Below are 134,156 nucleotides of genomic sequence, written 5' to 3'. Positions count from 1 at the left end.
GCTGAAGAGCCATCTGTTGCTTTTTATTAGACTGGAGAATGAGCTATTAGATAAACTTACACCAGAATAAATCTTTTCCCTTGCTGAAAAAATAGCTAGATCTGCACCAGGTATTTGTACACAGCTTCTTCTAGTGATTTATTCCCAGCTGGGCCAGAAAAGATTTTACATGAAAGCAGCTTTGTCACTCAACACTATGGGATACAAAGTTGTAATTATAATTAAAGCTTTATTTTTTTAAACAGAAGTTTATGAGTGGCATAGCATACAATTGTGACCAGAATAGAACAGGATTTTTCTAATTAGAATCAGCATATCACAATTTCCTAGGTAGCTTAGCAAAAAATTTGTATATCACAGGTTGGCTTACAGATCCTAATCACCTGCATGCTCTGCAGAATGGGTCAAATTTTAATACTTGGCTTGCAGTATCAATATAATAATCATAATATAGAATAAAAACATGTGGAAAAATATGAATCACTGACTCAGAACGTTGGGGAAGCAGATGATGGTGGATGTATCCCTGACCACTGGGAGATCATGGGTTTTGCTGTCCAGTGGCAACTGTGGTCCAAATCCCACTTTGGTTCTGCCACACCTCCCTGTTTTGTGATGATGTTATCACAACCTGGTTGCCTGGGACCTTCAAGGCTGGTAAGGAAGGGAGAAGTGAGCCCAGTGCCCAGGAACCTTGAGGCTGATAGGGAAGGGGGAGAAGAATTCTGCCTGGTGCATGGGACCTTGCAGACCTGATGAGGAAGGGAAAGGAGACTGATACATGACCAGATCTCAGGGAAGGATTTTGACACAGCTGCATCAAAACAAAGAATTAAAGATGAGTAGAGGAAGTACATTTCTGTTACACAGCTTTGTCCATTCAAAATGAACTGGAGAAGAGCTAGTAGTTTAACAATGTCATTTTGTTTCATGAGTGATGACCTTGAAGATACTGAGGACTGAAAACATCCTCACAGAAACTTTCATACATAAATCAAAGCTGTGACTTGGTCACAGACTGTTACTTCAGCAGGTGGCTCCAAAATTCAGGCACTGCTCTTCCTAAGTGCTGTGCTGTTTGATAAGCTCTGACCTGGAAAACTATAATCCTATTAAAACTGTACTCATTACAGACTGAACATTTTATAGTTCTGTCACAGTTTGAAGGCCCTAGAGTGCAAATTAATAAAGGTTTTATATGCATTTATATTAAAAAATCACCTTTAAAAAGTCACTGTGAAGTTTTTATTTTCTGTCCTCCAGGAAAATCCATCTATTCCAACAAATCCCAGAGAATCAATACTTGTTTAGAAAACTGTAATAATCGAAACATTAAACCTAACGACTTTTAAATGCCTCTATTAGTGGTTTCTAAGTGTATCACAGGCTATGTATGGGTAACGAACAAAATAGGGTAAGCCTGGACCACCGGTCTTTTGAGGATACCTATACATGAAGTGCATATCTCTACTCACTGGTCCAAGAATATGATATCAAAAATACGATATCCTTTGTTCCCATGACAAGAATACATCCCATATGGAAATCATCAGTATCAATGCTAAGCTTCCCTGTAAGCCTTTTTGAGCCACTCTTATTAAATATACATTACACATACACCTGTACAAGTTGAAGTCTTGGAAGAACACGTCTATTCCCCAGAAATCAAACTCCTTTCAATGCAGATGCCTGCGGGGGGACAGTGATCATAAAGCAGCCAGAGAGCCAAAGGAATGCTGAGATTTCAGAGCCTGCGTGATTACCCACAGCTGTACAAACAGTACAGTGGAGAAAACAGACTGACCTTGGCCATGTTTTGAGAGTGCCTGATAACCAGGTCCTTCAACAAGCCCTGTTTCAACATGAAGAGGAAAGAAGAGACGGTGACCCTGAGGAACAGGAGGAAACCCAATAATGACTAAAGCAGCAACATCGCAAGTCAGCAGCTTGAACATCTTCAGGGGACTGATCTGGGACAAAACTGGTCGGTGATGACAGACATATGCCTTACGTACCTGGCAGCAGGAGAAGTGGATTAAACCAGATATATGACACCAATATCTCAAGTACAGGTAGACAGCACACTTCAAACCATGGGTTACTGTGCTTTGACTATCCCACAAATATCCATGGCAGAGAAATTTTAGTCTGTTTGCAAGAATTTTGAAATAGAATTTAAAAAGCAGAGAGTGTTTCAGTGTATTTCTAAATCCACAGGGTCATGGCTATCTTTTTCCAGCTTATTAGTACCTATATCCTACTGTATAGAGAGAACATTGAGGGGGCCCATACAAGCAAATAATTGTAATGCTCATCTCACTGACCTCCCTTTCACCCTTGCAAACAGGTATTTTCTTTGCTGTTTCTTCACATGTCTGGGGAACACACCCTCCAACACTTGCAAAAACAAACACTATCACTGGGCTGGCCATCAGTGTCCCCTGTAACTCTTATCTTGGGCTGTGTCCCTCTAGGGTTGTTAAGTTACACGCTTAACCTCAAGGAATATCTCTCCCCTCCCTGTGGTGGACAAAACACAGTGGATCACCTAACTCGTAGAGATGTTTGGCCCATAAATGACAGAGGCTTGATTCAGGATCAAAGCTAAAAACTAGCTTCTTCCAGAATATCCCACACCTCAGAGCAGGCTGTGGAGATGATCTTCAGAATGGTTGTAGGAAACAGCTTGAGGTTTGAAGGAAACTTGAGCTTTGTTGAGCTGGAAAACTAAGCATTACACAATACTTGTTTTTCTCACCTTTTGAATTCTGTCCTTGCAATATGCAAATTCTTAGGCACCCCTGTGTTCACTGCCATCCAGCATCTTGGTAAGCAGAAAATAAAAAAAAAAAAAAGAAAACCACCTCAAGGGCAGTGAGAAGGTGGAAGAAGATTAGAAGGTGAAAGTCACTATTCTGTCAGTCATTCGTAGAGAACTCCCCTCCTAGCACAGGCAGTATGAAAGTATTTCCCTGTTAAGGCTTCATCTATAGCTGCTGCCAGCTTGGCAGGGAAAGCAACTCTCTGATGAAAACAAATTCCCGTGTTCCCATGACATTGAGTTGCTCCTGCAACACTGCAGCTGTCAAAAAACTTGAGTGACTCCAAGGAGAAACTGCATTTACCCTGGCTGTTTTGCTCTCCCCTTTCAAACACTAATTTTATATTCTACAGTCAGCCAAGCAACTCTTTACAAATTGTATAACCTATTCTCCCAAACAGCTTGAAGGCACAAAGCATTCACACAGGGCACAACCTGAGAACAAAAGCATAAAATGCATGAAAATGCATAAAGCCTGTATGGACAGTCCTAAATAAGGTCGGTGAATCTGCCTACACCTTCATGAGCAAGCACTCACCTGACTAATAAGAGTTAAAACTAGACCATGCTAAAAGCTGATGAAAGCACAAGTAGGTATAGCATATTTAGATCTGCCACACAAAAATCCTGCATCTGATTTTCAAGAAAGGTATGGAGCAAGTCCTCACCAGATTATCCACCAGCTGCATATCAAGAGCTTTAGAATAAATTTAGAGAATTAATAACTAGAAATTGTATGTAATGAGTATCTGGGAAGCGGGATAAGATGCAAGATGGGTATTTTAAAACTACATCATGCCAAACTAAGAAATTACCTTTCTTAGATGTGATTAACTCAATCCCTCTTTAGGCAGAGGTAATATGGTCTGTCTCAACTACTGGACTTCAGCAAAGCATTTGATTCAGTGCCACAACTTTGGTGATTAAAACACAAACTGGAGAAGATGGAGATTAGTCAGCAAACTGTAAAGCAGTGAGGAACTGCCTTATGGGAAGAAGACAACTTGCATTGGAAAGGTGCTGTGCTGGGATGAGGAGGTTCCACAAGTACCAGTCTTAGGACTTTCAATATTTTTATTGACAGTTTAGATATTAAAAAAAAAAAAACAACAAACCCAAAAAAACCCCCAGAGGTGTTGTGAAACATGACTGATATGTGATGAAATCTGTCAACAGTAGACGGCTGGAGGGTGTTGCTGGTATGCAAAAAGTTATGGATATCACAGGCAGAAATCTCTCAGAGATGAAATTACACAAATAGAGTCAAATGGTGTAGTGAAAATCAGTCAGAAAAGCAGTCGAAATTATTCTAATGGCATTGTGGAAAAGACACTAGAGAAATTTCATCTGGAATATTGTATACCATTCCTGTTAGATCTATTTTCAGAAAGCACTCAAACTGGAACAGGTGCTATGAAGACACATCCAGGAACATCACAGGGAATAAACAGCCTGTTTTATAAGACATTGGAAGAACTTCAGCAAAGCAAAGGATGAGAGAGCTTATGATTTCTCACCATAAACACTGTGAGGGGACAGGAGGGAAAAAGTCAAACTGTTCAACTTGAAGGACAATCTGACTCAAAAATATTTAACTGCAAGCTGGTCATCAACAGATCAAGTCCTGAAATGAGAGCAAAGTTCCTAGTTACCAGAGGCATGACCAAAAAGACTACCCACAGAGGAAGACAACAGCAAATGTTGCTGCTTTTCGGTATGAGATCTCTTTAGTTTCCAAAGAACCTCTACCACATGGCTGCCTGCCAGTGCTGCAAGAAATCAATTCCATCTCTGTTCCTGCTCCTGTCCTCACAGCAGTTGCTGGTGGTGTCCCAGAAAGGTGTTCCTCAACTCTGGTCTTACACAAGCAGGCGTCTCACTGGTTGTACAGACTTGAGAGGCAAATTTTTGAACCTCTGTCTCCCAGCCCTCAGGGAAGGTCACTCCCTTTTCTCACAGTGGTGTGCAAAATACAAAATCCTCATCTATTTCTCCAGCTGCCAGTTTTCCAGAGGCCTTCTTCATTTTGATATTAGGCAGCAGTTAAACAGCTCATTTCTCCAGCCCAGGTGCTTCCTCCAGCACGGCGACAGGAAACAAGCAGGCTCTGAGGCAGGCAGGTTCCCGAGCCCCTGTGTGGCATTTCTGCCCCAGCCACTGCACTGCTCTCTGCTCTTGGCTGTGGCAGCACAAGTGTCTGTGGGGACGTGCCTGACCTGCTCTGTCCAAAACACATGCACTACTGCATTTGAAAGATAGGGGCACACAGGCTCCTGGGGAGAGGAGAAGGAAGGGGAGGTACAGAGCTACTGTTGATTATCCATGTTATGGCTACACATGCATAGGGCCTTTGCCCTTAGGGGGAATTTTCAAAGGTGTAACGTTATCTTTTCTGGACCCAACTACTTTAAAAACAGCATGTTGACTATGGCAGACAGTCAGGTGCTAAAGAACACCACAGAAGTGCTCTTTCATACTTTCGGGCTGCAAAATCTCCTTCTTGGAAGAAAGGGCAGAGAGTGAGGGTCAGGCATTAGGACTGTAAGCTCCGTCAATTGTACCAACTCATTTGGAGCACCTTAGACCCCCCCAAAGCCATTGATCATCTCTTGGGGACTGGCTTTCTATGTGATCATAGCAATGCACACTTTTACCACCACTGCTCTGACATGCAATTGCACTTGCCCCTCCTTCCCAACCTTGAGGCTGACCACGAGGAAAATGCCCTTTGTCACTTTGTCATTGCTGGCCATGCCAGGTTTACTAAACCTCTCACCTTTTTTATTCAGCATTGTACTAGCTTTGCAAGAACTGGAACTGAACTGGAATTGAAGCCACCCCTCTTCTGCTCTCCCTCCTTGCTGGCAGGGGCTTTCTGTGGCCAGATGAAGGAATTGGTACCTGCAGGGAATCCCCTGCACCCCAGGAAAGCAGGATCTGCTGGGAAGGTTAAAGCTGGCTTTTCCTTTGCACATGCTGGCATCAAGAAGTTGCACAGAACTTGCCCATAGTTGCAGCTCATGTGAATGTCAGCTCTACTGGAACCCAGAAGTCCCCTGGGTTTTTAGAAGGGGATCTTGCCAGTTTTCACAGAAAGCATTAACAGGGAGCACACTGTAAGCTTGTGGAAGGCAGGGAATATGGGACAGGGCTGTTTTAAATTTCTGTTACCACAGTACAATCCTGGCCTAGGCCCAAGGCTTCTCAAAACTGCCCAGTACCTACTCTAATGGTGATTGCATTCAGAGGTAAACCTGTTCACATGCAGATGGGACAGACAAATGTCAAAATAAATAGTTCAGCAGTCTATCTTTAGAGCAGAACTCCTGCACATTGACAGAAAAGTAGCTATTTCTCCCACTCTTTTATATGTTGGCCCTGATGTCCCAGTCTGACTGACCTTTCACTAGTGTGAAACCTCTGAGGGCTATTTTCATCCTAGTGCAAATCAGCAGAGCTTCGAGGCTGGCATCACAGGAGGTTCTTACCTCATAGGGACTGTCCTAGCACAACCTTCCTTTGGAGGACACCTCTGGGCAGGAGATAACAGGATCTGCTGTACATGCTGACTACTGCTGGCTGTGGCTGTCCCCCCCTGCCAGAGGAATCCTGAGCCAATAATTTAGAATTTCCCTCTTCCTTTTCTTAAGAGAGGCCCCAAACGAGTGTCAGTATCTTCTCTTCAGGCAGTGTTTCTGCCGCTCTGCTCCCTTGCTGCAGCCACTGAGGAGGTGAGCAGTGCAGTTCTCTGTGGTCTTCTGTGGTCAAGAGAGAGGGAGGTGCCTGCAGAAAGCAATTTATCCCTCCTAAAATCTTAACCAAGTCTCTCTCTGAGGAAGTGCCAAGGACAACTTTGCTCCTGACATTGGTGCTTCATTTAGACACCTAAAATGAGGTGTGGACAAATCCACACCCTTCTGCTTCTTGCATGATGTTTCACAAGGAGAAGTGTTGTAATTCTGCTTGCTGCTCTCAGCCGCTAATGCTAGATAGGATGTTAGATAAAATACATCCACCCACGTTCTGGCACAGCTCTTTCCCCCAAGTGACATAAATGATAATTTTCATCTTGCTTCACTAGATATTCAACATTGCCTAGTGCAAAAGATACATATTTTCTTATTTGGCTTTAATCAATAACACAGTTCCTATCTCTGGGTAACAACAGCCCACAACGCCGAGGGTTGGATCCTGTGTGGTGATTGTCAAAATGGCTGTGTTTTGTAACCAATAGCTTGAGAGTCTTTCTCAGAAAGATTTGCATTGCGTGATCAACAGCAACAGTAGCCCAAGCCAAGCTGATGAAAGAGACAGTTAATCCCAAAAAGCCAAGTCCCTGAAATGTGCCGTGCTCTGGGAGGGCATCACTCAGCTACGTGCATACAGCTGGGTATGTCTGGTATAGCTGAAGCTGGTAGCTAGCCAGAGGTCGGGGCTTGGTTGGTGGTTGGGGGTTTTTTGCCTTTTTTCTCTTTTTTTTATGTCAGAAAAACTTCCACAGTCGTTCCACAGGCACAAGTAATCTAGCCGCATGGAATATATGCAGTTTTCCTTGTTTTTTCCTTGCTTATTTCCACCTTCTGCTAGTGTAATTTGAGTGACAAGATTTTTCCAAACACCAAATTAGGATAAACTGTTGTTGTGTGCAACAGATGAAGGGGAATAACCGGCAGGCTTTTAACAAATGAGGAATATGTGCACAGGGCTGATACTGAAATGTATAAACTTTGCACTGTTTTACAAAAACAGCCGAGGGCAGAGCTGCACAGGTAGAGTCCTACAGCTGTGCGGTGTCTGTGCTTCACTTCCCACTCTTCCCTTTCCCTGGAGGCAGCTACTGCTGAGCTGCATGTGAAGCAACTCCTAAACCACTTGAAGTTTTCAACCTGACATGTTAAAGCAAACTCCCCTTACCCAAGCAGGGGAGTGAAAGGAAGCCCAAGGCATGATTCTTCAGGGAGGTAAAACACTGCAAGTGACACATTCCCTGGTACCTGAGGAGAGCCATTTGCACATATGAATGACCAGGACACCTCAGGACACAGTGGTTTGCACCTTCTTTGCCCAGATGCACATGCCTACACCCTGCCCAGTGCAGTGAGGGACATGGTCTGAGTCACATTCAGTCACATGCAGTCAGGTCTGAGTCGACCACATGTGAACACCTGCCAGAAGCCAGACTGTGAAACAGGCTCTCCTCACCATTGATCCTATGGAGCTACACATACCATGGCAATGAAGCACCATCTCTAAAATGAATCCCAAACATAAGAGGAAACAGCAATGACAGTCAAAGCTGGAACCACATGAAACTACATAGGTAGGCCATACCACCTATGGTGTCTGGGCATCACTTGGCTGCATGCAAAATTGCTGACTGAAAAGTGCAAAGGCCTGTATTAAATGAGCTTTAAGACGAGGTCGAGCCATCTGCACTATCTGCACTTTCCTAGGCTGCTGCAGCATAAAATGAAACAGGTCTGTGTTGATCATAAGTGAAGATACCAAAATATGTCAACCCTTTGTGTGGTGCTTGGTAGAGCAGACCCAGGGAATGTTGTACTTCAGGGGACCTGGCTGGGTCTGACTGGCCAAAGCCACTGCTATTGGCTCTGCAGCTGAACTGGCAAAGTTGACTTCTGCCACTCCAAGGACAAAAGGCCAGGACTGGGACTGGCTCTTCCCACTCAAGAGAACATAGAAATGGTCAAGCTGTTACAGGGAGCTGACAGAAGATCTTGGAGAGTTGGGTATGCTGTCATAACACCATCACAGGAGGCGGAAACAGCAGAGCTGGGAGCAGGGCAGTACTTTGTATCCTCCCATTCCAGCTTCCCAAGCTCTGCTCTATCTAAAATACCTAGGAAAGCCACCACCATTCCAGCTGCTTACTTGGCCACCAGTGACAGCATTAAGTGAGCATTCCCCGTGTCTTGCTGCCTCAAAGCTCAGAAACAGCTTCATTTCTCCTGGTGGAGGGAAGATGGTGCTTTTATTTCTCTGTCAGGCTTAGAAAAGCCGTAACATAGCAGAGCAGATTGGAGAGCTCAGATAAAGGAGAAGAGCACAGGCTGAGTATGGGGCCAGGCACCCAAGCCATCCATTCACAGGTAAACTGGCATGCCTAGCACGAGGCACCTGAGCGCTGGGTGGAAACTAAAATGTGGGGCTGGGAAACCGTGTAGCTGAGAGGGATTTACATGGCTGTGCCCTGCGTGCTGCAAGCTTGCTCTGCTTATGTGCTGGGAGGGACAGAGTTCCTCCTGCCTGGCACAGAGCTGCCTCAGCCCTGGGCTGCGTGCTGCCCAGCTCGCACCTTGGCCCCACTTGGATTCACACACACCACACAATGCCTTCACACAGATATATTTATCAAGCTAAAAAAAGTTCTGGTTAGCTGTTGTGTTGGCTGTGAGGCTGAGTTGCGCTATCTAGGAGGGAAAAAGAGGCCACCTGGAGCTGTAAAAATCTCATAAGCCTGCAAAATAAGGAGGGCAGCATGCTGGTGGGAGGTTGGATATTTACTGGAGTGGAAGAATTCCAAAACAGAAATGATTCATTTTCACTGCACAGTCCGTCCCCCCACCACAAAAAAAAATTTCCTTTTTACATATTTCCTGGAATATGTGATCGTACTAGAAGAGCATTTCATGCTCTTGTTATGAAAGGGAATCCAGTCCAGTGGGACAAAGTCATTCTTGGAATAACTTTGAATGAAATCAAGAGTTACAGCTGGACTGACTTCAGTGTAACAAGTCCTCAGGATACTGGTGGCTGCTGCAGTCATGTTTTTGTAGGCAGTCTGGATCTACAAGTTTTCCTAGTATAATAATTGCAGTAAGAGCTGTGAGGTTTTGTAACCAAACTCGTTTATGCTGGCAGAATCCCTTCTTTGGATGATAGGGAGGTGACTTATACCACCTAATTTCTTCCAGTTTTTACTTGGGAGTTGCTGTTCTATTATGAAATGTCTTTATGCTGTCTGAATAACAGGTGTGAATGATTACTTCTGCATTGTAACAGTACCCTTTTCTAGTACAGACAAGCTAAAATGTCTAAACTATTTTATTTTATATAATGCAAATACTAGGATATGGTTGGGGAAGAAAGAAACTACTATCTTGAAACAAAATAGATTGATGCCCCACAATTGCCTGCAAGATAAATTCTGTGTGACAGTAAGAGAACAAAATTCACCAAAATTTTCCATTTTCTTTCACTATTTTTATCATGGTTGGGATCTTTATTTCCTAAGCAATCTGTATAAACATCTGAATGAACTTTTAGCCTGTATATGTCTATTTTAATTTCTAAAATCCAAGTTAATCTTGTTTGCAGCATGCAAAGAACTTGAGCAGGATGTGATAGCACTTCATGTCATCTCCACTTAGAAGTGCAGTAGCCCTACAGTATCTGCCTTGCCACCCCAAGGGGCAGTGGGACACCTGCAGATTTGCCATTGCCAGTTTGACTGCAGATGGTCTAAGGAACTTCGGGGAAGCAGATGTTCCCTGGAGAATCTCCTGGAAGTGAAAGGGAGCATGATAAAGAGAACAAAGTTGCAGGGGTAAAAATTTAAGTATGCAGAAATATGGAGCATCTCATTGAAGGTGGGATTTCACCTGGTATTTTGTCCTGGAAAAAATGGATATAGGCTCAGAAGGTTCTTAAAGCAAGGATAAGCAGATGTGTTTGATGGATTAAAATCAGTGTAACTCAATCAGTGCTTGTAGAGAGCAGCTTTACAGTATTTCCCCATGTATGGCATACACCTTAGGAAAACTCCAGATCAGTACCATAGTGTTCCTTAAAATTAGTCTCCAAGATAATTCACACATCTCAGCAGAGATGGGAGAGCTGATGAAGGACAAAGAGTCTACGCAGTATCTAAAAGGGAAGAAGCAGCTTTGGAGTACCTGAATTTGCAGATTGCTTCTGAGTGGCCCATTATGGGTTAGTATAATGAAAAATAGGCCCCTTGTCTTAAAGCCTCCCCTTGACAACCTGTTTCTTGAGGCAACTTGGAGCTCACAGCAATTAGGCTGTTGGTGGGAGGAATTTGCTATGGGGGTGCCAGGGCTATTCTGGCACCTTGTAACTGGCTTTCCCCAGGGTTGCTCGCTCTCCTGCCCATCACAGGAGTAAAGCATATCCTTGATGTGACAGCACTGGGGCCTTGGGACACTAGGAAAGGTGGTGTTGGAAACAAACAGCCATTGACAGTGATTCAATGGCCTGCAGCTCATTTTCAGGGAGGCCCAAGGGGTGTGCTCCTTCCTGTGGCAACCTGGGGCACAGCAAAGTAGCTCCACCCATTGTGCACGTGCAAAGAGGCCCATCTTCATGTACAGAGAAACACCATCAGCCACAATATAAATGGACTTGTATAAGTTAGGTTGAATTCTTCTCTTACTGAGATAAGGAAGTCAGTGGAAAGGGGTGACAAAACAGCAAGCAAAGAAACAACTCCTGTAGCAGCCTTGTCAATGTGCATGCAGCTGCAGGGTCAATTTATGTGTGTCTCACAACCAGAGAAAAGATGTTGCAGCAATTAAGGTATAAAAAAAGGAGAGTCTGGCACAGTTTGGGCCACCAGGCTGGCCAAAAAAAAGACTGTATCCAGTAGATATTACCCAAAAATAGTCCACAAGATTAAAAATAGCCTGGACATATCAACATCTAAAAAAAGATCAAAAATTAAGCCCATAAAGATTGTAAGTCATATGAGCAGAACTTTAGAGGTTATAAAAGACAGTGATGAAAACTAAATTATACTAATTCATACTACCTAGTTTCAATCTCCTATCACCGGAGCCAAAACAAGCAGACAGCTTTATTTTTTATTTATTTATTTTATTTTCATTTTTTCTGGGATGTACAAACTGAAGGGGCTGTATGCCAGACCTCCCATGCTTCTCATACAGAGATCATGTTTCCTGCTTGCCCAGGCCTCTCTTCTGCCAGCATCTCAAGCATGTGCTTTGGTGGCTACCTCAAAAAGTGCCTGGAGGACTGAAAAGGCAAGAAGCAAGAAAGTGTGTCTGGAGGAACAGACTGTGTGAATCCCACTCTGCAGATCAGATATCTGACTCAGGTTTGAAAGGTTTTGCAAAGTATTTCATCTGCCACCTTCTCTTGCCCATGGGTTAGGATGCCCACCAAACGAAGTTGGTGTCCTGGTCTTGAACAGACAGCAGCAGATCTGACTATGAACAGGGACCAGCAGCTCAGGCAGCTGCTTAGCAAGTCTTGGCACCAGCAGGGGTGTAGCTAGCTGCCTGGGGGCATTTTAGACTTTAGTTACAGACCCAGGACCCTTAGTTAAGCATATATCCTGCAAAGATACTCTAATCTTTCATCTGCTTTAACCCTCCATCCCTGCTCAGCGGCATTAAAGGTTTAGTTCAGCATTTGCAAAAGGACCCAGATAGATGAAGAGCTTAAGGTGAAAGGATAAGCTAAGTGGAGGGGCTGCAGCAGAGGCTGATCCCATCTGGGGAACAGCAGAGTCCTGTCATTAGTGCCGTGTGCTGCTGCAAGCACTGGACACGAGCTGGCTCAGAATGAGCAGTCCCTGCATGAGACAAGGGCAGCCACGGGAGGGGCAGATAGGCTGCTGGGGCAGCATAGGGAAAGGAAGGGAGGGAACAGCTCTACTCAAAGCTCTGCTTGTGCAGTCATAGCCTGTCTGCAACCACAGCCTGTAAGCAGCCATATGGACCCAACCAGGCTGGAGATTCAAGTCTTCTTCCAGCCGTTGCTGAAGCGTCAGTACCCCAGTCCAGTCTCACCCTGGCTGTTACCATTCTCCTCCTAACTTCCACTACCCTCCTAGGTTTGTCAGCATAACAGTACATGCTTCCCTGATCCTCTGGAATCAAAGTGAGCTGTGCTAGCTCAGGCACCTGAAACACAAGGTCTTCCTGTATCTAGTTCAATGCTAGTAAATAGGTCAAGGAAAGCTGGCGGGGTGCGTGTGTGCCTGAATGCTGGGTGAGTGGTAATCTCCTCAGCCAACAGCCCTGGAGTTTACAGACTGACTTAGGCACCTCTGTGCTGATCCGCCCCATGCACCCAGGAGCTGACTTTGGCTTGTGTTCAGTGCAAGAGGGCGAGTCTGATCAGAGAAACTCCAGATGTGCCCAACACTTTTTCATCCCTACAGGCTCCCTGACTGCCTGTTCCCCCCACTAGCAGTCAAGGAGAAGGTTCCATTGAGGTCCAGCTGGGGTAAAGCAGAGCCACACCATCCTGCACACACTGCCAGGGGCACAGTACCCCCTCCTGGTACAACAGGATGTGAAAGCAGGGGGTGTGGATGGTGCTGGCCATGCAGGGTGCATTCCCTCTGCCCCAGCACACAAGAGTGTGATGCCGCTGAGCTGCCTTCTCACGCCAGCAGTTTTCATGCCTCTAGTTGCTTGCAGCTAGTGAGAAATGGTTTTGGTGATGCTTTAAATGCTCATATCTTGACTACTGGGGCCTAGCAATGCTCTCCTCCTACGTGTAATACTTGTCCTGTGGTGTAGATGGGTTTGGGGTTGAGCTTATGAGAGCACAGAATTTGCAAGTTCTCACCTCTTCCTTCCTTCCTTCTCAAGCACTCTCAAATCAAGATGCCACAAACAAACCACTTTCTTGCAAGTGCCTGTACTACTGTTTTATGTAATTCAGAACTGCAAAATCACTTTCTCTAGGTACCTTAGCAAGAATCAGTGTGAAATTCTCTGTCAAGGGATCCAAGGAGACCTGGTGTTGACTTCTCTGTAAAAGCAAGAACCTTACTCTCTAAATAAGATAATTATCATGAGGGTGTTTGTGCCCATTCTTGTTTTTGGGGACTCTCCTTTCTCTTTGCCACCATGACTCATAAAACTCATTAAGCCAGAGTATGCCTAGCAGAGCATTTAATTACACAGCAGTTGCAGGGTAGTGACAGAATCTATGTTTAACAGGCTGACAGCAAGATGGCTTTATCTACAAAGCTATTTAGATGTCAATATAGCCAGTGCCATCCATAAGGCTGGGCAAGCCATACCAGGTACAAAACCAGCAAGGAGGAAGGTAAAATTTGTGCCAGGAGTAGGCTCAAGACACTAATGATTTTTATAAACAGTCTGAAAACGTGCCTGTCATCACTATGTCTGGGGCACTGTGTAGAAACATTATCTGGTAAATCAACAGCCTTGCATGCACAGTGACCTAGATAGGAAATACGATGCAAGAAGGGAGAAGGTAAGACTGTGCACTGTTGTAACATAAAGATCAGGTTATTTGCTGCTGCTTTTATTCTAGCTATGAGTTTAATAGTCAATAAACCCTTGAAAACAAGTTCTAGCCCCTCCCTTCTTTCTCAGACACTCTCACAGCAACAAAGCATGTAGCCAGACCAATATATGAACAATGTATTTCTATACTTAGCAAAACATTAACAAAATATTCTTAAAACCACTGTACACATCTCAGCTATGGGTGCACGACTTCAAGAGTACAGCCTTAGGGTGTCTTGAGAAGCTGCTCAGAGGGATTACACCAACATTGGAGTGACTACTTCTCTTGTGTAGAACAGGCTTGTTTACATGAAGAAACTCTTTCCATTGTGGCCTTTGAGATTGCAGTAGACGATTCATTGCAGCAGGCTAGGATATGTGAGGATGATTTTGCTCACTGGAATAAAAAAGCAAAGGGAAGTTTTTGGGACACTGTTGGAAAGCCCCTCCCATTAGCACATTTTGTCCCGATTACTTAGAAGCCAAGCATGACTAAGTGCTTTGCCATCAGTTTTGGTTTTGTGAGGTTTTTCTCCTTGTAATTTAACTTACACTTTGTATCATACATTCTAAGGTCTGGTCTTACAATTCTACCATAAAACCTCAGCACACTGAAAGAAGCAAGCACTGTTCTGGTACAGAAAACACATCTTCCTCAACTTTAAAGAGATGAAGACATTTTAAGCTTTTTAAAAGAAATTGTAGCTGGAGGATACTTTCAGGAAGGCAGAGGAATGATAGCTTTGTAAGGCAGCGGCTCAGTTTTCCTACACATATCAAACGTCTTCAAGATCAAATAACTTCTCTATAGACCAGTGTTCAGTGCAGTCTGTAAGCAGAAAAATAGTTTGCTTTCATTTTTTCATTCTTCTGTAGACAGAATATTGTCTCCAAAATTAACCTTGTTCACTCCAAATTACTGAGCTGAGCCAAAATTAAGCCTCTGGTTTTTATTTTCATATTTTTTTCCCCTAAAAGTAACCAAACAAGTAATGGAGTATCCCTCTTTCAAATGTATAGTATACAAGACTTTGATATTGCCATGAGGCTGTCAGAGTGAAATTTTCCTTTTTCAATCCCATATTTTGCAGTTACTTCTTTTGAATATAATACATGAAACTTTACCCAAACACAATTTCCCCCCCACAATTAAACTGTAGCTAAATCTTGGAATACAGTGTTTTTTAATCTGCCATCACAATCAAAGGACCTACATTAATGAAAAGGGAGAGTGTTAGGTCAGAATCTTCTAGCTTCTGTAACAGTCATCTGGTTTCCTCCTATATTTACATATTTTTTAGAAACAAAATTCCAAGTATTTTGCTCTTGGGACTTAGTCCGAAGTTATGTTTGTGATTACTCTGTCACATATTCTCACACTCATGACAGTCCATCAGAAAAATTGAATAATTTCTACGTGGTAAATGACAGCAGTTCTTAGAGTGTGTACTGCTGTATTCACTGGTCCCAGTGAAACCATTTCTCCATTTGTGGTGGGAAGGGAAAGATCCCCTCTTCAGGAATGTTTCTTGACTGATTGAGGCAGGTATCTTTTTTTGTCATTTGCAGCTGATGATCACTGTGGCTGCATTTTCCACACTGCTGGCAGTAGTTTCTGTATAGCATCTAAGGGAATTTTTCTCTCCACACTAATTTTTGGGAAGACCATTACATGCTAATTATTCTCCTTTCAACCTGTCCTCACACCTCATCTGACAATGAGGGAGATCCTGTTCCCTTCCTGGTCCCACCACACTGCTCCACAACTCTGCTTCCTCTGCCTCCGTCAGAGCTCAGCATTCCCCCACACAGCAACATTGCAAAACCTCCTCAAGGATGAAGACCTCCTCTATTTATAGAGCACTGAGGCTAGACGAAAGTTTCCAGAGTTTTCTGGAAGAGCTCATGTCTAGCTGCTCTGAAGGCTTTCAAAGGGAAACAAGCTTGCACCTTGCTTTAGAGCTTTGCCTGGCATCTAACAATCACTAAACCTTTGCAGTACAGTATGTAGTGCACCAGGCATGTGTTTGATGTTATACATTGGTATGTATTTATGAACCCCTGAAAACTTTTCTTCCTGACGTGCTTGGGGCAGATTCTCTACCATGAACCCATATTCTCAACTGATTTTTGTCCTAGGTCTGTGATTCAGTGCTATCTTAAGATAACAGAGAGAAAAAACTGGTTTTAGCTTTGTGCTGTGTTTTTTTCCTTAAAAGACTGAGGCTGATATTTTTAAATCAAAAATAAGGTTCCATTAACAAATGCACTGCTGCATGTTGCTCCACAAAGATGTAATTCAGCATTTCTTTTACTTGTGTCACAAGTTAAATACTGAATATGCTTTAAAATAATGGATAAATGGCTGCAACTGTAGCTAAAATAAGGTAGGAGTCAGGCTGTGTTCACAGGATGGGCATACCCACAAACACAGTCTGTGTGTGTATATGAGCTAGCCATGTTCAGCCTCTGAAACTGATAAGCTGCTGCTTATTAAAAGAAAAAGGCAGCAAGCCCTTGATTACTTTTGCCCACAGCACATGGCTTTTATTGGAGGATGTGTTTGCACAAAGGGAGGAGTGCTGCCTCCCACACAAATTTCAACAACCATTTGAACAATTTGGTAAATAGGTGAGGACAGAGTCTTCATCTATTGTCTGCCTATCCCCTCCAGTCAGAAGTCAATCACACAGTGAGGAAGCTCTAATCTAAGGGAGAAATCCTTTTTAGGAATGTACTTTTTAATGAAAATTCTGGAACATGGTCCCACCATTACCAACAATCTGAGGGTACACACATACACCCCAATACAAACAAATGAACAAACAACAAAACACACCCAAAACAACAACAAAAAAGAGAGAATAATTAATAAGGGAGAAAATATAAGCCTAATGCAATAGAAAAGGAATAAAAGTGAAATCCACCTCCTGACACGTTAAGCATTATCATCTTCCTTTGCACTGTAAGTGGATGAAAAAGGAGCAAGTTGCTTCTTGACCTGTTTTTTGCTTCTGCATAAAAATGAAAGGCCATTTCTTCTAGTACCAATAAATGCCACCTTTTCTCTAAGTCACTAATTAGCTGACTGAATGAGCAAGGAACAGGTTCAGGTGACTCTAACAGTGGCAAACTGATGCAGAATGATAGCAAGACTCAATCACAGCTCAGTGCTAATTACAGCTCTGGAGCACATGCTATCATTCTGAACACAAAACAAGGATGTTAATAATACAAATTTAGCTGTGTGCGTGCACAAAATCCTTGTAAGCTTAATCATCCAGGACTTAATATTTCAGTACTGCTTTGTAAAAGCTCTCCAATGTACAATTCCACCATTATGTTTCAGTGGATTCATTAACACCATTGTGACATCTGAATGCCCATTGAAAGAGATAAAATGAATAGTGTCAGTTTAGATCATGTAGGGAGGAGACAACAATTTTCATAATACGGGAATTTAAATTATTGTATATCCACTACTAGCATTCTTGGTTTAGTAAATATCTGTCCTTGGTATAAGTTGCTTGGGATGTGCTTTAAAACGTGATAAAGTACCTTACTCTGGTATTAGTCAAAGAGTATTTGCACAAGCACAAGAAGAAATAAGAAGAAATAAGAAGACAGAGAACACTACCATAATGAAAGAAGACAGAGAACACGATCATAATGAATATGCATCAATATCACAAGTTTTAATATTATATTTGTTCAGTTCTAAAATATCAGTAACTATTATCATCAACAGCCAGAACCTTTCAACTACTAAAACATGAGAAGAAAAAACAAAGAAATAAACAAAAACTTACAAAATTGGAGTCCCTGGCATGCTATTTGCACCATCAATAGCTTGAAACACCTCTCCTTGCATCCGTAGGTGATGCTAGCTATTTTCCTGTCTTGGGACAGAATATCCTGCACTTTGGATCTGCTGATTCCCTCAATACAGTTTCAAAATGAAAAGCTTCTCTTCAGTCAGAGAAGAGAGAAAGTAGAAATGGGTCAAGTCACATAATGTGAAGTAAATAAGAATGAAAGTTACATGACATGACTGAGTCAGCTTACTATTCTGACTTGGGTGGTCCCACTTTTCCCTTCCCGACTCCTGGCCCTGCTGGTCCACACCCTCTCTTACACCACATCAAACCACTTGGTAAGCTGATCCAACTTGTTAATCCAACAGAAAGCTCCTCTCCTGGACTGACTCACCAAAGGGCCTGACAAGAGTGATGCCAAGGAGAACAGCTCTGGAGGGAGCAGAACCACCCCTTCTGGTGGCAGCAACTCAACACTGTGTCTTAAATGAACCACAACTGAAGAGAGCGTTGAAGGGCACGAGAACAGCACTGAAAGCAAACAGAAGAGCATGGAGTAAAATCCTGTGTCTTTGGGAAGAACGGAAATGCAAGAATAAACATCACAAAGCCTTTGGGATGGGGTAGACAGTGAAGGGTGCAATGGCAGGAGAGCAACAGGACATTGGATAGCGTTATGCATCAGAGGAGGGCATGGGAACACAGGTACTGTCCTGGCAGAAGGAAGAATGGGTAGTGACAGAAAACATGGTACTGAGTCCACCTGGATTGCAGAGGCTCTCTGGGGTACAGGCTCACAGTGTCTGTGTGTGTGTCTGTAGCCAGCCCTGACAAAGGTGAGCTCTTTGGGACAGATCTGCTACTTTGATAGTTTTAACAAAACACGAGCTATAATATTGTGTCCCCATTGTTCAAGAAAAGAGGGAGGACACCATTGTTCACTCAAAAAAACAAACAAAAATGAAGCCTGTCCTCATTCTTCTCAAGAAACTGCCGCATCAAAAAAAGAACAAAAATCAAACCACTGAGTGTTTTTGAGGAATACCACTTAGTCAGTCTTATCAGCTCAAAACTTGACTCACTATTATCTTTTCCTTCCCCTCTTAAATTACTGAGACAGGTCTCATAGCAGCAAATGTTTTAAGCTCACTGCTTTCTTGGAATCTCCCCTACTTGTACAACCATCTCCATAAGAAAAAGAGTTTAGGAGTATCAGAAATTGTGCTAGCCATCTGGAGAAAGGGAAAGCAAACTGAATCTCCACCCAAAGATAAAATGTCCAGGTTTTTAACAAATTTGTCTTCGCAATTTCAAGGAACACAGTTCTTGAGTTCCTCTCTTGAGCTCTGAGTAATTATTCCTAGGTAATCCGAAAAAAAAAAAAAAAAAAAAAGGTGGAGACTTTGTAACTCATTAAATAGCACAATATATTGCGAGGCATGAGCTGCGGTATTCTCAAGCTTCCCAAACCAAGGGGCAGAGGGCAAACTGTCCTTGCCTACACCCCAGGGCATCCCTGTTCTCTTCTCCAAGTACAAGACCAGGCACTGGCAGAAGAAAGAACTACGTGCCTGGCAGACGAAAGACAAGGAAAGAGAAAATATGATGTGCAATAAATCAGGTACACACAAAATAATGGTGGCAGGTCACATCATCCTAACACTGCTCGGCATTGTTTCCACCTTAATGATCTTTCAGCATGTCACCATGCTGAATCATGATGACAGAGGGGCAGGAAGCACATATCAGATGCAGAATGAACAGGTCCTTTTGTGATTGTGGTGCAATGAAGCACCGGGCTTTCTTTATGTTGGAGTCCTCTGTTCTCACTCTGGAAGACTTGTCTGCACCAAAATCAAGAAAAGGTTCTGGAGCAGTTCAGATAAATTTGACCTACATGCAGATTAAACAGGAATCTCTCATTTTTTGCCCCCAAAACTGCTTATTGCTGTATCAGTGCATGAATTTCAAATGGGTTTTAAAAATGTTCTTTAAAAGTAATTTTCTGTTCATAACTGGACTTCAAGCACCCTGAGGGCCTGCTGGCTTGCTTAAGTTAGAGGCCAAAAATGTACATAATTGTCAGTCTTTAGCAAGACAGGGAGTTCTTTTCTAACCAGAGCCAGGAATACTCCCTCTGGAGAAATCTCACAAACAATGTGAAAAAAACTTTTGAACTTTCCATGGTACAAAGTTTAAAATGAGGACAAAACTGGAATGAGTTGGTCTTGAGCATTTTCTAAGCTGTGCTGCATTTCCATAACTTTACAGATACAGACATCTGGAAGCAGAATTTTCAGCTAGAAAGAAAAAGACCCCATTGTTCTGTATTTCACTAGCATAATTAATTTTCCTTAAACATGAATAAAATTATTACAGTAGACAAAAATTTTAATATGTATAAATCTCTCCAGATCAACCCTAACTGTATTTTTGGTGTAATAAAAATAGGCTATATTCCCAGATATGAAAATGCATATAGTTTCAGATAGATTCAAGGACAGCAAAAGCAATTTTAGTTAAGCAGTCTGGAGGAATCTCATAATATTAGACAGTATTAAACACAAGTTTACATAGAGTAATTGAGAATACTCCTTATAATTTAGTCCAACATTTATAAACTCAGATTATAATGAAAGGGGTTTTTTTTTAAACATTAGACCATTATGATATTCAGTGACAAACAACCAACTTATTCTATTACTTTAATTTCAGCAAAAACTTTTAGGGAAACTCTACAATGGCATCAACAAGCACTAAGCAGAATGAGAGATGGCACAGGGTACTGCAGATTATTTTCAGGGCTCTAAGCCAAATTCTCTGTTGTCCCAAGCGCCCTTTGCCACGTCATACTGTGGAAAACACCAAGTTCTTGGCATATCAAAACCTGGATCTTGAAAAGTTCTGAGACTCCTTCAGTTATGGAGCCCAAGTGATTTGAGGGGACCCTGTGTTTGGTCATGTGCTTCTCTGTAATGGCTGGCACTAGTCCCAACAGGCAATAACCCCACACCTTCCAGATCACCTCTACTAGGTGACCCTTTCCTTGCTTTGCAGAAACAGGGGCCAGGGGAGTAGCTGCGAGATAAATAAACGATGCTAACCCTTTGAGTACCTCAGGAAAAAAGCGTGCATTCAATAAAAGAGCACTTGCATAGCCTTGTGGATGTACTCTGTACACTTTGTCCTGATTAGAAAGGAAGTGAGTTTAACAGAGAATCCAACTCAGACAAACAGTTCTCTCCTTTAACTTGGAAAATCTGCAAACCTGTTACAGTTCACTTTCCAGTATGAAAAGCAAGCTTGAAAAATGGCACTGTTGAGACCATTGAAGAATGGTCTAAGCAGAATAGTAGCAGTCAAGCTGAAGAACATGGTGGAGTGGTCTGGGTGGAGGAGAGCAAATGCTACAAGCCCCCAAGTTCTGACTTTTAATTATGATGCTGTTGTGGACATGCACCTGTGTCACTGATGCCTGATGCTATCAGCAGCACATCTAGCTTCCAAGAAGCCTTCTGGCAGCAATGAAAACCTTAGCCTGGAGTTCAAGCACTTTTCCCATTCACAGTAAAACTATCTCAACATGAGATTACTTACTTTTTATTTAAACTTTACTTCTAAACGGACTTTGTAACCTTCTACAATCTTGTTACTCTGCATTCCCTTTCTTCTTCCCCCAGCTTCAAAGAGTCTTTTTTGGTTGCTTATATAATCTCAGCACTGCAGTACACAAGCCATTGAAAGCATGGTATAAATGCAGCTATTATTACTACTTAATAAAACCAGAAAAGTTATTCATTGACCAACCTTTTTTTTCCCCTTTCTAATAAACATATCAGATCCATATCTAACTGGTGATAAAAACCTATGACCTTGCACTAAGTTTATCCCACAACATCTTCATCATGACTAGTATTTAATTTCAAAGACTTTTCACTACATTCTCTGCAAAGCAGTATGTCTCATCATTACCTAGTCACCAGGAAAGGTCTTTTCCAACATTCAATGACACAGACAAGCAATTAGCTATCTTAGAAAGGCTACTTTAGGGACCAAGAGTAACTAGCTGAAAAGAAAGAGAAGGAAGTCCCTCCTCTGTTCTGGCAACCAACATATTGATCATTTCACTTGGTATACCATATGTTGCTTTTTGTTGTGCTTTGTCCTTACACTGTCTTTTAAGGAACAAGCTCTTTGGCAATGAATAGAGTCTCATATGCTTGGAAAACATTTCTAGCATGGTGCAGACACTATTGTATTATAAATACTCATTGTATTCCTGAGTTTCCTTACCACCACTGCTCCTCAATACAGTGTTGTCACTGTAAAACAACCTTCATTAAGTTTTGTGTCATTGGCCTAGTGCTGCAATAAGGCAAAATGCTTCATACACCAAAACGTGGATTTTGTTGAACTTGGTATTTCTGTTGACCATGCTGTAAAACAGTATGATGTCAAGACAACTGAAGTAGCTTAGCACATTAGCAAATGTGACAACTGAGAGCTTTAATTGCATCCCATATGGAAAAGAGAGGGAAAGAACAGAAGACTTTTGAAGACAAATTAGCTTGTAAATTAATAACTATCATTAGATTTTAGCCAGGCACCATATTTGTGCCTTGGTCTTTTTCTTAGTTGTTTCATGGTTGGATGATTGAGTTTGGAGTCTGTGACTTTCATCTCCATTGTGTTTGCAGAAGAAGCAAATCTTTAACTCTTCAGTTTCTACCTGGCAGAATACCATTGTTAGCATTTCTCAAGTTTTTGAAAATAGCCTTGACTCTCTTCTCATTTAGCCCAGTTAAACAATGCTGCAAGTCCAAGGTAATCAGCTGAATTAATCTCATTTCTAAGCATGCTAAAGTAATGCCTAAGCCTAGTATTTTTGACATACCTCATATACCTATAACTGAAGGAAAAACTTTCATTAAACCAACATTTAAAATCTGTCTTCATGCTCTGAATTTAAAACTTGGTGGTTTTAATCCACTTCCTTCTGCCCTTACCACAAAGAGATTACTAATCTGGAATTTTGTTTTTAGTTTCCATCTTTTCCAGTTCATTTACCACTTGTTTTTTTTTCTTTGGTGGTTGTTGTTTTTAATTCACCCTTGGAGCTCACTAGTCATATTCACCTTGAAATTTTATCCACTGGGCTTTCATGACCTTGTCCCCTCAGTACTCCTTTCGCCTTTCTAATAATTCACCTTGGTTTTCCTTCTCATTTTTCATGTATGTACCACAAGGCACTTGTAGCCTTGGTACACTTTGTTTCTCCTACATCCTTCACATAGTACACTCAGTGCCTCACATTCCTCCAAGTCTTACTACTATGCCAATCAATCCCAAATCCAGTTCTATAGGACAGATAAGAACAAAACCATTTTAACTGCATACATAAAGTCATCTCACTATAATACAAGTATATTACAGTGTTAAACCTCAAAAAAGCCCATGAGAAGCAAAAGCATACAGTGGCAGAGAACAAATCACTTATTTAAAGTCCTGTGAAGTCCTGTGGCAGCCTCTGGGTTACCAACCAGAGGATTCATTTCACCTTTCTACCTCAAGATCTGCATATTAGCTCATGTATTTTACACTTCTTGAGCTTTAGAATGGATTTGTTTAACTTACAGGCAGTGCAGACCAACGGTATGCATCGTGTCTCACCAGCCTAGCCCACGGAGCGGATACTTGCTGTTTGTTCACCCAATGGTTCTCTGAGAAGATGGGCAGGAGAACACCCAGCCCAGGAGGAATCCTTGCTCTGCCTCACCACATGTCTCTGAAGCACTGACCACCGTGTTGGGTTGTACGGCAGGAAACTGCAGAATATACTCCACTTTCCTAAACTATACCACAAGCAAGCAAAGCCACGGTTAATCAGATCAGTGGAAGCTTAAACATCACCTCAGAGGAGTCCAGATCCCCATGTGGCTTCTGACAACCGACGTGACTGAGCTGAGACCTTTGTCCCTCCACCAGCACTGCTCTGCCAAACGAGCTTCCTTTTTCCTGTCAGGGACCTTGCCATGTTCATCGCGGCACAGGCCCCAACTCCTGGCCTCGCCTTGTTTTGGCAGCTGCATCAACTGGCTCCTTCTTCCTGCTTTTTACTTTTTCTTTTCTTAATCGGCCTAGCTCCGGCCTTCATTACCACCCCGTTAGGCGGGACACAAGCCACGTGTTACTTATGAAGGACACCGCACATGTCTCTCCCGCTGTACCAGCTATCCGGCGGGAGTATTTTGGGGCCTACACGAGTGACAAAACCTGGCCCTCCGCTGCAGCCGGGTGCCGCTGCCACCACCCTGTCTGTCACTGAAGAGACAGTGCCCAGCTTCCACGTCACCCGCCGCTCCTCGGTGCCCCCGCCTCACCTGCGGCAGGCCCACAGACCGCTGGGGCAGCGGGCCAGCTCGCTACTAGGGTCACGGGCACCCTCAGATTAGCGACCAAGCCAGCGACCACGGGACGGCCCCGACAGCCCAGACCGGTGACACCCCCCAACAATTTCCCCACTCTCCCTGCCGGGAACACCGCGCTCGTCGTAGTAGGTTAAGGGCGCCATCCCCACGGGAGCGCTGCGGCCGCCCCGGCCCGGCCCGGGGGCTGTCCGTGCGCCCAGGGCCGAGCCCGGCAGCTGTGGCAGCGCCTCTCAGCCCCTCACGCAGCGGCGCGGAGGACGCGGCCGGCCCCGGCCCGGCCCCGCCCGCCCGGCCACGCCCGCCTGACGCGCCGGCGGCGCTGGCGGGCTGGAAGTGGCGTACGTGCACAGCGAGCTTCTGGAGTGGCGCCTCCTCCTCCTCACCCCAGCACGGCGGCGGAGGCGCGGTGGACAGAGGCGGCGGCTGCGCCGGCCCGTGCTGCACCGGGCAGAGAGGCCGGCGGAGAGCGGAAGGCAGCCCCGCACCGCGCCAGCCCGCTCCCCCTCGGCCGTTCCGCCGCCGGCGGGGCGGCGATGAGGCGGCGCTAAGCAGCGTTAGCGGCGCAGGGAGGGCGGCGCGGGCCCGCGCGCGCCGGAGGAGGCCGCGGGCCGGCGGAGGCGGAGGGCGGCGGGGGCCGCGGCGGAGCCGGAGCCGGGCGGCCATGATGCAGTGAGCGCTCCCTCCCCGCGCGGCCGGGCGGGGGCCCGCGTTAGCGCCGCTCCCGCCCGCCTCCTTACATAACACACCCCGGCGGAGCGGGGCTGCGGCGGCACCACCAGCGCCATGGCGAATGACAGCGGCGGAGGCGCCGGTCAGGGCGGCCAGGGCGACACCAGCAGCGGCGGCACCAGCAGCGGCGGCACCAGCAGCAGCGAGAGGGACCGGCAGTACTGCGAGCTCTGCGGGAAGATGGAGAACCTGCTGCGGTGCGGGCGCTGCCGCAGCTCCTTCTACTGCAGCAAGGAGCACCAGCGCCAGGACTGGAAGAAGCACAAGCTCATCTGCCGCGGCGGTGGCGCTGCGGCGGCTGGAGCGGCAGGGGGCGCTACCGAGCCCCGCGGCGGGCACCCCCCGCCGCCCCGTGCCCACGGCGGGGCCGCGGCGGGCGGCGGCAGCCGGGCGGGGGTCGGGAAGGGCGCAGCGCCGCCGTCCCCGGAGGCCCTCGCCGAGGCCGCCCCGCTGACCAACAATCACGTCGCCGCCGCCGCTGCAGCTGCCGGCGGTGAGTCGGAGGCTCCGGCCGCGGCCCAGTCCCCGTCGCCCTCCGGGGAGGCAGTGCTGCTGTACCGGGACAAGTCGAACCTGTACCCGGGTGGCGTGCAGGCGGGGCCCGGCGGGGCCGCGCTGCGCCCCAACGGGCAGACCAAGTCGCTGGTGCCGCAGCGGCTGGCGCTGGAGTACATCGTGCCCTGCATGAACAAGCACGGCATCTGCGTTGTGGACGACTTTCTCGGCAAGGAGCTGGGCGGGCTAGTTGCCGAGGAGGTGCGGGCCCTCCACCACACCGGCCGCTTCACCGACGGGCAGCTCGTCAGCCAGAAGAGCGACTCCTCCAAGGACATTCGCGGCGACAAGATCACCTGGGTGGAGGGCAAGGAGCCGGGCTGCCAGACCATCCGGCTGCTCATGAACAGCATGGACGATCTCATCCGGCACTGCAACGGAAAGCTGGGCAACTACAAAATCAACGGCAGGACGAAAGTGAGTGAGGGAGGGAGGGAGCTGGGACCCCCGGCATCCCCCTGCTCCTGCAGTCGCGGGGGTTTGTGGCGAGGGGCGGGAGCGGGCCGGCTGAGCCGGCGCTTCCCCGGGTGCGGGCGTGTGTGCGCGCACGTGTGCGGCTGTCTGCGGGGCTGCGTGCGTGTGCGCACGTCCGGCCGGCCCGCTGTCTGTCCGTCCGTGCGGGTGCCTGTGCGGGCTGTGCTGTGCATGTGCGCCCGCTGCCGCTCCGCTCCCCGGAGCCGACTCATACTTGAGAGTCGTGTCCAGTTCTGCGCTCCTCAGTACGAGAAAGAAGCTCCTGTCTTTCTGCAGAGGGTCACAAAGATGATTAGGGCTTTGGAGCATCCTATCATGAAGAGACGCTGCGGGAGCTGAGCCCTTATAGTCTAGTAAAAAGAGGATAGCAAGGATCTCATTAATGTATGTAAATATCTCAGAGGTTGATGTTAAAAAGACGATGCCAGACTCTTCAGTGTTGCTCAGTGACAGGACGAGTAGCAGTGGCCGTAAACTAAAACACAAGAAGTTCCACCTCCACAAGAGGAAGAACTTCTTTACATTGAGGGTGGCAGAGCACTGGAACAGGCTGCCCAGGGAAGTCGTGGGGTCTCTATCTGGAAACATTCAAAATCCACCTGGACGCCTTCCCGTGTCACCTGCTTGAGGTGACTCTCCTTGGGCAGGAGAGTTGGACCGGATCATCTCCAGAGATCCTTTCCAACCCTGTCAGTTCTGTGGCTCACGCCCGGCCGCGGTGGGACCCCCATCCCCAGCGGGCCTGGGCAGCAGCCTCGACGGACGGGTTGCTGTCCCGCGGGCAGCCTGGCGATTGCTCTCTGCCGGGAAGGTGCAAAAGGATTTGTTTGCAGGGAAAAAAGGTGATCTTGTTTCTATGCCTACGTTTTGTTAAAAAACACTTTAGGTAGAAGCTTATCCGCTAGGTGATGAGTATTGAAATGCGAGTTCTTTGGTGGTGTCCCGAAAAAAGCCCGGGTAGCAGTACTCTGATGGGTTTCGGGAAGCAGGGGCCTGGCTGCGAAGTGTCCCGGCAGCGGCGCTGGCTGGAGAACGTGGAACGACTTGTGCATAGCGTTTGTAGGCTCGCATGAATGGGCCAGGTTTTGGTAAGCCTTGACTCAGGATGTGGCCTGCCAGGTGCAGGACTAAAAAATGTGGTTAGGAGACCCGCATCAGTGAGTGAGTGCCCCAGTGGCACAGTGCGGCGCTCTGGCAAATGGTATTGTGGCAGGCAGCGGAGTCACAGCCGTGGAGCAGGGCTGCTTTGGGCAGTTTTTATTTTACTCTCATCAAGTCACTTTTCTGCAAAAGTCTTACTCCTTAGCTCTATTTCGAGATCAGAGAACTGAGTCAAAATCTCCCATTGTATTAGCCTAATTTGCGATTCCTTTCCAGTCCTTTAAATAAAATTCATGCCTTTGGTAGAGAACTAGTAATGAATATGCATCAGTATCTTTTCAGTTAAAAAAAAAAAAGAAGAGGGGTGAAACCCCTTCAGACTTTGCTACCTCTGTTAAAGCATAAGGAAGCCAGTGAAATGGTAGGAGTCATGCTGCCGAGGTGGTTGCACTGTCACAGATGGACTGTTGTTGCTGCAGCTGCAGAATCTCAGCTGGTAGGAAGCTGCGAGAGGGAGGAAGGGAGAAACTGGACGGCAAAAAACAGCCCTGGATTTGTTCAGGGCACGGGAAACTCCCATGATAAAGAAAAGAGGGTGGGAATTTTTTAATTTTTTTTTGTAATGCTGTCTTTGCGTTTCTTCAGTCAAACCAGTATTGTGCAAAAACTTTTCAATGGGAACATGGTATAGAGTCCTCACAGATCACTGCAGGACTTTTCTAAGCCAATTCAGGCACTCTAAAATCTCTTCAAGGCTTCACACTTGCGCTCTAAAAATATCAGTAGTTTTGCTGGATTTCAATTTTTTGCAGCAAAAAGGAATACTGCTTCTGTTTTTATGTGCAGTGGTATGCTTAAGAATAGGTGCCAGGGCTTTTGGAGTTTTAGTCCTGAATCATACCTGATTGCAGGCATGATTGGATGACTTGGTTTTCAGTCACTGCTGAAATCCCTGTTTGGGGGATCAGAACAGGTGCAGGGATCAGATCAGTAAAGCACAATACTTTACTTGGTGTCACAGAAATGCATTACTTTTTTTTCTCACTTTCCCTTGCTTATTTCCCCACGAAAGTCAGTGCTTTTAGTGTGCAGGAAAGCTCAGTTCTCTAAAATTCCAGCAAAAGCAGAATCAAAACTGTCATTCATTCCCAAAGATTTACCTCAGAGTTGAATAAACAGAAGCAGAGGATACCTAGAGTATAACTTCAAATAACTTGTATTGTAACCATATAACTTTTAACTCATTGGTGGTGTTGGCATTGAATTTGCCATCACTTCTACAAACTGTCTAGAAGCAGTGTATGAAAAAGCAAGAAGAAATGGGTCTGAGGTACATATACCCTGAATTTCTTGGCTTGTAAACCTGCCTGTCAGGGAAAAAGCTATGTTGTGTTAAAAAGATCTAATTCAAACTGATTTACATTCACAGGGTCAGTTCATTAGGACAAAGAACATGAAATAAGGTGAAATAAGGTAAAATGTTGATTGTGACCTGAGATTTTGCATTTTAAAGTTTCTGATAGGTGTTTTCTCCAGACTACCTGGGCTATCTAGAGCTGATCTACTTAAACTGATGTGGTTCTACCTAGTCTTGAGAATCAAAAATTACTCTCCATCCTGAAAGATATCTATACAGCAGTAGTTATAAACTAGCCAAGTACCTTTGAGGTGTGTGGAGACAGCAGCAAGTATAAGAGAATGGCTGTTTACTCATCTTGGAAGTCCTGACTTACTGCATTCCTTGCTTTTGTTCTCTTTCTTTCCAGACTCTGCTTCCTTCTTTTCTCTAGCAGAAGGTGGCACATACTTGCATATTTGAGCTCTGGTGTCTTTCTCCTACTTCCTGCTATTTTCTACTTTTTATACTTTCATCTTTTCATAAATTCTCTTCTTTTTTTCCTTTGTCTTATCAGTTGCCACATTTGTATGTGCATGTATTTTTGTTTCCTGCCTGTTTTGTTCTTACTTAGCTGGAGAGGAGGAGGTAAAAGCCTGCTCATCAAAATCAGGAAAAGAAATGGTCCTGAATCTCACCCAGGTGAGAAGGTTTTTCCTTCTTCCCCATATGGACCATGAAGAAGGGCTTAAGGGTGGGGGCAGGTTTATGATTGTTTTGCTAGCTTTCTCTTTTTCCTGTTGTGGACTCTGCTGATCTGAAGGTTACACCTTTACTGGTCCTGGAGTAATACTGCAGCTTCCCAGTTGTGGACTGGGTTCCCAATACTCACCATATAACCAGACAGCTGATCCATCAGCTGTTCCTCTTTCTGCTCACCATTACACCCAACCTTAAACGCTACCCCCTGCCCTTTGTTGGAAAGACATTAAATAGACAGTTTGACAGGCCCTGTTGCATCCCTTTAGTTTTTCCTTCATTTTTCTAGAAATCGGTCAGGATACCAGTCCTGTTCAAATTGCTGCATTTTAATGCCCTCCTCTCTCTACTAGTAGGCCAGTGGCACTCAATGCTTCTCAGCCACCTGTAGCTTAAAAAAAAATTGTTACACATTGTGCAGACTTGCTTTTCTGCTTTTTCTGGCAATCGCTCATCTCTTACTCTGGAGATCCTGGAGTTTTCTGAAGACTTAGAAGACTCTGGCTTCAGATTAGTCTGACTGTACTGTATTAATTTAGATTCTTTAGAAGTTAGTAATGCTTCTTTAGAAAATAATTCTCCAAGAGTGAGTAGATTTCTCATAGCCTGCTGTTAGCTTTTTTATAAACTGGACAGAAGAGGCTCTCTGCTCTTGCCACTTATTTATGTTGCAGCTTTTCTACAAACATGTTGAATTAATGTTGCCAAGGAAAAGTAAGATTTATGGATGTTTTTTCCACTATATCTTATTCTACAAAATACAGCTGTAAGCGTGTGTCGCAATAAGAAGACAAATGAAAAGTAAGAGGTAGGGAACAATAACTTGGCAACCAAGCAGGTACTGGAAAGTGATGATTGTGGTACAAGTCTGGTAGAAGAAAGGAAAGTGAGCACAGACACAGGTGTGCAGCTTGGGTAACTCCTGCTCTGATTGAAGGACCTAAGAGCTGTGACTGGAGGTCTGGGCCTAGGAATGTCTGTAAAGTGGGGGGCTTCCCTTCAATATGCTTGTGGCATATGTGATTACATTGATCCTCCTGCATCATCTTTTCTCTATCACACCTTGAATTTATTTCTTGGTAGAAAACTTAATGATCTAATTGGTTCCTAGTGAATGACCTCATGTATGGGTTTGAATTTGCCACTGAGTTGTGGGAAAGTGTGAGTAGGTCCCTCTCAGTCTCCCAGTACTTATTTGTGCTGCTTGACCTTGATACAGAATATGACCAGTGCCCATCCTTATCTGTTGGTTCTTTCCCTGACAGCAGTGTTTCTGTTGGTGATGTTGTTTTCGTGTAGATGAATGTGCTGGTCAGTGAAGGATTGTGTAGTGATTCATGGATACCCAACGGCCCATATACAATTCTTAAATCCCTGTTGGAGTAGAGCCCTGCCGTGGGATGACTATAGCTTTCATTTGTTGTTCCTCATGTATGAACCTTTTGAGTCTCAGGTGAAGCAGACGATCAGAGGACTGACTGGAGTTTCTCCTGCGAATGATTTTTTGATTGAGAAGCACAGCAGCATCCAGAAAAGACTCTTGTTTTCAGCCAACTTTAACATTGCTGAGATTTGACAGGTTCTCCTACTAGAGAAAATTGCAGCGATATGCTCGTTTCTGAGGGGCAGCTGTGTGGTGATTACAACTTTGAAGGGTGGTATGAAAATAGTGTGTCCAAGGGTGGGGAGCACCACCTGTGACTGCTAGAACTTCTCCATACCTGTGTGTTAGGCTGTAGTTCAATGAACATTTTGGGCTGGCAGTGCTGCTGAAGTAGTCACTCTTCTTTGCCAGCACAAGTATTTACATGGCCATCCTGTGAACTGGTTTGGGGAATGGATCCATCTGAAAAATAAACTGGCAAAAGAAGTGCTCCTGGTTCAGTGTTCGGATGTTTGTGCTGGCACAGAAGACTGGCAGATGGTGAGACTTTCTTTCAGCAGCAATGCAAATTTATGCCAGTTTAAAGTGTTTGCCAAACTACAGCCTTAGTTTAGTACTTAGAGTCTGATTCTCCCAAAATTTGCCCTTGAAAATTCAAACACAGTCTAAGAAATCTTCGCTAGCTATGTATCTTTTTCCCTTAACTTTTCTTTTTTTGCTCTTTTGTGTTCAGTGTGAGACTCGATTCTTGCCATCAGAAATGCATTCTTCTATCCTCCAAGAATCTTTTACAACAATTTTATATGGAAACTTTGCTTGTCTACCCACTAGGTGATCCTGTGTAACATGTACAGTGAAAACATGTATTTTCTTCAAATGAAAACTGATTTTCCTCACACTCCCAACTTCAAAAGCAACCTCCTCGTAGGCTTATTGGCTGTTCCTATCCATTATTCTAGAGTTTTATTAGCCTCAAAGATGTTCTTGGCTTCTCTGTTTTCAAAACAGAGCTGGATTGGTGTCATCTGCCATGAACAGTGTGCTGCAGCTTGCTGCTGTTTGCTGCTGGTAAAGAAGGTCCCTGCACAGCCCCATCCCCTTGTGCCAACTCCAGTACTTGTTCTTTTTCAGGGCTCTGTCTGATACGGGCAGTTTCAGGACTATATTGCATTTCATGTCCAGCTCATTTCCTGCCTGGTGCACTAGGATAGGTGTATGAAATTCTCAGTTGGTTTGTTGCTTGCTTTTCCAAGCCATTTTTGACTGTAACTGGAGTTCATGTATTTTAGGTGTTACTATTCTGGAGATAAGGAACCTGTAACATTGTAGTTTGTGCTCATCAGTGATTTCAGTACACTGTGGATAATTAATTTTTTCCTGTCAGTGATATCAAAGATTTTTGGACCACGTTGCTACTTTGATGTTCTACGCTGTCTCTTCTGCAGAGGAGGAGCTCATTTAATACTGCCTATGAATCAAGTGGGATGCTTCTCATCATAGCTGTACAGCTCGAGAGGAAGAGCTGTCTTCCCTTCTCTGTGGCCTCTTGGACTGAAATTCTTTCAGTGATGTCCTGCCAAGTCATAGGACTGTCTGAACGGCGGTTCTCAGATCCCTGGGTTAGTTGTATCAGTAACCTTGACTGGTTGGTTGAGAGATGTTTTCCTTTTATCGGCAGCATGTTATTCTCTCCTGTGGTATTTACCATGTTCATTAGATTTGTAATTCAGTTGGATTTAGCCTGTCTAATATCTGATGGCTCTTGGTTTGAGCAGGCTAAGTTGCTATTGGAATTTTGCAGGATGCTGCCTGTCTAGTTGCTTCTGTGTTGTTCTGTACTGGGTGCTAGTACGTATGTTTGTACCTCTAGGTATGTACATAGTGTACTTGGAATTTAAATGAAGGCTTTCTTCTGCAGCAGAAAGGAAACTTGTTATAAAAGGGAAACGGATACTCTATATAAAGGAAGAATTTCTTGCCTATCCAGAGACTAGTTTCTCTTTAGGCTCCTTAGAGAGCTCTTGTACAAAGACGGCACTTTTTTCGGTTAAAAAATAACTTTTGGGACTGTTGTGAGTGGGTTGGTTAGTGAATTCTTCAGTAGGACACTCGTGGGCTCCCTGGCTCTTGTGCTGCAGGATTTTGTTACATTTCATTGGGGGAGTGACTGCAGACAATGCAAGGACTGTGCAAGTGTTTTTTGGAAATCAGCATACACAGATTATATCAATTCAAGTTCTTTATTCATTGGCATGTTTTTTACACTCCACTAAGAAAATAGTATTTTGAAAGCGTTTTGTTTTTAGTGAATAGAACAGTAGAGTTATTTGACTTTGCAGTTACTACCGAGTGAAATAATCGTTATTTATTGTACCCTTTTTGTCTTCTGCATTTGTGACTTACTTAGACCCTTCAGAAGTAGGACTAATGCTAGTCTCTGAGGCCTTTTGGGAAAGTCATTTGGTTCTGATGAAATCCTTGTAAACTCCTTTGAGTTTCTGAAGGTTGTTGGTTAATGATGGGTGGTCGGGCATATTTCCAGTGCAAGCTTGTGCCAGAATTAGCTGGTAAGTGGCAGTCATAAGCTTCAGGTCAAAATCCACTCGCTGTTCCAGGGCAGTGTCTGTCAAAAATAGAGCAATGCTTTTATGCACGTAACAGCTGCTTACACTTGAAGACTTTCTTGTTCTTTGGTATTTAACTTAAAACTACTTGAGAGTATTTTTGTTAGCGTATGGTGTTATAAATAGGAATTGGGTAGAAATGTGCGTGCCTGCACGTCTGTGCAGAGGCTGTGTGTGGAGGTAGGGTGGTTATCAATACATTGTGTGCTAGTGCTCTCACAATGGGATGAAGTCCATACCTGTAGGGTAACTAACGGCGCCTAGAGAAAAAGGTTATTTAATACCCAAGGATTAATTTTACACTAACTTAGCCTCAGACCAGCTTAGAGCACATAGTTTGACCATGAAGGCATTCTGCATTGTAGAAATTATGTACAACTTTGAGGAGATGGTGTTGTGTCACTTCAATCTGCTGCAGTGAGAACAGAGCCTGAGACTGCCTTGCTTTGTTTCAACAAAAACAAACATGATGTTGAAAATGATACAAAGGTGAACGCAGTGAGGAAGTTTTTCCTTTTGGTTCTAGCAGGGTGGAGGAATTGTTGCATTGACTGTAAAGTTATAAAATGCAGTAAATGCTGAATACTTTAGGGCCTTATATGTATTTGCTTGGTTTGGTTTATTTTTTCTGGGTTTTGTTTGTTTTGTTTGATTTGTCTTTGTACGAAGATATTTTAAATCTGTTTCCAGGAAGAGCTTGTATTATCAATTCACATCAATTTGTTCCGTTGATAGCTTGAAATTCTTGAGGTGACAGAGGTGATACATGATAGAGGTGGTGAGGTGGCAGAGGCTGCAGGATTCTCTGGTGGGCATAGTCTGGCTATGGTTTGCTGCCCTTCTGGTATACCAGGGTTTGTTATCTTTACTGCTTGAGTAGGTCAGATGGCTGCAGTGATATAGTTACAACAGTCTTGAAGCTACTAGTCACATGAAACAAAAAAGTTTCAATAATAGTTTAGCCTGACTGTGTGATAATGTGGAATTTAAATTGCTATAGATTAAAAACTTGTTCCAACTTTGAGGCAGCAATCCTCATATGTTTAAATTCTCTGTGCTGTGAAGAAGTCCAAGGATGCAACATGTGTAAGGCTTCCAAAGCAGTTTATCATTGGTTAATAACATATCTCTCTTGTTGCTGCTCTCTGTCCTGTTCAAGCATCTGTTCAAGCAGCTAAACGTCGCCGTGGATGCCAAGATCCCTCAACAGCTTCTGCTGTATTCGAACAGTGTGTGGTCTGTTCTCTGCCGAAGGCATTGGGCCCTTCCAGTTTCAGTGGTTGCTGCATTGTTGTTCAGGCAGCTGGCATACAGCCTTACTGCTGTGAGAAAGGAAACTGTGGCCAGTTGATAAGGGCATCTTAAACTGACTCCTTTTCAGCTGGCACACTGGATGATGATGCCCAGTGAAATAGATGCTGGCTGAATCGTACCTCTGTTTGGCTTAACCTTATTTGCGTGTGCTTTGGCCCCTCTATGGCAGCGCATCAACCAGGCAGTAGCACTGTTCATAGTGGTGGATTTGCTCTTTCAGGTCATACAGGGGAACACTGAGAGAGCTGGGGCTGTTTATGTGGCAGAGGAGAAGGTGTGTGGGGACCATACCAGTGGGTACAGATACTTGACAGGAGTAGTGAAGGAGAGGGAGCCAGACTTTTGGCAGCAGCACTGAGTGTCAAGGCAGTGGGGATGCTGAGATGCAAGAAAATCCATTGAAATATAAGAAACGCTTTTTCCATTTGATGAACCAAGAAGCAGCTTGCTACAGAGGTTGTGGAGTCTCCATCCTTGGAGATACTCAAAACCTGATCACTGGTCAGCCAGCCTGCTCTGGGTGACCCACCTCTGATCAGTGGGCTGGACCATATGATCGCTAGAGGTGCCTGCCAACCTCAGCACTCCCATGGAAAAAAAATACCGCACTTTGAAATGCAAAAGATACAAAGTAAGCCAAGTTTTGCAATCTGTTAAAATATTTTTTCCAGCAATGGCACTGTCAGTATAAGTCCTGATTACTGCATCTCTGAATGAAGTTAACAGGAGTCTGTCTTCCTACTAGTGGTCATTTGCTCCCTAAAGGATCACTGTGGTCAAATATGCTAGTAATGTAACTGTTTGAAATATTCCTGCCTTGGATCCCTTTTGGTCATCCAGATGATCACTTTTACTAAGTCTGTGCTGCTGCCTCTTTCCTGTTTTCTCCCAAGTTGCCTGTTTTTCCATTCATATGTGCATATGCTGATAGCACAATGCTTTCCTAGCGTAGTTTGCTGATACAAAGCATGTGTGCACTTTACAAGACTCATTTAAGCAAACGTTTAAGAAATTCAGGTCAATTACCTGTAGGGGATTCATACTTTCTCTCCAAAATGATTTTAAAGGTATATATGATCTTGTTATGTAATATGATCTATTATCCATTTATTTCAAGACAGCCAGAAAAATGAAATATGCAGTTTCAGGGCCACAAACTACCAAAAAGTGCTTTACTTTTCATATTTCACATATTTTTGCTTATGTAGTAAATTTGTTACAAACATCTGGTCAAGTAGTATTTTTGGTACATTGCAGTTTTATTTTACTTATGAAAAATTCCACCCACGCCATATTATAAAAGATAAATGTGGGGAGAGAACATTTGAACTAAGAGTCAGGCTTATGTATTTTGCCAGGCTGTTGAATAAATTAAAAACCTGCAGCTCTCAAGTTACAATCCTTACCTCTTCCATCTACCTTCTAGTCATTTTCTTTCATCTGTATTCCCCGCACAAACTTGCTGCTCCTGCCCACTTCCATCCTGCCTGGGCTCCCCTGGGGACCTTGTTCTGCAGTGCTGTGTTGGGGGAGAGGGAAGGGAGAAGGAGCAGGGGCTGGGAGAGGCTGGCTGCCCCAGCAGGGGTGCAGAGGATGAGGCTTGCCTCAGTTGCTGCTCTCTGCCAGGTACAGCAGTTACAGGCACCTCGTCCATGGCCTGTCCTCTGCAAGGACTGCATTAGAGAGATAAGAGCCGTGTGCCTCTTGGGAGATGTCAGCTTGGCCATCCCTACCATGTATCTAGTGGTAAATTGAAGCCAGATGGAGTTGTGTTCATCTGAAGTGACCTTCTGGATGAACTAGATGCTAGGCCATGAATTGTAGGTTAAAGCTAAGCGTTTTTGAGGAGTATCCAGTCTTACTATAAACAAAACCTAAAATTTAGAACCATCTGTTCTTATTGTTCAGATGCTGAAGAGCCACTCTGCTCAAAGCTTACACTTTTTGCACTCTGGCTAATTTGATTCAGGTTCTAGCAGGCTGCCTTCTTGTATTTGCTCATTGGGAGTTCTTTCTTATCAAATATCTATTTCACACAAGTATTTGTGATCCATGTTTATACTATTATGTAGTTGTAAATAGTCAATAATTGTTCTGTATATAAAACTTCAAAGTGTATATAAAATTATGTTCTCATATGTAATCTACCTCTGGCAATCCAGGAGCTCTGAGACAGAGGTTGTATCTAGACCACTGCCTGTAATACGTGCAGATGGATGGACACATTTGCCATTAATTTATGTAATCTTGTTTTAAAAGCCATTTGTACTTTTGGCCTCTGCAACATCCTGTAACAGCGAGTCCTGCAGTTTGATTAGATGGAAAAGGAACTTCCTTTTGTTTAAAACCCATTGATGGTGATTTCAGTGTCTCCTAGACTGTATTGTGAAACTCACTTCCCAGTAGTTTTACTTGTAATATTCTTTAAAAAAGCCTGGCGTTTGCTTGCATGCATTTTTGTCAGCGGACACGCTTTCCCTCCTAAATGGAAGAATTGTAGTCTTTTTAGTGTTTATCCAAAGGGTACTCTTTCATGATTCTAGTTATTCCTGCTGCACTTCTGTGCAGCTTTTCTGGTTCTGCTGATCAAGGTAAGGTAAGCAGAAGCACAGTATTTTAAAGTACAAATATATCCTGAATTTTTATGCTGGCAGGGTGATGTATTCTGTGTTGCCTTTCCTTGTTTAGTGATTTATGACACTTTAGTTGCTTCCTATGCTGTGCTGAGATGAAGCTCTGGGGAGAACATCCTGTATTTACTAAATTTTTTTCCTGAAGTGCTGGTATCCAGTTTAGAAGTCATCACTGTATAAGAAAGGTGGGCGTTTTCCCCCCAAGGGGTATTTCTTTGCACTTCCTGCTTCCTGAATTTCACCTTCCATTTTGTTATTTAGGCAGTTGGTATCTTTTTACACCCCTCTGTGTGCCTTTCTGCAGCCAGGGCTGGGAGGGACTGCAGCATATTGCAGGTAAAGACCATCACTCTGCTCCTTCACCCCCTTTTCCCAGGTCATGCAGAAATAGTACAGGTCCTCTGGGATCCTGCTCGTTACATCTCATTTTTCGCTAAAAGGAGGTTTGTTTGCTATAGTGAAATTGCAACTAGAATTTCCTATTTTATTGGCCTCTCCTTTGTCTGTTTCATTGTTATGAAATGCCTTGAAAGTAAGATCCATGGTTCAAGTGCTTTATATTTAAAAATGTTTAATGTTTGCGTTAAAATTAATGGGTTGAGTAAATTTGTATTAAATCTCTACTATAGCTTGGACAAAATGACATGTAATGACTCTTGAAGGCCTCCTAACACCTGGCACAGACTCAAGAACAACACAGGAGTTCCTATACTGGAGTCCTGACTTTGTCATTTTCCTTAGTGAAAATAGAAAATGGGAGTTGTCTCACTCATGAGCCAAGGCTATGCCAAAATTATATTGTAAGAGGTAATAAGATAAACATACATTATTTTTACCTGTTTAGTCCTATAGCTTTATAAAGGACCTTGTAAAGATGGAAAATAATATTCTACTGCAGGACATGAAATGGAGATAAAGATACTGTCAACTGGCTTTATTTTCAGTTTAGTTGTCTCATATAGCAACTTGAATTTTGCAGATTTCTAGTTTTTACTGTGTCTTTTGCTCTTTCTGCACTCACATCCTGCTACTTTGAAGGAACACACCCACTGAAAGACAAAGCTGGTAATAAATGATGCTTCCTCACCATTGAGACTTAGACTTCTGCAATTCAACTTAGAATAGCTCCATATTAAAACCCCAGAGAAAACTTGCCTTTGAAGAGCAAAAATTCCAATGTGTTCTCCCCCCACCCATCCCTTCCCTTTGGGAACAGCTTTCTGGAGAGAGTGATGGAATTCTTCAGGGGCTCAGTAGGGAACAGAAATTGCCAGTGATGGGAAGATGGAATCCCTTTGAGAGTATTTTTTTTTAATCATCTAGCCTTCATTTTTAAGGAACGGTTATCTTGGTTTGGGAACCCTTAATTGGGGGTTGTCTTTACAGAGGAAGTAAATTCTTGTTTTCTGGAGTAACTCTCAGTTGTCTTCATGGTAGCTATATCACATTGCTTGTATTGATCCTGGAAATAAAATATATCTTGTCTTTTCATTGATTGGTATGTGTGCCAAGTGGGGGGTAAGTTGATCAATAGGCGTGAGGACAGAGCTGGCATTCAGAGAAGTAAGTAGCTTTTTGCAAGGCCACTCCGTGCAAGCATTTTACCTGGAGTACAGATGATGTGAGCAGGCTTCTGCATACAGATACATGGATATGAGCACAGTGCTGTGCATGGAGTGGTGGCTTTTTTCTTATCTTTGGTTGCAAATCTCTGTGCTGAGAGTAACCTTCGATGTCCAAGATGTTTTGTGGTGTGCTTCATTAAGGGACTGGAAGACACCCAAAAACAATTACAGCTGAGGCCTGCTGAGGTATCTCACCCGTTAGTGCTTGCAGCTTGATTTCACGGGGTTAGTAGCAGGGCAGTCGCAATTAAAACCCAAATAAAAATGCAAATAAAAGTGCTGTGGCACTTGCTCCCTTCATTACTGCAGCACATGGTTGGCAAGTGCATCCACTGTCCACGGGTCCTTGCCCACTCCTCCCCTTCCTCCCTGTTCTTCCCTACAGCCTTTCTCTGGCTTCAAAATCAGCTTTCCTCTTCTTGGTTGCTCATCTCTAAACGAGCGTGACTTTTTGAGGATACAAAAAAAGTTTTGGGATCTGTAGTGTCTTTAGTATAAAGATACAGAGCCATTTACTACACATAGTAGTAAATCAGTTAGCTGCCCACAGATAATTTCTTGAAGTCTCCTATTTAGAAACTGCTACTCAGTGTTAGTGTGCAATACTAGATGCATGTTTTAGGAGCTCTGTTGTTTATTTTCAATAACTATGTAGAAATTTTATTTAAAAATATAGTGTCTGCCTAAAAGACTATTTCGATCAATCCTGAAATCTGAAGTGATTGCTTGCTGACTTGAAGGGGAAGTTGATTATATAGAAATCTGGAATCTAAGATTTTTAGAATTGGCTGCTGTTCTGTTTCTTCCTTAGTTTTTGTGATACTCGGTGTTACTTTCCCCCTTTCAATATTGCAGAATTTTGTCAGTGTTGCCATTCCTTCTTGTGTCTACTTTCTTCATCTTCCTTTCATTTCACTGTACATTGTTTAATCAGTAAATTCTACTGCTGTTGCTTGAGTTGATGATGAGTTCATACCTTGGGTATGAGTTGTTTTGGGTTATTTGCAGACTGAGGCAAACACTTCGCCATCCATTATTTTATTGCCTCTTTTTTTTTCTTTTTTTTTTTCCTTTAATTGGCACAACGTTAAGCTGGGAGCAGGCTTTACTTAAGCTCTGCAGATCTTGCCTGTAGGTTGCATAAATATGTGCTGTGGAGCAGTTCTCTTGGTCTGACGTGACACCTCTCATCTAGGCTACTATTGCTTAATCCTGCAATCTCTCACCAGTGAGTACTGTAGATTGCAAAGCCCTAGCTTTCCTTTGGTTTACCAGGAAGGTTTCTACTGATTGGATTTTTGGGGACATACAGATAAACCTTTCTGCAGAAACATGAAAAAAGGAGATGTGTGTATCCTGTCTTGAAATCCATTATTTCTAGATGGGGTGTGGAAAAGTGTACTTAACTTTCTTACTAAATACTGTGCTTTTAAGAAGGTTAAAGAGTATGTAAGTGCTGGCTACATGCTAACACAGCTGATACTGAGATTTTTGACTTCTGAATGCCTCGGAAGTGGGGGGAAGTCTCAGTGACAAGTAGTTAAAAAGAAGCTTTCCTGTTCCTGTCAGTTTTGTACACCATGGCTTTTTGCTTGCATCACCACTTTGTGTGGAGTTTGGATTCCATCACCTTCTGATTTTTAGAGTGGGAAATTTGGAGTCTGAGGTTAGCATGCGACTTCTAACCACAATACTTGAGTTATAGACAGTCATAACCAATTTGATTTGATAAGTCTTGTCACTTAACATTTTTAGTTGTTGTTCACAAGAAAGGACTAATCTGTGGAGAAGCTACTTGCCTTTTAGGAGGGGTGAATAATTTTATATGTTCAAATTATATATATAATTTATATATAAAATACTTTATTTAGATATAAAATACTATTTTTGTTGTTGAAATAGTGGCAAAGATGAATAGAGGTAACTTTTTTTATTAGATTGGTTTTCTTCATAGTAGCTTCCTAATGCCAAGTACAAACAGACTTGGAACAAACCAGATGGGTCCATTTTAACCAATTTATAGTCGATAATGCAGCATGTTCTATTTTTTCCAAGGCATGAGAGTGATGTGTTTTTCCATCACGCTAGTCTCCTGAGCCCCTGGTTGTGATCATTGGAGAGATTGGGAGAAAGCCGGTTCAAGCAGCACCAAGGTGCTCTGCAAGAGGTCCTGAGCTATAGATGATCGTGTTGCTACCATGAACATAAGCTCACTGTATGGTCAGCTGAATTGGCATTTCAGAAGACAGTGGGGCTTTTGTATCAGCCAGACAAGCACAGACAGTTTCCTCAGGTGTTTTTTCCTCCCTGGAGTCAGTGTTGGGGACGTTCAGATCTTTCTCGTGCTCACGAGGCTGCTGAATTTGCTCCTAGAGCAAATACATTTCGTTCCTGAGCCACTCTCCTTCAGGAGTTCCCCACGGAGCCAGTACAGCCTCCTTGCTGCAGCAGAATGCCTCCTTAACCTGAAATGACACGGCTGGCTCTGCTGGGACATAGAGAGAAGGGTGGGTTTAGGAGTCACTTTTCCGACTTGGCATGCCAACATCAGCAGTCCTGCTCCTCGTGTTTATGATCAGTCTGTAGTGCTGCATGGCCTCAGCTGTTCCTCAGGGCTTTGCCCGAGGACTGGTGGGAACTGAGACAGCTGGAATACCGGTAGATTTGTTTAATGCCTGCGTGCATTTGAACTGGATACACTGGGTGATCTGGTTAAAACAACAAAACCCCTAAGTGTTGTTTATGCCAGCGGGGAAAGAGGCCCTATTACAGGACTGCAGTGGGATTGTAAAGAAAAGCTTGGATGGAGACAGTTTATGTGTGAAAGCCCATAAAAAGTAGCATGGGCAGAGTCAGCATTTCTTGCATTTAAATTGTAGGTGGTTTGAAAGCATATTACAGGCTGCTCATTGCTGTTTGGCTTTAAACCTTAGTCAGACTTCTATGCAGTGCTAATATAAATTGAACCTGTCCATAAATAAATGTCTAATAGCATTTCAGTGCATAATTGCTTCTTTTTCTGTAATACATAAATAATTTCAAAAAACTGTCTGGACTCTAATAGTAGGAGTGAACCCTATAGTATATGGTGTGAAGTTTGGAATTCTTTGGGCATGCTGAATCACGTATGTTCCCTTGAAAATAGCATTAAAACTTGTTTTTAAATTATTCTCCTTGGCATACTGTTTATGATAGTAAATCTTTCTGTGGTTAAAATCCAGAGGTGGTACCTGAGGTCTAGATTTGGACATTTTACTACATCTACATGAACATTTGTTGGAAGTACTTGTGCACTGCAAGTTCCTTAAGTATCTGGCTAACCGTAGTACTAAACACACAATCCTTTTCCCATGCAGTTGTGCAACCTTCAAATTTATATAAAGATACCTTTCCTACAAGCTAAATTTCGGTTATGTTGCTATTTTGTTCCCTAAAACAGAAACAAAATTACAGTTTTAAGAAAGAAATGAATCTCCCTCCTAGTAATTAGCAAAATAATTGTGTATGGTTTGTCTTCTATAGGAAAGAGAATCTAGGCTTCTCAGTATGTATGGTTTTGAAGAGAGAATGGCAGAGATGACAGTGACATTCTTTAAATGGCAAATTTCTCAGCCATTTACTTTCACAGTTAGTTTCACAGAATTTCACAGTAAGGGTTGGTTTAAAAAGAAAAACAAAAACCAACCACCTCTTGTAATCCTTAGTGTTTCTTCCTTCCCAGCCTCTCCTGGTGCTAAGAAGTCCTCAGCCTTGATGTTTGGGCTAATGTGCATGCTTTGTTTTTAAGGTGCTGTGTCACAGCATCATTAAGGTTGAAAAAGACCCCCTTAACGTTGAGTCCAGTTGTTACTGAAAGTTTACCCAGTAGATCTCACACAACTGAAAAAATTCACTGATGATACATAATATCTAAAAATAGATAGCCATGCTTTTTTGTGTGTTCTGCATCAGTGTGCCTGCTGATGTCATGTGGTTCGCTCTGGAAATCTGGTGTGCACAAAGTGCTGTCAGAATATATTTTAAGTGATGTAGCTGAATGAGACTTAACTTCATTTTAGTGCACTGTTGTAATTTGCTTTAGTGTTACGATATTTTTAGTTCTTTAAGATGTTTCTGCTCTGTGCCCTTTTTGAATGGGCAGTGATGAAACTAGGAAATTTAATAGTCTCATGCAGGAGCAGAAAGCTCTGCTCCATCTTGGGGAAAAAGTTTCAAAGTACTTATTTTCTAAATGGTTTTATTAATTTCAAAGCAATTACGGTGTTAAATTAAAAGCAGACTCTTAAAATTTGTGTTGACTGACTTACTTCTTTGTCCAATTTTTATACAGCGCCAAAACAGTGAGTCATGAGTCTGCTTCTCTTGAAGGGAGCCAGGAGTTAGCCATGGGGGCCTGCCAATTGTAGAAACATATTTAACATTATTCAACAGTTGTTTGAATCTGAAATGTATTGGTCAACTTATTTAATCATACTATAGACGGATGCAGGCAGACACAAATCAAATTATGCTTTAGACCCTTCCTAGCTGCAAAGTCATGTGTTGTGTTTGCTCCTCAGCTTGTAAGAGTGAACTTTCTGCCTCTGGTGACAGTGCTTTTCATCTACTTTCTTTGGGAAGCCTCAATTAAATATACCTTGGTTTTTTTTGTTTGTGTGTTCTGTGTTGTTGAACTTTTTTTTAAGTTTGCAGTAGACTTTGATATCAAAAATAGCAGAATGTGTTATGTTGAACGTTAAGGGAGGGAGCTATTACTGCATTACTGCTTTGAAGCAGTGACATATCTTGGATGTGTTTATATAAATGCTTTTTTTGCTTTATTTCTTTTTTTTTTTTTTTTTAGGGAATGCAGGTAGCTTAGACTTAAGACATTGTCAGTATTCAGAGATATGTTAGATAAACTTCACTTTTTTATTATTATTACTCTATTTAAGCCAGTGCACAGCTCTCTGTGTACATTTTTACATTGAACTCAATTTTTTTTTTCCTGATAAGCAGTTAGATTAAGTTAATGGAAACTAGACCTTCATAAGATTGAAGGACTGTGTCTGTATTTGCAGTGCCTTCACTGACGCAATTTTGAAAGAGCACCTTTTGGTTAAACTGGCACAGTTTTGAGAATAGGCATGTCCCACCTAACCTGGTTAGCTGCCTGGAAAATGCCACTGTGTTGTGTTACAAAAGATACAATCTTTCTTTTTCTTTGTCATTTGTAAGGTGTCTCAGCCCTCTCTTTGCCTTTGGAGATTTGAGACTTGCAGCTTTACAAGCTGAGCTATAAGGAGAGCAGAAAAACTCATTAACGTTTAAGCACTTTTATCTCAATTTAGTAGCAGTGAGAGCTGCAGAACTTCACCTGAGAAGTATGGTTTTTTGATCTTCCTGTTATGTTTGTCTTTAGCACTGGTTTCAGTTGCTCATGGGCTCACCTTTGGAGATTTATTTCTGCAATTGCCCTGCTCGCCTCAGGGCTCAGTCAAAACCTCCATGCAAGCAACATGCCTTCTGCTGTCCTGAGAATCAACACCATTTCCCCTTAGTTAATGCCTCTTGTTTGATACTTGCTTGAACTTCTCTACCCTATTTTTTATTTGTTAGATGTATCATCAAGGTGTAAGCACATCCCACATGCACAGTCGTTTCCTGAATATCAGACTTAAGCATCTGCAATTCTGTTTTTTGTTGTTTTTTTTTCCTGTGCCATGTGTAAGAACTGATGAAATCATCTAGACTTGTATGCACATTTCTTCAGCAATTCAAGAGCTGAAGAGCATTTCTTGGAACTTACTGGCATGCATGGATTAAAGGAAGGACACTTGAAAATTAACTTTTTGTGTTCCTGCTGTTGAGCACAATTAGAATTGAATGGTAGATTACCAAACTAGATGTTGCTACAGTGAAAAATACCTGAGCTGGTTTTTGCACGGTGGCACCATGGTTACATTCAAGCTGTTTGGATCCAAACTTTACGTGGCTGTTCTGGCTCTAGAGAGCTCGGCTGAATGTAGCCACTGAACCAGCATGAAAATTGCTGCCTTATGGCTTGTGTTAGTTTATTAGGTTGTTTGAAGTGAATGTCATGAGCAGGTAAATGTTGCATAAAAACGAAGACAGGAATAAAGACATGACTTGAGGAGGAATTAACTGCTGGGTTGGCAGAGCTTTTTTCTGAAATTTAGCCTGGGAAATCAGCATCTGATTGGCAAGTTAAAAATAAGCAATCTATAAAGGTATTAATATACAGTGCCAAACCTTTGATGGTACGGTATGTTATGTTGCTTGATTTTGTATGCTAATGAAATGTGGTTCTATCCAAAGCAAGTCGATGTCTTGTCTTGGCCATTGCATTGAAAAGCCTGGGAAGGAGGGAGGTAGGTCGGGTTACTGAACTCCCTAGAAGGTCATGGAAGATGTAATCCATGTACATAGCTGTGTGCTGATTCTATTAATAGTGTAAGCAGCTATGTCGACTCTCAGTTTTTCCTCTCTCCCTTCCTGTTTAAGTTCATTTTTCATCTCTGTTCCTAATTCAGTTTGCCTTCACTTTGCCAAGCTTTTCAACTTTGCTGTTAAAACTTTGCAAGATACCTGAGAGGGTGACCTCTGCTTGTCATTCTTGCCTTCAGTTGCTTGGGTCTTTTCCTGAAAAAGCGGCTTACTCTGCTCTTGCAAGAAGATGGCACAAATAGCAGATGCATGCTATAGTCAGGGTTTATTAGTTTGGGTGGTGGGGAATTGTTGGCTTCTGTTTTGGTATTTGGGGTTTTCTTTCCTTCACTCTGCAGCTGAGGGTTTACCATATCTGCAGAGAAAAATGCAAAAGAAAATAATGATTCCTAACTCCTTTGCTATGAATGGCTGTAGTGGTAATTTAATATTAAGAGAAAGATTAACTTAAAGATCTGTGATTCAAAACTGCTGCAACATGTCAGTTTTTTCTTTATTTTAATTCTAACTTAAGGATTCCTCTCTTCTCTTAAGGATGTGTAATGCCTTGATTTAATTTTTAAGCTGCTGAGTAGCAGTTTACTTTCCTCTTGCATGTTCTCCAGTTGACCATGACTGCAAGGCATGAATTTTTAATAAGAAATCTTTGCAGGGCTTGATATTTCTCTTCAGCTTTTCTAGTTTCACAGTGTTGATGTGTGTGAAGACTTAATTCTCTAGCCTTTCTTACCAAACCACGGAGGATAACAGCAGGAAATTTTACTCAGGTGGAAGTTAGTCTAGAAATACTTAGATTAACTGTGTTTCAGTTTTGTTTTACCCTTTTTTAGATTGCTCTGTTTTGGGTAAGGCTGATAGGAGCTTCTTCTTGTTTACATTTTCTTCCTGTTGCTAGTTTCTGTCTGTGCTTGTGAAGGATTTGCAGAAGACTTATGAATCCAAGCCAAGCTAACATGTTAGTAATCTTGATCCTGTTCACAGAAGGTGATACTAAACCAGTCTTTTGTTCCTGTGATCCGACTGTTACTTTGTTCAACTTGTGAAAAAAACATAGCCTGATGTGTGCTTAAAGTGAGGTGTATTTCCTCAGAACTCTTGTTTATCAGGGATTAATAAATTTTTGAAATAGAAATGCATCACAGATCAAGCAGGGCTGAGTAATTTTTAAATTTAATTTTATTTTTCTTTGGTTCTTCATTGCAGTGGTGTGTGAGGTTTTTCTGTTTCTTTGAATAGTCTGTCAGATGTCCCATGCCAAGGATTTCCAGTGAAGTCTTTGTGAACACGTCTGATAAATTTTGGTAGGAAGTCATCGGTCTTGCATTTAGACATCTTGTTTTGGTCACTGAGATTTGCAGTTCCTTCAGCAAACAGCAAAAGTGACATCTCCTTGACTGATGCAGCTTTGGTCTGAGCTTAACAATAAAGTTTAAATATTAATATATTTAATATATTTATTTAATATATTAATAGAACACGCATCCTCTCCATTATATGTTTGTGGTTTTGGGGGTTTTCCCCCTCTTTGGGAATTTTGTGTTCTCATGTTACTGGTATTCTCCTCTCTTTCCTAAAAGTTTGCTTTAATGTTTCCTTTTTTTTAAGGAATGATACCTAAGCTTGCAGGCCTCCAGCAGTGAGGGGAATGGACAGGATAGAAGAGAAAGCTTCCATTTGTTTACCTGCAAGTCTTCCTTCTTTATAGATGGGAAAGGCTGTCATACTTCTGTGTGAAAGGAGACTGAGACTAGTCCCAAATGGAATCATGTTTTCATCTGCACTGTTGTGCTGTGCCTCCCAGGGCTGAGTCTTAGCTGATGTGTCTTTACATAGTGAAAAAAACTGTATGGACTATGGTTTATTCCCACTCATGTTACCTTTGTGCATTTTATTATTAATTAGAGTAATGTCTGACACACTAGGGATGCCTATTTGTAGCAAAAAATCTATGTTTTCAATTAATTCTGTTAACAAATTAATGTTGCTTATTCGAGCTGATGGCCTTATTTTCTGGACTTAGAACATTTGCAAACAGAACATCTGTATGCAAATGAGTGATCAGCAGGAGCTCTTGCGTGTGAGTACTTCAGGTTTGATAGACACAAGTTGGGCAGATACCAGTGTGGGGGGTGGCACTTTCATGCTTTCTTGATTACTCATGAATTCCAGGGGGTATCTTAGGACAGCGCTCATGTGCTAGGCACGAGTGTTCAGCCTAAAACAGAATGCTCTTGGGTTAAAGGAGGTTAACATTGAAAGTGTTGGCACAGGAATCCTGTGAATGAACAAATCCAGTGTGGACTTAGATACGTTTTTTGCAGAAAGATTACTGAATTCTTAGAAATTTCTCTTTTGTCCTTCTTGGGCATTACAGACACCTTGTCTGTTAAGAAAATGCAAGTAATACCTTGAGTTGAGTTAACGTTTGAGATTACTTTTATGGGACAGCTGATGAGATGAGTGGTTCTTTGTTTTGGAAAGCTAGCAACTTTATTGTTCATAGCCCAAAATGTTAGGGAATCTTGGAATTTCAGGTCTCAAATGCCTGGCTGTACTGACTGCCACTAACAGTGTTTGAAAAAAAAATACCACAGACACAAGTTTTTCTCTATTCTTGAAATACATGCATTTTCTTGCTTATTTATAGTGTAAAATGTTAAAACAACAACAAAGGCTTCGTTATTTATGTGGACCACTTCTTTGTCCTTTCCATGTGGTAATTTTGTACTACATGACAGTTTGGCATGAACTCACTTCATGCTGTTGCACAAAGCAATGTATTTCCCATGTTCTATAAATTGTTACATTTTGTACCTTTCCTTATCATCACGTAATTGGGGATACAGCAAAAGCAATGTATATTATGCTGCAGCAGCTTAGTTGCAAATTTGTTTGCTTTCCAATTTGCTGCTAAGGGCTGAGTCATTCTCAGTGCTATAACAAATACATATTAGATAAGTTATCGCAGCAAAACTGTTTCTCGTCACTTGGAGTTGATGATAGGAGAAATTTCAGAAATTTCTAAAGTCAAAAACAAGAGGTCTTTTTAAACACTGAAAGTATTTTAGACTCAAATTATTATATAAAATGAGTATGTCTGTTCGTTATGTGAAGTTGGTGACAACTGCTGTTTCCCCAGACTTTACAAAAACTGTTGCTGGTCCTCTTTTTCTTCAGCAGTGTGGTGTGAAATATTGTTTTGTTGCCTTGGAGTTTAGCTCCTCATGATTAAAGCGAGAATTGACGTTGCTCTAGCTGCTTGATCTCTAAGTTCTCCTCGTTCTGAGAGAGTTTTAGTAGCTGTTTTCACACAGATACTGAGCAACAGTTAGTGTCAGGGTTTAATTTGCATGATATGTCTCAGCAAAGCCTCTTAAATTAAAACTTTCCTGTTATTAGGAATACTGTTACAGAATTGGACCTGGATCTGCTTTCAGCACTGTTCATGCTCCATGAGAACTTGGTAGGATTTATGTGGTACATGGGACTTTTTTTTTGTCAAGAGTGTTGGCTTTCAGTGGAAACCAAGTATCTTCCTCTTCCAGCCCAGCTTTGCTTTTGTTTTCTTCCTCTTTTTTCCCTTCCTAAGAAAGGAAATTACAGAACTCTATTACATTACTTGGTATCTTTAACTCTGTTTTGATTTCTGCGGGTTTATCTTCCTGCAGCAAAACTGATAAGTCATGACTTTGCCAAATATTAGATCACATTCTTGATAAGTGTAACATTTTCATAACATGAGTCCTGTAATGGTAAAGGCATTATGATTACAATAAAGAGGTTGGGAAGCTGAAGCACCTAATCAAAATTAGAAATATATTTGAATTTTGTATTTTTGATTACCTTTCATGCAGTGTAGTCACTTTCAAATGATGTGAATGAAGTTTGGCTTTATTTTTAAGATTCTTTAAAGTCACAGGCTTACAACTTGGCAAATACTGTGTTCTAATTTTTGACTAGACATAGCTACTGAAAACTGCTGTTTCTGTTAATAGAGTATATATGAAAATAAAGATTTTTGAAAGGTTGGTGCTGTAGCAAAATCCATTCTGCTTACATGCGATATGCAAATATTTTACTGATTGAACTGCAAGTACTTGAAACAGTTTCTCAGTTTGCACAAAGCACAGTTTACTCAGCTACCTGAACTGAATGTATTCCTCAATGCTTGCAAATAATAAAAACTCTGGAAAGCTTATTTATAGTATATAAAAGTGGGGGGGAGATGGGGGAGGAAATAAAAATTGCCAGTATAAAGCAAAAGAATCGCTTTATTGGGAAAATATTTTTTGTGTATTACATGAGAGATGAAAGAGTTTGCAATGCAGAGGTCTGACTTAGAATTCTAACTTAACAAGGCTAAATCTAGACAGGAATATTTGTTTATGGAAGTTTTTACATTTTTTTCATACAGCAGGCAGTCATTGAGATTAGCAGTATGTTGCTTTGTTGGTAGAAACTCACCTTTTTGTTTGGTTTTTGTTTGTTTGTTTTTTTTAATTCATGCTGCAATTTCTTGCAGGTAGGATGTTGTCAGTGCAGACATCTGAGTACTGTGGTGGCAATGAGTGACTTGACCTGGAAAACTTTGTTCTGATTTCTTTGAGAAAACTGAAATAATTGTTATTTCTAGCAAAGGCATAAAGATGCAGGGATGTGCTGTGCAACGAAGCAGCCATGTGCTCTGATAGCTAATCAAGCTAATCAGGCCATCTGGGAGCAAGGGCCACTTTGTTTCACACGCACATCCGCATGTCTGAAGACTCAGAAATCGCCTTCCAGGGGTCTTTCAAGTCAGCTGAGCAAAGTGCAGCATGGGAAGTTTAATACACTGCTGTACTGGGAGTCGTTTGATGTCAGAAGGTTATTGCAGATTACTGCTCGGTGTCTGTTTTCCATTTCTCACTTCTTGACTAAAAAGGATGTTTTTGTTGTACATGTAGGTTTGTTTCAACAAAGGTTCAAAGACCTCCTATGTACAGGACAAAACACAAGCCCAAGAATTCCCTCGCAGTGATCAAGTAACATGGGCTACTGATTTTGTCTAAAAATCTCCTAAAAATAAAAGTTTGACAACATTTTTTGAGAAGGAATTCTTTGCATTGGAAACACAGGGGAAAAAAAAAGATAAAAAGATAGCTGTCTGAACTTGAGCCTGGAAGATTTCTTATCACAAGGAGAAGCTATTAAATTACACACAAGACATTCTTCCTCTCTCCTGTGTCATTCAGGGGAGGGAAATCTGAATGATTAGTCACAATATGAGAGTAGCCCCACCTTCCGTGCCTTAATTAAGTGTTCCTCTCAGTGTCTTTCATGTCTTTGTTGTTAACATCTGTTAGTGTTCTAAAGCAGTTTTTAACTAGAAAGTAAACACCGCTAAAAAATGTCTTTGCACATTATTTCTGGTTTAATTTTTCTATTGCTTATGTATTAATGACTTAAGAATTAATATAGATAAAGTGTAGACTTCTCCCACACACAGAGATAAAAGTAATTCTTGTATTTGATTCTTTGACTCCAGGCTATGGTGGCTTGTTATCCAGGCAATGGAACAGGATATGTGCGCCACGTTGATAATCCAAATGGAGATGGAAGATGTGTTACATGTATATATTATCTTAATAAGGACTGGGATGCCAAGGTATGCAATAATTTCTTTCTAAAATGCTTTCTACATACATACGTACATATATATATATACACACTTCTTGCTGCACCTTTGCCTAAGGTTTTTGTTCATGTCCTTATTTCTGTGCCTTAATTGTGTTTTTACATTATGTTAACTGTGGGTATCCTTTGCCTCCCTAGTTCTGTTGTTAGTGAGAGCAGATAGAGTGGAAGCATTTTTTATTTTTAAGGCTTTGAATTATATCAACAGGACCTTCTTGACAGTAAGATTGAAGGAAAGTGGTAAATGCCTCCCTATACATAAAGAGAGAGGCAATTTCATATGTTCTTAATTTAATTTTTCCTTATATTCCTGTTGAGTCTTGAGTTTACTGTTTGTGCAACTAGATTGCTTATTTGAGTATGCTTAGAAAAAGAAAGATGCTGTAGCTTGAGAGCATTTTCAGATAAGCCAAGTATTACAGTCATTGCTACATCAGTATAGTTCAAAGCAGCACAGGTCTTGTATCACTGTAGATACAGGGTGTAGAACAGATTTATACCACAGGTCAAGTGGTCTATTACTAGTGGCTATGATAAAGTGAATTTTTAGTAAGGATTTTCCTAGTGGTTCAGTGGGACTTGGTAGATTTGAAGAACATATGTAGCTAAATGGCAGTATTGAGACCATGAAAGAGTCATGCAAAGATAATTTACTAATTCTTTGATTTCTCTGCCATTAATGATGGAGAAGTTTATTCTCATAGTGTATGGGGGAAAAAACAAGCTAAAACTACTGATACTTCATCATGCTAGGGGAGTAGCATGGGGAAAAGTACATAGGAGCAGTCAGATTCTGTGCATTGTGTGCACCAGATATGGATAGCACAAATTGCAGATGAGAGTTGTTATTTTTCATTTTTCCCCTCATAACATACTTGCATAAAACTGGTAGATCAGAAAGCTGAGTCAGATGGATGCACTTCAAGCTTTCTGATGTGCTCCTTTGACATGTCAAATTGAATCCTATAATTAAAAAAGAATTCTTTTGCCGTGATAGCATCTTTGCATATAAATGTACTGATTGTGCTAAAAATTTTGAAGTGCAGCTTTGGGGCATTTTTAGTTGATTTATGGTTTCTCTCTTGGGGGGGAAAAAAAAAAAAAGAATACATACCAGAGTGTAGAAGTCAAACAAACTGCATTTTCACAGTAATTGTGAAAATTTTACTAGCTGGATATTTAATTTATGAACAAAGGCATTAATTTCCTGCAGAATCTATTTTAAATTACAAATTAATATGCTACCAAGTATATTGTTTATTGAAAAAAAGAATCTCAAACTTTCTTTAGGAGAAGAAATGGATCTAAATTGTCATTTGTTTGTTGACTGAGATCACAAATGCCCCTGTCATTTATATCAAATTGCCTTGTTAGTACTTGCAGTGTTATGTCTGTTACAACATGAAGGTCCATGATTGCCATCTATAGTTAGATTTAACAACATCAACACCCTCAGTAGGAAGAAGTTAATGTGACTTAAATATAATTAACCCCACCTACTTGTGTTTATTTCCAGACATACACAAGTAGGTTCAACTGTTTTCAGAACCTGGAAGAGATCTAAATTGACCTTGACTAGTACAGATTCAAGCTTTAGTTTGAAGTTTCCCACTCTTTCCTAATTTTAATTACACTTAAACTTATATCACAGTTAAATGAAATAATCTCTTTAATGGGGAAAGGTGAAACTCAGGTGTGAAATAAAATGTTTCTCCAACCTATATCAGGGTGTTTTTAGCCACCTGTGTAATATCAGTCAGTCTTGTCCTTTTTTTTTTTGCTAATAGGTAATGCATCAACCCCCCCCATCTAAGCTCACAGTTTTTACTTAAACGTGAATGCACGTAGCATTCTGAAATCACTCAGTGAAAAATGTGTTGAACATTTTGTAAAATTAAATGTATTGACAGAAAAGCCATCGATTCATAATTTCTGTAGCACCTAATAAAGGCTTTTGTTCAGTTCCAAGTGTCTGAAATATTTTCAAATGTGATATTCTGGACTTTTAAATACAATGAGACATGGCTCTCAAGCATTGTTTGAAAATATTTCATTTGTAGGTAAGTGGAGGCATCCTTCGGATATTTCCAGAAGGTAAAGCCCAATTTGCTGATATTGAACCCAAATTTGATAGACTGCTATTCTTCTGGTCTGATCGCCGCAACCCTCATGAAGTACAGCCAGCATTTGCTACAAGGTAGGAGTGATGGACTCTGCTGCATGATGCCTGTCCTAGAAAGAAATGAGAAATTAGTGACACTGTGAGTTATGACCTGACAGAAAGGAGAGTTGTTTCTGCTAATGGATGATGAGGCTTCCACTGTGTTGCTGAATTTGTAGTGTTGCCTGATCTCTTATTTTGAGAAAACCTCCTGAGGTGTGCTTGGCAGAACTGGGTGGGAGCACACAGAGCCGTAAGCACCCCAACTTAGCCAGTTCATTATTTCTCTGTAGTGGCTTTACACCCTTTTCCCTTCCCTTTGTCCTTAGCACCCTACTGTGTTACTGGCAGATTGACTGGGTACTTCAGCTTAATGTTCCCTCTTGTTGGGAGGGAGCTATCAGAAAATGGTAATTCTCAAACTAAGCTACCACATCCTAATTTGGGAATTAGGTGAGGGTTGTGGAACAGAAACAGCCATTGATACACAAATATTTTTATGGAGTACTGGAGGAGCTGCTCCCAGTCTGAAGCACACAGGGGAACTTGATCTCTCTTTTGTCCCTCGGTGCAGGGCAGTGGTTGATGCTAAAGGTACCCACATTCACTGTCCCCACATAAGTGACATTTCCAGATAGTGGTAATAGGTAAATCATTTGAATGATTGATCCAGACTTCCTCTTGCCCATGTTTTAACATGTTTGGATGGCCAGAGCACTGAACATTGACTGGAGCTGTGAGATAACACAACTACATTTGCAAGAAGTAACTTGAAACTGCCTTCAGCACATCCTCTTGCAGTTTTTCCAGAAGCTGTACTGCTTTCCCCTCCCCCTTTCTACTCCCAGAAGAGTCAGAGGATGAAATGCCATTTACTAAAGCTCCTTAAAGTCTTTTCTCAATAGCTGGCATTTTGTATTTAAATCCTGTATGGGCAGTGGAAAACCAGAGGAGCCATGTAAGAAGGGGTAGTTAATTGTCCCATGTGGCAAATGTCCAAAAAAAAGGTGATCCTGCAGTGTGACTCGGTGATGAACTTGACCTAGTAAAAAGATGAGGTCACAGGGCAAGGTGATGTGGGCAGAGACTTCATGCTGGGCAAGAACCATAATAGCAACTTATTAGGAAAAAGAGTGTAAACTTAGAGCATCAGTGTCACCCTTTCAATGACTTTTCAGATAATACCTACTAGTAGGAAAAAAACCCCAAACCCACTGCATGCTTTATGAAAACTTTTCTTGTCAGACTGCAGAAGTATCATTTAATTTAGGTTGTGTTTCATGTCAAGTGCTTCACTGGTATTTTGCTTCATAGTTCAGGAGTTCTTTTTTCTTGCTTTTCCTTAGGTACGCAATAACAGTGTGGTATTTTGATGCAGATGAAAGAGCACGAGCTAAAGTAAAATATCTAACAGGTAAGCTCTTCTTAATATCATTGTTGCTTTTTTGTTGAAGAATAGCTAAGTCTAGCCTCATCTCCTTAGCCCACCCTCTGCACAAAAAGGAAGTAGCATAACTCAAGTTAGGTTTTACAAGGAAGGTGACCCAGGGATTGATCTCCTCCTGGACAATGATTTGTGAAATCCGGGTCAATGCCTGTCCTGCTTACCCTTCTCTGAGACCTGAAGCTGCTCAGTATTTTTACATGGGGGATACAGTTTCTCCCTACTCTTGTCTCCCTAATATATGTAAAGATTAAATACACCAGAGACTGTAAGGCACTGCAGAAATGAGTACTCTGGGGAGATCATTTTGATCGAGTATAGGGATTCAACAAGTAAATACAACTTTACTTGACTAGCATTTTTATATTAGAAAAACAAAAGCCTAAAATTAAAATCTGTAATCAAAGAATGGACTCACTTCCTTGATTTCCAGTTTCACCTCTCTAGCATCTGTTTTCCTTCTCTGGCTTCTCCCCTAAGAGGAAGTTGATCTGATTTTCCTGTTCAAATTAGCATTATAAGGAGAAATGGTCTAGGACTTCTGTCATGCTTATACTTGCCATCACAATTTTATGTTTGTTACAGTAGTTTAAAAATAAACAAAAATCAGGTGTACTGCAAGTGCACACACACAGGAACACGGCTTTGTCAAGAGCTCTGAAACCAATGATGTTGGGGATGTGTGCCAGTCATTTCCAACTGAGACTTCCATTCATTGCTGTCTGGAGCTCCTAAGCAGCCCCAGAGCTGTGCACAGTTCAGTCCAGTCCCTCTTGGTGCTCTTGGTGACCATGCACTTTGGAAGTGGCAAGAGCAGTGCAGCTCCTGCCTGGCTTTCAAAGGGAACCCCTCAGCTCCAGCAGGGCAGGCTGTCCCACTGCTTGGTGGCACATGCCTGGCAAGGCACAGTTGACTTCCCAGGAAGTCAGCCTGCCTGGCCTCCACAGGAAGCCTGTCTGTCTCTAAGCTGGCCTTCATGTCACAAGTGTGCAACTCTGCAGCTCCTGGAGTCAGCCTTGCTGGATCAGAGCTTGGATGTTGCCTCTGCACAGCTTCAACTGCTGCCCTTTCAAAGGGAGGGCAGAGAAATGGTTGGAGGGGCTCAAGCCTGAAGGGAAGGTGCTCTTCCCTCTGCCCACCTCCCTTTCCAGGGTCCCCCTAAACTGCAGGCACTTAAGGAAGGAAGGCTGTGTTGTTTAAAATTTCACAGAATCACAGAACCAGTTAGGTTGGAAAAGACCTCTAGGATGATCAAATCCAACCTATGACCTAACACCACCCTATCAAATAGACAATGTCACTGAGATGGTGCTGCCAGAGATGGTGACGCCACCATATCCCTGTGCAACTCATTCCAATGTTTATCTGTGAAGAAATTCCTCCTCCTTCAGTATCAGTTTACTCTGTAATGGGTTTATATTACCATATTGTTGTGGTTTCAGTATTCATTTGCAATTAGAATTGCATTCTTTGCTCTATATCTGCAGCAGAATTGTGCAAGATGCAATTTATTTTCTACTGACAATAATATATGAAATTATAGAATTAAATGTCATGAAATAGAAAACTCTTCATTTTTTGGATAAGTGTCAGTCTAACTAAAGCCATGCAGAATATGTGTGAGTTTTTCTTGCTTATAGGAAATTGTGTTTTGATAGTAAAACTTCATTCTGGAAAGTGATATAGACTGTTAGACTGTATTTCAATAAATGCTGAAAAATACCATTTTCCTTTTCATATTTCTGCAGGTGAAAAAGGTGTGAGGGTTGAACTTAATAAACCTTCTGACTCAGTTGGGAAAGATGTTTTATAAGCCTTTGATTTAGCAACTCCCCTTGCTATTCTCCCTGATAAATCTTGATGCTATCTATTAACTTTTGAATGTGAATAACACGATAAAGGAAAATCAACAACAAACCAACATCTTATTACGGAAGCAAACAGTGTTTCAATGTTGCATCAAAAAGAAGGTTCTTTGACTGCTGAAGCATTGTACTATATGATTGTGACTCCAGGCCTGTGACTGCTTATGTGAAGAAGATAAGCAATCAGTAAGAAACACCATATGCATCTGGACATAAATAAGTGCCCTACATAGAATTTGTCCATCCTTATATTTTGCCAGACCTGTCATTCAGCTGAATCCATTTCATCTCTCCCTTTTTTTATATGGTAAAAGTTTGAATTTTGGGTAATTTTTGTATGACCAGGTACAGTTTATCAAAATTGAGTCTTAAAAAAAAAAAAGAAAAACTGAAAAAAAGGAAAAAAATTGCAGTATTCTCCAATATAACATGGATCTATTTTTGTAAAACTGTTCATACTGTTCTCCTCTGCCATGAAAGACCTAATTTAATGTAAGGGTTGCCAGTAACTGATAATCACTTTAATTTTTTTTACAACTTAAGTCAGAAAAGGAGCACTTTAATTACCAGCTAAAAACCTGATTGTTTTATATCATATCTCACACTAATCTTAACTTTTAAAGATTGCTGCTGTATTGTTTTTGGGGGGGGTTTTGTTTGTTTGTTTGTTTTTTGTTTTGGTTTTTTTTTTTTTTTGACTATGTTCTCTTGAACCTTATTAACAAAAGCAAATCAGTATCTTGCTATTAGTAACATTCAGTTTGTGGTTTTGTATGTTGAATCCACAGATGGAAAGTTTCTGTCTCTTTTCTTTTTTCTTTGGTTTCTTTTTTTTTTTATTTTTGGAGGGGGGATGTTTGTTTGGTTGTTTTTTATTTTTTAAGTGACTGGCACTAAGTGAACTTGACACTATCGGTTGCTGTCATTGGCTTTGGGGACCTGGTAAATACCATCAAGTTACAAGAATATACAAGGGCTTTCCTAGGCTATTAGAGGTACCCAGAACCTCCTTACTTACTTGACAGAAATTTTTGAGCTTTCTCCCTTTTCTAAAAAATACTTGTCACCCTCCTTCCCTTTGTATATAAGTTAATAGAATATCTAAAATTCACTTTTTTAAATTTCCTTTTCAAATGTTGGTGTCCCATGCAGTCTGTAAGTTGACACCTTGATCTATTATATAGTATCAAGGAGGTGGTCAGCACACTGAAGCTGAAGTGCATCACTCTGTAGGCTCCTTGTGCAATAATACATCTTTAAATTTTCATTGTTGCTGAAGGATTTCCCCAAAAAGGCACTGCCCTTTGATCAATACTGAGGTATATATTTAGTAAGAAAACATTTGCTTTCTTTTACATTGTTTTTATTTTATCCAGGAGATGGGACATCACAGAATAAAAGTGAGATGTGCAGAAACTGTGATATTCTTATTTTTAAGAAATGGATGTTTTGGACACGGATTTTTTTTTTCTTCTTCTTCTTTCCTTTTTTTCCTGAGCTTTAAAAGCTTGAGAAAACTAAAGCAAACCTATCAAAGACAGCATTCATATTTACAGGAGTTTGGGGGTTGTTCACCTTACCCACTGCATTTTTCTATCTGTCCCTTATTTCCTTACTTAGCCAAAACAATGTGAGTGTACAGAAATATTTCTGTATATATTACAACTTGTGACAATTTTAGCATCTGTATAGTTTGTATTCAATTAAAGACCCTTTCTATGGAAAGCTCAGTAATTTTTTATTAAAAACATTACTATTGTTCATGTAAAACATGAAAAAGCTAATTGTTTAGTAGCAAACTGACAGAAGGGGGGAAAATTCAGTATTGGTATATAATTTAGGAGAACCAACAAAAAGCCCAGTTCTGTTTTGATTTCACTTTTCCTCTTTTTAATAAGTTCTTGCCCTGTACAGTTCTCTTCCTCTTTCCTCTTTTCTTCCCAGAAAAACAGACAGGATACCTTTACTGTAAGTGCCTCTGCCAACCTGGCCAAGGAGTGCAAATCTTCGTTACTGTCTGGTCTGCAGTGCTTTTAGGCTACCAATGAAACAAGCAAAAAAATCACCTCTTCATCTTCATTAGTACTCCTTTAACAGAAGTTTGGTTTTGTTTTAGAAATGTAGGCATAAGCCTTTAAACTCATTTCAGTCCCTCTGTAATTCAAACCGCTGCAGTTAAACAGCGTATCAAATTCTAATCACACTGTAGGTTTGTGCTTGCCAGACAGGTTTAAAAAGTGCTTAATTTTTCACTCCATATAAGTCATTACAACAGGGTCGACAAATCAGGTCAGCCATTTCTTCCATGTCCTTTAGAAACTGTTCATTTCATGTCGGTTGAATATTCAGTCTTGAGCATCACCAAGCAGGTCCTTGTTTTAAAACTATTTTTTAAACTGTCTTATGATCTGTATGTGTCTAGTCCTGGTTAAAAATAAAGCTTCATAATGCTATTTTTATTCATGATGTTAGCTGGCTGTGAAATATGAGACCTTTATCTATAGCAGGCAAAGAAATTCAGGATTCATTTACAGGTTGCCTATAAAGTTGTGTAATTTCAAAAGCAGTGTTCATTATGAAAGAGCTCTCAAGTTGCTTGTAAAGCTAATCTAATTAAAAAGATGATGTATAAAGGTTCTTGAAAACTATGTGGTTATTTGTAATCTTTGTAACTTTTAAAACTACTCTGTGGCAACTAATTTATGAATGCCTTCTGATAAAGGGAGTATGTGGAATTTTGCTTGTTTTGTTGTGGGTGTTTGGTTGGGATTTTTGTTTGCATTTGTTATTTTTTTGTTGTGTTTTTGGTGGGTTTCTGTTTGGGGTTTTCTGGGTTTGGTGGGGTTTTTTTGTTCGTTTTTGTATTTTTTTTTTTTAATCAGAGCTGTTTCTGCTCTGGAGAAGAATCTGGGATCTTTTTTTCTTTGCCTACAGTTACAAGGGTGTGGTCACCATTTTCCTGATGATTTCCTCCCTCAAAAGCAAGACCCTTTTTAGGCTTTCTGAAGAGTGATTATGATGTAGAGTCAGCTCCAGTTTTTTTCACTGCCTTTGACAGGTATGTGAGGTAGAGAATGAGTCACATTCAAACAGGATTTGTAAAGTTAATGGGATCTCCTCACTTTTACATGGCTCCCAATGAATTATGGGCCCTTGAGAGAGGACAGAAGAATGGTCTCAGTCTGCAGGTGCAAAACTAAGAGACACTACACAATATTCTTCCACTTTTGACGAGTTTTGTAATGACTGTATGGTAATCAAGGAAACAGCTGTCTGTTCTGACATCACTCTGGCTTTTATGAAGCCCCCTGCATGTGCTTGTCTGTCTTCAGCTAGTTCAGTTACCTGGATCTTCAGATGACTCTAGTGTCAGTGCACCTTTTATGGCACTTGGGTGGCAGTTGTGCTCATTTCAGCTCTAAGGTGATGGTTCTTGGCATTTTTTTAGTTGAAACACAAGTGCAGCAGCACTGAGCAGATGGTAAAGTGCTTTGAAGTTTTTTCCATGTTCAGTGCTGTATATTTCTTAAAAGTTCTCTTGAAAGTACCTCTTCCCCATCCTAGTTTTACATTGAACAAGGAAGAAGCCTTTCTTGCAACCGTCCTCTGTAGACCTGGTTTGGGTTTTGTTTTGTTTTTTAAATTATCACATTGTGGAGGACAATATGCAGAGGGATTGTTTTGCATAGTGAAACACTGCACCAGGGAAAATGAAGTGTTTCTCTTGGGTGTTTCTCAGAAAAGACATTTGCAGATTTGAGTGCTGACAGCCTGTATCAGATGTAAAACATCTGGCTTTGCTGACCACTTCAGCAGTGGAAAGATCACATCTCCATCAGACTGGTAAGTATGGCCAGACTGAAAAGTGCCATTTCTGTGCGTGCTGAATGCTTTGAAGAGGGGGAGAATGCCGAGCGACAAGAGCAAACTCAAAGTCGCAAAACTCCAGCAGTCTAGCATTTGTACCTTGCCTGCAGGCATGCAGATAGGTGCATGCTCTTGCAAATACTTGGTAGGAATTTATGAGTACTGAACAGCAAAGACTTTGAAGAAATTTATGGGTCTCAGCTGGATTTGGATATCACCTGCTTTTTGGAGGGGGTAGAAGTATTGATCTCCGGTCTCCCATTTTCAGCTTATTTTTATTTTTCACATGTAAAGCTTGAATGTAAGTAATTACTGCGCGTGTAAGTCTGTTTGTACAGGAGCTGTGTTCACTCTGGAACATCTGCTGCATCAGAGTTGCTTGACCCTGTCTGTTAGGGGTGGATAGCAGCTGACAGAAGCAGGTTTCAAGGTCCTCTCTCCTACCGGACAAAACCAGTTTCAGAGAATTTTCTCTGTTGACTTTTACTACCGCTTACTGAGTTTCATCAAGCTTTTCCTGATGGCTTTGAAGTTGAGTGAATATACAGAACACTTATCCCTTTCCTGAAATACGAAAAAAACCACCCAAACTCATAGCTCCCAAATGAGTTGGCTCTAAAATTGGAAAGGACAGATGAGATGTAACTTGCCAACCTGTTGGGGATAGTCACAAGTCTTTAGCAGGAGAGGGAGAAAGTAATGAGCTGAATAGAAATAGTAAAGTAGGATGTGAAGAGACTGGCACATGAGACCAAGATAAAACGTGTGGGGTAGGTATGAAGAATATGGGACATTCCAATTAAATATATGCTATAGGTGTCTGCTTTGGGAGGAACATGAAGTGTGGGGAAAAAGAATAAACAATATGTTTATCTCAGAAAAAACAGTTGATGCATCTCATCCATCCTTTTCTTCATGGATGTGTATTGCAAACAAGCATATTTTTATCTCTGAAGATGAGATGTTCATAACTTTACTTGAACTAGGAGTTTGTTTCCTTGTCTGTATTCCAAAAGTAAGTTGTTGGACTTTCCCCTTATTAAATATGCAGTTTGGGATTAAACTTCTAATGGCAATAGTTTATGGGGTCTTCTGGAGAATTTACTGTAACTGTCTTTGTATATAACATGGCAATAAATGCTGGAAGAAGTGACTGGCTCATTTAGCCTCTAAGTCCAGTATCATCCTTTCCGTATGGCTAAAAGTTTGCAGGGCATGCCTCATCAGAGTGTGAGGGGTGTAAAACACAGAGATGGGCTAACAACTTACCAGGATCACATACAGGCAAGCTGTGCGATACAAGGCACACACTTCAGGGCAGCATCTGAACTAAAACCCATTATCTCTTTAAAATACTTTATTGTACTTTAAAATACTTTACAATGTTGGAGACGGGAAGTAAAATTCTGTCTCTGAATATTCTGAATATCCAGCACTCCTTGTGGGTTTGTCTGTCTGTGTCAGAGTGCTTTGCTGGGGTGGAACCAGTTCCTCTCCTAGGTTTATTTCAAGGGCTGATGTGGTTCTATTTTATTTTATTTAAAAGCCAAAGATGAAGCCAGCATAACTGATGTGTAAAGATTTGTCTCCTACTCTCAAATGAAAAGCCTAGTGCCTGAATATCATATTGGGTTGTGAGCTGGTATTTTTCTACCTACAGAAAGCAAGGGTCAACCAAAAAGCCAAGAAAAGAACCTCAGAAGTATCTGAAGGCAGGTCACTTCGTTTGTAAATGTGCCTTGCTTATGTTACTGCATGTAAGCAAGCTTTATAAATCTATTAAAAAAGATGGCATGATAGCAGAAGACATGGTGGCAGCTCTAAGGAAAAGAAGGAAATGAGAATTTTGGAGCTGGTTAATGGCTGTTGGAATCCCATGAATTTTTTTCGTGCAGTAAGATAGGAGTGAATCAACCAACCACTACAGAAACAAACTAAATGTCACCACCCCTAGATCTGAAAAGTACAGTTTTGGTGAGTGCTGTATCATGAGTTACCAGAGCCAAAAGACACTTCAGAACTGTTTTTATAGGAGCACTTGAGAACATCTTTGGACATCAAGGAGAATATTTCCTCGGGGAAAATGTGATTGTGGACACTGCTAATGTTTGCCAAAGGGCCGTGGGTAATAACAATCTGTTTTCTGAGATTAGAGTCCAGCTGATGGTGTTCTCGATAGTAAAGAGCAAAGTTTGAGCTGTCACATTGGGCATATTTATTTTCCCTTCACTTCCCCTTCCCCAGCCACAACATAATAATGAGTAATGTGGTGCTGGGCATGTGTTCTGCACTGTCATATTTTAATGAACAAGCAGAAACTGTACAAAGTTAACTCTCTTCAATCCTAAATAGTTCTTGGATCTAGAAGAACTCCCGAAGGGGTGTAGGTAACAATTTCTAAACTTCTTTGACTACTTTTTTTTTTTTCTCACTCGCACTATAAGAACATTATACCTGTTTGAGTTTGTTTTTTTTTTTTTTTTAATTTAACCCTTTATTTAAAATAGCACATTAGGAAATTACAGTATCTAGCTGAGAGTTTCTGTAACTCTGCAACCATGCAACATTATGCAATGAGATGAGGAGGGAGGGCACGTACTGCACGATCAACCCAAGGCTTATACAAATCCCAGAAGGCAGGCGGGGAGTGGGAGGCCACCTGTGGCCAGGCTGTGACTGGGACACCGGGAGCGGGATACAGCAATGAGAGAGAGAGCAGGTGGCGTCATGGGATTGCTTGTCACTTGGGATGTGTGTCTGCTTCAGCAACATTGCATTTCATGGCCCAAGCCTAAGCCCAAATGTCAGCCGTGAGACCTCTTGGAAGAGTTGTTTTGACTCTGCCATATTGCCTGGGAAATGCTGCCTGATAGCTTGGATAGACTTAAGGTTTTGTAGTGCATGAAATACCTCCTGTTTCCTCTCATGAGGTGCTTTTCTGGCATTCTAAATCTCTTCTAGGTACATTCAAAGTTAATTAAGTCTGAGTTTTAATTCATGCTGTCTGCAGGGTTGATAATCCTTCCCCCCCACAGTGGAACTTGGAGAGGATTCAGCAATTAGGCTTGGCAGGGCAGAGCTTCCTTGTACCTGTCCTTGTGTCACGGCACCTGCCCAGCTCCTTCCTGAAGTGCCCCAGTGTCTGATGCGTGTGACAGGAGACTTATCCCTCATCCCCATGGTCTGCGTGGTGACAGTAATGAGAGCTGCCCAGGCCAGACCTTGCAGGGAGGGAAGAAACGCACATCTGGGAATCAGCTGATGGTCAGAGATGGTGTCAGCACCTCTAGGCTGTACCAGGGCAAGGTACAAGCAGGTGTACCTTAATTGCCTTCAGCTGTAATTTCAGTTTGACCTGAAGTGCTCCTGGGGTTGTTAGGTGGAAACCAGGGCTGTTTAGGTGGGAAGGGGCTCCTGAAGGTGGTCTGGTCCAGCTCTCCTGCCCTTAAACAAGGTCACACAGATCTGGCTGCCTAAGACCACTTGCAGTTGGGATTTGAGTATCTTCAAGGATGGACACTCCACGACCTCTGCAGGAAACTTGTTTCCATATTCAGCCACCTTTGCTTTTCTCTTCTTTAAATTAAATTTCCCATGTAGGTACTGTTAATGTAAATCCTGCCTTTGTAAATTGCTTACTGTAGCCACAAGAAGAATTAAAACCCCCAACAAAACCAAGTTCCTATAGCTCATATCCTGTACCAGGCCTTCACTGAGCTCTAGCCCACATCTTCCCCTACACTTTTTATGCCACTAGTAACAGCTCTGAAGAGAAGATACTTGCAGTAAACACAAAAAACTATGATCCAGAGATGGACATCAGTTAAATAAAATAATCACTGCTTTTAAATTAAGCCACTGTGAAGCCGAATACTTGACTTGTTGGGTTTTGCCCCTTCAAAAATTCTTTGTTATACCGTTTAAGAAATGTCACGTCCGAGACATACTAAGGCAAAATTATGTGAACGAAAGGTGATGGATGGAACAGAGACAGGGTGAGCTATTGAGGCCAAGCTGCTGCACCTGCTTAGAAATTAAATCGAGTCTTAAAGCAGCCTGGCGTGGCAGAAGCGAAAAGGAAACAGAGGAATTAAGGCCATGGCCATATCCCATTTTAACCTTTCACACCTATAGTATACTGCTCTTCCCTGGAGCTGTTACACCCCTCTGGCTCCCTGGCTTAGCCGAGGCACAGGAGTTTTGTGTTTTATAAACCCCTCTGGCTTCCTAAAACTCTATACTTCATCTCTTGCAGAGCTGTGTTGATGCCAAATGGTGACAGAAAATTAGCTTTGTCACTGTAACAGATGCAAGCAGAGCGAGATCTGTAACCCACGGAAGGATGCCTTTGGGGTTACTCCTGAGCCCTGAACTAGAAAAATGAGCTGCTCTCTCATCTTCCCAGTCCTTCTTGCAGCAAAGTTAAAGAATCACTCAGAGAACCTATTAGCTGTAAATTCCGCCCCCCCCATCACCACTATTCCTCCTCCTTTACCTCGTTTGTGGTCCAGTCAGGGTTGCTGCTGGTCCACGTTCAGCCTGGAGTGCAGTGTAGGTGAAATACGAACCTGCAATCCTGCACTCTGTTCTCTCCCTGCACAGGTTCGAGAGGAAGAAATAACAATTCCTTACGTGTAAGGAGTGCCACCTAACGGCGTGTTGAAAGATCCCAAAGCTACACACAGCTGGGGTCTTGGTTTTTATTTTCATACACAGTAGTCTATGAAATCACACACACGTATTTTCACATATAGTGAAATGCAAGTCTCTTTCATGGCCTGTCTGCCCACAAACCACACTTCAAGGGTAATTTTTATGCAGAGTCTTTATATTCAAATTTTAAAAAATAGTTTCTTAAATCCCAAGGCTTCAAGACAGCTGTAGTACTCCAGATGCAAGTAAGAACTTGGGCATTTCAGTTTGGAGAGTAAAACTGATGAATGCTGGCTATTTGTTAAAGGAGCAGCTGCTGGAGACCAGCGGTTTCACTGCTGCTGCCTTCACCATGTCAGGCAGCCACAAACATGCTCCTAGGGGGATGTAGGCCAGGTGTAACCTCACCAGGTCACCCGGTCCAACCTTTTAGTGGCCTTTCAATTTAAGGTGACAAGATGCGACAAAAGGCACAGACATGGTGTTCTAGGATGGCCAGAGCCAGCAGTGGTGAAGCAAACTGCCGTGGTGGGAGTTTCTTAACCTTCTCCAGCCAGAATAGTCTGCATCATCCCACCATCATCATGGATTGCTCCAAACACTTGGAAGAGATGTCCATCTGACTTTTTCCTCAGAAACTTGCTGTTGATTCCTTCTTAGTGTTAGCCTTCAGTGAAATGTATCTTGCTTTACTTGACGAGATGCTTTGTGTATGGAAAACGCAGGAGAACTGAGGGGCTCCAGAAGAACACAGGAGGAAGAAAACCCTCACAAGCCATTTAGTCTACTGCACGTCCTCCTGCACCAAGGGAAGTTTGAATAGCTACTTCGCACCTCAGGAATTGTTATTCACTTCTTGTCCAGTTATGACTAAGCCCTCTCTAGCCTTTGATTTTGTACTAGATTATTACCTGGTGACCTTCATTATGCTGGCCCAGAGGCAGGCAGCACAGCCTGTTCCAAATGAGCAATATTTCTCTGGTTGTTCTCTTGGAAAATGTTCCTAGAAAGATGGCTCAGATACCAGATTCCTGATTCCACACTCTGAGCAGCCCCTGCCTGAGGGGCCTGCTTCCAGCTAGACGTAAATAGTTTCCTCATCAGCTTATGCACAGGCATTAGGGTTGAACTGGCTGTGAGAATACACTTCTCCATGTGACCCAGATATACCAGGTGAAAACAAATAGAGGTTGGACTAAAGGAGAGGTGAATGCCCACTATTGCTTTTAATATATGTTCTAAAACAGACTATTTCTATTGTATATCTTCTTGCAAGATACTAATACATTTTAGGAGCCCTGAGAAAAATTCTTCTCACTGCTTCATCAGAAGTCAAGTATGATGAAAAATTCCTAGATAACATTTCCATAAAGTAAAAAATACTTCCTAATATTAGACCTTCAAGATTTCTTGCCTGATAACCAATTTCAAGGTAACTGAAGAGCAGTCTCTTATGGTAATAATGAAAGAGCCAAGTAAGCCCCACTTAGATAGTTCTGATGTCTGGAATTCCTCTCTGAATTATCCGGAGCAATCCTAGTAGGTCACCACAAAATGAGATAGCTTTTTCCTGTACTTTGCAGAACCTTCTGCTGACAAAATGCACACACAGGCTTGACCCTCCTTCATAGCTGCTTTGCCTCAGAAATCGAGTCTATTAACTTGTTTCTCAGATTTCCATTCAGGCAACTTATGCTGCATTTCAGTGAAGCGTGTTTGTTCAAGGCTCACTGACAGCTTGTGTTGTTCCAGGCAGTATCTAAACTCACTCAAGGACAAAGACAACCAATAGAGAAGATGAAATTTCTCACCTTTGACCCAAATTGAGCAGTGTATTTTAAAAACATACTAGTAGTTACCTTGTGGGTAGGACACTGTATTCAAGCACAACATTTTACACAAACAGCATTTGTAGTAAATACCCAAAATGAAGGTAGCCATGACCCATTAATAACACCCTGCAATAAATAGCAACTGCAAAGCCTTCCTCTCTGGATAAAAGAGGTCCTGGTATTAGAATACTTCCTTGTAAAAACATATGACAGAGGTGCTATTTTTCCATAGCTAATCCAGAATTGCTCAATTGTTTGGACAATGATCTATTTTAGGACCTGTGTATATGAGGGACAGACTTGCCTACAGCTTAAGTTCCCCCCTCCCTCAACAGCCTACTCAATTCTTCATTTATTTTCTGTTTGTTGTTCAAATGAACAATTCAGAAGTAAAAGAAGACACCAGGAAAAAATCCCCACATTTAATAATACCCTCAACCCTTCTCCTTTACTCCCATCTATCCCAGTAGGAAAGAAAAATGAGGAAAGTGCAGAGAGCAATTTTAATGGAAAGATCTCTCAAAAATGCTTCACAACATGAGAGATACTTTGTGGTACAACTCTCATCCTCATCTTAAAAACATAAGATAATACAAATATTTCTTGGTAGTCCTGTCCTTGAAAATGTCAAGTATCACTGGAAACACTGATAAATGCTGCAGCTTTAATAAGGAAGTATGTAAATTTAACATGGCAAAGCAAGTTTTACTATCAGTATTTGTAAAATTTTTCACAGAAGTGCAACATTAGGGAAACTGTTTAAAACAGGATGGAGAAAGCAGCAGTTGAAAGCAGCACCAGCACCTGTTTTTACAGGGAAATTTAAGAAGGAAAAGTGTTAATACAGAAAGGCTCTAATAAACAAGATTGTCAGCAAATATATAGGTGAACCCACTGGTAAATGACACAAAATGGCCAGGCTTAGTGGAAATTTAAACTTCAGTAACAATTTATTCAAAGTATGCAAGAACAAAGTAATTTACATTAATCTTCTGTAGTGTCAATAATTTTTAAAATACAAAGTATTTAAAATGAGTTAAGAGAGCAGCAGTAATACTGTAAACATCTACAAACCAGGCTGATACAGCCATTTAAAATCACAGTAAGAAGATATAAACCAATTTTGTTTAAAAGCTATTTATATAAAACTAATTTTTTTTTAAGCAAATATACATACAGTCAGTTTTACTGGTTGTAAGGAATAAAACTGCTTAATGTTTAACCCGTTAAATACCTTAGTGCAGCAAGAGAACGTTTCAGGAAGCTCACATGGAAAACACATGTGCCTGGCACTCATAACTTTTCATGGCACAATGGCTTTAGCACTCAACTGACTGGCCTGCTAACCAAGAACCTAGCTAGCTTCCAGAAGAATACAGACTGGCAGGTAATGTCCCTTTAATCCTAATTTGTCCTGTATAGCACTGGAAGTTTAACTGGGAAATCATGAAAGCTTTTATGACATTTCCAGGAACAGTCTTTACCGATATTCCTAGCAGCATTCAACACAATTTTTACTTACTAGCATGAGGATACGGAGGTCACTTACATTTTAAATTCCATTTCAGAACAGGCACACAGGGGTGTAACCACAGCTGAACAAACCCTGAGCAAATTACCTTTCAAACAATGCTTCCAGCCCTGGTTTACCTTTTTAAGAAACTTTCTGCTGTTTTACGCAAGACAAGAATCAAGATGTTCATTTATTTTAGATTCCAAAACATCAGTCTCACAGACAGGACAACTGACTCTTCTATCCTGCCTCACAGGATTGCTGGGACCTGCAGAGGACTCTGGAAGTTCAGCTCTGCTTTTTGTAGTTGTAGTGACATCAGTACCCCCCTTTTGGATGAAATACTTTTCAAAGGCAGTTTTATCTTCCTCTTTTGGCCATCGCTGCAGTGTATTAGCACATTCTAAGCGTTTTTTCTCAGATGCACCCTGAGCTCTTGGGGTCTGCTCCAAACAAATTCGTTTTGGTGACCAGTTAGAAGATGGCATAGCCCTCTTGCCAACTGGTGAGCCTTGGCTTGACGTTTCTTCAGCAACACGAGCCACCCTAGCAGGGAACCCACAGTCGTTCTCATCATCTTCTGCACTAGCAGCACATGGTTTCGGAAACTCACGCTTTAAAGATAAGTTGCTCTTCTCACTGGCACCATTGGCATGAAACAGAAAGATGCCACTGTGGGGTAATTTTTCCAGTTTTTTCTCCTTTTTAGGGATTGGCATTATCCTTACTGCTGAATGATGCAGTGAGCCATGCACTTCACTATTTTCAGTGGAGCTGCTGGCATTTGTGTTTTTCTCAGAAAGTACACCATCTCCTCCTCCAAGCCGATATCCCATTCCACTAAAAGGAGTCAGGTCTTGCATACCTTGCATTTGTGTATTGCCTGCAAAATCAGATTAAAAACTAAGTTAATAATTTTTTCATTAAAAAAATCATGAGCTTAGTATTTGAGGTGCTTCACACAAAAATATCTGCTGCTTGAAAATAATGCACGAAACGAAATTTTTTGTAGACAATTCAGTTGAGGAGCAGCCTAGAAGTGCACAAACAAAGAGACCCTGTTCTTTGGCTGTGTAACAGTAGCATCTAAATCAAGCTTATGTAGTGTTTGGTCCACATTTGTTCAAGAAAACATCTGGACAAAAATCAGTTTGGAAAAGAAAATCATAAAATACCTTTGTTAGTTGACTTGAAATGTGGAGGTTTTGCTGTCTGGGTTTTCTGCTTGGACTTCTCTGAGAATTTCTCTGGTTCCTTCACTTTTGTGAACGTGCCCCCACACGTCCTTTGATGTTCATCCCACCAGAAGTCATGTGCAGAGGGTGCTCTGTTCATTGAACGCTTCACATATCCAAAGTAAGGCGCTCTGTTTTGGCAGGGGCCATTGCATCGCCACCAGTGCTGGCGGTACAAATTAATCTCATCGTAAAAATTGTGATAGATCTACGTTAAACAGAAAAAAAACAAACAAAAAAACCCCCAGTCATTCAGGAAGTTACACATTTTATATCACTAGCTCTATAATATTTTTAAAAAAGTCTATTTCCATTCAATTCCACTACTGCTGTGATTTTTATATTAGCAGTTAAAAGAGCTGGACCTGAGTAAAATTTGATCAACACTCAGCTACCATTCAAACAAAGCTTTTAAAAAAAAGACAGGATATGCAGGAATACGTCCTGGTTATCTTGTTTGAAATGCAATAAAATTACTTTGGAATTCTATCTACAATTTTACCTAGAAGATGAATTGTTTAGAATGCATGGCAAACAACACCAGTATTGTATTCTCCTTTCAGTTATTCAGTTATACCTTGTTATTACCTTAACTGATCTAATTAGATATATTATTTTTAAATATTGACATAAATATCATTATCATCTATTGACATAAATCTTGACTGCTCTTCACATGGAACACTTCTGTCCCTGCTACCATTAAGCTGTTTCTAGTTTACCACAAAAGCTTAACGAAAATTTCTTACAGAGAACATACCTGAAAATTATATGACTAATAACTCACCACATCTTCCTCAACCTGTTCCCACCACTGTTTCCAACAAAATAACTATGGAACTGGCACACACTTGGATGCAAATTTATATTGGGACCAACTGTGGAATGTCTAACAAGAATGTTATGTATTCCTCACCAATTAACTAAAACAGCTAATCAGGAAGAAAATTATTATTAAATCAGAAAGAAAGAAAAGAAAGAAAATCTATGAAATCAGGTGAAGAGGATTAATCTTACTGTGACATTGGCTCCAGTCAAGAGATTAATGCGACGCATGTGCTTGCAGAACTCTGGTCCATGAGACTCACGGTCTTTGTAGTTATGAGTAACAAAGAGCAGGGCATGGATCATTTCATGCAACAATGTCTGAAATGATGAAACCATTAGGTATTCAATGAAAAGCATTGCATTTTCATTTTCATTATTAAGCTGCAAGGATTTTACTCTTCTACACTGATTGTAGTACTGATCATATCTTTGATTATTCACATATTCAGTCTGGGTCATAAAAACATAATACTTTGATCTGTCAAACCAAATTACCCCTATTCCCACATCACTAAAACACACTGCAGAATATCATTACAATAAGCAGCATTCCAAAACAGAGAAATAATCCTCAAACTTAATCACATCTTTAAAGACATCATCCTCTACACAACCCCAAAAAAGTGCCACTTTTGAGCAAGCTAAAACTCTACAGCATTTCTGTTCTTAGGCAAATATGAATGTTCAGCCAGCTCAAAGCAGCAGCTCTGGCAGAGGCCCAAGAAACAACAAAAAGTCATGTTAAGTCATATCCTACATCCTTCTATTTTTGCTGTTGGTCCTTTCGAAACTACAGTCTATGTTTGGTTTGAGTATTAAAGGATAATTTAGGGGTTAAAAACTTGAGGTTGTTTTTTCTCTATATAAAGTCAATAAAATAAACTGCCTTTAGACATCTGCTTGGAGTTGCCCACTTAGAAACATAAAACTAAAGACTGCCATGGTACTGCAACACAAGCCACACAAACATAACAGTAAAGCCACCACTATTTTATGATCTATAAGTTACTACATAAAGGAATCCCACTATGAAATCTAAATCTTTGTATGAAGCAGAAGGAGGGGGGGCGGGCACAATACACTTTATGTGCAGATTCATAAGCCACGTTTAAATACCTCCACAAGATCCTTCCTGGGCCGTAACTTCAGAAGCGGCTCACTGAGACGAATGGAACACAACCCACTTCTTTCGTGATATGAACAGATACCAGCAGAGCTGAAAGGAAAAGCAGAAAGCAAATATGAAAATCTATTTGTTTCTGCAGCACATAAAGTAAACAGAGAATTTAAGTTAAAATGTCATCCCCTGTAAACACATGCTAGGTCACTCAGAACATGGAATAAGATCACTTTGAGCAGTTACTTGAAAAACTCAGCACAGTTAAGCAAAGAAAAAAAATCCCCAAGTTCCTTAGAGTAGAAAAACCTGTTTTGAAAGCAGAAGAATGTTTCCTTTAGAACTTGTGATGGACTGAAATACATTACACAGAGGCTGGAGATTCATGGCAGCAAACACTGACTTAATTGCTGATTGTTTCAATTTCATTTCCCACCCTTCATCAACTTTTGACTCATACCGGACCTACATACTTCTGTGCACTAATCCAGCAAACACTACTTTTTTTGTCTGTGTTAGTCCTACTGAGTTAGTCCTCTATCAGTGCAATAGCCGACTATTTCCAATTGTCTAAAGAATACTGCAACTAGCAGAGTGTAAGAGGTGGCGGGACTCCAGCCACCAGCAATTGCATCTGCTGCAGAACTGCAGACTGCACTTCAAAGATTCCTGGGTTTGTTTAACCTCAGATTTCTTCTCTATGCCCCTTCCTAGTCTATTCTAAATTTTTCTAATACACTATTATTAGTTCATATTTGCCTTTCTGCCGTGCAGTAAAATTATCATAAAGACTGAGAACCAAAACACGACTACGTGAGTTCCGCACATATCATCTAATTTCTTCCGTTTTAACTCCCTTCGGCTTGCCTGCATCTCGAGGAAAGTCCTTGACAGCTGCCAGGGACGACAGATGCAAGGCAAGGGAGACAACGACAGCGACCAACTCATGTCCCGCCGTACGGGCTCCGCCGTAAGGACATTCAGGTGCCCGGGAAGAGAAGCTGTGGCAGCAGCACGGCGCTAGCGGGGCACAGCGAGGAGCAGCGCAGAGCGACAAGTGACAGCTCCTCCCCGACACTGGCAGCCGCACGCCGAGCTCCATGGCTGCCGGTCCTTCTCACCGCCCCGACACCGCGCACACGGCCAGGGCCGGCGGAGGCGCGGCGGGCAGCTCCCCGAACACACGGATCGGCCTCCCCGCCGCCTTCCCGGCCCTGCCGACCGCCGCCACACATCCCCCGGCCCCCGGGACAGGGCAGCCCCAGGAGCTCGGCCGGCGCTCGGCCCCACAACCCCCGGTGGCGCACCTGGTCATGCGGGGGCTCCAGGACACCGTGACAGCCTCCAGCTTGCCCCAGAAGAGCGTCTGGTTGAAATGCACGAACAGGCCGTGCACGTCGGGGCTGGGGTCCAGCAGCTCCCACGCCTCGTCCACCACCGACAGCGGGCGGAGGGACGAGCGGTACGGAGAGACATCAGGGCACGCTGCCGCTGTCGCTGCCGCCGCCGCCTCTACCGCTGCCTTGTCCTGCTCTTCCCACTCCTGCTGCAGCCTGAGGGCCAACAAGAAATCCTCGTCCTCCATCCCGAGTACAGCTCCCGTCGGCCGGCAGAGCCGCAACCGGGATCGGCAACCGGGATCCGCAGCCGCCGCGGCGCACGCGCAGCACCGACCCGCGGGCTGCTGCTGCTGTCGCCACCGCGTCCTTCCGGCTGCGCGCGCCGGCAGAGTCCCCTCCGCCCCTTCCTTCCCTTCCCTTCTCTCCAACCCTTCCCTTCCCTTTCCTCCGCCCCTTCCTTCCCTTCCCTCTGACCCTTCCTTCCCTTCCCTCCGCCCTCGCCCGCCCGGCGCGGTCCCATCGCGTCACCGAGCCGAGCTGCGGGGCGCAGGCGCGGCGCGGTGTCCCCGGTGGCGGCGGGGCGGGCACCGGGCGGCGGCGGCTGCGGCGCGGACATGGCGCTGTCGCTGGGCGAGGGCGGCGGCGGGAGCCGGCTGCGGCGGCAGCTGGAGTCGGGCGGCTTCGCGGCGGGGGAGTACGTGAAGCAGCTGTCGCAGCAGTCGGACGGGGACCGGGACCTACAGGAGCACCGGCAGCGCATCCAGGCGCTGAGCGAGGAGACCGCGCAGAGCCTGAAGCGGAACGTCTACCAAAACTACCGGCAGTTCATCGAGACGGCGCGGGAGATCAGCTACCTGGAGAGCGAGATGTACCAGCTCAGCCACATCCTCACCGAGCAGAAGGGCATCATGGAGGCCGTCACCCAGGCCCTGCTCCTCCAGGCCGACCGCGACGACCCCGCGCTGGGCGCCCGCCGCGCCGCCGCCGCCGACCCCTTCCTGCCGCTCTCGGCCAAGGATGCGGCGGCCAACGAGGAGGGGCGGCAGCGCACTCTCACCACCCTCCTGGAGAAGGTGGAGGGCTGCCGCGACCTCCTGCCCGAGAGCCCCGGCAAGTACCTGGTCTACAACGGCGACCTGGTGGAGTACGATGCGGACCACATGGCGCAGATCCAGCGGGTGCACGCCTTCCTCATGAACGATTGCCTGCTCGTGGCCACCGCGCTGCCCAACCGCCGCGGCGCCTACCGCTACGACGCCCTGTACCCCCTCGACGGGCTGGCCGTGGTCAACGTCAAGGACAACCCGCCTATGAAGGACATGTTCAAGCTGCTCATGTTCCCCGAGAGCCGCATCTTCCAGGCTGAGAACGCCAAGATCAAGAAGGAGTGGCTGGAGGTGCTGGAGGAGACCAAGCGCAACCGTGCCCTGAGCGAGAAGCGGCGCCTGGAGCAGGAGGCCCTGCCCCGGCCCGCCCCGACGCCCCCCGAATCCACCAACCCCTTCGACGAGGATGAGGACGAGGAGGAGGAGGATGAGCCCTCCGCTGAGGAGGAGGTTGTTGACCTCTCGCTTGAATGGATCCAGGAGCTGCCCGAGGACCTGGACGTCTGCATTGCCCAGCGGGATTTCGAGGGGGCGGTGGACCTGTTGGATAAGCTGAACGAGTACCTGGCGGACAAACCCGTGAGCCAGCCCGTCAAGGAGCTGCGGGCCAAGGTGGATGAGCGCGTCCGGCAGCTCACGGACGTTCTGGTGTTCGAGCTGTCCCCGGACCGCTCGCTGCGAGGGGGCCCGCGGGCCACCCGCCGGGCCGTGTCCCAGCTCATTCGCCTGGGCCAGTCCACCAAGGCCTGCGAGCTGTTCCTGAAGAACCGGGCGGCCGCCGTGCAGACGGCCATCCGGCAGCTGCGCATCGAGGGCGCCACGCTGCTCTACATCCACAAGCTCTGCCACGTCTTCTTCACCAGCCTCCTGGAGACGGCCAGGGAGTTCGAGACGGACTTCGCCGGCAACAACGGCTGCTACTCGGCCTTTGTGGTCTGGGCCCGCTCGTCCATGAGGATGTTTGTAGATGCCTTCAGTAAGCAAGTATTTGATAGCAAAGAGAGTTTGTCAACTGCGGCAGAGTGTGTCAAGGTAAGACAGTCCAAAGAGGGGGGTGGTGGGGCACAATAGCTGAAACAAAGGCTTCAAAGCTTTAAATTCTCTTTTCTAACTCTAGTTTAGCTGTTGACTCTTGTGTGGGTCTCCAGGGAGGTTTCCTGCGTTGAAATTCATTCGAGGTTTGTTTGGGTTTTCTCAGTTTAACAGAGGAAAGCCTTAAGGTCATAATACCTTATAATACCAAGAAAAACTCTGCCTTTATCAAGAATGCAAAATGTGTTGATTCTTAATTTGCCTTGAACTAGTAGGAGATCCTAACAATTTACATAAGCTACGTCTGAATTATTAGTACTTCAAAACTTTCTTTTTGTTTTCCAAGGCTGTCCTTAGCTACATTTTCATACTTCTTTTGTAAGATTAACTTTTTCAGGTTATGCTTTCTTTCAGCTGCTAATTGGGAGGGGAAGATTAAAAAGCCTATGTTTGAGTGGGTTATAGTGTAATTGTCCTGAGTGTTTTTGACTGACAGAGTGTATCTTTCAGTTATTAATTTCTCATTAATGAGATTCTTAAGGCATGAGAAATAAGTATGAGTAACACTTCTCAGTTTTCTGAGATAAATTCGATAAATGTGTAAGATGTAAAGGGAGCCTGCACAGTAATAACATCTCTTGCTTTTCTTCATATCCCAGGTGGCTAAAGAGCACTGCAAGCAGCTGAGCGAGATTGGGCTGGATCTCACCTTCATTATTCACGCCCTCCTGGTAAAGGATATCAAAGGTGCTTTACAGAGCTACAAGGATATCATCATCGAGGCCACCAAGCACCGCAACTCTGAGGAGATGTGGAGAAAGATGAACCTGATGACTCCAGAGGCACTGGGGAAGCTCAGGGAGGAGATGAGGAGCTGTGGTGTGGGCAATTTTGACCAATACACGGGTGATGACTGCTGGGTGAACCTCAGTTACACTGTAGTAGCTTTCACTAAGCAGACTATGGCCTTCTTGGAGGAAGCATTAAAGCTTTATTTTCCAGAGCTGCACATGGTTCTTTTGGAGAGTCTGGTGGAAATCATCCTGGTGGCTGTCCAGCACGTCGATTACAGTTTACGGTGTGAACAGGACCCTGAGAAAAAAGCATTCATTAGGCAGAATGCCTCTTTCCTGTATGAAACTGTCCTTCCTGTTGTGGAAAAAAGGTTTGAGGAAGGAGTTGGAAAGCCAGCCAAGCAGCTACAGGATCTGAGAAATGCCTCAAGACTGATGCGTGTAAATCCGGAAAGTACCACCTCTGTGGTGTGAAGTGAACCTAAGTGTTCCTGGTGGAACAGTTGGTGGCAGCACTTACTGAAGATGTTGTACATTGAACAGATGAACTAAACAGGGGTTTTTAGAGTCCCTGAAAGATGCAGAACTCTTATCTGCTGCATTCCAGAAGCTGGAGACTTTGAATCAATGCCTGCAAGCATGCAATGCTTTACTTGGTGGATGGGGTGTAGGGAAGTGAGAAGGTGGAGGTCACAATGTCCTTGAACAGCATATTCTGTATGAAGGGCTTGTGTAGTATTTATGACTTGGGAAATAACTGTAATACACAAATTTTGGCCAATTGTTTGTGAAAGTCTTGCCTACATATACAGCAGATGGCAGGAAAAGATCAATTCTCATCATGTCTCTGTAGCAATTCTATTTTGAGGCAGTGTTCTGGTAGGAGGGGAAGTGCTGAAGCATTCCCAGGGTGTGGTATTCAGTGAGGCACATCCACCATCCAGATGTGACTCAGCACTGCAGATAAATGACATGGGTTTGCACAATGTGATTTTTGTGGTAGAAATGCAGACTTTTATTTAACATTGAGATTATCTTCATTCATTTTGGAGGCAGATTGAAATAAAAATATTTTTTAGTATAGGTTCTGGTGTTTGGGTGAAGGGGCTTCTTCTGTTTAATAAGCTGGCCTGTCAGCCTGCTAAGTTATAGCTGTCTGAAAACAAGCCTGCTGTCAGAACCATTTGTTCCCTTCAAGACAAGTGAGAATAAATTGCTTCTCTTCCTCTTTGTGTTCTTCTTCCATGTTTTCTCCTGGACCTAATTGGGATCATGTCCATTTAGTGAAGTGTGCACTGTTGCTTGAGGTGCTGTCACAAATGCATTATGGGTCGTTGTCTCCTGGTTGGAACCGTAACAAAGAGACATAAATGCTCTTGAGACATGCAGGGCAGGGAGAGGGACTGAAGGGACTGTTTTATTAGGAAGAGATTGAATGCTAGTTTTGCTGTACAGAAGCAGCACCTGTTGAAGAGACTGTGAGGCTTTTTGTAAGAGATGTGAACTTTGAAATATACACTATCTCCTGCAGCAACTAGCATAATTTCCTATAATACAGCAATAAGCAAGAACAACGATCTTTTTTGCAGAAATCACAAGGATTTGGTTGGCAGATTTAATGTTGATGGGAAAAGTTTATACACCTGCTCTGATTGAGTGGTGTTGGCTGTCTTGTGCAGTATGTGTCTGTGAAAGTAAAATAAGCCAAGTCTTGTGTCAAGACTGGCTTTGGAAAGCTGTCAGCTTCAACTTCTAAGCTGTGCAAACTTCTTCCGCTTCTGTGCAAACTTTCTTAGTTGTGAGAAAATCATGTTACAGCTAAGGAACCTTGTATTAGGCCCGCAAAAAGTGTCCTTAACTGGAATAACTAAATCTCCTATTCCTATAATGCTTTCAAATTAAAGCTTTTGCAGTTTGTATCATAGTAATGGATGCCTTGTGACTGCCTGAACAAACAAAAGGTATCACTAGTAAAACATTCGGTGTAACTATTACACAGAAGCTTCTTAATTTCTCCCTATTTTCATAGTGCTAGTGCAATGCAGTTTTCACTTCAGTGGCTGGGTTTTGTTCTCTTGCTCTTTGGATGCCTTTTGAACTGTCAGGTTTTGTAAAATATCCTATTGTCTCTGCTCACTTGTTTTTCAGTATTTGGGCCTTTTGCTAGCAATTCACAAAAGAACTCGTACAAAATGTTTTTAAAGGGTAACTTCTTGCTCCCAGCTTACATTGATTGAAAACCAGTGAAATAGCTCTACTTTTATTTTAAGGGACAGGGACAGTGAGAGTTAGAACTTGTCTGACATGTTCTGTCAAAGAGAGAGAGAGTCCTATTGGTGTTATTTCAGTAGTGAACTGTTTTTGATATTAGAACTTAGTGAAGTATAGCAAAGTAATATAAGCTGTCATATGTTTAAAGTGGGAAAGGTGTCAACGTAATCTGAGAAGTACTTTCAAGTGAATTATAAATTAGAGCTCTCTCTTGTGTTGCGTGTTTTAGAGGAGAGGGAGAAGGGGATGGCTTTTTTTCTGTGAACACAGATATATTCCTTTTCTTTTTAACAGTAGAAGAAAGAATAAATACAGATGAGCCTTATCTTTGTGTGCATTAGCAAGAGAAGGGTTAGATCGGGAACTCTAGACTGATTATTGTGATGCTTGGGGATTTTATGCAAGAAGCTGAATTGTAGTTTCCCAGTTCCCAAGCATTAACATGAGGCTGAAAAGGAGGAGAGCCGTGTTCATGCTTCTATTGTGAGCTGGTGTAGCACAGCTCACCCTCATCAGAGGATGAAATGTAGAACGTAATTCTGCCACATGCTCTGTTATGCCTCTGTCACTGCGCCCTTCATCAATCTGTTTATGGCACACTGAGCCTTCTTTTGTCTCTGCTGTCATCCATGGAGCAGTGGGGCTTACACTGGTGTTGGTTTTAATGCATCAAGGTATCTGGCTTTTCATGTGGGTCATCAAACATGTTCTTGTGCCTGTCACAATTCAAACAGGTTTGGGTTTGTACAAACTGCTACAAGTGACTTTGATATTTTGTAACTTGTGAATCTATTAAAGTCATAATTAAAGAAAAACAGTAACATAAAGAAAATAATATGGAATTAAACTCAACGCTCTTTTATACAAACGTACTTAACAGAGAAAGATCAGTGTATGCTGAGTCATAGTTCAATAAATTTCAGTTTTGGAATGGCACTTTCCTTTTCCTGAGCTGTACACTTGTGGTTGTAGTGTTCGAGTTGGGATTTGCAGTAACTGCTGAATGATATGATAACAGTTCTGCTGATTTGAGAAAGAACTAATATTGGGGGTTTTTTGAAACAACTGCGTATAAAATCTGGTTTCCTTTAGCTGCTGTGACAAAATTGTGTAAAATTATTTTTTTAAATTCAGATAAATTTATGTATTAGAATTTAATGCAATAACTTTTCTGAACAGTGAAGACCATGCACTAAAACTTTTGGACATACATCACTAGTGGTGTATTTGTTTTGATCATCAGAAAGAGGATGTTGATTTGAAGTTGGACTTCCTGTGAAGTCAGAGAGCTTCAGGTCAGTCCCTTGTGAGGTAGAGGTGAGCAGCAGTGAGATGAAAGCCAAGTGATGTCACTTCAGTTGTGTTCTTAAAAAGTCACTTCAGCCAGGTGATGCTGGAAGAAAATGTTTCTGGCATAGAGAAGAGGGTGTACTCTTGTCTGATGGGACTTGGAGTGTATGTGTGATGGATTATTAACTCCGGGGCAGTGTAATGCTAAAGGTTTATCTTCTAGGCTTTTTAGTGTCGAGTCCATCCGTTCTTACCTTGGGTGCTGAATGTGTAGTACAGCCTGTCCCCTCACTAGGTGGAGCTTTGTGCACTGAAATCGCAGCAGGCTGCGAGCAGGCACAGGCATGGAAGCTGTGCTGCCCTGCCGTGTGGCTTGGCAGGTTTTGGGTAGCATGCTGAGGGAAGAAGATGCTGCAGAGAATGATCCAGATGTTACGTTCAGGTCTTTTTCATTCCTTGGTAGTGGTTGTGTTCTGCATTCCTGATTCTTCTACTGTTTGTTGTTTTAGTTCTCCATGTTTTCCTGAGGTGTTCTGTACTGTTGGCAGGTGTCCTTCAGAGTATCTCTGCTTTTCTTTAAGGTAGATACCAACATGTGACTTGTGTTCTGCCTGAAAAACACTGCTACGCTTCAAGCCCCTGCAGAGATGTGAAAAGCTGCTTGTCCCAGCTGCAGTTTTATGTCTCATGTAAGATGTTCAGATCAGTGACTTCTCAAAGTCAAGTTTGTTTGACCTCTGGTCATTTTACTTCAATATTGGACTGAAATTCCTGTGTAGGTTTATGTTCATGGTGCAGATTTGCACTCCAGCACAGTAACACAGAAGGTCCCCACTGCCTATCATTATAGCTTAGACACTCTTCGTATTCTCTTTGCTCCCCAGCTGTTTCAATTTAACTGGGTTACCTTTTACTTAAAAATATAGTTTTGCAGACTCTTCAGTGTATTTTCTCTGATGTAAATCAAATCTGGCATGGGGCTTATCTGTCAAGCAGCTCTGTGACCATAGACATCTTTTTCCTCATAGGTTAAGGAGTTGTGATATACCTTCAATCTCTACAAAGTCTGAGGGGTAGTGGAGAGAGAAACACTTCAAACTGTGGGGAAAATAGATTTTTGTCATTTACCTCTTCAACCTTGGAGATGCTTGGATTGATGATGTTTTCAAGTTATTTTTAAAAGATAAATTAAAAGCATTACAGCTCTTCATCTAATTGCACCAAGACACACAGTCCTCTGTCCTCTCAGAAACTGATCCACACGAAATCAAAAGTCTCATGAAGGGAAGAGAAAGTTAGCCAAATCCATTGTGGTGCAAGGCAAGTGAATCTAAACAATTTTGCAAACTTTGGCAAAATTAAGATCTGGGCTTCAGACATTCTCCAGACTGACTGGGATGAGGGAACATTTTGCCTCAGACTCCTCCAGATTTCTGGACTTTGATTTCTCTGGGCTTTAGTAACAGTAACCTACTGTTACTAAAAATCACAATTCACAAACAACAATCTGTGCCAATCAGACTAATGTGTTTTGCTTTGTTTTGTTTTAATTATAGCTTTGCAGCACTGCTGCAGTCTGGGGGTTTCTGCTATGTTAATTTTTGAAACTCAGTATTCACAATAGGAAGAAGTCCAGCTTCCAGCCCCAGCTCCTGCAGGATGGGATTGTCAGGAGAATACTTGAAGCTCTGCAGAGAATCTTTCCTTCCTTCCTCAGGATTCAGTGAATTTTTCTCAAAATGCAGATCTCTGATAAGCAGCTTCTGCTCTGTTTTATTTCCCTCACTAACAATTGGCAGGATTGTTTGTTTTCCCACTCCACAATATAACCTCTCCAGGAGGGGTGCCAGACTCGGTTTGTGGAGGAAGGATATCAAACAATGTTGAGTTACAGTCTGTACATCTGTCCTAGCACAATTCAGGCTATATAACTCCCTCTCTGCTCCTGCCATTGACAAAGCTGATGGGGAGGAGGGGGATTGGGTGGCTTGCAAAGAAAGATCTGTAATCTTTGTCCCTCTGACTTCCACCCAGTAAGGCGCTTAAACACACACTGAAGATGAATTTTGAGAGCCCACTTCTATAGTCAGAGGCAATTAGATCCTAAAGTGCTTTCATGAGTGGAGGATCAGTAAATATGAAATTTGGAAAAACAATTGGCAAAGAAGGGATGGGAGAGTAGCACCAGAGCAACAGTGCCACATGAGCAAAGAAAATGTGTGTTTCTGGGACATCTCAGCTCTAGTGTGACAAATAGTGGTTCCAAACAAAGCCTGCCCCTTCTTCGGTAGGAGCAGTAGGCTCCATAAATCATCAGTGCTGCAACTTCCCAGGAGGCAGCAATAACAGTGTTGGACACGCTAAAATAAAGTCACTTCATCTGAGAGTGTAATGGGTGACACCACATTAGAGTGAAGGAAATGCCCTCGGGAAAACAGCGACACTTAAGGAAGGGGGCACATCGAGGCTGGATCATCTGCTGCTCTGAGACGTGGCTCCACCTGAGCCCCACACCAGTGCTGGCTGGCATTGTCCCAGCCTCCTGACACGCAACACCCTCCCTCATCTTGCCCAACTCCAGAACCTCCCGTGGTGAGCATTTTCCTCCTGCTGTCCACTGGCCTGAAATCCCTGCTGGCAGGATTACCCCATCTTGTTTGCTTGGTGACAAGAGATGTGTGCAGGAAACAGAAGGCCCCGGAAGCTTCACAGCAGACAGCCCCTCTCCTGGTGTGCCTCTAATCAGTCACTATTTTTTGTCATCCACTGAAGTTTATTACCATCTAAATAGCCTTTCAGCCTGAGAGGTCCTGGGGGGTTTCTGCCTCTGCTGCCTCATGCCCTGTGAAATTAATTCCTGTAAGAGCATGTCCTCACAGGAAAGTGGTAAGAGCTCAACTAAGCTGGTTTAGAAACTGTTTTAAATCCCCACAAGTCCTTCTATGGCCCTTTCGTTTGGACTAGAGCACTTTCTAAGTACTCAGCTTGGGGTAAAATATGCTTAGACAGGAAAGTGTTTATTTCCAGCCAAAATTGCTGCACTGAATCCTGCTGTCTGGGGCAATGTTTTTGAGTACTATGAGCAAATTCCATATTTAACTCAGCATGCGTTTTTAGGCCGTGAAGATTTAAGGGCCAGACTGCAAATGCCTTTAATCAGGAAGCAATTAATTGCACAGATTTCCTCCTTGCAGCCAGTGTAGCACTCAACCAGGTAATACTCCCTATGAGGCAGTGGCTCATGCCTGCACACAACTTTTATTACTGCATATCTCTGCTAATTAGTGCCTGTTGGATGGTAGGCCAGGCTGCTACAGAGGGTTCAGATAAAGGGTATGATCAGTTAAGACAATCTAAAGATAGCTTTAAGAAAGAAATCAAATGGTTTGCATTCCTGATGAGCTTTTAAAAAATATTATTACTATTATTCTTATTTTTCCTGAAGAAAACTTGCAAGAAGGATTGATACTTTTGATGGAAGTCCAGGACCTGGTTTTGACTTCAAGAGTTGTTCCAAGTAACTTGTAGTCAAGCACACTCAACTGGAGCTTTTTCCAGAGCCCTGTGATGCTCACCCAAGACCAACCCCAAGCAGAAAACACCTAGTTTGTACCTCTTGACCTCACCTTCAGGCAAAGAATCACAGTCCTGGTCCTCCATCAAAAATGATGCTTGGCTTCGCTTGGAGAGGACTATGGGGAGCTGGGGGACATGTTTGGCCCTCATTGGCAGTCCCTGGGGCAGAACACACACAATGTCTCACAAAGCAGGAGGGTAAGGCTTAGCTGCCCCTCTGCCCCACATTCAGGCCAGGGCCACTGCTCCACCTGCTAATGCTGACACCAGCCTTGCTCACTCTCTCAAACACAAGTCTCACATCCTTCCTGTCCTACATGCTGGCTATAAAGAACAAATTCCCTCATTATGCTATTATTAGAATTTACTAGCAGAAGCCTTCCTCTCTGCACACACAACTCTTCATGTTTGACTGTTATAATTGCATTTTCTAAGTTATAAATAACACGTTAGCCTGGTTTATGTGTTCATGCAAGTCAGGCTATAAACTGGCAGATGAATGAAATTAACTGTCTCCAGAATTCACATTCCTGTCACTTATTCAATTATTTGATCAACGTAATTGCTCAGAGCAACAGCTAATTGGAAAATTACATGCATTTACCCTCTCTATAGAGGAAGAGAGGCTTATCAGGTATTTTACTGCAGGCACTTTCATTACTTCCAATATTCTGGAAGAAACAAGGGTTTTAAATGAGCCAGACCCAAACATACAAGGCTTGTTTTTTAGCCAGATGCTTCCCCATCCTTAAAATAGCTCCAGTATTTTGCAGTGCAAGGGTTTGAACACGCCTATACTGCAGCACACATAGGTATCTTGGCACTCATGTATGCGAGCTGCAAGCCAAGCTTGCCTGCAGCACAAAATGTGTTCCTGCTCTGTGTATTCTGTATTCATGCTGGTGCTGCAGCTATATGTGTTTGGTTCTTTCTGTGACAGACTCCCATCCCTGGGTGCTGATGCAGAGAATATCGGTTGGCTGAGGCTTGGCTGTCAGGAGTAGGAAAGGCAGAAAGTGATTTCTTTTGTGTTGCTGGTGTAGAAAAGACTGTAAATTCCCACCTTGTCAGTTCCTACATCATAGTTACAGCTTGAAACACCAGTACCTTTCAAATGACTTTTCTGTCCCTCACCTTGCCCAGATATCCTGGTTAACATTCTGAGTTTGTTATTAAATTTTCTTATTAAATTAAAATCTAAGAAAGGGGTGCTGGAACACAGTGGGGAGAGATAGAAAGAATCAGAGGGTAGGAGGTTCAAATCCTAAACTGGTCCCTCTTTCCATTATTAGCTTTAGCATTGTCTGGAGTTGGAATATTTCATTTGTTTAAATAAGAGACAGGCAAGCATTTTCCCAAGCTGTATGGAAGGGGAGGAAGCTCATCTATCAATGCCAACAGTTTGCAGCCTATTGTCTGCAGGCCCTGAGGGTTATCTGTTGGGGAAAGGGAGCTAAAAAGATCAACCCTGTTGCCCGTCACCTTAAATTTGCGACAGATGGTCTGCACCTCTGTTGGTAAATATTGGGGTCTGCAAAATAAAAATTGGGTAAAAACCAGGGTGTTTTCTTCCTGCTGTTCATGAGCAGTTCAAGAATCAGGTTTTGTGTGCTTGAAAAAAAAGCTCCAGAAGTATGTGTCCCAGTTGTCCCTGGGAGAAGGAAATTTAGATTCATTAAGTACCTAGAAGCAGAATTTTGTTGTGGTGCTTAGTAGGATTGCTGTGCAGTTTGGACAAGAGGGATGCTGAGGGCATCAAGTGCCATTTCTGCGCACAGCTCTGCGACACACACGGCCACAGCAAGCTGCAAACAAGGATGATGCCAAAGTTTGGGGTCCTGTGACTCCAGACAGTGGAAAACTGGCCTCAGAGTGCAAAGCTGTGATCTCTAAGCTGTGGCTAATGGAATAAATCAGTAACCTGATGGCTCCACGGGACACCGCACATGGGGCATTGCAGGCTCCTGTTTTCAGTTCAAGGCACAAAGGGCAAAAACCTCACCAAGATATTCCGGGTATCCCTGTGAACTCCGGCTGCTGCTACGGCTAAGGCAGGGCACGGGCGTGCAGGGAAGTGGCCGCTCCAGGGCGCTAAGGCAGCAGGGCCAGCAGAGGGAGCCCGCCACTGCCGCATCCCGGCATCGCCCCAGCCCCGCGCCCAGCCCAGCGCAGCAGCTCCTCATCTCCCGCAGCCCGCACCTTTCCCAGCCCAGCACGCAGCCTCGCAGCCCTGCAGAGCCTCTGACAGTCCCTCCGCAGTTCTTCAGCCCCTCCACTCAGCAGCCCTGTCGCCTCGGATCCCACAGCCCTCCAGCCCAACACTTCCCTGTGCCCAGCAGCCAGAAGCCTTATGCCTCCCCAGTTCGGCGTCCCGGCAGTCCCACAACCGAGCACAACGGCAGACCTGCATACAAATGTCCATTTCTGTAGCCCTGCAGACCCGCAGCATACTACCAAGCCCCAAATTCCCAAATGCCCGAATTTCAGCATCCCCACATCCCAGCATCTCCGCATCCCAGGAGCCCTGTAGCGCCTACCACGCGTGCCCGCAGCCCATCATCCAGCACAGCACCCAGGCTGTAAAGCAGCCCCAGAGCTGCACAGCTCCATGAGCCCCAGAGCCAGCAGCTCGGCCCCGGCAGCTCCGCATCCCAGCCCAGGGCACACAGCAGACGCAGTTGGCACATGGGTCTAGGCTTTATTGTGGCTTCTGCCCTCAGGTACAATGACAACTGTGATTAGAGGTGGCTGTAGTTATATATTGGGGTTTTTGCCAGAGGCCCTGCTATTAACTGTATTGACAGAGATGCTATTTCCTGGAAGCTGGATAAATCCTTCTGATGCGATTTTGCCACAGCCTGAGCCTGAGGAGGCAGCTTTACACGTGTGCTGGATGCAGCCAGCACTACCGATGCACTCCGGGTCCCACAGCTCTGCAGGGCTGGAGGCAGGCATGCAACATGGGAAAGGCAGGCAGCAGCTGCCTCTGCAACTTCTTGGCTCCAATACTACAGCTGGTACTTCATTATGAGCTTTGCCTGCACAGTCCCTCCCTATGCACAGGAACAGATTTTTCTGCAGGATTTTGGCACTGGAAATGATCACTGCTTTTGTTACACTGGGACATTCATCCTGCCAACTGTGAATCAACATGATTTCACTTTTGCAATGGAAAAATTCAATAAATGTACACAGAAAAATTATTCTCCTCCAGTTCTTGTCCAGTCCTGTCTACTTTGTGGTCCTGCTGAACCTCATGCTAGCAGCCCTGTACAGAAGGGTGGTAGCATGATCAATCTGGTGGAGTACTCCCTACCTGGCTGACTTACAGCAAAGCCTTGCTATTATATCCAAAGCCATAGTACAGGTGTGCTTCTCCTCTGTGAACATATTCCAGAGGCACATGTGGGCTGTCTTAGCTGGAATTGCATCCTATTTTTTATTCAGGCACAAAGTATCTGGTTACCATTTTCAGCCAAGAGAAGGTGCTTGAAATGGAAAAAGTAAAGTCACAAAATGGGATAGAAAACAAAGCCGTGGAAAATATTTGCAGGCAAACAATAAAATGCAGTTTGAATCAATGGTAGTATTAAATTTCCGTGCTTTCAAGATTTTTTATTATTATCATTACTTAAAAGTAAAATTATTTAAATTGTAGAAGACATTTGAATAAAGAAAACATTATTCTAAATGTCAACAATGGAAAAAGGGATGCTTTGATATTCGTAATTTTTTCCTTATTACTTTTATTTGAGAGATGTATTTGGTATGTTTTCTTTTGTAGGTCTCATAAGAAAAACAATAGTTTAAAGGAATCAGAATTTTTCAATTAGAAACATTTTGCTGTAAACTCCTATCTGGAAGAAAGCTGGAAATAGTTACTGTGAAAAATCTAGCAGGAATCTTTTGGTTCCAGATGTGTTATTCTGCTTCCCCTGGTATGACAGAGGTACTTAAAATGAAAGTTCAAAGATGCAGTGCCGTTTCAACTAACTACATATTTCCTGATATTTGTGCCTGTCAGCACAGGGGTGGTTAGACTGCTATTTATAAATCTAAGCTTAATTCATTCTCATACCACAGGGAGCAATCAAAACCCCAGTGATTCCAAGGGAGAAATCAGGGCCAGTGGTACAAGAGACTTTTTCCTAATTTATTTCTGTGTTGTGTTCAGAAGATACAGATAGCAAACACAGTCAATCCCAGCCCTTCTCTGCTGAGTCAGAGTCAGCTTCTTAGGTCTTATGGATCTCACATCCGTAAGGCAGGATGGTCTTGTGGCTGAGGATATGGACTGTGAGTCAGAATAGTTTATTAATGAAAAAAAATTGTTCCTTTCAGTTATTATCAGATCATTCTCTAACCAGCAAAATTGCCTTTAGAAAATTTAAACTGTAGGCATTTTAATGACAAAAGGGCTAAAAAAAGAAGTCCAATTGACATTTGATCATTTCTGCATCAACATTACATTTATCCTTAGCCAGCTGTTCTGGAAGGAAATGGACAAGCACCAAGGTAAAATACCAGAAATATCCTGATTTGCGTTTTAGGCTTGCCAAACTCCCGTTGATTAAGCTGGGAATGTTGATTAAGGACCTCAAGCTGTGACCCTCAACAATTCAGTCAGGTTACTCCTGCTGCTTAGCAAGGCTTGAGTTAAATTGGAAAGCAGGATAGAGTGTCAGTGACTTTATCAGCTCTGAGCAGTGTGTTTCTATGCAGATAACCTGCAATACCTCCCTGCTCAGCCCCAGAGTGTTACAGAGGATTCAATAGGTTGTCTGTCTGCTGGTAGGAGATATTAAGGTCCTTCAGAAAAAAAACCCTAAAAACCGATCTTTCTTTGGACCGATCCTCTGGAAATCAGTCATTCAGCCAGTAGAGTTAACGATCAGTTGGTGGGTTAATAGCCAAACATGAAGTCAAAGATGATTAAAGCTTAAAAAAAATTAACCACTCAGTGACTGTAGTCAAAGACAGTATTCAGGGTTTTTTTGATGGTTCCTTCTTTGTCTAGGCTCCCACAGAGGCCGACAAGGGATAGTTTAACTTGTCAAGGCAATAGCACCATAGCGACAAAACCCTAAGAAGCCCATCAGTTTGCTGCACAGGACCTGTTTTGCATACCAGGCCTTTGATCTTTAAGCGTATTTAGCATTGCCATTTTTTTAATGAGTGTGGTGAGGAGGTAAAATGGGTCCCTTGCTTAAGTAGGACAATTTATTATTGTCACTTAGCTTGTGAAGGACAAACCATGCAGAAGAGCTCCAGTCAGGGGAGAGAGGCCTTGAACGCAAGAATATTTACGCTTCAGTTAACAGGGAAGCAAGCTGCATGGGGGTTTGCAGAATCCAGTTCCCACTGCATTGGGAAAAAATAACATGTTTTTATTTCTTCACCTTCAATTAATGCTTCCTCAGTTTACTGACAAAATAAATTTTAATTATTTACTAACAAAGATAGGGTTTTCCCCTTCTGCTTCAAGCTATAGCAATAAGGTTGTGGGGGAAATGTTGACTGAATAACCCATGGTGCCACTAGCTGCTGTGCAAAGGAATTTACACCAATTTCGAAGGTACTAGCTGAGCCTGTCAATCCAACAGGGAAGGAAAGAGAAACCACTGCAAAGCAAATGGAGATTTTTCCAGTGAGACCATAGAGAGGATGCTGTGATACAGGTAAATGATATAGCTAAGAACAGCTACTTTCAAACACAAGACCGTAAGAAACAAGTGTCATTTCTTGTTTCTGTGATCTTTCTCTGATGGAGAGCAATGTAAAATCCAGGACAGACAGCACTTAACAGCACCTGGCTCTACATCTGACAGGTCTTGATTATATCTTCTTGCAGGCAGCGGTAGCAGCACGAGACAGGCAGGGCTTTGCTCAGAACCCAACATCCACGTGTGCCTAACCCACAGAGACAAGAGGTCCCCTGGGGTAGTGCCTGGCACTGGTCAGCTGGGCACACACAAGGAAGGGACCTAAAAGGGCTCCCAGAAAGATATCTGCTCCTCTGTTTTTCAGGCTGCCCTTCAGGCACACAAAGGACAAGAGGAGCTGGTCAGAGAGGTGAAGGGAGAAAAGTGAATGGAGCAGGTGCATCTACTTCCACACACACAAACAAATGTTACAGCGAGGGAGCACTGAAACGTACCCTAGGCTTTGTCGGGCGTCCTTTCTGTTGTCAGTGAAAATCACCACGGAACCATAGCACTTGACAGTCTTTAGATTGTTTTACAAAGGTATGGTTGGAAGAGCAACGGTCAGGAAACACCACTGCATCCCAGCTACCTAGAAACAAAATGAACCGTCTCTAACCATTCCTCACAGCCCTGGGCATCTCACCTTGCTGGAGATGCCTCAGCCCCTGCAATATGGAATCGTCCACACCTCTGGAAAGTATGTTCTGCCATCTCTATTGAGCTTTCCATGCTGCAGTTTGTTACTTGCTTCCTTATTTACCTCCACATACCGTGGAGAACAGATTCTTTCCTTCCCCTTTTCTGTGGCAAAAGTGAAGAGTGTTCAGGTCCCTGTTGCTCATAAGGTCCTAAATTGCAGGGACAGACCACACTTCCCTCACCTCAATGCTGGCCAATGAGCCAGCAGCAAACAATGTACCCCAGAGCAGCCCAGGAGCAGCACTGTCCACAGCTTTCCTTTTCTGCTGCATTGCTTTTATTCCCAACCCTGAATACCTGCTGGATTTGCCTTTAGTTTTGAGTGATTTTCTGGCACTAATTCCCACCACTTAGGAGCAGCCAAAGCCCACTCCTGTATCCTCTGAGCCAAATTTGCTCCTTTACTGCCCTTCAGGAGGGCCTCCCTTCCTTTTCAAAAGGCAGCTTTCAAACCCATGGGGACTGCACCACACACACCCACACAACCCACACACACACATGTAACCAGCTCTACATTAACCAAGACCCAAGACAACCCAAAGCATGGGAACAACCAAAAAAGAGAGCCCTGTGTGGTAGTCAATACCTGGAACTAAACAGAGACATTCTACCCCTCATAATTTTTTTTGTTAATTGTTGCTCTGGACATTTTTGTTTTATCAGATGGGGAAGGACACTCGAGACCCAGCTAATTTGTGTCTCTTGTCAATGGCTCTTTGTTTTCTTTTAGCTTTTTCCCCCCCTTATTTTTCCCATGGCTCTATAATAATTTCTTTGTTCTCTTTGGTAAACTGACCACTCAGAGCATTACATCCCTGTCTTAAACCTGGCTGCAGTACTGTTCACAACAGCAGCAGCAGCAGCATCTGCTGGGGGGGCAGTGATGCGTGGCCACTGAGGCTCCCTTTGCCAGGCACTGCACAAAAAATCACACTACCTGCATTGACCAAACCCAGCTCTGCAGTGACCAGAGAGACTGAACTGCAGAGGAGAATGCACATTTTTCTTACAAAACAAATAAAATGCTTTGAACTTTCCCCTTACAGGCACTTTATTGCCCTTGTTCATGGCAAGTTCCCTGTCTGTACAAGTGTAGGCTAGCAGCAAGGTACTAATAAATTAATAAAGACGAGGCAGGGTACAGGCCCAGACAGTTGCCCATACAGCTAAATGGTTGGCATTGTCCTTGCATGAGTTTGTCCCAGACCAAGCAAATACTCCTGCAGCCAACGCCTAGGCATGTTTCATGAGCCAGGGTGGTTCTCAGCAGGTGGTTTGGGTACATCTCTCCTGCTCTGGGGGACAGGAGCTTGTCTTCCTGGGAATGGCTGGGCATGCCAATGGGTCTTGGGAGTGGAATACACTTACCAGCCTGTTTTATTATTTTATGTGGCTGTAGACTTGGTGTCTGAGCAGTGCACAGCTTTTAATGGATTGATTCACCCCAGCATCCCTGTGGAGCAGGGAAGTACTGTTAAGCCCCTGGGTCTGAGGGCAGGAGCAGACTCATGGAAACACTAAAAAGGGGTACATGGCTCCAGAGAAGCCTCCAAGTCCCACAGCCCTCTTGATTCTTAAGCTTCTGCCCCAGCCCCAGGGCTTGAAGCTGGTGAGGATGAGCCAGCCATGGAGATGTGTCCCTGGTCTGGTGGGGATACTGAGCTGCCCAGGACCACATGGGGCAATACAGGGGCCACCTTCTTTTGAGCTCTGCAGCTGAGATGAAACCCATCCTAGTGAAGCTGGGAAGATTAAAGTATGCATCAGGCAAGTCTGGTGCAGAGAACAGGATCAGGTTTGCACTTAACTTGACCCTGTGGGACTTGCAGAAGCTTAGGCAGGGACATGGCTTCTCTACCCCATACGTTTTGACTTACTGAGACATATGAGGCCTCAGGGCCTCTCAGAGGCCACACGTCAAATCCATATGGATAGTTTTTGCAGAGGAAATTGGTGGGGTCAGGAAGAGTGGAAGCTGCTCAGTACTTTATAGACATTGCCTGAAGTTTCTCTCCTGAGAAAAACAGAAAGCAGTTCAGCACCATGGATTTTCCATTTTCTCCATTCCAATTTTTCCATTCATTTTTCCCATGCGTGTGTTAAGAGGGGGATGATCAGTCACTCAGCTACTGGGTCATCTGTCTCTCTTCTTGAATCATGTCCATCACTGTGGTGTCAGGGACTGCAAATGCAGAGGATCTGTGTGCATTAATGATGGCATCATACGAAAATGTACTGTTTTATCAACAATCCTATTTTGAGATTATTTTTATGAGTGATATCGTTACTTTCATACCTGAACTTAAGATTATTTTTATGAGTCATATCATTACTTTGATACCTGAACAACTGGACTTTTTGACAGAACACCTTCAGGCTTCCAGAGCCAGCTCCCAGGCACTCAGGTAATGTCCCTGCAGAGCCCTGTACACCCCACCGGTGTGCAGTGGGTGGCCATGCCCTAAGACACCCAGTTGCAGTGAGCCCAGCCCTGCCCATAACCCAGTGATGAGCTTTGCTCCAGCCAGTGGCCAGCCCAAGGCTCCGCAGGGCAGGGATGGATCCAGGGGCAAAATGGATCCAGCTTGTAAGGCTTCAGCTGTGTTTATCCCAGTCGAGTTTTTCTCCCAGCTCACCTCCCACTGACACCTGCACACCTGTGTGGAGGGAATATTTATGCCTTTCCCTGCTCCAGGGCACTGACAGCAGAGTTGCAGTCAGGGCCCATTACCCACTCAGGGTGGGGCTGCAAAACTCAGGGAGAAGGAAGCAAAACCTACTCATGGCCTTACTTTAATTGCCATTCTCCTTGCTGAGTCTTCTTCCTCAGTATCGCCTCTGGAAGGAAAGATGATTTTTTTTTTTTTGCATACAGTTGCTTAAAAGCAAAAGGAAAACTCAGCAAAATTAAAAGTACCACCACCACCACAAAAAACACCCCAAAAAACAAACCCACACAAGAAATCTGGGACTCATCCACTCTTCTGTTAATTAGCCTTAACGAAAACAATAAAGCCAGAAAGCAAAGAAAAGGCCAATGAAGGTAATTGAGCTGGGCTGCTGTAAAAGCAGGAGCTGTGGGAAACAGGGACATGGCTGCAGACATCATCACCTTGTAGAAAGCCCAGACTTTTGAGCTCTGCCTCTCCCCTGAGTCCTATTTTGCGGCAAATCATAGTAGATGGTGTAATTATCACAGCTGTGCTTTTGACTGGTTTAAGAGGTTGTACTTTCCTGACTGCCTTTGGAGCACAACAGCAGTGGCAGGCAGATTCCTGCCAGCACAGCTTGGCTAAATCCACCAAAACAAGCAAACAAGCCTTCTGGACAAACTTGCTGGGTGGTTTTTGCTGGATGCTTGTTTTCAATGACAAGTTTCTGAGGAAAACAGTAGCATTTTAAAACCTACATGTACAGCCAAGAAAGCTTGTGGACTTTTCCCTCCTCCTCTCCAGCAAATACTTTGCTGCCTCTTTTACAATGCCATTTCTATTGACGTAAAGCAAAGATAAGGAATGTTTGCCTGTACTGCCTTGCTCGGTTTTTCATGTGTGGCTTCTGGCTGATTTGCCATGTGTCCCTGCTGAGGTCTCAATCAATTTTCAACTGAAAGCGTCTGGGTTCTTGCTTGGCTTATCATGCCGACACAGCTGGCAACCCATTAATCTCTCGTTCCCAATGCCTTTACTTCAGTGGGAAAGCTCTGGTGCTTTTCAGTGGTTTGTACTTACAGCTAAAGGCTGGTGCTCAAAGCCCCTAGGTCACTTCTCCACAACTACCAGAGCTGGGAGAGGTTCAGCATTTTCGTCCTTCTTGCTCGAATACTCTCTGTCAAAGATATGGAAACCCATAAAGCAGCAGGAGAAGCAGGTTTGAAGCCAGGATCACATTATCTACCAGTAATACTTTGCCTTTGTTCACATCTTTAGTCTGAGGACTTCAAGACATCTACAAAGTACCTTCTCAAACACTGACAAAGCGAGGATCAGCTTGCACTCAACGTAAGTTTTCCTAAAGAATTTTGGGTTTTGGTACATGAATTCTATCTGCTCCGTCCCCAGCTAAGAAAGGACACTAGTCTGTCAAGGTTATCCAGCAAAATAGTCCTTGGAATTTCATTCTGTTCAGAAAACGGTTTTAAACCAGACTGATGAAAACACTATTTTGTGAAAGTAAACTATTCAGGAAGGATTTGCCTTGTAGAGACATGCTGGTAGTACTGTTTTGGCAACTCTTTGCTTCAAAATCCAGCTCCAATGAATTGCAATTTCTTGGGCCTGGCCTCATATGCTAATGAGAGAGTCCCAGGAAGAGATGAGATGCTTGAAAGGGAAAGAAAACCTTATACTGTGCCTGGCTTCTGTGTCTGATGCCGTATACCTATTATGGTTGAAAAGTGCTGTCCTGAAAACATAGGAATCAAAAGTTTTCATTCTGTCCTTGAAAAGACAAATATAATACCTGTATAACTGGTTTCCAGTATCCCAAACCTGCTCACAGTTCTCTCCCAAAACAGATTTCTGGTGGGGTAGAGCATGGTGTGCTGAGAAATGCCTGCTCCTCCCCAGCTGTGGCTGCTAACAGCAGGGATGTGGGATGGACACAGCTGACTCAGCTAAGGAGATCAGGGAGGCACCTGGGAGCCTCCACATAATATAACCACCCAAGCCAGGACAGTGCTGCTTTGGATGGCAGGGTTTGCTCTGTACCAAGTGAATCCCGTTCTTTGGTTTCCTGCTTTTGTGTTACCATGCAGCACAGAAAAAGCCATGACTTTCCTCCTCTGCTAAGCTGCCCTGGAGCTGTGGATGCTTTCCTGAAATTCCTGCCCTCAAAGTCAGGCAGCTATCAGAGAAAAATATCCTGCCCACTTTCAATAAAACTAACACTTGCATTGGCTTGTTCTAAGCCTTTCAATCCCCACCAAGGACATCCTAACAACTGCTTTTGGAAAAGATCTTTAATTGTGGAAAGGGAAAAGGCTTTTCAGCAGTGGCTATGGGGTTCTTCCAAGTTTGATACCAAGAGGAAGTGGCTGGCTCCAAAAGAGATAACACTAAGTTACTTGTTGTTTTTCAGACTTTCAGAGTAACCAACTAAAAATGCATGGGACAAACTGTCTGCAAAGGCAGATCAGCACAGATGTATTGGTTGGGCCAAGCTTCTAGGAGTGGGAGTGCAGAAGCAGGCATGGGAACATCCCTGCAGAGCAGGCTGATCTCTCTGCTCTCCTCACATCCCAGCATTGTTAACAAAAGTGAAGGGTCCCGTTAGCAAGCTGTTTGGCCCTTCATACAAGAATGTGTACAGCCCAGTGAGACACCCCAAAGTGGTGGGGATGTGGTGGATTTCCCCTAGGAGTACTGATGCACTGAGCTCTGTTCACTCTGGCCGGTGACCATTTCAGCCCAGTCTGAGTATATTTTACAAGTACCATATCACTCAGTATTAGTGTCCTGGTTCTCTATGCCTAGGGAACATATGGACTGATCACTCACATTCCTGTTCCTCTCACAGTGTTTGCATTTGGGTTTAAGATGTCAAAAACCTCTCTCCTGCCTCACTTCTGACTCCCTCCCTCTGCACTTACTGCTCTGCACCATCAGCCTAGGTTGTAGCTGCCTCTTCCTGGCTCTCCAGCCAGGTCTGATCACATCATCCTCTGCCACAATCATTTGCAAAGAAGGACCTTATTCTTACACACAGCCCTGAGCCTGAAATGCAAAGAGATATCCCTGCACTTACGCTATCAGCGTAAAAGTGTCAGCATTTTTAGGCCTGGCCACTGAAGGCTCCCTGGTTCAGAAACAAGCTCTGCATCTCCTATTGTGTAGCTGGAGTCTCCCTGGCACCTCCCAGGTCTTTCTCTGCAGGCCTGGAAGACCAGACCCCTTATATCTGCTGTGCCATAAGGCGGGACATTTTGGGAAACAAACCTCAGGTCTGGAAGGCTGCTCTGGATCTTGTCTCCCCTTTTAAGCAGTCCTGAGGCTTGAAACTCTGGTAAAGTGAGGGATTTGGGTATGGTGTGCAGGTGGGGTGCATAGAGTAGGCTGATGAATTTTGGTGCACACGGACTGCTGGGGTTCATCCCCATTCAAGGACACTTTAGACATTTAACCAGTGTGAAAATAAAACAGATGTCTCACATAACCCTGTAAAGAAAACTGATAAAGGGGTTTTAGCCTGTCTAAAAAAGAAAATATCTGCTGTACAGAAAATACCTCTGAGGTAGATGACTTCAGGAATACAGATTACATCGCTGAAGACTGGGGTAGGAGTGTACATGGGGGATGCTGGACTGCAGTCCACTTGGGCTTGAAGGCCCAATGGAGATCCATCTGCCTGTGAAGTCACATGACGATGCCTATAAGTGCATGTCACCTCAGCTGCAGCATGGATTGAAGAGAGTGGTTACATCAGGGATGAGAGCAGGGCTGGAGCAGGAATCAGCAGAGGCAGCCAACAGGGCTTCTTCCCAAGAGTGCTACAACTGTCAGGAAAGCTGTGGCAGAAAATTACTCACTAGTCTGCTCTAACAGGCAAGGGAATGCATAGGAGAAAAGAAAGTTTTTACAGCTGCTGGAAAGAACCCCTAAAGAACAGAAGCATGGCAGACTAGGATTTTGACAGCTGTATTGGGAGTCCCACTGGGAAACTAGTGGGATTGTGCCAGCTAAGGAAAACTAACAAGGGGCTTCACCTGTTGGCTGACAGGCAGTCTAGCAAAGAGTACCTGTGCTGCAGACACCACACCTGTTTCCAGTGCAGGCAGCTCTGCTCTGGCTCCTCAGAGATGTGTCCAAACTGAGCTGTTGTTTCTCTGCTCAGCTCTCTCCTCCATCACTCCCTCCAGTCCCACCAGTGTGCAGCACATTATCCAAGCATGTTTTCTCTCCTCTAGCTTAGCTCTTGGACTTCCTCCCTCTCCAGGTTGTCTCTGTAAACAGGGCTCCTGCGGCAGAAACAGAAGAATAATTATAAATCCAAGTGAGCAGAAGGGCAGTGAAATGCAATATATCCAGGGCAGGGGCAGTTCCATTATTCAGATGTTTGCCAAAGCTGGTATCTTTGTTATTTTTTTTGCCAAGACATTTATCTGCCACCACCTAGGTCTTATCCAGTGTGTCCCCAGCAGTGCCCAGGTGACCTGCTGGGTCCACTGCTTGATCCCTGCTTTGAGCCTGCAGGGAGAGCCCTAGGAAGAGTTCCCAGCTCTAGTGCACCCAGAGGGGTGTGGGGCTTGTGAGGAGCAGTGAGGAGCTTACACAACAAGCTGGCAAATTGGTGACTGTCACACAAAATCAGGACATGCAGTGCTTTTCAGCATCTGTGACCTCAGATCAGCTGAAAAGGATTTTGAAAGTGAGATAAAGGGCTCACCTCCCACCGTGGGTCTCCTGCAGAGGGACTGCAGATAGGAGTCTAGGGTTAATTTGTTTTCTGAATTAACTAGGAATTTGGGAGCCTTGAAGCAATTGTGCTTTGTTTTGGTTTTGTGGGGGTTTTTTCCAGGTTTATCTCAACAACGGGTTTTGTCTGTGAGTTTTTGGTACCCTGTCCTAAATTCAATCAGAATTTAGCTGGCGGGGTGGTGAGAGTGTATTGTGTTAATAATGTGTGCTACCTACTGATACAATTCCCCAGGTAGTGAAAACTTCCCTGAAATCCATGAAAATATTACTAAAATAAAGCTCTGGCAAATATATATTTTTTTAAACTACAGATCAAATATATAAGTAGCAGTATTTTGTACTTCTCTAGCCCCTTTTCCTCACAGTTCTCATAGGACAGCCTCAAAGGCATTTCTCTAGAGTCAGAGTAGGTCAGAGCAATCCTTTATAAAAGCTGCCTTTTCTTTCCCAGATTGCTGTTCTTTCCTTGCTCTCTCCCTCCCTCCCTCCCTCCCTATTCTTCCCCTTTTTTTTTCACCAATTCACCTGCCATTGATCAGCTCAGTTGAGTCACTGGGATCCAACTCTTTGTAAAACGGATGGAGGAATCACAGACAGATGTTTTCCCAGATCTTGGGGTTGCTCTTCTTGACAAATATCAGTATCTTGGTGACAGTCCTGCAGAGCAGGCCATACCCTTCCCCTGAACAATCAGCAGTCTATCACATCATGTTCAGAACGTGCTGCCTCACTCCCTCACCTCTCTCCATGTCAAACCTTTCAAATTTCTGCAAGAAAAGAAAAAAATAAAGCTTTCATTCTCCAAGGCCAGCATCCAGTTCATATATTTTGTATCACAGGGAAAATGATAACCCAGGGTATAACAATGACCTACTTCACGTCCTGATAAAATAATTTCCTCTCTGTCATTTTTCTCAAAGAATAATATTTGACTAACACGAGCGTGTAGGATAGAGCAAGAGCTTTTCTGTGAACTGGCTGATAATGCGTCAAATTCAGCCCTGAGACAGACAACTGCCACCCTGTTGACCTATGCGGAGTTAAGCCTGTTTATCCCCCAGCTTAGAGCTCTGAAAACAATTGGGTTCAAACCTGCAAGATGTGTGCGTGTGATAGGATTGAGGCCAAAAGCTCAGAAACGGGGGCTATCTGTTACAGCATCCCTCCATCGATGCCCCCTCAGCCCACTGCCACCACGGCTGCCCAGGAGCTGCTCTGACTCGCTGCTGTGGTGCAAACAGGCACTCCCCTCTCCAAAACAACCGGTTAGCTCATCCTCTTACACAAAAGGCTACTGTATTGAGCAGGGTACATTACAGTATAGGGCAACCATGCAGCTCTGAATCCACTCACGCCCCCCTCCCCGAGCACAGAAACAATGCAGACTCTTATAGCTATCCCACTACAGCCTACTTAGCTCAATGCATCAGCTGTACTTGTCTGCTGAAGGTGTTTAAAAATGTACATGTGGCATTTTTTGCTTGCAGCACTGCATGAGGAGATTTCTCACATCATCTTTCAGTGCCGTTCAAATTGGTTGGCACGCAATGCATATTGTCCACCCTCTTGTCTCCCACCTACACGAGTTTTCCTTGTGGTTATGCATCTTTTTGTCTTAATGAGTTCTCATCATGGCATTGATTCAGGACATGAAATTGCCATTGCTGGTAAGGGGTGACGTGGCTTGCACATCCTTGTGTCCTCGGTTGGGCCATATCCTGGTGTGGTGTCAGAGATTGCAGTACATCTGCTCACCTTCTCTTTGCCAAAAATGGACAAAACGGGCAGAAATTCGTCTGCTGTCATGACTTCACCATGTCAGGACACACTGCCCAAGATGGCCAAAGCCAACCAGCTTAGTCTTTACTGTATTTACTGTCAGCATACTTACTGTATGCCGACTTCCAGCATCATATGCAATTCCACAGTACTAACAAGGTAACTGATTTATGGGATGCTGATGAGAGTAAAAGGTAGTTAAAATATAATTATAGTGCTCCTTTTATTTCTTTCCTTGTATAAATGTGGTATGAAGCTAGTCTAGTCTATTGACTTTTCTCCAGTTTTTTGTTCCCTGAGGTGGAAAGTTCCTCTGGATTTCAGGAGGTGGAAAACTACCAGCTGCTGGGCTCTGGCTGAAGGGTAACACAAATCTTGGCATGGAGATGGAGACTCCTCTTGACAGCTCTGCTCCTCAGGCACAACGGGCCTTTCTATCAAAGCTCATGTGTGAGGGAGACAACTTTCTTGGGTGCTGCCCAGAGCCTGAAGAATAAACTCTGAGGGAACTAGATCCTGAAAAACTGTATTATGGGCAATGCCTTGTCTCGTGCAGAGACACAGCTAGGCATACACTGGGAACCATGCAGAACAAAAATGAGACACTGGGCTGCAAATGTGGCTCTGGCCCCTGCACAGAGCAGTAGGGAGGAAATGCACCAGAAGTAACATTATCCAGTTTCCATGCTCCATGCAGTTCACCAGAAATTACTGAAAATGTTCCTTGTTTTATGCAGATCCTGACTACCTTCAGAGTTTCACTGAAAAGTGACTTGTTTCCAATTCAGAAGAAGGGACACAAATCTCTTTGCAATTAATCCATTTTCCTCTTGTCTCACTTTAAGGAAAAGGAGAACCTATGGCAATTTTTGGTACTGGGGTTGGCACCCGACTTTGATCAGGGGTGTGATTTGTCACCTGCATCACTCCAATACTGAGCTTATACTGTTGAAACGGCATCGCCATTTAAGATGTTACCACACCACAGATAGCTCTGAGCTCCCTCACCATTAGAGCACAGCAGCCACACAGTAACCTCAGGCCTTTCAGTGGAACACCTGCTGGGCTTAAGGCGCCTAATACTGAATTAAACACTGTGATTTTGCAGCCAGGTGGCCGTGGAGCATGCTTGCTGTAAGGCTCTGCTATGGAGGCAGCAAACTCAAGAACAAGTGTGGCAACAAGCTGCCTTGGAGGTAACCTTTCAAACAGCTGCAGCTGTTTGCAAAGCGACCCTGCAATGCACACATAATGTTTTTCCCTTTCCTGACAAGAATAAACCAAATTAGCATTATCCTGGCACAACTGCATCCATACTCTAGGGAATTAGCTGCAGTATTGTTAAAGCAATTCAGCTTTTCTAGGTAGACAGGCTATAATTACACTAAATTAAAATAGAATGCTTTTGTTCTAACTTCAGCTTCCCCACGAGAACTTGTACCAAAATAACCAAACGTATGAATTAAGCCATTTCTGTTATTTTAATATAAGCCTTGAGTGCAGGCAGGCTCCTGCTCCAGTCCTTCTACCTTGGCAGAGCTCAGCTGTCTGGATGATCTCTCAGAGGCTTCATCACAGAGGGATAAATATATGAAAGTACCCAATGGGAAAATGTTTCTTGGTTGTAGCCAGGTTCCCTGTAATGGCTCTCTCTGGGGCTAATGCCATATGTGACAGCACCATTTTTGTTCCTTTAAGGGAAGGTAATTCTGCAGGACTGGGATGTCTCACAGGAGGGTCAATGGCCCCTATGGATCTTGAGCATGAGGGTCACACTGTGCTCTGCTGGTTGCTGTGCTCCATCCCTGCCTGGCTGTGCTCCCTGCAGGGAGTGGGATGGCTGCTGAGCTGGCATGGGGCTCCAGGAGATGGTTCCACCCTACACTTTCAATTGCATACAGAGTGTTTCCAACCTGGGGTTTTTGAAGCTGCTTTCAGCCAGGGAGGACCTTGGCTTTGGCCCTGCTTCAGAATGTCCAAAATGTTGATGTGCAAAAGGGCCATCATGGCCCTATGGAGAGCCACAGTGACTCTTGCTGTGGAAGAGGCCAGGACACTTAGGAAAAGATCAGCTGTACAGAGTGCTTTTTTCCATGAGACTTGAGTCTTTGCAGGGCCTTTGGTGGTTAGACCACACCACTCCAGGGTTTAAAGGATGGGGAAGACGTCAGCTCCAGTGACCACGGGAAATATAGATGCAGCAGCTATAGCATGTGCTGTCTCACATGAGTTTCCACTGTACTGAGGGAAATGGGGAAGCAGCACTGCAGGACTCACTGGAAACTCAGTGATGCTAAAAATAGGAAACTGAAATCTCAGCTCTGCCATAGACTTATCAGCACTGATTTGGGTAAGTTCAGATACATGCACTTGCTGCCTGAGAAACAAGGCATCCCAGATTCTCCAGGTGGTGTGGTTCATTTTTGTACGGTGCTTTTAAGGTTCCCATAAGAAATGCATTAATAACGTTTCCAGTTGAGAACAGATCCAGACTATTCATCAGCCTTTGATTTTCAGTGTTTTACTGCAAAACTTTCCATGGCCAACTTACTTCAAAGGCGCTAAAAATGAAGTGCCCACTTTCCCACGGCGCACAGCTCAGCTTACCCCTCCCAAAGCGTGCAGGTGGGAGCTCACTCAGCGGCTTCCATGGCAAACACGCCGAGAGCACCCGTCGAGCCCTCAGGGCTGTCCCGCCCCGCCAAGCCGGAGGCGCTCCCCCACGGCGAGGGGAGCGCGGCCCCGCCGCGGCCGCACGGGCCCTCACGGCGGCTCCGCGGGCAGGGGCGGGCGCGAGCCCCCACCGGCCGGGCGGCACCGCCCCCTCCGTCGAACCCAGCCAATGGCGCTGCGCGGTGGGGCCGGCGGGCCAATGAGAAGCGCACCCGTTCTGCGGGGCCCGCCCCCTCTGCCGCCCGCGGCCATCGGTGCGCGCGGGGCGGGGCGCTGCGGCGCCGCCTGGCGGCCGTGCCGCGCGGCCCGCTCCGGCTCCTCCCCGCGCCGGCGATGTCACGCGGCGGCGCGGGGCCGGCGGTCGCGACTCTGGCGCGCGGGGCGCGGCGGTAGCAGAGGCGCCGGGAGCCGCCGCCGCGCCGGGAGCCGCCGCCACCGCCCGCGCCCGAGAACCGTCCGCCTCGCCGGGGCTGGCTTCGCGGCGGTCGCGCCGCTCCTGCCGGCCCGCCGGGGCCCCGCACCGTTCGCCCGCCACCGCAGCCGCCGCGCCCCGCCGCCCCCCGGCCGGCGGCCCCGGGCAGCGTGCCGCCCCCCGGGCCGCAGGGCTCTGCGTGGCCGCGCGGATGCCGCCGCAGCAGGAGGGCGAGGCGGGATACATCAGCAAGCCGGTGCCGCCGGGCGGCTGCGAGGTGCCGCCGGTGCCTCCGCGCAGGGTGCGCAGCGGGCGGGCGGCGGCGGCGCTGGGAGCCGCGCTGGGCGGCCGCTGCCGGGCGGCGGGGTCCGGGGCCGTGGCCGGAGCCGGAGCCGGGGCCGGAGCGGGGTCCGAGCCGCGGCGCAGCATCAAGTGCGTCCTGGTTGGGGACGGCGCGGTGGGGAAGACCAGCCTAGTGGTGAGCTACACCACGAACGGGTACCCCACCGAGTACATCCCCACCGCCTTCGACAACTTCTCCGGTAAGTGACCAGGGCGGCCGCAGCACCGGGGCGCCGGGAGGGGGTTCCGCCGTCCTGGGGAGCGGCGCGTCCCGGCCGTGCCGCTCCCGGGGCCGCTGCTGGGCTGAGCGGAGGGGGCGCGATGGCCAGGTTCAGCGATTTCATTATGTATTTATGGGAAGCAGGACCGAGCTTGCCAGGCTGCCATCGCAGCCAGCAGCACCGGCCGGTCTCCGGTGTAACGGAGCCAGGCTGGCAGCGGGTGTCATACCCGGCCAGAGCCGGGCTTTAATTGGGATCGCTCCAGTGGAAAGCTCAGCGCTCTCGGGGATATCGGAAGCGCCTAAAGAGCAGGTTTACATACTCGCCTTGTCTCGCCCTTACAAAGGGGGAAGTCCAGGGGTTTCTCTGCGGTTCAGCGGAGGCTTTTTGTGTCCCAGGCGTGCTGAATGTGTACGAGGAAATAAAGCTAAACCTCTGTAGCAGAATAATATCCCGGACTGCCGGACTCGCTCTCCGCGCTGCCTGCGGAGGACTTGTGCCGTCACTGCCTAACTCATCTCTTGTAGTAAAATGAATCGGAAAGGGCTTGTGTGCGCCCATGTGTTATAGCGGCGGACTCCGTTCCAGCTCTGCTAAGTTGTTAAATCTAAAATAATTGAAGAAAAGGCTATAAGAGCTGAGGGATGCTAAATCTTACTTTTAATTTTTTTTTTTCTTTAACGGAAAACATGTAAAGTTGAATTCACCATAGTTTCCCCCCTTCCCTCCTTTCTCTCCAAAAGCTGTTGTGTCTGTCGATGGCAAGCCGGTGAGACTTCAGCTCTGTGACACAGCTGGTCAGGTCAGTGGAGCCACTTACTTGATTTAAGTGACAGCGGGAGGGGAGAAGTTGTTGCTGTTGCGCAAAGTAGTCCTACAAATGACTTCATGGATTTGAAAGTCTTCCCAGTGTTTGATCATGTTATTATCGGCTGTCATTTTCACTGCTGCTTAACTTACTGCTTTGCCTGTCTGTTGAAGGGTGGGGGACGTACTCCATATAGGGGCTGGGCACAGGCTGCTGCTGCTGTGCTGGCTCAAGCTGCAGCTCTGTTTAACCTGACTAGAAAGACTGAACATATTGGGGATTCAACGGCCACCTGGTTTTCTCTTTAGGCGGTTGTCACTGTCTTTGTTTTTGCTAAATAACTGCGGGTTTAAGAATTGGGGTGTTTGGCACGTACACAGGCAAAGCAACCACAGCTGTAGGTGTCCAGAGATAGAGACTGTGCTTTTGAAGGGATAGAAGCTGGAGGGAGAAAAAAGTACTATTGGGTTTTGTCTGTAGAGGCTTCATGTTTGCCATTCCCACCCATTTATAAAGTGCTGCTGCTGCAAAGCTGAGGTTTGCTGTAATCTACACCCTGAAGAGATGAGGGTGCCTCTCATCTACTTTGCCTGATACATAAAAAAGAGCCCGTGTCTTACCACTTCAGATTTTCTGGAAGACCCAGGCTTGTACCACCCTGAGCAGTGTGTAACACTGCTTGCCAGGGGTTAACCATCCTGGATAACCAAAAGTAGCCAAAAATATTTTGCTTCCTTGCTGCATTTGAAGGCAGTAGGAGTTAGGGTCCTGTGCAGCTTTATGGATTTAGGTCTATGCGTTCACCAAAACCATGCTGAAAAATCTCAGTGGTCTTAACATACAAACCTATTTAGATGAGTAGTACCTGGGTGCCCTACTTAGGAACGGGATTTTAAGGGCTATGCAGTAGTAGACAGCAGTGTGCCTTACAAACCAGAGCTAAATTCCTACAAACAGCCTTCTGCAGGTAGTGATTTGAAATCAAACAGCAGAACTGTCCCATGATTTTGGGTCCTGATGAGAGATGGGGTGGTACTGCAACAGTCTTGGCTGTGCGTGTTCGTATGCAGAGCAGGGCAGGTGAAATCGCCATCGGGTGACAGCCTGTGAACATGCAATGCCTGTGGAAATGCAGCTGCAAGCTGCAGGAGGGATGAACAAGCCCTGTCACACCTTGCCTTCCCTGCCCTTAATGGTTAAGGTATTTGCTCTGGCTGCCCAAGTGCAGCTGGAATGGGTAAAGTTACTGCCTTTAAAGTGAAGGGGTTATCTAAACTGAGAGAAATTGTCCTGAGTAAAAGATTCTTGACTGGATACTTTGATAAACTGCTGCTGGGAGATGGCTGCTGAAATCTGGAGCTAAAAAAAGCACTCCAGGCAGTGGGAAATTCTATTTCAACATCACTAGCCCAGAGGTGTAGAGTCCCTGCAGGCCATGTACCTACCATTGAAATGGCAGGAGTGTACTTAGGATATAAAGGGAACTATTTCATCTTAGTAAGAACCCTTCAGATCTGGGATTTGCTTCCAAACCCATTGAATTGAGCCCTTTTGAGGTTTCTCATGTAGCAAGGAAGGCAATTACATGGCAAGGTGCCTTTCAGCAAACAGCCCTGTTGTTCAGAGCAGCATCTCTCAGTAAATGTGAGGTTTTTTGTGAACCAAGTGGTGAGAACCTGGTTTCCTCTGAGGCTTAATCTGAGAATCAAGAGAGCTAATGAATCTTACTTTCTTGACTGGTGTTCTATAAATGTCTGTCTCTCTCAGAGATACTGCTGCAAAAAAATTTATTTGAGCAGAAAAGATTTCTGAAGCTTCCAGGGGGCTTTAAACTGCATATCCTGGGCCTGCAGAGGCTTTAAAGCAAAATTTCACATCTCAAAAATTAACATGCTACTTGCAATTCATTAGTAAACTGAGAGATATATTCAGCTTTATATTTCTGTGCATTTTCAATTCCAAGCATTTGAGAACATGGTCCATTTTAATTAAAATGTCACTGCTGCTTAGGCAACTCCTACCTGTTCAGGCTGCTAGTGTTACCCTGGTTTTATCCTGCTGTCAGCATAAAAGCACCCTGCCTGGAGTAACCCTTGCTTCTAGCTGCATTCTTCCCTGAGGATCAGCACACCTTTGTTACTATGAGGTATTTGACTTTCTTGTGGCTTCATCCTGAAGCTGAAAAAAGGCCTTGCTTTGCTGGAGTTTGCACTAAAAGAAAAAAAAAAGAACCCAGAAGGGTAGTGCTGGGAGGCCTATGTGCAGTTTGTTTGATGTGGCATGGGTGGGAGGGAAAGGTAAAGCTCTTACTCTATGCCATTGGCATGTTAAGCCTGCACATTGTAAGTCATTATTGCTCCCATCAGATTTAAATCCCTGGGCACAATGGCGGGGAAATTATTCCCATATCCTGTAGGATGTTGCTAAGTAGTCACCTGCTTTAAACTCAATTCTAGGAAAGGTACCCGAAAGGTACACATGCTGTTGCTTATCTATCTGCTTTGCCCTTGCCCGAGTCTGTCGGCAGAACAGCTTTGAGGTACTTGTGCTCCTCCTCAGAGCTGCTCACTGACTCACCCTAGAAGAGGTGGACCTGGAGAAAGTGCTCTGTCCTTCTTCAGTTTGTGGCTCTGTGTGCTGTAATCTGCTTCCCGCAGTTTTGCTGCTTTGCTGAAGTAGGGCAAAGAGCAAAGGGAATATTTAAGCACTTGGAACAACCTGCAGCATTAGATGGAAAATCTCAGGTACATGGGGAAGCCACCACCTTTGTCCTGTGTGCCCCATGGTGGCTGGCAGCCATGAGACCTCAGGCTGGATACAGGTGGCTTCTGCTTGTATCACACCTTGCTGAGTGGTCTGGATGCTCAATTTGGGGTGCCTGTCAAGATGGCAGTGACAGGTGATCCGCAGCTTCACCAAGGCTCAGGGCGGGCTAGAACTGCTCTTTTTGTGGAGTGCTAACACGGTTTTGTTCTGTGCAGGATGAATTTGACAAGCTCAGGCCTCTGTGCTACACCAACACGGACATCTTCTTGCTGTGCTTCAGCGTGGTGAGCCCTTCGTCCTTCCAGAACGTGAGTGAGAAGTGGGTTCCCGAAATTCGCTGCCACTGCCCCAAGGCGCCCATTATCCTGGTTGGGACACAGTCAGACCTCCGGGAGGATGTCAAAGTCCTCATCGAGCTGGACAAGTGCAAAGAAAAGCCAGTCTTGGAAGAGGCTGCAAAGCTCTGTGCTGAGGAAATAAAAGCTGCGTCCTACATCGAGTGCTCCGCTTTGACTCAGAAAAACCTCAAGGAGGTCTTTGATGCAGCTATTGTGGCTGGTATTCAGTACTCGGATACCCAGCAGCAACCAAAGAAATCCAAATGTAGGACTCCAGACAAGATGAAAAACCTCTCCAAATCCTGGTGGAAAAAATACTGCTGTTTTGTATAGGGGCTGCAAGGACCTGAGTGCTGCTCTGAGGAAATCAATAGAGGCTATATTAGCTGAAATCTCAATTTGTGTCGTCTTGAGTGTATAGTGTAGATCTGTATGTATGTGTATATGTTGCTACTGGATAACTCGGTTGCCCTTTCAAGGGTTGCAGAAGGATTCTTAGTTAAATAATTGCTATATATCAGGTCTGGCGCCCCGGTTTTGTGACAGAACTTCTCGTTGAGGAAAAAAAGCACCATGTGTCTGTGAGCGTAGAAGGATTTGTCCAAAGGATTCAACTTCTGTTGTAAGGTGTATGTGATGGGGAGGAGCATAACAGAGGCCTTCACTGCCAGGGCTTTGCAGGAGGAACGCACAAGCAACGGTGGAAATGTAGAGCTCTGTACATGGACGATCAAAGGGAAAAATAACACTGTGCCTCCTAACTGACATTTGTAGCTTTAAAACCCCACTCCTGCTCTCTTTTGTGTCTTCCCAAGCCAGTGCTCTTAGGGATCACTTTTAAAAGGGTATGCAAGAGGTGTAATCTATACGCGAATGCCATGGTTAAAAAGGTCATGAATATACCTTCAGCTTGTGGTGAGGGAACCTAATCCCTTATGGAGCTGACATCTCATTTGTTACCTCCTGACTTTCAGAAAGTCCTTTCTGTCCTCCTTTCCCTGCCTTTCCCAGGAAGCCGAGTGGAAGCCCGAGAACATGACCAAGCTTTAATTCGCTACCTCGAGCAGTGGCGATTTCCTCTGTGTTTTTGCAGACATGACGACAGTTCATCTATTTCAGCTCAAAGGAATGTAAATACTGTTGTGTTGGAGTTTTAATTTTTTTTTCCTAAGCGATATAACAAATACCTGTGCAGCACCATATAAACCACATCTGGTTTTAAGTCTACAGCCAAGAATTTCAGGATGCCCCACTTTACCTTTTAAGGCTGCTAAACAAATAACAAATTAGACAGATTGAGATTTATTACAAACTGGACTCTAGAAACTGAGGCTGCAGCATCCTCTTCATGATGCTGTTTCCAACCAAGTTAATGTTTCCCTTCTAAAGGCAACAGTCACTTCTGGTTGAATCTTGTCCAAGTTCATAGTTGTGAAATTATCTGAGACCATCCCCAAAATGTAACTGATAATTCTTTTTTTTTTTTTCCAGATCAGTCCAACAGATTAATTGAAATCTGCCTAAAATGTAGCTGAGGGATCAACATAGAGCTGAGTGTAACCTGTTCTCTGACTGAATCTGGTTCCTACTGCACTCTAAGCCTAATTACAGTTCTAGTGAGTGTGAGAGACCTGAATGATAATGTGATTCTCTGCAAGGATCAGTATTTAAACCTGTTCTGCAGAGGTTTTAGTTTGTGCTGTCTGTCTGCCTTTTTATGGCCACAATTACTTTTTTTCTTTCTCCTAGATAGTTCAAGATCAAATTATATTTCTTTTTTTTTTCCCTTTGCCCCTAGCCTTGAAGTGACCTTTTCCTTACTCTTAAACTAAACGGTAGCGACAGAAGGCCAGAACCCTTTTTCATCAGAAATGAATCAATGTCTGGTATAAAGAACTGTGGAGGCCATTTGAGTTGATAAAGCTGACCACAGTTTACCTCTGGCCCATTAAGGAAAATTACACTATGTAAAAGGATTCTGGGCTATTGGCATAGGCTCCACAGACAGTATTTTTTCCTTCTCTACAGAAGAATGAGTGCAGAATGGGTAATGTTCCATCACTGAAAACTTGAAAATGGGATGGAAATCTTTACCTAGGGCCTAATTCAATAAAAATATGTTGGCTTCTGCACTGGAAGAGCCTGGAAAAACAGTTTCCATAGCACAGAAGCTGGATGCATTTGACTTGGTTGCATCTGGTTGGTAATGGTTTAATGTTTACTGGTCCTGAAGTTAACATTGGAGCCTTTATATTTCTTACTCAAATACTTTGACAGGATTTCAGATATGCAGTCATGCCAACATCTTGGAGAAAAACAAAGCTAGATTTCTCCTGGGTGCTTTGCTTCTCTGTAAAAAAGCAGTCTCAGTCGCTCAAAAATGTGGGTTTGGGGAGGAGACAGGCTTGAATCTGAGCAGCTTCCATTTACAAAAATAACAAAATTTCCTCTGCAAGATCATATGGCTTGGTATCATGCTGAACTGGGAGCAGTAGGTTATACTTCATAAGCAGCCTGTTTCATAGTCTGGAGTAGCATTACTTTTGAATGTAGCCAGCTGTGACTGTTTTTGAAGATGTGATTTATATACAACTTGTTATAGCCCTTTACTAGGTGTGTGTAAACTGAGGTCTAATAACTCTATGGATAATGCTCTACATGGGGCTACACAGGGTATAGGTTTTAGAAATCTTACTTTTAAAATTACCAGTATTTTATGAGCATAAATGAGGGGGAGATGTCTCTATGTAGTCTATAATCTGATGTGCCTTATAAAAAAACTCTCTTCTGTTTTCTAAGTGTAGGCTATATTCCAAAAGAAATATTTCATGTGAGAATGATATAAATGAGGTATTTGGAAATAAATTCTGACCTGTGTATGTGTCTGCCTCTGCTGCCTGCTTGAGAAGGCTGGAGGGCAGTCCCTTGGCCATGCACTGTTCCAATACCCAGTGCCCCAGCAAAACACCTCTGCCCAGAAAATGTTGCCTTTTGCCTTCATTGCTCCATCCCTAGGGGGCTGGGTGGGAAGAGTACAAAGGCCAGCTTTCTGTCTCCCTGCCAAATCAGCAGCATCTTGCTGTGGCCCTGTGAGGTATGGACATGCTCATTGTGCCTGGCCCTGAAAGTGGGGTGAGCAGCAAGGAGCACAGCTCAACTGGGGTGTTTTACCTGCTGCATGTTGTGCCACATGTGTCCTGGGGAAGCCAGAGGGCGTTTTTGGAAGAGCAGAACCTGTTCCCTTTTGGCACCATAGGTCTTTACATAGGCCACTCCTTTCTGGGTCCTGTCCCTCATGCCAGGGCCAAGGTGAATGAGGTTTGAGGTTGTTTGTGCCCAGGAGCTGGGTGGCTGTGGCACAGAAGCCTTCCACCCTTCAGTGCCACTGTGTTAACTGAGTGGGGAACAGCATCTAGACCTCCAGGCATTCCACGGATCTGGTGTCCTGCTCCAAAACTGCTCCAGAGAAGGAGCTTTGCTCTGGACCAGCCAAGGTTGGTAAACTGTCCCCATTGTGTTTGTTTTCCTGGGAGCTGAGAGGAACAGACATGCTGGGGATGGCATACCAGGTTGCCCTCCCATGCCACCTGTCTCTTGGGTTACAAGGCCAAGGAGTTTTCAACCATAGGAATGCACACAACTGGCACAAAGTAGAGGAAGGAGATCAATGCACTGTTCCTCTCTCTCATGGTTGGTTCCTCCCTGGAACAAAGCCTTGGCTTCTTCTCTTTAAGTGCCAGTCTGGGTACTGCTGGGAGGGTGGTTCACCTGTTTGTGCCTGCAGCACAGTGAGCCTGCCTAAGAGCCCAGCTTGCCAGCAGGCTCCTTCCTGGTGATACCTGGTGTTGAGTCACCACTGCCCTGGCTGCTGCCTTCAGAGAATCACTTCCATGGGGTTTCTGTGCTGCAGGCAGTAGAGTTGGGGTGTGCTGGCTGGAGACCAAGTCACCCCACCTTTGCATGCTGACTTTGCAGGAAATGGGGCTGTGCTAGCTTAGAGTCCAGAATCTGCTGTTGTCAAATCCTGGCACAAAAATCCTTCTGCTACCTGTGGGGCATTGCTTTTCTGCTGGGGGGGCTACTGTCTTGGGCATCCCAGCATCTGGACAAGGCTAAGGCAGTTCAGGTCGTTCTTTACCCCACAGTAACTTTGAGCCTGGGTGTGCTGCTGTGATCAAAAGGCTCTCTCAGCTGCCATGCTTCAGATACTGGATGGGCTGGCAGCTGAGCTGATAAGGGCATACTGAAGTAAGGCCACTGTGTGTAAGGTTTACCAGAAATGCTGAAAATAGCTGATGGTTTGTGATGGATGGGAGTTCCCAAGAGAGGACTTTGTTTTCTTTCATATGAAATTAAACTGCTAGGAAAAATATGAATTTTTTATGTTAATGTGAAAAAAGTCACCTTTACCATTTCTCCCCCTGTGTTTAATGGGTTGGAGATACTTCTAGGGTGTAATTGAAGGTTGACTAGAGCTGAGACATTGACAAATGTGACAGTTTGTCCTTACAAGGTGTCTGTAAGGACACTTCACCACGCTCTTACTTTGCTTTTGATTTTCTTTCTAGACATCAGGTACTGATCACAGAGAGGGGGCACTGCTGTAGGAGACGGGGTTTTTTTATGACCACATGGAGCTGACCTAATGTTGTCATACGTATTATTCTTAAACACTGAAGCTTGCTGAAGAATGTGAGTGCTCCTACAATCGAGCAGCCTTTCTGAGCTCTAGTAATTGATGTGCTCAGGGGTTTATACGAAAGAGATCTCAAATTCTGCCTTTAGTGTAGCCCTGGCATGCAGCAAGGTGAGGAGAGAGGAAAAACAACTGCTCAGGAAAGAGTGAGCCATTATAAACCTCAGGAGAACTGGCAAAGGGACTCCAAGGCAATGGGGAGTGATAGACACTACTTTTACCTACTTTAGTCATAAGCAGATTAAAAGCGCAATTAGAGTAATGCATGAGGAAATGAACAGCCCCAAGGAGGGCTGTTAGGTATTAAAATACAGCCTTTTCTTTAGGAAGTCTCAAAGCTGTGGATAGCTGGAAGCTGGGAGGAAAAATCACTGTACACAATAGGGAAAAATCACTCATCCTTTGCTTGGTTCTTGCATTCTCTCCTTAAGCATCTGTGCTGACTAGAGACAGGATGTGGGATGAGGTGGACTTCTGGCATCAATCGGCCTGACTGTCCCAGTCTATTTAATGTTTTTGAAAGAGCAGGATGGGTTTCAGGCCAACAGCAGGGCCCCAAGATCCAATAAGACCTTCTGAAGCCTTAGCTTCCCACATTGCTGGCAGCCAGCAGGAGGATATAATGGCTGGGGCCTGTCCATTACTCAGTTAGTGCAGTCCTCTATGTATAACCTGGGGAACAAGCAGTTGTGTAATCCAATGAATTTTGCCATCTGAGGCAGAATATTCTTCAGCACTGCCGATTTATTTCTCCACAGTTTTAACAGGATGAATAGATCAGTAATGTGTATGAAAAAAGGCATAAAAACAGCTTAGAGCAGCATGAGGAGCAGCCCTGCTGATCTGCAAGGGACTGTACCAATCTGAGGAGCTCTCCTGGCTGAAGGAGACCTGCATTAGGCACTGATTCAGACTCTAGTGCTGAAGAGTGTCCCCAGGCATCCCTTGATCCTTAGGTCTGTGCATTTTGAATGGATCCTGATATTATTGAAGACAAAGCGGGAATTATTTCACCCGGGTCAGCAGAGTTGCAGACCTGTAAAACTTTATGTCGCCTGAAAAACACTCAGACAGGGATGCCTGTTGACCTTCTGGCACTGCAGGTACACTTATAATGACATTGTCTCTCTGGGGCACTTTCCCCCTGGCTTCACTGGTAGGGAGGAATATTGATCCTCATATGCTGCTCAGACTTTTGCTGGTCTCTGTGGTCCCCTGGGATGAGTCTCCCATGTACCTGTCTGATGTTTCTAACTCCTGGTCTACAACTTATTCAGTTGACTTCAAAACATTTTTCTAAAACCCTTCTTTCTGTGAGGGTAATTTTAGAAGCAGTGGCAGATTTGGGCTAATATAGATGGGGCAAATACAACATGGGATCAAGCATGGTCCTTGTCCAGGCAGCTGCTACTTTTCCTATCATAGTGGAATGTCCCTGGCCATGTGTGGGCTCTCTGTGGCCATCTGGCCTGCGTGCCTGGTCATAGAATCACTTAGATTGGAAAAGACCTTAAAGATCAAGTCTAACCATTAACCCTGCACTGCCACATCCACCACTAAACCGTGCCCTAAGTGCCACATCTGCACATCTTTTACATACCTCTAGGGATGGTGACTCCACCTCTTCTCTGGGCAGCCCGTTCCAGTGATGCCAGCCCCTGAGATGCTTGTTAACAGTAGCTGAAAACAAGTTCCAAGTGAAAATGTGACTTTTATTTTTGGCGTTTCCATTTTCAAGTTGCTGATGGAGTGAGAATTGCATGCATGGTGTCCTGACATTTGTCCTAGCAGGCACTTGGTCTTCCGTGGTTCAGCAGGGATAATAACACCATGAAACAGCTGTACCGTTTTCCTCTGCCTCACTACACTTCATAGTCTTTCAGCAGAGGAACGCTGAACAAGATTTATCTGAGGGCAGCACTTGGATTATAGCCCCTGCTCCATCACCCTCTCTTTCCACAGCCACCCCTCCCCTGCATTCCCCTAGGCAATTTTCTTATTTATTTTTAATTCAAAACAGCATGTTGCCCGAAGCCTGGTGCTCAGCATTTTTCTGCTGCCTGTATCCCATTCTTCTATCTTTTGAGCTCTGTCATGGCTTTTCCACATTTTAATTACAAGCTCAGCAGGCTTCAGGCTTCCCTGTTCCTCAGGGCTGAGCAAAACCACTCCTTTTTATTTTCTGCTTATTTTCACATAATCTTCTACAACCCACCTGGGTGAATCTGGGGATGACTGGAAGCATGTTGCAGAGCAAAGACTGAAGCAGATTGGGTTGTGATAGAGCGGAGTAAAGTCTCCTGCTGAGTGGCTGTTGTGCTGGTGATAAGGCTGCTCTGAACACAGGGGTGGCTGTTGACTTCTTGGGGTGAGGGTGCCTGTATCTGCTGGGCTACAGGCAGAGCCCTGGCCATTTTCAAAGGGCTTTGAAGTACCCTCTGACAATCTCCTCTGGGAGATAAGAGATTGCAGGGAGAGGAAGGCGTTCCTGGAAACAGCTTTAACAGCACGTATGTTTATCTAGGCTGGGTTACCCAGGAGGCCAAAACCTGGGCTGCTGACACCTGAGAAGATATGCAGGGATTTAAGCAGAAAATGCAAAGTGATGCCAAACATTGGGGCTCCAAAGTTTAAATCAATCAATTTTCTAGCATTTGATTCAAGCCTGCAATTAAACGAGGGTACATCCCTCCTTCCCTCATCCTTTCAGTTTCTGCATGAAGCTGTTACTCATGGATTTACCTTCTCCCTCACAGATGTGGCTGTTGCTGCTCATATGGTTGCCCAGGACAGCCAGCCCCAGAGATCCCACACCTCTGGGTGTAGAGAAGTATTATGTAAAAACATATGTGCTTTTATTTGCTTTCAACAGAACTCCCATTCATTCCATCGCATCATCTCTAGCTCTAGCATTGTAGGAGGTGGTGAAGAGCAGTTTACAGGTAAACAGGTGGCCAGATGACCAGGAAAATGTCACAGTGACTCAACCGACTGCCTTCTCTGTTTTGTAAACCACCACTGTGTTTGCTTTTTTCCTCCTCAGCTGGAGAGACCCAGCTTTTATATAATTTCTCCTCACAGAGGAGTTTCTCCATCTTCTCAATCATTTTGTCTGCTGCCCCTTTGGGTCTACCCTAGCCCACCATCCCACTCCTGAAGGGCAGAGAACAGAGCTGCAGACAAAGTCTATAATCCCATGTTTTGTTCTTCAGCACACTTCCTGGTGCTGCCCAGTATTTTACTGGTGGTGTTTCAACAAGTTTTGAATCTTACCCAAAATTTTCTGGAAATCCAGCCATCCTGTCCCTGACACCTCCCTTATCCCTCAAAATGCCTTTACCCCATAGAACAGCAGCAGCCTTCCAGAAGCATTTTCCTTCAGAAAAGACAGACTGGCACTTTCCCAACAGACCATATTGTCCATGTGGTCCATTATGTTCTTCTTTATTGTAGTATTTACCCTCTGTGTGAGCATACGGGAAATAGTCTGTTGTGAGAGTTCCTACCAGGAAGGAGAAACCGCCCAGGGGTGCTTCTGATCCAGAATTTTAATGATCTATGTCTTGACAAATATGAAAGTCAAATGACTGCTTTCTGCATCATGCCCTCCATCAGGAGGACACAGGGAGAATTTCCTACTGCACCACGGGACTATAAGGCTCTAGTACCCCTGGCCAAGATTTTCAGGCGTGACACAAGTCTTTGCCACTTTGGAGGGTAGATCACCAGGGACTGTTCAATAGTATTGCTGATCACCGACTCTGTGGAAATGAAGTCCATTTATCACTATTCCAAGTCTGATTGCATTAATCTCCAGTTGCATTTTGCCTTTAAGAGGCCACAAATTTTTTGTGGTGGCTGAGGTGAGAGGCAGAGCAGCAGTACAAAATAATGTTCTCCTGCAGAAGTTCTTTGAGAAAGAGGTTTTCATGTCCTTCTTCAAAGTATAACTTAAACTTATTTTGACTCATTGGACAAATATTTTGTGCAGGACATGTCATTTGCCCAGTTAGAATGGATACTCATTAAATTTTGTAAAAATTACATTGAGAACATTCCCATCATAAATTTGGCACTTGTGAAAATGAGACATTTATGGTGGCAACCCAGAGAGCAGATTTGGCCTAGTAACTTCAAAATATTCCTAATTTTCTGGGAGATTGTGATCCCAGATTTTCAGCAACATACAACTGCTGTTGTTTGACTTCAGGCAATGGGGACACGACATACTGTTGCTCTAGGCCAGGAAACAATGGAGAATGATATTATTATAGCTGCTGCCTTTAGCAGGAAAATGCAAAATAAGCAAGTTGGATTCTAACTGGATTTTTAAAGAGGTGAAACTTCCCCTTCTTGCATTTGGGAGTTTACTGTCAGGATGCAGACAGCAGCCTGTGGATGTGATCAGGCATTTTACTTCTGTGAATCCAGAGAAGCAACTGTTACATTCAATGCTTTTGGGAGCAAAAACATCCAAATACTGATGAGAAACGAGGGACAGGAGGCAATCGGCAAGGCTGATGATGGAAGGATGCCTTGATAAGCACCGTTATTGTTAGGGATCCAGGCCAGATTTTTGTAGTTCTTCATCTGAAGGGTCAGCTAAAGCAGTCACTAAACCCCTTTAAAGTGCCACAAATCTATCCTAATTGAGACCAGGTGGTTCTGACTGGAGGCTGCATTTGCTGGTAAAGTTTTGTGGCATGAACCAGGTCTGGCTGACCAGGAAGCAGCCCCAGATCCTCATCGATCTGCCACAGTTCAAAGTGAATCCACATGTCCCAGCAGCTTTCTTATGGGTCCTTTGTGCCACTTTTCTGTACAGCTGGGGTCTTAACATTTATGATGCTTGAAATGCATATGCTTTGGATGCAGAACACCACAGAGGAGAGAGCAGCACAGCGAAAGAAATGGAAGTGGCACTGGGCAGGGCTGCAACCAAGCAGTGCCATGAGACTGCTGGGGCTCTTCACAGTCCTGATATTGTCATTTCTGTAATGAACAGGATAAAAAGGTGTTTGAGGCTAGGAAGTGATAGATCCTAGGGTCCTGGTTTAACACAACCCCCTTTTGCTCTGTAGTCCAACCTATGGGCGTCAGAGGCATGTTTCCACTGGAGGACAGCAGTTGCTGCACAGGTTCCTATTAGTTTTCCTGGTTTTCCTCTAGCACTCTGTATTTCTCACTCAGGCACTTTTGTTTCTGATGATCAGGAATAAAGGTGGCAAAAATATAGCACATTCTGGTGTTTACAAACAACTTTGTCTCACTGGGTTGACCAGAGTGGAGGTTCTCAGGACATACTGTCCATAAAATCCCCATAATGGAAGGGCTTGGCATTGCTCTTTTTTTCCCCCATTTCTCTTTTGCTATTCTGGATGGTGGTTTTATTCCCAAGAGCAGTATTCCAGTTTGATAATTTCCCCAGATGCTGCAACCAGGCTGGAACTTCTGTTTCAATGCCTATTCCATTGCCTCCCGCAGGTCTCCACATCGCCTCTCAAAAGTGAACACGTGAGTGGGAAAATGTGCAATAAATGGAATGGTAACACTGATGGTGCTCATTTGGAAAAGGAGATAATCTCCTTTGTTTGCACTACCACATGTTAACGGGTGAAGCATCTGCGACGTTTTCTCAATAAAGCTGGTGCTGGATTTGTCTCCATTGCCTAGAAAATCCTCTTTAATCTTGTGAAATGCTATCTCTGTAATAAGAAGTATATCATAACTTGCATCGCTTTGCTTTTCCCCCTCTATTGTCTTGATCTGATGTGGTGCCAATTTGCAAATATTTAGCAGGATTAAAGCATTAAGCTTGTGTGAGGGGGAGAAGCATCGTGTAATGTGAAGAGAAAAAAACGAGACAGAACTTATTGTATAAACGTGCTTCCAGCCTTTTTTTACTCAATACTTAAAGTCTTTTCATTTTACTTCTCCTCCAGCAAGCTTTGCACCCAGACAATTCATTCAATTCCACATTTTATAGCTGCTAATAAAAATTAGATGTTGTTCGGTCCTTTTGGGCTGCATTTTGACACAAATAAAACCCTAATTTATCTGTGATCCATTTGGCAGTGCTTAGAGGTGGGATTGCTCTTTCTGGGTAGTTTAGGAAGGCCTTAGCTTTGTGTGCTTTTCTAAGCAGGCAGATGGGGCTGCTTACGTGAAGAGAAGGAGAGTTTAAGCGAAACGAAGAGGAAGAGAGGTGGGGTTTTACCTTTGCAGTCTGGTGCTTTGGCCTGCAGACTCAGGTCCCAAATCTGCTCCCAGTTACATTGTGTAACTCTAAAATAACTTGATTTACAGCAGCCCGCTCTGGATTTAGCTCAGCATAATTGATGGCAAAGTCTGGTCCTTATTATTCATTCTGCACTCAGCCAGTTTAAAGGGTCAGGGAAAATATCTGAGGAACAGAACTGCCTTTGATCTTTGGTTTAATATTTCTGCTACATTTTACATACACAAAGAGCTATCATGGCCTTTTGCTAAGAGTTGTTCAGCGAGGAGAGATGTGAAGTAGTCCCTGTTACGGTGAGGAAGCTCTGAGGTGAGTGAAGTGTAAAGTAGAAATGGGTGAAAGAAGAAGATGGATTTCTCCTGCTGTTATTCCCACTAATAGGGCTATATACAGGTGAAGGAAAGAGAAATGGTTAGTGAGTACATAGGCCTCTTTTTTAGATCCTTTCATTTGAAATTGTTGGTTTGCAGTGACACAGAAAATGGCATCGTGAACACCAAAAGTGTCACTGTAATACATAGTGGGGTGGTTACACCCAAGGATTCACATTTGCCAACGTACACCTTACACCTGCAATACACAGTCATTATTCTAAGTGCAGTGGGGGGAAAAAAAAAGAAAGGCATGTCAGTTTAATGTTTGTACATACTAACTTTTGTGACATCAGTGGTGATATTTAATTTCCCTACTGTCCCAGAATGTAACAGGAAGTGTCAAGAGGGTTACAGAGAGGTGATACATATATCTATTCCTGATATTTACCAGGGCCCAGCTAATAAATTGTATTTGGTTCTATCTGAGCATAACTAGCTTTTCTTCCTTGCTTTGCAATTCACCTGTAGCAAAACAACGGATGGAGACTTGAGAGGTGTTTTTCAGCATGTTATGAGAAGCTTTGCAGCGTGGCTTCCCCAGCATGCCAGCAGCTCAGGTTTTCCTTTGGATCCTCTTCAAGTCAAATTATCAGCCATGCAGAGCAACCAGTGGTCAGAGGGTCAAGATTAACCCTTAGGGACTGTTTTAACAGGCTTCAAGATATTCCCATTATCCAGCAGGTCTCTAGGCCAGACAGATTGTGGTGGCCACTATGTGTTTTGAGGCATCAAAGAAGAAAGAAGGCCTCTGTTAGGATTGTCAGAGTTTAAGTTGGGTGCAGACTGTGCAAATAACTTTGCAATTGTCCAAGGGCCCAGGTCTTGACCAGCAAGGTGGGAGCAAACATTAAGTGGGAAGGAAAATAGCACATAAGCACAGAGTCTGACTTAGGCAGTGAAAAGGGTGGACTGGGGCTTCACAAGTGTTTTACTTTTAAATTCCTATCCCAGGTTAGAGAAAACTTGTTAAGATATCTGTGAGGCACCTGCCTGCAAAATGATAGTGCCTCGGAAAAAAAAGCACACATTTTCAACAAATTTCTTGTATTGATCAGAAAAGGAGACTGTCTTTGAAAGCTGTTCCAGTCGTTCAGCTGAATACATGCCAGGAATGAAGAGCTCTTCAGGTGTGTATTGACATTTTTATCCAGTAGCACATAAAGCACTGCTGCCCCATAAAAAAAACCATGTATCTGGTGTGTGTGTCTGCAAATTCTGTCTGCTTCTTTTGCATACTATTTCCATGACTTGTTGATATTCAAGCTGATGCTGTGGAAAATTGGCTATTTTCACTTCACACAGGGAATTAATTATACTTTTGCCATTCTGACTTGCAGAATTAATGCCAGATAATTTTTGTGTAAGATTAGGGGACTAAGCAAACCTATGTAAAGCCAAACAGCCCTACTCCCTCCGCCATATTGAGAAACAGGCAATCAAAGGACAATTAATGTCCTTAGCAAGGTTTATACATTTTGGCTTGCATCCAAGAACAAATATGATAATGCCTGGAAAAAAACACATTTGTCCACAGCCTGTGCCAACTTTTAGCTTGAAGTCCATGAATTGTTCCATATGTGACAGACTGATAGGACAAGCCCGTGGACAGACCCATGGGTCTCTGCTCACAGAGTGCTGGGTGAGCAGCAGCAGCCCCTCCTCACAGGGTGAGTGAGATGCCTGCAGCCCTGCTTGCCGATGTGTCCTGCAAAAAGACCTCCATGCTGCTCCATCCTGCTCAGGAGAGGCTATCAACAGCATGTGCCAAGCCCAAATCGCCTGGATCCCTGGGTTACAGCTGCACAGGGGACATCCACCAGTTCTAAGCTCCCTGCTCCGGGTGCTGCCCCAGCTACACCCGGTCCCTGCAGCACTGAGCGGTCCAGGAATCCCCAGGGTGTGCTGCACACACCCTGCCCACACAGGCCAGGAGAGCAGGAGGGCATTGCTTCACCTGGAAATACCTGAAATACCTGTAGACCACAGGTGCTCCCTCACTACAGGCTTACCCAGGGACCTTCCTTCCCTATACTCCAGCTTTTCCTCTCTGCCTCCTCACTCCTGGTCCTGCCTAACCTTGGCAGGGCAAGGGTTCACCCTGTCCTTCCCTCTCAGGGAATGCACGTCCTCTCTTGGACCGTGCAAGGGTTTGGGTTTGGATTGAAACTTTGCCTTGTGGGACCATTCCTACAGTTTTGGAGTGGATTTTCCTTTCCAAGAATCTGCTCTCCAGTACAAGCACAGTGAAGAAATTTCCTCTTGTAGCTAGTCCTTGAATTTTAGAAAAAATACAGCTTTTCTTTGAAAAAGGCTGGTTTCGTTTGATAAGTTTTTAAACACAAAGAAAAATGTGGGGTTTATATCCGCTCTAAGAAATCTTCATTTACCCTTTAATTTACCTTCTAAAAAACTGCCCTATAGTTGAACCTGGAGGGCTGAGCAGGATTCTTCTCTCAGAATTCCAAAAAACATTCTTCCGTGTTTCTCATGAGGATTTTGAACACCTCCAAAGAATGATCACAGTCTCCAACAAATGCATTATATAGGATATCGTGCCCTGAGACTGCCCACAATGCAGACCTGGCCTATAATCCCAAAGTTTCCATTTCCCTTTGTGTAATCTCCATGTCAACCTGCTCGGGGCACACCAGTTTCCTGGCTAGCAATGCCACTTGGCCAGACCACGAGCTTGGAGATTTTGCAGCCATTTTTCCTTTGCAGCTGAGTGTCTGTGTGGTTGTCCATTCCCTCCATCACCTGGACATTGCTCACAGTCCTTGCAGAGCCAAGCACTCAAACATCAAGCAGACATCCTCAGGCATTTTGGTCTTTATTTCACCGAGCCTGAGCACACACGGGTGAACACACTCAAGTCACAAGTGAGTGACCTGTGCAGGAAAATCCCTCCCAGGCCTCACAGACAGAGGTGGCTGTCAGTGATTTAAAGCTGCTGTCTGCAGAGAACAAGGGGACGATGGCTCCATTGCTCTGCACACAGCAGGGAGCAAGGGAGCAGATATCAGGCTCAAGCAAGCCTCGCTTTGTGTCAGCAATAACCACGGGGTCACAGGAGGATTCTGTTATTAAAGAAAATAAATTTGGGTAAGTTGGGCAGTTATTCTCCAGTGAGCTGTTTGAGACTGATTGATTGACCCACAAGTGGTACCAGGAACATGAGGGCTCTCTGACCGACTGCTGCTTTTACAGCCGCACTTCTCCTTCTCCCTCATCTCCACTTTGTTTTCTTTAATAGATGAGCAGAATAAAATGCAGGTGAACTCTGTGAACTGCAAACAATGGGAGCTCAAAGCTTCGTGAATTGAGACATTCAGGGGCAGCACAGTATGTACTTTGTGCTGGGGCAGGGCTTTGGTGCCCCTGGAGGAAAGGAAGCCACTTGTTTGGAGCATGCACGGCATTACAGGGAGTAAAATAATAACATTTGAGGGAAGGGAAGGGAAGGGAAGGGAAGGGAAGGGAAGGGAAGGGAAGGGAAGGGAAGGGAAGGGAAGGGAAGGGAAGGGAAGGGAAGGGAAGGGAAGGGAAGGGAAGGGAAGGGAAGGGAAGGGAAGGGAAGGGAAGGGAAGGAAAGGAAAGGAAAGGAAAGGAAAGGAAAGGAAAGGAAAGGAAAGGAAAGGAAAGGAAAGGAAAGGAAAGGAAAGGAAAGGAAAGGAAAGGAAAGGAAAGGAAAGGAAAGGAAAGGAAAGGAAAGGAAAGGAAAGGAAAGGGTTGAGCTTTTGCCCATGATTGTAAAAGAGAAATCAGCCCCTCCAGACTCTGCTCAGTGACTGCAGCACAGCACAGCTTGGAAGGAGATGGCAGCTGAGGACTTGAGAGGAGACAGGCATGAGAGTGTTGAGAATAAGCATGTGAACGCACAAAAAAGAAAAATCAAGGTGATAGGGGAGGTTTCTTCAAGAACTTGTGTAGAGGAAGGGATGTGATTAAGAGGACAAAAGAGAGGAAGACCTCTAGAGGAAGTAAGCACAAGTTTTTTAGGCCTCTCAGTGTAAACAAGAGCAAAAAAATGCCAGTGCTAAACTGGGTAACTGGGAACTGAGAGATTTCTGGATATAGACCACAGTTTAATATAACTTTAAAAGAAACTCAGTAGTGTGTGTAAATGGGGAGGTAGACTATATTGCCCATGAAATAGCTTGGAGAGTCTGAATCTGAGTCTGAGTCTTGGAAAGACCAAGAAATGTAGCAGCAACGCTCTGCATCAGGAAAAAAAGTAGTAAAATGTAGGATGGTACTTAGAAATTTGTGTCCTACCTGACTGAGAGAGCAAGAGGGAGGCAAAACAACCAAGGACAAATGCAGGTGGGAGAGAGGAGATTAAAGGCATTTCTGTCATACAGGATGCCTCCTCCTGCTCAGTGTGAGCCTGGCCTGGGGCATAAGGGTGAACATTTAACAGGATAGAGCCTGTGTTAATAGCAGGGACTGTTTAGACTCCAGTGTCCAGGTACAAACCACAGCAATCCAGTGTGAAGAGCAGCCTGCATGCCACCTGCTGAGGACTGAGAAGAGCATCCCTATGACAAAACATCAAGGAGGAAAAGGAAGTATCCATTGTTTTCTTGACATAGAAATGACATTTTTATGGAACTGGACATTGCCTGGAGTCTGTGGAAACTTGGGGAAAGGCATTACCACTTCCATCTCCTCTGGACAAGGAGAGAATATGTCACTGGGAAGGGTCTGCCCTCCCCAGAGAAGAGACTGCAGAGGGAATTGATCCCTGTAGCACTGGTCCGTTAACATCAGCTGTAACAAGGCATGGTGTGTGATCTCTGACTTGGTAAAAACCTCTTTTATCATTGCATTTCCCAGAATGTATTTCAGGAAAAAACAATTTATGGTGATGCTGCCTTGGGTATCACCACAAGATGAGTTGTTCTGTTGATGTGCAGGGAGTATTTCTTCATGCTGGGCAATGGGCTGCTCTCCAGACAACAGGGAGGCTGCCTGGGGTGTGTTCAACAAGCAACTGTGGTGAACAACCAGTGTCCAGCAGAAATATGATAGTGAACTGGGAGGAAAAAAGTCCTCAGTCACACGGCAGATGTGATAGACAGCTGTCACTGAAAAGTCACACTATTTATGACTTAAGTGAAAGACAGAACTGGAAAGTAAGAGAACAACAATTCATTTTAGGCTAACAAGGTAGAACTAATACTGGCAAAATCTAGCGGTGCTCATCACCTAGGAAAGAGTTAATTCCTGTACAAGCTTCTCCTAGCACGGAAGCTGGGAAGACTGACATCTCCCCCAGGCAATGATCAGCCATGGAGATTTTTTCCTGATGATGTAACAGTTGTAACGTGACATCTTGCACACCTTTCCTGGCTGGGGTGGTTATCTGCAGAACAGCAGTGATACCCCTACGTGTTGCTCCGGCAGTTGCCATGATGCCATGAAACACAGATGATTTATTTTGTTTATAATAAAGCCAATTTTTCTTTTAATAAAATAAGTTATTATTCTTTTTATCATTGCTTTGCTGTGTAGCACTGTGTGCCCCATTCTTGCATTTCAGCTATTCCAGCACGGACCATTTATATCAACATTTAGGATATAAATGAGGGGGTGCAATGGAGGGGAATGAATCTGGTACTCCAAAAGTAGTGACCCTCATTGCATTGGTAACAGGACAGCGAATCCTTTCCCTGGTGTTCAGGAGACATGCTGGAAGGGCATTTGTCTCCTGCAGGTTCCTGTACATATATGTATATACTTGCCTGCCTGTGTAAATGTCTAAAATAAGGTGGAGCAGCTCAAAAAGCACCAGGCAACCAAATCCTCTAACACAAGTCAAGGGCTGGGCTGCTTCTCCAGAATAAATTTATAGTTTGTGGAGGGAAGCAATCATTTTGGGATTGCTGTGGGCTATTTTAGGTATCTACCACAGGAGAAGATGAATTGTTTCCTGTAAATGCCTGTTTATCTCTTTTAACTGAACCCAGGGTGTCTGGCTCACGTGTAGATGTCACTCACACGTAAAGACATTTCAAACAATTCTACTGCAAAGTCTGGGAAGAGACCGCAGGCAAATTTCCCAAGAGAACTCAAACTCCATTTAACAAAGAGCCTAAATGATCAGGTTCTCAGATCCCAAGGAAACAACTGAAATGTTTCTTCTGTGTTAACTCCATGGTCCTGGAAGTCTTTGTTCCATCTTCCCTTCAGAAAGGGTGTTGGTAGCTGAGCTCGAAGGGCAGTGCTGGCAGCATGAGCACTTCAGAGGGTGTTGGCTACAGCATAGCCCCAGCCTGTCCGTGGGGCATCTGCTCTGGAGCTTCACTGGGCATTTCACACTGAATCACAGAATATGCTGAGGTGAAAAAAACCCACAGGAATATCGAGTCCCATTTCCAGCCCTGCACAGAACCATCCCCAAGAATTCCACCATGTTACTGAGAGCATTGTCCAAATGCTTCTTGCACTCTGGCTGGCTGGTATTGTGCCCTCTTCCCTGGGGAGCCTGTTCCAGTGCCCAACCACGCTTTGCCCAAAGGCAGAAAGGCCAGAACACTTAGGCAGTTAAGTGCTAAGTATTTGCCAAAGTTTCTGAAAGAGGACCTAGTGAAAAGAAGTAAAGGTTAGCAAGGTGCAGCTTGGGGCAGCTGCTTTTGGAGTAGATGTGCAGCTTGACTGCTACAGAAAGGAGCCGACTGAAGTAGAAAAACAACATAACATAGCCAGAGTGCTGCAGGGGATGCAGGAAAGGCAGGAAGTTCAGCAATGCTGGATTTGTTCTCTCAGAGGAGATAAGGAGATGGGGCCATTATAATAAAAAGTGCTTTGCTTTTCTCTTACACTTTCTAGCTAAGGGCATGAGATGTTCACACTGTCTTGTCACTTCGGAATTGCTACTTCTTTCCACCTTTTACAGAGGGAAGCAGAGAGGAGGACTGTTGTAAGTGAGCTCACACAAAGCCAGGCAATAGCAGCACTGGGAAGAGAGCTATAGCTTCCAAGCCCTCATCCTCCACTTCTTTGGCAGGTGGTGCCACATACGCTGAAAGACTGAGGCTCTCAGATAACCTATATAGCATCGTGCACAGCAAGGCAGATACTACCCGAGGAACAAAAAAGAGTCAGAAAATGGAAAGAAACATTTTAAAACTTTGATTGCCTCGGGCAGCAGGAAGTTTCCTGAGGTGATCAGTGATTATGAAGACAAGTGGGGTGTGCACCAGGATTTATGGTAACAACCTAAAAGTATCCTTTTGAACAAGAATCCCTGCTCAATTTCAAGTAAGATAGGGTGAGGGCCACCCACAGTAATGGGTGCAAGACAGAATCATCCTGAGCCTCGCAATGCTCCATTAACTTTGACTTTTTTTACTTCCTCAGTGAAAGCCATCTTATGACACCTGAGTGTGCCTCATTTTCCATTCTAGGAAGGAGAGATCAGTATTCCCTGCCTGGGAAAGTGAGGGGAGGAAAAAAATCTCTCTGACATAGTTACTCCTTTAGTTTCTGACACTGCGATAGAAAATGCCCAGAGTAAGAAGCCTAGATGTTGCTGGTACAGAGCTGAATAAAGCCCCTCAAGAAGTTAAAAAGGGTAACTCTGGGCCAGGATCATGGGATCACAGAATAATTCTGGTTGGAAGGGTCACCTGTGGACTCCTTAGACCAAGCCCTGCTCAAAGCCAGGACAGCTTTGAGGTCAGGCCAGGTTGCTCAGGGCTTGAGCCAGCTGGGGCTTCAAAGCCTCCAGGGATGGAGAGAGCACAGCCTCTGCTTGTCTGAATTGACTGATGGGTGAACATGGAGGCAAGAGAGACAGACCTGTCAGACGTGGTTCCATTTCAGGAAGACATTAATGAGCCATAAGGCTGAAGGATTTCCTGTAGTCAAAATTCCATGCCCTCTTCCAAGCCTGCTTGTTCTTGTTTCATTGCAAGACCCATGGTGCAGTGTGGTGTGGCATTAGTGTGACTGTCTCCTTGTAGAGCAGTGGCTGGAAGATATTCCCAGTGGATGTTGCAACCTATCCTGACCTCACATTATCTATTAGACCTTGCTTTTATTAGCCTACTATTAAAGTCTGGGTGTGTTAAATGTCTTAGATCAAAAGTAAGGCTAGTATTTCTACTACTACAAATCAGCATGGTGACATGCAGACATGCTCTTAGAAAGAAAGCAGGTAAATATTGAGAGAAAATATGTCCCTGGCTTCTGAGAGAAAATAAATGATATGTAGTGGTATACGATGAAAGCAATGAAATCAGATATTCCTTTTGGCCTCTCTACTTAGAGCTTTTTTTCCTCTTCCTAAATGAAAGCCTAAAATATTAAGGATTTATTCTGCAGGAGACTGACATTCTCTTCATAAAGCCCTGAAGGCTTAAAAAAGTTCAAACCCAGACATTTGTCAAATGAAACGTTATGTTCAGTTTGAAACTCAGCTTAAGCACTGTCTGTGTTATCCCGTTAGTGAGGCTTCCCTAAATCCCATTTGCACATCAGAGCTGCATATTGCCTTACAGATTATTATGGTTACTTACGGTGGCCTCTGACAACACTCCTAATTTAACAGCGTCTCATTCCTGCAAAAGGGATGCTTTCAGACAGGATTGAGGGAAGGAAAAAGAAGACTAGGAGTAGCAGTACATTTTGGGCACATTTTCTGTATCTTTGGCAGAGACCAACACCTTCATTTGGGGCCAAAAGTAAGTCCTAAGACCATCATCCACAGGAGCTGTCCCACAGTGCCAGTCTCCCACTGCCCAAGTCCTGCCAGTTCCTGCCTTCTTCACTGTGATTTCTCATCTCTCCCTAGCTGTGACCTAAAATTGTCACAGGTACAGATTTGATCCTATGAGCTCTGTCCAAAGAATCTCAGGCTTTTGAAATGTTAGTCTCCAGGTAGACAGAAATCCACCTTTGCAGCTTGCTGCCTACTCTCCACAGAAAGCCAGGATGAGGCACCTCTTATGTCCCAGAGCCAGCAGGACAAGCAATCTCCATTCACAGCTTGATTCTGTAATAGTGCAGCATGGTTTTGGACATGTGCAGCTCTACACATGATGCTTCCAGTGATGGGAAAAGACAGGAATTCTCTTTTCCCATCATCGGAAGTAGCTTGGCAGGGGATATGGGGAGGACTACCCTGCCCTTTTTAGTGATGATGAGGAGTACAACAAAGCTTCTGTCTCTCTGAGCAACATGGAGCCAGGAGCACATACACCTGCAGACATCCTGTCAGGGTGGGGTTTGTCACTGCCCTGATATTCTCCTGTCATATTCAGATTGTCACTGTTCAGCCCCATCCCCAGCTGGGGATGGAATAGACCTCAGCACACATTTAATAGTCTTCAGGATTTTGTCAGCACACATTTAATAGTCTTCAGGGGAGGGAAGGTAGAAAGGAGGAAAGGCTTCAAACTTGTCTGTTTGGCTCAGACAGCCTCTTTCACATTTTGTCCTTGCACCTGGAAGGCACTGGTATGGCCCCTTTGCAGTGTGGACATCCACAGCTGACAAACCTAGTTATTCCGTGTGGCAAACCCAGCAACGTGTGCACACAGAATTTCCTAAAGTTCACCTTCTTTGTGAAGTCAAAGCAACAACCTTTTCAAAGTCTTTCAAGGTTCTCATTGAACAGCAAGGCAATTGTAGCCAAATACTTGCATATGTACTTGTCAATGTACTTCAAAATTTCCACACAGCCGCTCTCAATTACAATCGGCTTTATTGGATCTGAGTCACCAATAGTATCCACAGAAAATATGTGCCTCTTGGATCAGTCCTTGGTTAAGGTGAGAGTAGACAATGGAGGCATCATGTTTTTCATGAGCTATAATACTTCTAGACTCATATTGAGAATGAAAGCAGTTTGATCTAAGGGTCCAATTTTCTGGCTGAGCCATTCTGACCCACTGTTCCTCTTGACTGGGCATATAAGTAGTAGAATTTAGGATCATTAGATCCTATTTGCATGATCTTAAGCTTTGGCCTTCCTATACTTCATGTCTAACTTTGTCTCTCCACTGGATAGATGCTTGGAGGAGAACCAGGGGACTGTCAGAGGGACCAGGGCAGGAAATTGTTTCATGAGCCAAAGAGAAACTGGAGAAGGTTAAAAATTAGCTGTGTGAATTCTCTGCTGATATCAGTTGGCCTAACATAATGAAGGTGAATTAATTTACTCTAGGAAACCATCTGACACTACTCTCTGTGCAGTACTGTGCTGACAGAGTAGCAGACTCTCTGAGAGAGACAGGGGAGGCGGCTGTGTCCCATTTGGCACCGACCCTTTGGTGTGGACTTTGCATGAACATTTTTTTACTGTACAGCCTCCACAGCAAGAGACAGTGAGTTTTGCATATGTGACAAATAATGAGTCTGGATGCAGAAAAGCCTGTGGAAGCCCTAAATCACACCTAGCTTTCTGTAAGGCTCCCCTAAATGGGGACCAGTATTCCTCAGTAATTTGTGCTGTAGATTTACAGTGTTTGCTGAAAACAGCCTGTATGAAGCCTGACCAGCTGAAATAGAGTCTGAGGATACCCCCAGCTTGCAGTGCTGTCATTAAACATCAACAGTGAGCAGCTGGGCCTTCCATGGCCTGCACAGGCTTGTGCTCCTGTCACTGCTAGTGGGAGCAAGCTTTGTAAGGAGGAGGAAGAAAACACCCCTTGGCATGCCCAGCCCAAACCATGAGTCAGAGGAATGGAGGAGCGATGGATTGACACTGGGACTGCCTGTCTTTGTCTTTGAGGATGAAGTGGGAGGCATGTGTCCCTAAGATGAGAGGCTGGGTTAAGCAGTGATGGAGCTGTCTCAGGCAGCCATTCATATTTATTTGGTGTTCACATCACCTTCCATCCAGCTCAGCACTGCAGCATGGTTAGGCAGAGAGGACACTTCACAGGGGCTCAGGCCCAACATCAGATAACAGAAAGAAAAGTAAAATAGAGGAGTTTCATTGATGATATTTGAGATGGGAACCTTGTGCTGTGCCTGTGCTGTGCTAGCTGCTCCAAGCAGATTTGGGATGGTGTAGACACCTTCCCACAGCAGGGCCAACACAGGAGCTGGCCACTGCCAGCCTGGGCACCTTCCAGGCTACAGTTCACAGCAGGTAACATTGATTTTTTGCCCTGTAGACTTCCTTGCTCTGCTGCAGACAGAGGATGGCATTTGTTCCTACTCATACAGGACTGAAAGTGTCTCTCCTGCCACGAGTCTAGACACAGTTCAGCAGACAGCTGTGCTAACTCCCTGGAAATCCTTCAGAAGAGAATTAGTGAGGAAAGGAAATGAAGATAGACAAAAGCTTAGGGACTGAAACGTGAGCACCCCAAATTGGACTTGCCATCTTATGCATTGTTCTGTGGTGAATGCCCATGGGCATCCACTTGCTGTTAGGGCAAGCAGCTCAGCCAGCAAAGGAGCTTCCTTATGCCTCCTGTGCCATGGTCTAACCCATGAGTGTGGCATCTACTGCAGGTAGCCATGGCACTGTGCCCATGGCTTTCACCTTCCCTTGGCTGTGCAGCCATACCTCTGGGCTTGCCTTTGGAGATCCCTTTGCAACCATCTCAGGAACAGAAATCTGGGGTAGTGACCCTGCAGACCACTGCACTAACCTGTCCAGAGCCCTGACCAAATCCTCCTGCTGGCCTCTGCTTTGCGGCTCTGCACCACAGCAGGTTGCCCAGGCTGGGGCTGGGGGCTGCAAGGCGTGTGGCTTCACCCATGTTAGTTATGGTGGGGACCTTGCCCCAAGGCTCAAAAAGACACACACCCAGCCAGTGAGGTGACCCGCAGTTAAATAAACCAGTCTAAATATCTCCTGATGACCCCATGTTCGATGTCTGTCTTAAATGAGAGCTTGGTGATCCCGTGAAGACTGCCTGGTGACTGATTTTCTGTGGCTCAGTCAAAGAAAATAAACTTCTGGGTCTGGATTAGTAGATTGATTTAACCTGGACTCTTCTCTCCAAGTGAGAATGGCTAGATCCTGGCATCACATCCTTATTCATCTAAAATATGCACAAATTGCCTTGTGTACATACAGGAGGCACTTGGGGTAATACCACTCAACTCCACGGAATCAAAACAACCTGGGCTCAGGATGAGTGAGCTTTGTATCTATCCCAGACCCTGTCCACACAGGAACTTGACTGCTTCAAAAAGCCAAATCCACTCTCTTTTGGGGTGCATTTTCAGAATGTGATGCCACAGCTGCATGGGTGGACAGGTAATTTTAGCAGAAGTTAATGAGAGACATCAAATTAAGAACTGCCAACCCCAAAACTCAGCACACTGAGGTTTTGAAAATACGTTTCTTAACATTTTATTTTTTTCTTTTAATTTTTTTTTCTTTTAGTTACTAGAGATTTCTTGGGATGGTGATGTATTTTTAATAGACTAATATGGGCTTCATGGGTAGCAGAGGTGGTGTTTTTCCAGTCTAGACTCAATACATGTTGGAGCACAGGGGAAGACAATACACAGGAAGTCTTTAAAATACAGGACAAGAGCACATGAGTTGATGTAATAATAATGGGAAAGTCTATTCATCAGAGTATTTAAGCATCTGACTGATTCTGCCCAGAAACAGTTCCACTCATTTCACTAGGATTAATCACGAGACTACAAATAAATACTTTAAAGTATTCTGCAGAATCATGGCCTGAGCAAACAAAGCTCATTAATTTGATCTTTTTTTTCATATGTATATGTTTCAGGACCTAAACTTTTCTTGATGGAGACTCTTGCAAGAGCTTTCTTTACTGGCAGACCTGGAGTGCATGTTAAAATCCAGTGTGAGGAGTCATGGAAAACAGATTTAAAATGCCCATCCTTGAGTGCTGGTGCCAGAAGAGCTGGTTCCAGGAGGGGAAGAATCCCAGTGTCTTGTGATTTATTTGTCTGAACAACATAGCTTGGATTTCATGAATCTGCAATCCAATATCCAATGGAATAAATATCCAAACTAAGTTCTGTTTTAGATACCTGATACATACTAGATACTTGGATAATTAATAAATCTGAAGAAATCCCAGTATTATCCAGGCTATTCCACCCACAAGGAAAAAGAAGTGAAATGCTTCCCTATCCTGAGAGCCACTCACTCAACCACAGTAATAATACTTCAATTTTCCAAATGCATCTTCCATTTCAAAGCACTTTTCAAATGCTAATTAACTCTGACCATAACCTTGCCAGAAAGGGAAATATTATCCCATAGTAGACAGGTGAGGAAGACAAAGACCTAAAGAAGTTCCTTGCCCCAAATCTCATAGGAATCAGTGGTGGACGGAGCTGGGGAACTCTTTTTCCCATTTGATTTTTTCAGTGTCTGGTCTTGTGCTTTAGCCATTTGCCTAATCTGTGTCTAGACGCTGCTTCCTTGTCAGAGCAGGGCCACTGTGGGGGCTGCCTCGCTGCCTGTGAGCCAGGCTGAGCAGTGGGAGGAGGTGTGCACCTCCACAGCACCAGCCCACGCTGAGCTCATCCCTGGGGGGAGAAAGGAGACAGTGACTGGAAGGGCTTCAGCCCCTGCCCGAGACCGGGTGGACTGGTGGGAGATGGCACAGGGGAATGCTGTCCAGAGGAGTGCAGACCCACTTTGGGCACCTCCAGCATGGCACATAAGTTTTCCTTGAAGCATAAATTTCCACTGCTCCCTTGGCCCAGGGCACTGGGGCAGCAGCTCCTGGGTTGGCTCCTCTCCTCCAGAATCAGGTGAGGAGCAGCTGGGCACTCACTCTTTGGGTCTCCAAGCCCCACTGGAAAAGGAACAGCCTGGATGGACACAGCTGGCAGGGCTGCAGCAGGTCAGGCTGACAGCCAAGGCTGGATGGTCTCTAAGCCTCTCTGAAGGGCACCTCTTGGAGAACAGAGCATTAAGTGCTTGCCAGGACACAGTAAAAATGTGAACAAGCTAACCCTCTACCGTAGAAGGGAAAGCCTTTAACCTCAAACTGGGTGCTTGCTGCTGGAAATGGTTCACAACACCTTTTTTCCTCATCTTCCTCCTTGCAGTGTGGCCTTGCACATTAGAAGGGAGAGGATATATGTTAAGACTATTCAGTTTTACAATGTGAGAGACAGGAATTTTAGGACTTGTCTGTGGTAGGAAGGACTTGCTGGTCTATCCCAGTGAATATACAGCTCCATCCTATGCAAATAAAATCCAGATTGTCCTTCTAGTATAGTCCAAACCTGTTCCTTGATGGAGAAAAATTGTATCAGCAGCACCACACAGTTTCCTCTATAGCTACACTAACAGTAGGAAGTGCATAGGTTAGGGAGATAAAAGGTTTTTAATTTACTCCCATAACTGATGTAGTTGCACCAAACTATTTTTAATTATAGTGCTACTGCCCTACTGCAGCAAACCTTGCATTTTCCCATTATACATTATATTTTCCCATTTCTCTGCCCAGCAGGTTGTAAGCCACTTCAGCTGTGGTTAAAGCATCTCTGGGCTTTTCTGCTGATGTTTTAATGAAAGTCATTTAGTTGTCAGAAGGCCTCAGTGACACTTAAATCCCCACAGATGGGCTGTCCCTGACCCCGAGCCCTGTGCTAGCCCTCAGCACACTGTGAGCTTGCCCAGGGGAAAGGCTCCAGGAGGATGATCCTGGCAGAGACTGTCCCTGTTTCACGGATGAGCAAACAAAATCCCAGGAAGATTAAGGACCCCTATTCCCTGCAGTCACCACTGTAACACCATCATGGTGTGATGGTCACTCCACTGTGATTAAAAGCACAGGTGGACTGAGCTATTGGGGGTTATGCTGGGGGAAGGAGCCCTCTCTCCATCACATTATGACAAGGAGAGGTATGCCAGGGGATGAGCTGCTGGAGGCAGACCTCTGCCTCCTTACAACCCTGGGTCACTGGACCCACATGCTCACACAGTTCAGTGTACAGCTCCAGGGAAGTGGGGCACCAGGGTACAACCATTAGAGAGGGAATTGCACAGGGTGGAGATGTGGAATGGACATGTGGGAATCTTGTTGGGACGGCACTGCAAGAAGATGGGAGCCATCCCATGGCCCATTGGCAGCCCCCTCATTGCTCTTTCTCCTTGTAGGAATGAATGAGAAGTGTGTCAGTGTGTGTATGGGGGGGCACTAGGCTGAGCCCCTCATGCTGACAGTCTTACCACAGCGTAAGGCAAATCCAGCATAACTCACAGAACAAGGTGTGTGGGTGCCATAACGAGACTTGAAAGTGGGAAAATTAGAGCATGGAAATCTGCTCTAACTCCTATTTGTGTGATAGGAAGAGATGTTGAATAAAAGAGCATGCGTGTGACAGAAACATACCTTTTTATATTCTCGTAATTCATGCCTTACATAACTAAATGAATGTTAGTGAGTTTGTTGGAGAGGGTGGAGGTGACAGTCTGTGCTCATCACAGAGAGAGAAAGAAAATTTGCTGGATCCACCCATAAAATGAGAATCTTCCTGATGCTTTTTCCCTTGGTATTTACAGAAGGTTTATTCTCACTAGAAAACTCCAGAACTATCTGGCAGGTGTGTCTTAAAATGTTTATGACTGTACTCACAACTTCACATCTGTGAAACATCATCTGTGCTGGAGCCTGAGGGATGGCTGCAAGCATCTTTCCTGGCTCTTCCTCTACAGTCCTCTCAGCAGATTTTGGCACCTCTAGTTTTTATGTGGAAAAGCAGATGGGAGAGAAAGCACTTCTGAGAGGGCCTAACACCTTCTTAGCCCAGAGATATTTTAAGCATAAATCTGCTAGGTGACCTCAAGAGGTTTTGGGCTCCAAGTTCTCCCAAGCAACTGACTCAGCTCTGGTGTCCCAGGCTGTGCAAATGCAGAAATGATCATGAAGGAGGTCCAGAGGCAGTGGAACTACTCCAGCCATAGCAGAGTCACACCAAATGGTGCCAGTGTGAAAATTTAGTGAGCAGAGAAGGAGAGTCAAATCCTCCATGCCAGAAAAAGTACCAAGTTGTCTTGAATTGATAACAAATTTTTCAGTACAAAAGTGCCAGATGAGCCTGTGAGGCTAGCCTGAATGGATGTCAGGAAAAGTAATCACAGGATAACACCAGGGTTTTGGAGCTGGATGTCTGCCTCTGCCACTGCAGAGCTTTGTTTCAGTGCTGGCAGGAGCACAGTGACCCCGGTGGAGGAAGGCAGTGTGCCAAGAAGGCATCATGGCATAGCAAGGAGCTGCCACCCAGACCTTAGGACAAGCTCTACCTGTGCTCCTGATTTTTTCTCACTGGGCAGTGAAGGTTCTTCTGCTTAGACCACGTTGAGAACAAAATTATTGGCTGAGGAAGGAAATATACCAGCAGCTGTTGCTTAAATGATGCAGGGGCTGTGGTTTGACCACTGATTGGAAAGCAGTTTTGTACAAGGCCTTTTCAAACCCACCACACTGCTCACCTCTCCTTCCCTATTAATAATTACAGTCACAGTGCTGCTGGTGTCAAGTTGCTATAGAAGCACCGACTAAGCTTCTTTGCAAGCTGTTTAATAAATAGAAAAAGATCTTTCCTGAGATTTCCCAAGCGCTTTTTTTGAGCAATCAGCTGCAAAGCAGCCCGAGTCCTTGCTGGCTCCCTGCTGCCTGACCCAAGAGCCCCTCAGCTCAGCACCCTGGTCCACTCCAAATAACTTGCCTCAACAGCAGTGCCAGGAACTTTGCTTTCCATAACAAAGTCCCTGAGACGGCTGTTTAGCACAAGTGCCTCTTCAAGTGGAGGTGGTGAAGTGCTCCTCTGCTGGTGCCAATCTGTTGCCCCTCAGAGCTGGCACC

At 44.1% G+C, this 134,156-nt stretch overlaps 4 protein-coding genes and 2 long non-coding RNA genes across 12 annotated transcripts; 3 read left to right on the top strand and 3 right to left on the bottom strand.

The window, feature by feature from the left end:
* Positions 1-14,216: 14,216 nt before the first annotated feature.
* LOC106852460 (uncharacterized) lies at positions 14,217-23,547 on the bottom strand. The gene is made up of 2 exons (XR_001403013.2): positions 18,301-23,547; positions 14,217-14,488 (listed from the first exon to the last, which is right to left on the bottom strand). It is a non-coding gene; the product is annotated as an uncharacterized LOC106852460 (long non-coding RNA).
* A 1,467-nt stretch (positions 23,548-25,014) lies between these two features.
* EGLN1 (egl-9 family hypoxia inducible factor 1) lies at positions 25,015-59,103 on the top strand. The gene is made up of 5 exons (XM_014874379.2): positions 25,015-26,035; positions 50,840-50,959; positions 53,049-53,185; positions 54,496-54,563; positions 56,342-59,103. The coding sequence occupies exons 1-5, from the start codon at positions 25,118-25,120 to the stop codon at positions 56,404-56,406; spliced, it is 1,308 nt and encodes a 435-aa protein (XP_014729865.1). The 5' UTR covers positions 25,015-25,117; the 3' UTR covers positions 56,407-59,103.
* Positions 59,104-67,731: 8,628 nt separating this feature from the next.
* Positions 67,732-73,201, bottom strand: SPRTN (SprT-like N-terminal domain). Its single transcript, XM_014875119.2, has 5 exons — positions 72,811-73,201; positions 71,503-71,602; positions 70,576-70,704; positions 69,499-69,766; positions 67,732-69,206 (listed from the first exon to the last, which is right to left on the bottom strand). Exons 1-5 carry the CDS (start codon positions 73,086-73,088, stop codon positions 68,485-68,487), a joined length of 1,497 nt encoding a protein of 498 aa, XP_014730605.2. The 5' UTR covers positions 73,089-73,201; the 3' UTR covers positions 67,732-68,484.
* A 153-nt stretch (positions 73,202-73,354) lies between these two features.
* On the top strand, positions 73,355-78,982 carry EXOC8 (exocyst complex component 8). Its single transcript, XM_014875132.2, has 2 exons — positions 73,355-74,981; positions 75,641-78,982. The coding sequence occupies exons 1-2, from the start codon at positions 73,458-73,460 to the stop codon at positions 76,247-76,249; spliced, it is 2,133 nt and encodes a 710-aa protein (XP_014730618.1). The 5' UTR covers positions 73,355-73,457; the 3' UTR covers positions 76,250-78,982.
* LOC148224311 (uncharacterized) lies at positions 77,177-101,282 on the bottom strand. Of its 7 annotated transcripts, XR_015802331.1 has the most exons (5): positions 101,118-101,282; positions 97,257-97,498; positions 93,048-96,271; positions 92,109-92,154; positions 77,177-91,973 (listed from the first exon to the last, which is right to left on the bottom strand). It is a non-coding gene; the product is annotated as an uncharacterized LOC148224311 (long non-coding RNA). The 7 variants fall into 7 exon arrangements; XR_015802329.1 differs by having other exon boundaries at positions 92,109-96,271; XR_015802332.1 differs by having other exon boundaries at positions 77,177-91,498; positions 92,109-96,271.
* A 509-nt stretch (positions 101,283-101,791) lies between these two features.
* RHOU (ras homolog family member U) lies at positions 101,792-108,949 on the top strand. The gene is made up of 3 exons (XM_014874392.2): positions 101,792-102,137; positions 102,902-102,960; positions 105,948-108,949. Exons 1-3 carry the CDS (start codon positions 101,807-101,809, stop codon positions 106,401-106,403), a joined length of 846 nt encoding a protein of 281 aa, XP_014729878.2. The 5' UTR covers positions 101,792-101,806; the 3' UTR covers positions 106,404-108,949.
* The last annotated feature ends 25,207 nt before the right edge of the window (positions 108,950-134,156 follow it).

Source organism: Sturnus vulgaris, chromosome 3 (assembly GCF_052056855.1).
Source record: "Sturnus vulgaris isolate bStuVul1 chromosome 3, bStuVul1.hap1, whole genome shotgun sequence".
Taxonomy (NCBI): Eukaryota; Metazoa; Chordata; class Aves; order Passeriformes; family Sturnidae; genus Sturnus; species Sturnus vulgaris.
The sequence above is the reverse complement of the archived record's forward strand: the minus strand, read 5'-3'. Positions and strand labels throughout refer to the sequence as shown.

Bases quoted from the DNA above. Each gene is read 5' to 3' on its own strand.
- RHOU (XM_014874392.2), top strand. From the start codon at position 101,807: ATGCCGCCGCAGCAGGAGGGCGAGGCGGGATACATCAGCAAGCCGGTG. The intron at 102,138-102,901 runs GTAAGTGACCAG...TCTCTCCAAAAG, and splicing joins CGCCTTCGACAACTTCTCCG to CTGTTGTGTCTGTCGATGGC. The intron at 102,961-105,947 runs GTCAGTGGAGCC...TGTTCTGTGCAG, and splicing joins TCTGTGACACAGCTGGTCAG to GATGAATTTGACAAGCTCAG.
- SPRTN (XM_014875119.2), bottom strand. From the start codon at position 73,088: ATGGAGGACGAGGATTTCTTGTTGGCCCTCAGGCTGCAGCAGGAGTGG. The intron at 70,705-71,502 runs GTATTTAAACGT...TCATCATTTCAG, and splicing joins CCAGGAAGGATCTTGTGGAG to ACATTGTTGCATGAAATGAT. The intron at 69,207-69,498 runs GTATTTTATGAT...CTGATTTTGCAG, and splicing joins TTTCAAGTCAACTAACAAAG to GCAATACACAAATGCAAGGT.
- EGLN1 (XM_014874379.2), top strand. From the start codon at position 25,118: ATGGCGAATGACAGCGGCGGAGGCGCCGGTCAGGGCGGCCAGGGCGAC. The intron at 26,036-50,839 runs GTGAGTGAGGGA...CTTTGACTCCAG, and splicing joins AAATCAACGGCAGGACGAAA to GCTATGGTGGCTTGTTATCC. The intron at 53,186-54,495 runs GTAGGAGTGATG...GCTTTTCCTTAG, and splicing joins CAGCCAGCATTTGCTACAAG to GTACGCAATAACAGTGTGGT.
- EXOC8 (XM_014875132.2), top strand. From the start codon at position 73,458: ATGGCGCTGTCGCTGGGCGAGGGCGGCGGCGGGAGCCGGCTGCGGCGG. The intron at 74,982-75,640 runs GTAAGACAGTCC...TTCATATCCCAG, and splicing joins CTGCGGCAGAGTGTGTCAAG to GTGGCTAAAGAGCACTGCAA.